Below are 112697 nucleotides of genomic sequence, written 5' to 3' on the forward strand. Positions count from 1 at the left end.
GGGGGGTCATTGGGAGCCTGGCAGCCCAGGGAGGGGACTGGAGAGGAGGGGGCGCAGCTGGGGAGATGAAAGGGGCTTTATAAATAACCCGCCCTCTGCCTGGAAATCACGGCACCGTGACAGGCTGTGAAATTAAATGAAGAGCTGGCAGGGCCCCGGAGAAGCTAAAGCGGCGGTGAGGGGAGAGGGTGCGGGAGGGTGATAAGCTGGAGAGGCAGGTTGGCGATAATACAGGTAAAAATAGGTGGTTTCAAGAGAAGCCAAGAAGCCCTGGGGGTGCACATATCTGAGTGTGTGTGTGTGTGAAAGAGACAGAGAGAGAGAAGCCTAGAAAACCCATTTGTAGTTCTGTCCATCTCTATTTAAAAACTGAATCACGTTGGCTTTTCTCTCCTACATAGAGGTTTGTATCTCCCCCCCCTCCAGTCTCCCGGCCAGGCCACCTCTACCCGTATCCGCAAGGGGTACCACAAACTACTTTGCAGGGGGGTATCTTTAAAATTTCACATCCTGCCCAGCTGGTGTGGCTCAGCGGTTGAGCCTTGACCTAGGATCCGGGAGATCTCGGTTCAATTCCCGGTCAGGGCACAGGCCCGGGTTGTGGGCTCCATCCCCAGCAGGGGGCCTGCAGGAGGCAGCGAGTCAATGACTCTCATCGTTGATGTTTCTCTCTCTCTCCCTCTTCCTCTCTCTGAAATCAATAAAAAAAATAATAAAATTTCACATCCTGTGCCCCCCTGGCCAGGAGTGGAAGGATGGTTGGGTATCGTGGTCCCAAAGAAGGGACACCAGAAATGACTAACTCAGGCCTTCTGGGGAGAGGAACAGGCCCCTCCCTGACCTGCCGCAGGAGGTTGACAAGATGCGCTACAAATCTGCTCCCTCGGATTGTGTGCCTGAGTCCAGCCTCTTTCTTTGGATAATCTTGAAGCCAGAATTGGGTATGTCTTCTTGCTCACTGCCTTCCGTCGCTTGGTTAAATATTTACCTTGTATTTTTTCTACTTGGACTAGGGGAAGAGTTTTACCAACCTGAGGATAACCTTTGAGTGACATTGTCCCCCACGGTCCCTCCTAGAGATGCAAATTTTCTCCAAAGCCGTGGGATAGAGGTTTTTAGTCATCTCTTCTGGGATTCTCTTCCGGAGAAAAGCTTGATGTTAAGTTCAGCTTTTCCTTTATACGGGAGCCAATTGTTACAGCATTATGGGAGGCTATTCCGGAGAGCACGCTGCCCACTCCTAGAACTCTCCCTGAGCCACCCGGATTCAGCTGGAGTCCATTTATATGATGCTAAATGGGAGTTCGCCACAGACAGAGAACTTAACACCCCCAGATAAATAGCTCTGCCAGGAGGAAATGCAAATCATGGCTTAAAGTCGGCCGCAGGTTTTGCAAGATGCATACCAATGGGGCTGTACCCTCCGACTAGGGCAACGCAGCACCTGCTTCTTTGGTGCACATATATGTCCTGCATGTAGCACCTACTTCTTTGGTGCACATATATGCCCTGCATGTAGCACCTACTTCTTTGGTGCACATATATGTCCTGCATGTAGCACCTACTTCTTTGGTGCACATATATGTCCTGCATGTAGCACCTACTTCTTTGGTGCACATATATGCCCTGCATGTAGCACCTACTTCTTTGGTGCACATATATGTCCTGCATGTAGCACCTACTTCTTTGGTGCACATATATGTCCTGCATGTAGCACCTACTTCTTTGGTGCACATATATGTCCTGCATGTAGCACCTACTTCTTTGGTGCACATATATGCCCTGCATGAATTTGTTTCAGGGCTGTTGGAAAAATAAAGACTATTGGCTATTTGGTTTCCCCTTCAGGAACCCAGCAGGAACGATGGGGTCAGATGCTGAGTCTTTAAGCACCAGGCACTTGGAGAGACCGCACCTGAGAGCATCACTCTGAGCAGCACTGAACAGGGTAAGGCAAGTCCAGAGAAAGGGTGCGGGTAAGTCTCAGATCAGTCGCAAAGCTCCGCCTCAAGCACAGTACCTGGAAAATGGTAGAAAAGCGACACGTGAATTCCCTCTTGTCCCTGTCGCAAGGTCAGTACATTCTGATTCTCTCCTCTTCAAAAACTAAGTGCGGGCTGAGCCTGGGATGTTCCTCTGCTCACGCCCCTCCCTCACCTCTGTTGCCACTCCCCTGGGCTGGAAGCCCCCTGTGTGGGGGTCTTTGGGCTACTGAGCCTGTGGCCAGCAAATCCACGGCGTGTCTAAAATGCTTGGGGAGCCTGGCCAGTGTTGCTCAGTGGTTGAGCACCAAGAGGTCACTGGTTAGATTCCCTGTCAGGGGACATACCCGGGTTGTGGGCTCGATCCCCAGTAGGGGACGTGCAGGAGGCAGCCGATGATGTTGAAGTTTCTCTCTCAATGATGTTTCTATCTCTCTCCCCCTCTCCCTTCCTCTCTGTCTGAAATAAAAAATATATATATTTAAAAAAATAAAATGCTTGGGGAGCGTGATACCGCGGATACCTTGGCTTTGGACCCCTAGAACTGTCGGAGAGTCCATTTCTATTGTTTTAAAGCATCGAATTTGTGGTAACTTGTTACTGCAGCTCTAGAAATGGAACACAGCATGGATAACTGATATAAAATGAAAGTAAGAAAATTTAAACAACAATAATAAAATAAAACAAAATAAAATACTTGGGGAATGTGGACTGCACGGCCTGGTTGTGGGCTGTCTCTCCATGAGATGGTGGAGTTAGGTGATTCCCAAATGACCCTAGTTTCCTGTTGTTTTAAATTTTCTAACCACAAATAATTTATAAGTCTCACACTGTTGCCGAGAAAATAGAAATAGGATTTATGCTTCCCCATTTATGTGGCCGATTTCATAGGTATTTGGAAGTTCCATCATGTGTCTGAAAAGCACAGATTGCTTTTTTCCTCTAAGAAGTTGTTGAGTGTGGACAGAAATTACTTAAGCATGATAAAGACTATTTACCGAGAACCAAGGTCAAATATTTGACTAAGTGGAAAAATGCTGAAGTCATTTCTATTAAATCAGGAGCAAGATATATATAGTGGTGCTGTCTCCCCTGTCGATGAACATGGCTTTGGGGGTTTTAACTAATAGAGTGAGACAGGAAAATGAACTGAGCGGAATGAGCATCAGAAAAGATCTTTATTTACAGATTATTGAGAGTACACCTACCTAGGTAACCTAATAGATTTTCATAAAATAATCTTAAAATTAGGAAGACAATTTCGTAAGGCAGGTGGACACGTACAGAAAGTTTTGATTATGAGAAAGGGGGGGGGCCTTTCCGAGCAGGATGCAGTCCCTCCCCTGCCCCTGCCTTTCCAGGATAGACGGGATGTTCAAGCCACATTCCCAGCCCCCTCTCTGTACCCCGTTCAGCTTGCCCCCAGGCCTGGCACCCTTGTCTGTGCCTTGGTTGTGTGAAGGAGATTGGGCCACATTCCGAGGGTGACAGGAAGCCTGGAGCGTCCAAGACTCGCAATTATAAGGCTGGTTCTGCAACCGGCAGGAGGTGCTCCTCCGTTAGCGGAAGCAGCCACTGCTGGCTGGCACCGGGCATCCAGGCCTCTCAGTGTCGCCCGTGGGCACACGTCCAGCCTTGCTGGCTCCCGGTGCTGGCTTGATCCCCTGCGCAGCCAGTGTGGGAGGCGGAGGCTGTTGAACCGCTCTATCATCCGAGGGCCTCTGAGCCCCGAGGCAGCTCAGGACCTCAGCAGCTGCAGCGTGGAGCAGGTGGGAGTCTGCAGGGTTCTGAACTAGGCCCCGTCGGATTGAGCAATCCCGTGACTCAGCGTCCCTGTGACCCAACATCCCCAGGCACGGACACTGTGTTCCTTGGGCTTTGGGCTGAGGGCTGATGGGGACACTAGGTAAGCTACTCTGTGCTGGGACCACTTCCTAGCCCACCTACACACACACACACACACACACACACACACACACACACACACACCCCGGCTTGGAAGATGGGCTTTGCTGTCTTGCACTAAAGGCTAAGCAACTCCCTTCTGTAAGCAGCAGGTGGTCCTTTCCTGGGAACTATGGACACAGGGTAAATAGTCCAGTGCTGGGGCCAGGGGGGACCCTAGAATTCATCTCTCTGCTTCAGGGGTTCCCAAGCGTCACTCATTCGCCTTCTTTGAATGTGCTGTTATTTGCTGATACACTAACTTAAAAAGGAGACAGTCTTCTTATGGCTTATGATATAATGAAAAAGTATTTTCACTTTCCATACGTAGAAGGTTAAAAAAACCAAAAGCCTAAATATCTAAAGGAGGTTGTCCCCATACCTCGTAGTTGGGCCCCGGAGGGCCCGGTGTGATGGGGTCTGATCTGGCCTCGCTTCCCTCAGCCAGGGACGGGTGAGTCATTCAGCTGACGAGTGGCACCTTCTCTAAGGTCATCGCTCACCTTTCTCCGTCATCACCCACAACTCCCACACCTAACGACTTGCTCCGAAATATTTAGAAATAGTACTGTGTTCTTTGTGCCTTGTTTTGATCCCTGTTTCCCTGGAGGCTGGACTTGGGGCTCTGCAGACACGGAATGAAGTGGAAGCCGAGGGTATCAGAGCCAGAAGGGTCCCCAGGGATCGTCTATGTCCACCCCGTCTTGTAAGATGGGGAAACTGAGGCCCAGAGAGGCGAGGCAGGGAGGGTGTCGTGCTGTTCCCAGCAGCCCAGTCCGCCTCCCCTCTTCCTCCAAAGGCCCAGCACCTCCCTAACCTGTGAGCAGGGAAATCAATCTGGACACAGATGGGCCAAACTCTCTGCGACCTGTGAGGAGTCCCCCAGAGCGGCCGTGTCTGCTTCCTCAGTGCCATCGGCGTGCAGAGAGGCGGCCCGGGTTTGTTGACAAGGGCAAGGACTTGGCAGGGAGTCAGGCTTCCAGCCGACAGACAGTGAGTCAGGGAGCCGCCTGGACAATCAGGCTCTGGGAACAGGCCCGACTGGAATACAGAGCAGGGAGGGGGGAGGGACAGGGCATGGGTCCCCTAGGAGGGGGCCTGGGGCTGGGGAGGGGAGATCGTGGACCTGAACCTGCTATGAAAACTTAGATCTACAGGCATTAGTCCTAATTTTCACCTTATTAGCAGAGGAACAGGCCTGACTGGAATACAGAGCAGGGAGGGGGGAGGGACAGGGCATGGGTCCCCTAGGAGGGGGCCTTCGGCTGGGGAGGGGAGGTTGTGGACCTGAACCTGCTATGAAAACTTAGGCCTACAGGCATTTGTCCTAATTGTTACCTTATTAGCAGAGGCTGAATTCCTAACACCTGGGTTTGATGGAGACTGATGAAATGACAGCTCCGAGAGGTCACTGGGACTACCAGGGCCTCTCAGCCAGGCTCCGGTAGGGCCGGCCTGCAATCTTGGGGTCCCCCCCGTAACGAAAAGAATGCAAAGTGCAAATGTGATGTAAATACAAAAATGACGATTTAGATTGAGAGATCAGAACAAATTATGCAAGCTGACAACGCAGACATGACAGAAAACAAGAAAAAAAACATTTTATAAACTGTGATTATTGATCACCTGTTGCCACTCATCTGTAATAATTGTATCCTACAGGTTTCGGCTGTATAGTCTTTGATCTCCTCTTTATAGACAATTATTTGTCTTATCTTTTTCTGTAGTGAGAAAAAAAAGATAATTCCGTCTTTCTTGTGAGCACGGTTGACCCCATTTTGTTTTTTATCGTCGATAGTTTGAAAATGTGTTTCTTTTGACTTCTCTGCTTGGTGTTGGTGATGACCTTGGCCGTGGGGGGTCTGGTGAGAACCCCAGCCTATGTCCTCACTCTGCCTGGTCACAGGTGTCCCCCAGCAGCTACTCAGCTCAGCCACATCCTTGCCGGCCTCTCCCGGCCTCCGCTGGTCCAGTCCTGGGGCGGGAGCAAGGTGCCCGTGAGACCTGGGTCACGGTGACCTCTGAGCAGGGAGCAGAGCTGTGTCTCCTTCTGGTCCTTCTTCCTGGGGCCGAGGTGTGCGCGAGGGGCCTTAGTGAGATCTTCCAGAAGCAGGTGGGTGCCCGGCCATGGAGGCAGAGCGGGGCTGCAGTCGGGGGACCCCGCTGGGCAGTGGCATGTGACTGTAGCTGGGGCCACTGTGGCCTCCTAGCCACCCCAGAGGAAAACAGGGCAGGACGAGGCCAGAGCTGTCTGGTGTGGGTCCTGGTGGCCTCACGGTCAGTCGCCCTCTGATCCCAGGTTAGCATTTCCTCAGTTTCCAAGAGGGGTCCTGGGAATGCTCTGTGGTAAGAGGTCCCATGGGGAACCCTGTGCTAGCACCACCATATTAAAACTGAGATGACCAGCCCTGGCCAGTGTGGCTCAGTGGTTAGAGCGTCAGCCTGTACACCAAAGAGCTGCGGGTTTGGTTCCTGGTCAAGGGCATGTACCTCTGTTGTAGGTTCATTTCTGGGCACATGTGGGAGGCAACCAGTCGATGTATCTCTCTCACATCAATGCCTCTCTCTCTCTTCCCCCCCCCTTACCCTCCACCTCCCTTCCCTCCCTTCCACTCTCTCTAAAAATCAATGGAAAAAAAATATCCTCAGGTGAGAATTAGCAAAAGAACAAAATAAAAAAGTGAGATGTCTGTTAGTAAGGACCCCCGGTGATGTGCTTAACAGAGCCTCCCCCCCCCCCCCGCGTTAACCTCAGGAAGCTTCTTTCACCCAACATCTATTAGCATCGTGAACTTACAAAAGTGCTGCCATAGAGAGACTGTTTCAGAGAAGAGGGAGGGTAACTAATGTTCAAGACCCTCCAAAGGGACCCCACAAGAGACCCCATATCTATTTTCCCACTGGAAGCAGACCCCTCGGAGGTACGTCTTTCTCAGCAAAGTCACATTGAACCCGGGTTGGTAGATAAAACGCATGGGAGCCACGGACTTGGATGGGACACACGCATCTCATTCTCACTAACCTCTAACAGAGTTCAGTGTCTCCTTCACCATCACGTGACAACTCACAGCATCAGCTGTACCTGGGACTTTGCCACCAGAAGAAGCTAGATATTTTCATATCACATGACAGTGTTTACTGAGGTCTCAAAATACAGGGCACGCCAACCGGTCGCGCTGATTCACCGTGGTTATCACATTGGCTGCTAGACCTTTTCATTGAATGTGTTAAGATAAAAATGTAACTATATTAATTTTAAAAGACATTTTGATCGCTGTGTTTCCCTAGAATCCATTGGTTTAATTTATTTTGTGTACTTCAAAATATTATTCTGAGCCCGGCCGGTGTGGCTCAGTTGCTTGAGTGTAGTCCCGTGCACCCGGAGGTCGCCGGTTTCAATTCTGGGTCAGGGCACAGGGCCGGATTTCAGGCTCGATCCCCAGTAGGGGGCGTGCAGGAGGCAGCCGATCTATGTTTCTCTCTCTCTCCCTCTCCCTTCCTCTCTCTGAAATCAATAAAAACATATATGAAAAAATTTTTTAAAAAATATTATTCTGAAAAGGGTTCCAGAGGCCTCTCCAGGCTGTTTCCAACGAGCATGTCCGGCCTGGTCGCTGGTCCTCGCTTCCTTAGGCCTAGAGAACATAGACAGGGCCCCGCACACAGCGGGTGCTTAGTAACAGCTTATTGACTGTAACTGGGTCTATAAATATTTCTTACAGGATCCAAGCAGAAAATACTAGTCTTGTTATTCCCTTAGGATCCATCCCATGTCCCCTGCCCCAAAATTCTATATGCATCTGCTGGCTTTTGGGTTTTTATCCCTCGGCCTCGGAGGAGCAGGACCCGGGGACCCCTGCGGGTTCTGAACATGTGGGTGAGGCTCCTACTCAGGGATCAGAGCCACTCACGCTGCCTTGCGGTCCCCAGGCCTGGCTTTTGCCCAGTGTGGAGGCGGCACGCTGCCCACCTGGCAGTTAAACACAACGGCCCATGCTCCGTGTTAAGTTTTATGATCTCAGGGCCGTCGCGAGCAGCGCCGCCCTCCCCGACAAGTGGCTGCTGCTCTCCGGGGCCCTGTTCCGCTAGTCCAGGCGTCTTTACCAGGGACCTTCCTCTTTATCACCTTGCAAATGCACGGGCATTAACTTTAATGCCTCAAATCCAAAACAGACAATAAAATTTGGGGAGCAGGTTGGTGTTCATCTCCAGGGCTGCCTGTGGAGGTGACCGGAGTCCTTCAGAGGCCCTGGGAACATTTCTGAGGTTGTCCTGCTCCCATCCCAGCAGAACTTTCTGTAGCATCTGAGAGGGCTGTGCTGGGAGGGAGGGCAGAGGGCCCAGGGTTGGACTGACAATTTCCCTCTCCCAGAAAGCTCCTCCACTCTTTGGCTCCCCCCCATGCCGGATGGTGCTGGGTAGCCCCCCACATAGGAGCCAGGATGGGGCTCCTGGGGAGAGGACCGAGGGGACCGGGCAGAGCACATTTTGGTCCATCCGCTTGGGGCAGCCCCAAACAAGCTTGCCTGCAACCTGTCACAGGATGGCAGGGACAAAGGCAGGTCAAAGGTGCCTAGGGACATATGTCTGGGTTAATCACCCACCTGACACCCTCCCTCACACTGGGCAGCAAGTGGAGACCAGCTACCACTCACCAAGTGCCTACTGTGCGCTCTGCCTTACATCAGCTGTCATCCTCACCACAGCCCGGCGAGGAAGGCAGAGGGAAATTCTAATTTCTGCAGGAAGAGGCTGAGGCCCAGGGAGGACAATTACTAGTCCAAGGACACACCAGTTAGTGGGGGTTTTAAGCCAGGTGTCGCCCATGGCAAAGCCCAGGCTCTCCCCAGCTAAGTCGCTGCCTCTGTGGGGGATACACAGGGACCTGGCCAGATGTGGAGGGGAGGGGCATCTGGACCAGCAGGGGTGGCCCATGAGTGACACCCACTGGCCGGCCCGCTGTGTGGCCAGGGGCATGGGAGGCAGGCTGCCTGGGTGCCAGCGCTGCGATGGCTGTAATGAGGTCGGGATGGCTCTAAAGGCCCCACACCGGCAAACTGCAGCCTTGCAATTAAAAAAAAATCTACATGGGAGCAAAAGTGTGAGGATGTCCTGCGACTTCTGCTGGGCTTGTGACCAGGAGCACATCAGCCAGAAATGACTGTGGGTGGTTCCTCGAAATACCTGCTTATGTGAGCACCTCAGGGGACCCTGGGCAGACACCCGGGGTTCTCCCTGCGGGCTCCTGGCCCTTGTCCTGCAGGCGCCTCCCTCCCCCTTGCAGGAAGCAGCACCCGGGGTGGTTCTCTCCCCACAAGACGCCTCTGGGAGCAATTCACAGTATGGCCCGCGTGTGCTCCTACCTACTTCTTCCCGAGGCAGTTCGAGAAAGATCTATTCCACTCACACCCACAGGGCCTCCCAGGACTTTGAAATGCAGAGCGAATCAAGGCCTGCTTAGGGCACCAGGAGGGTTCTCTCTGGCTGCCTCTGCCCACTATGGTGAAAAATAAATCAGTCGTCGTAAATGATATTGTGGGTGAGATGCTGATGTGGCCACACACTAAAGGGACCGAGGGGAGGACCCAGGTGATTTGGTTGGACGTCGTCTGATGGGGCCACTGAGCAGGCAATCTCCTTCCTACCAGCCTCGGTCCTTAGGACAATGTTGACATGAATACCTGGACGTATGTGGCACCTGTGGTACCTGTCTCTCAGGTGCCAGGCAAGACAGGCATCCTTGGATGTACTCAGCTCCCAGGTGAGCAGCTGCATGTCTGCTTTGGGAGGAGAAGAGTTTCTGGAAGGAGGTGAGGCCAGGCCCTGAGACAGCCTCACAAGCCTGTTCCCACCTGTCCCGTGGGAAAGGAGGCCCTTACCTGGTGGCTTCTGAGACACGCCCTCCATTTAGGGGGCATGGAAGGGAGGGCAGGTGTAGGCAAGAAGAAGAGCAGTGACCTGGCCTGACAGGGATTCTGGGGAGGCTGCCTGGGGGAGGTCGCCCCAAGTGAGCCCCGGATGCCCCCACTCCCATCCAGCCGCCCATGTCTTCTCTCTCTCAGTGGACCACATGGCGTTTAAGCACAAACACTAGCAAAAACCATCTCCTTCTATGGGGATTGTAGTTCAGAGTGTGCCAGTGGAGGGTGAGGCGATCAGTGAACAAAGTTATAATTATGAACATGGCCACCCAGCACGCTCGTGTCCCAGGGCACTGGGCTAGGCCTCGGGTTCTAGTCCCACACCTCATCTCCACCTGTGATCATTGTCACTGTCCCTCCTGTCCACCCGACTCCACTCCTCTATGAAAGTCACGCTTCAAATTGACATTTTCTTTTTAATTTTTAATCAGTCTGTGTCAGGAAAAAACAGTATTGATCAGGCTCCCAGCTCCCACGGCTCCATCGACATAGCAATTTTATGGGTCAGAGTTTTGTTTATATTTATCTAAAACCCAGAGGAAGAGAGGAAGCAAGTCCACATATCAACACGTATTGATGAGACATCTCAGGACTCGGGGAATTTTTTTTATCAGTCATTTTCTTAGGAACAACACCCAGCGGGCCCCAGAGCCCTCGCTGTAGGAGCGCAAGAGGGCGAGGCAGCCAGAGGCCCAGCAGTGGGAGGGCAGAGCTGTCTTCAGGCTGGGAGGTGGGCCTGCAGGCTTTATTTTATAAGACAAAATAAGAGGGGGGAAAGAAATTAAATCCAACCTCATACTTTATTTGGAGGAGGAATGTGTTTACAGAAACAATTTCTGTTTCGGAAAATAAAATATGGCTGAGTTTGGGAGTGAGGGCCACAGTCATAACAGTTGACTAGAGAGATACATTGTCAAGTGGAATCTTTTCAAAATGCCAAAAAAGGACGTTACCTTGGTTACTGTCTCCACCATGAGATGTATTTGAACACATTCTGACCATTTGTCAAGTCACGAGATTTGTCCAATGCCATGGATCCAAGGACTAGACCGTGAGCACAAATACTGACGCTATTTCACCAAAGGACAGCACGGAGTACATGAACTCTACTTTGTGAAGAAACTTCCAGAAAGCAGAGTCTGCCTGAGTCTTTCCCTTCTTGCTGGGACTGCCACATCCCACTTTAGTCTTGCTCGGAGTAGAAGCGTCCAGACGGAGGAAGATTGTCCCAAAGTCCTAAGAGAACCTTCCCTTTGGGGGCCTCCAGGGGGCGCTCTGCTGCTCTTCCTGCAGCTCAACCCAGGCTTCCCGTGGAGGCCGATCCAGCCTGACTTGGAATCCAGAGACAGTGTGAAGCAGATTTTGGAAGCAAATTTACATAATGTGACATGCTTTCAGAGGACGCAGGTAGTGCTCATGACATAATTCAATGGGACCCTGGGTTCAGTGGCACGTGCGTGGAACTGTCTCGTGTCCCCAGCATGAAACACACTTGACACCTTCATCCACATGGGGGTTTCCCCTCTTCCCTTTATTTCCCATCGGTCTTGGCAAGTCCTCAGGTCCCACCGAAGTGTGTCAGTGTCTGTCACCCTCTGTTGAGTCTGCGATGTAGGATGTGAGTCACTGTCTCTGTGTAGACAAATTAGAACACGACCCCATGCCCCGTACTCTGTCCTTCTGTGCCTCACTCCAAGGTACAAGGTTCTGTTCCCAAAGGGGCAGTAGAAGCACTGGGACTTGGCCTGGCTATGGATCTTCTGCCATTAGAGGGATCTCTGTGAAAGAAAAGGTTATTATTATTTAATACACAGAAAACAGCCAGTAATTGTAAGCTTTATTAGAATATCTACAATTCCTGAAATCAGTGAGGAGAAAATGTTAAGTTCCACATATCGATTAATAATAAAAAACCAACTCCTCCTTATAACCTCTATTTGCTGGGAAATCTCAGACCCAGATCATAAAAACAAAAATGTTAGCCTGGCCGGTGTGGCTCAGTTGGCCGAGCATCACCCCACACACCAGGAGGTCGATGGTTCGATTCCTGGTTGGGGCACATGTCCCCATTATGGGCTCAACCCCCAGTAGGAGGCATGCAGGAGGCAACCGATCTATGTTTCTCTCTCATCAATGTTTCTCTCACTCTCCTTTCCTCTCTCTGAAATCAATAAAAACATATTTTATTTAAAAAATTTAAAAAACAAAAATGTTAGATTTTAACCATGTGCCCTAATGGTCATACCAAGAGGCGACAATTTCAGGTGCAGAGAGGCAGCAGGAACTGCAGAAAAGGAACTCAGTGGGCACCAGGAGACCCGTTTCCACGTCGTTACTGCCACTTACTGTTGTTACCAGCTGCAATTAGTGTCGCATTTGGGAAGTGGAGCTGGCGCCCCCTCCCCTGGGAAACAGCCCTATTTAGTCTGGTGCATTTTCCTCCTTTACCATGCGCTCCAGCCTGCCTTTCCCGAGACAGGCAGACACACACCTGGTAAAAATAACCCGCACGTGCCCAGAGCTTCTCCGGGACCAGGCCCTACGGCACACATCTGGGTGTTCCCTCCTGGCACGCGCGCGTGTGCCACCCTCAGGCTAGGCGCCGCTCTCAGAAGTCCTGCCTAATTAAGGGGTGCAGAAAAGCATCCTGGATCAGAAAGATGCCATGAAAACCAAGGGCCGGCCACTGGAGCCTTTCTGCTCTGGATGGCTCGGTGCCCTTTGGAGCCCCTGTAATTTCCGTTAATGGGCTCATCACTTGTGAGATGATCACTCCTCCTAATTGGCCTCCACACGCAGAGAGAGCAAGAGGCAATTTAAGCTGAGTGAGAGGGAAGCAGATTGCTTCTGCTCTGTGCTGCCTTGAAGATGCTGGGTGCTGGGTGCAGAGGAGTGTGCCAGGGTGCCCGGGCCTCAGGGCAAACGCTTACCATCGGCAATGTCGATGCCTGGGCTGGTGGATGCCACCTCCCCTGCCATGCTGGCACCTGTGTCGGGGTTGTCGGAAGCGGGGTGGGCACCCCCTTGGCACGTGGGAGATGAATATAGACTCGGGAGCAGCTCGGAAGAGCCCGAGACGCTGTCACAGGCTTCTGACTCCCCGGGGCCTGTGTCTGTGTCCCCCGAGCCGGGGTATGCCGGGGGGCTCTGGTCATCCACGGGTAAGGGGCAGCCCTGGCCCACGGAGGCCAGGTACCCAGGGCCTAAGGCACTCAAGCCGCCGCTCACAGCCTCGTCGTAGGACGGGAGCATGACGGGCACGCCGTCCACCACCACGAAGTCAGGGTCGCTGCTGGAGCTCCTGGGAGGCCCCCTGTGCACAGAAGAGTGGTGCCAACATGTCAGAGTGCCACGCCACCCCAGGAATGAAACCACCAGCGCCCCCCGCTGCAGCTGAGGTCCTCAGGGCCCACGACGGGCAACAGAGCCCCGCATGGATGCCCCCATCTGGGCCTCCTCTGGCAGATGGCGCTGTCTCCACGGCCACTCTGGGGAGCAGAGGTTTCTTCTCCTGTCCTGTGTCCTCCTGCCTGGCCCCTCTGCTCTCTCCTCACACTTCCTTCCTCCCTCTTTGACCTCTGGGCTTGGCCTTACGGCCACAACCTTGTGGGCTGGGGACCATGTGGCCCATTCCAACTGAGCATCAGTGTGCCTCTGTGGTGTCCTTCGGGAAGGCTGCTGGGAACAGAACAGCACCGTTGAGAGTACAGGGGCCCCGGCTGGTGTGGCTCAGTTGGTTGGGTGTATTCCAGTGCACCGAAAGGTTGCCAGCTCCATTCCGCCGGTCAGGGCACATAACCAGGATGCTGGCTCCACCCTCAGTAGGGGGTGTGCAGGAGGCAGCTAATCAATGTTTCTCTCGCTCTCCCTTCCTCTCTAAAAAATCAATAATTTTTTTTAAAGAGTACATGGAACTTGGGACTCTACGGGCCCACTCTACATGTGATTCTTACGCTTTTTTGCTTCCTGTTACAGTATAAAAATCACTAATTTTTAGTCAAGATAGAAAAACAACAACGGGGGGGGGGGAGCTCCGAGCACCATCTCACACCTGATTCAAGTTACGTCGGACTCGCTTCCACCTCCCGGCCCAGCGGCCTCTTGAACATAAGCTACAGGTGTGCTGCCTGCAGCGAGGGATCATGGGAGGGGGCGGCTGGTTTTACGTGGCACCCACGCAGCTCCTGGCCCTGCCTCTCTGTCCCGTCACCCTGTACATCTGAGCCCAGTGGGTTTGAGCCCAGGTGGAGCCGAAGCCCCAGCCTGTCTGACCACCACTCTCCGCTCCTGCCCTCCTAACACAACCGAGTGGCTAACGGATGGCCAGCCTCTCCCCGTGTCCCAGCCACGACACCCAGCTCCCAGGCAGTCATCACGCATCTCTCAGTGTCTACACCTGTGGGACCTGGACAGAAAAAACCCACAAACCCTTCTGGTCTTGCTCTTGAGAGTCTTATCATCTACTTGGTTGGATGAGCCCAATTTTTCCAAAACAATTAGAACATCATATCAGATGAAATTACTTAAGGGATTAAAAAATCAAGTGAAGAATTTTTGGGAACATTTTTTTTAAATCTTAATATTTAGTCGTGATAACTTTTCTTCCAAGCGGATGTAGAAAAATAGCTCCATGGGCCACTTTAAGGGGCTCCAATGTAGCATAAATCACAATATGTAGTCGAGCATTCTCTCTGGAATCCTCAGGCCTTTTTCAGAATCGTGTAATTGCTCAATGATAGAACATGGTCCCTCGATTCATAAATAATAATTCTGAGGACCGAGAGAGAGGATGGCAGGTCTGAGCGGAAAGGAGGTCCTGGCGCTCGGTGACCCACGCTGGGCCTGGTGAGGGGTGCAGGCGGCCCCCACCCCCTGCACATGGCAGCCCCCTCTCCACTAAGCAGCATTCTCTTTTCCGGGGCATGGCAGGCGTGGCCCTGGGGGTCAGTCTGTCCCCCTATGGGCAAAGACAAGTACCCTTTTCTGGTGCATAATGTTTCAATAGGAGAAGATTGACATGGGCCCAGAACCCAAGGATGTAATGATTCCTCGGTGACAGGCTGCTGTGTCCCTGAGCCCTGGCTAGTGTCCTGTGACGTTTGGTGCCCTGTTCTCCTTCTAATGTTCATGAACCCATCCTTCTGCTTTTTTTTTTTTTTTTAATTGGTTTTAGAGAGAGAGGAAGGGAAAGGGAGAGAGAGAGAAACATCGATGAGAGAGAAACACTGATTGGCTGCCTCTTGCACGCCCCCTACTGGGGATGCAGCCCACAACCTGGGCATGTGCCCTGACCGGGAATGGAACTGGCAACCTTTTGGTGCCTGGGACTACGCTCAACCAGCTGAGCCACGCCGGCCAGACTCCCTTTGCTTTCTAAATTGCTTCTTCCAGAACTGTGACCTGCCAGCAGCAAGGCTGTGAGGAAGTGTGACAATCTCCTCTTGGGGGTTGACGGCTGGGAGAATGAAGACACCAACCCAAGCCCCTTTTGCAGCCGAGGAGGAGGGGCGGCGCCCTCCACAGGCCCCACTCCCACGCTCAGGTCCTGCTTTGAGGCCGATTCTCTCCAGCCCGGTCCAGACCCCCCATCCAGAGTCCCTTCCTGAGACTCCTCATCGGACTCTGTTTTCGGACCTCCGCTGGGTCACACATCTTTGACCTTGTCTCCTAATTAGCCCTGCACATTCCTCATCCTCTCTGTGGACCGGGAGCTCCAAGGACTATCACTCCAGGGCCACATGCACGTAGGGGACAGTGGACATGGCGCCCCTGGGGACAGGCACAGTGTGCAGCCCCTACTCTGTGCTTCCTTCTCACACCCCAAGATGCCCCTCGAGAACCGTCTATCCAAGGAAGGAGGGACACAGGGGCTCACAGGGGGTGGGGCGGGGGCTGAAAGAGGGAAATGAAATCTGCCTCCAGCTTGGCGCTCTGACCCCCAGACACCCCAAACTCCCAGGATCGTGTTCAGCTCTCCCCGTATTCTCCCTGTGAACCTCAGCCCTGCATTCATCCAGGGTCCAGCTCCCCCTCTTGTCTCTGCTGCCCAAGGGGGCTGCACAGAGCCCGACTGGTGGCTGCGGGGGGCACTGACCTGGGGGGAAAGTGGGCCTTGAACTTGGTCTGGAACATGCGGGCCAGGATCACGAGCAGCAGCACCAGCAGCACGCTGGTCGCCGTGAACGCCACGATCTTCCACGTGGTCAGGAGGGTCTCGTGGGTGTTGGGCCACGTTTGCTCTGCCGAGAGAGAGGAAGGACGGGACGACAAAGGGGCACATGAGACCCCCAGGCTGTAACGGGTGCGAAGGCTCCCACGTGCCCGTCTGCTGCATGGGCCTGGAGGGGAGCCACTCATCCACTCGCCACTGCCTCCGGGCGCCCCCAGGCCGGCCAGTGTTACACGGCCGCGGGATCCGCAGCACGAACCCTGTCTCCAGGGGCCTCGCCAGGTTGAAGGACAACCTGCATGTCCCCTCCAGACCAGGGTGAGAGCCTGGCAGGGGCTCAGTACCCGCTTCTTGGGCAGAGACTGAGAGAGGGTCCCTCTCCCCTGGAGAAGTCGTGTCCTGCAATGGCCCAGGAGCCGGGGCTCAGCTAAAGGCCTCTGGGAGTGTCTGGAACAGACTGGGGCGCAGAGAAGAAAGGCACAGAGGCTAGAAGGTCACGTCTACGAGGTGAGGGGCGGCAAGGGCCGATCCTCCCAAAATAGTCCTGTCCTTGGCACACCAGCTGTTGCCAATTCCTCCTCCTTCCCCTCGTCTTGCTCAGAAACACCCCCCTCCCCCCGAACACCTCGCTTTCCTCCTCTGGCTGGTTCGCACGACCACCTGTGGGCCTCCAGGTGCCCTGTTACCAAATGCTTCCCTCACCCGCTCTGTCCAGGGGGACAGTGTGCAGCCACCCCCACCGGGTGGCCACGGGCACGCCTGGCAAACCGCAGGGCGAGCGAGGAGACAGCGGGCAGGTGTGGCCGGGGCTCGGGCCTCTTCCGTGGGGTCCCTACCCTGGATCCCTGAAACCAGTGACGAGGTTGGTTTGCTAGTAACTTGTTATTAACTACGAAGCACTTACGGTTGCAAACGGCTTACGTTTTTATAAGTGTGAGCACGTCTCACCCCAAATGGTACCAGCTTTGTGGGCCCCGGACCCTGGGGCTAGGGCAAGGCCCTCGGCGAGCTCACCTGACTTGATGCAGTAGACTTGGTAGGAGGGAAACCACTCCCCATACTGGCAGGTGATGTACTTGTAGTCGCTGGTGAGGCTGTAGCCCGGGTCGCAGTAGAACTCCACGACGGTCCCGTGGTTGTAGCGATCACAAGGCCGCGGGTGGCAGACGAAATCGCCGTGACTCACCATTGGAGGTAGCGGACAAACTTGGGCAGTGGGGAGGAATAAGTGTTTGAGTACCACGTGCTCATGCCATGCAAAGCCCCCCAAGCATAGATGGGGCCGGGTGACTATATTCCTTAGAGACAGACGCGCTGACACGTCCATCACCAGACCAGCGGGCTGTCCCCGAGACAGGCCCCTCTGCACTGTCACGGGAGGCAGCTACGTTCCGAGCACCTGCTGCTATCACATGGTCTTACAAAGTATACGGTCCGAGAGGTTCTGTTTTACGTTGCAAAGAGGATGCCTACTTCATAAATAGTATTAAGCTATTCCATTAATAATGCATGGCCCGGCTGGGGGGCTCAGGGGCTGAGCGTTGCCTCATGAACCAGGCGGTCACGGTTCGATTCCCGGTCAGGGCACATGCCCAGGTTTCAGGCTCGATCCCCAGTAGGGGGCGTGCAAGAGGCGGCCGATCAATGACTCTCTTTCATCATTGATGTTTCTCTCTCTCCCTTTCGCTCTCCAAAATCAATAAAAACATATTTTAAAAATATTTTTTAAAAATAATGCATACTGCTACGTGCCAGACAACGAAGGAAATAAAACTAAGATATTTATGGACAAAATATTTACCAAAAAAAACAGCTATCCCAAGCCCTTGTCTGCGGATACGGGAGTAATTCCCAGGCAGTATCCCTAACCCGATTCCTAAATGCTCTGTTAGGGTTCGGCCCGTGACAAATTCGCAGCGATTCTGCTGGCTCTGGGTGCGACCCGGCCGCAGCCTCCCCCTCGCAGGCAACCCGGCCAGTGGGCTGTGAGTAGCTGCACTGGCAGGAGCTCTGGGGCTTGGTTCTGCCACCAACCCTCTGAGTGACATCATGCACGTGAACGTTCCAATCGCAGCTCTGTCCTGAGGAGCTACAGGGTATGTGCAGCTTGTCTAGCTTCTCGGGGTTGTAGCTCCCCTGTCCTGTAAAGACGGAAACACTTCCTAACCCTCAGCACTGTGGGAGGGTCGGAAGGTGGATGAATGTCCAGAACACAGTAGGCACTTAACACGTAACAGCTGTATCACTGGTGCCCCAACTGGCTGGAGTTCCTGCACCGCCCGCGGGTGCCCGGGCCCTGCCAGGCCCCGTAAGCAGCCAGGGTCCCTGGGTCACACCTGGCTGGCCCCAGTATCCCTCCAGAGGGTCTGAATGTGTCCTCTGCACATTTTCTCAGAGGCCACTGAGAACCACCCACTGCAGAGGCTCCATTCCAAGACTGTCATATTCGACCCCTAATGGAGATGCACTTGCCCCCTAAGTGGGAACATTTATCTTCACGACTTGCAGTATTTCCAAGGATTGCACTGGGCCAGCCACTGGCTTTGGGGCAAGTGGAAACCCCTGCGTGTCCTGACAGGAGCAGAAGGTAGGGGGCACTCTGCTACCTTGGGAGTGTTGTTAGTTAGGAACTTGGGAAGCTCACTTCCAAGTAACAGTGGAGAAATACCGAGGCTTGGAGAACTTCCACCTCTCTCCACAGACTCTCGCTATGGGGTGAGACTGGCTTCTGCTACCCCTGTCCTCCCTCTGCCTCCTCTGAGAAGCACACAGATCTGGCTCCTAGAACTTCTGGCTGGTCCAAGTGCAATTGCTTGGCCTTCAAACCCCCCTGGGTTCAGCCAGTGACTCAGATCCCAGCAGTTGCTAGTTATAAGCAAAATAACACCATGAAAACCCAGGGGGGGAGTAATAAAGATTCTTGTGCAACACTATTTTAAAGAAGTGTTTCTGCCCAGCCAGTGTGGCTCAGTTGGTTGAGGGTGAACCCATGAACCAAGAGGTCACGAGATCAATTATCAGGGACATGGCTGGGTTGTGGGCTCAATCCCCAGTAGGTGGCATGCAGGAGGCAGCCGATCGATGTTTCTCTCTCATCGGTGTTTCTATCTGTCTATCCCTCTCCCTTCCTCTCTCTAAAATCAACAAAAATATGTTTAAAAAATATTTCTTACCACCTAGAAATTATTAGCAACAGTTGTGGGTTTTGGGGTCTGGACCCTGGTGGTTGCAGGCGGAGCCCAAGGGAGGCTCAGCTGAGACTCGGGCAGAAGGGGATCATCACCATCCAGCTCTCTCCCCGCTTTATGCCAGAGCCCGGAGGTGTGATGCTAACCGAGAAAAAGGTGAGTGTTGGGGCAGGGGGAGAATTAAACACAATATAAAAAGAAAGCGCAGCAGCTGCCGATCTGAGGTGTGGAAAATAAAGGGCAGGGGAATAGATATTCAGGTCTTCCTCCAGCAAAAAAGAGTAAAAATAAAAAGGTGCCAAGATTCTAGTTCTCTCTACGGGAAAAACTCCTAACATTTTTTCAAGGGGCTGCTGAGGTTTCACAGACTGGACCCAGTGACGGCTGTGGACAGTGACCTTCCTGGACTGGGCCACAGCTGACCTCTGACCTCGTGGTTGCTCTGTGCTTGACCCCTGACACCCACAGCCCAGGTTCAAGGTGACCGCCATCCAGTGTAAGAGAGGATGCCTTTCAGAACCCTGGGAACTGGTGCTAAGTCTTCCTGAGGGAAGACATCCCACCGTGTCCCTTTTATGTAGCATCTCAAAGACCCCAGAGAGAGCAAGGGTTACACCTGCAGCGCCCCCACCAGGGTGCAGTGGCATTTGGAGCAGGCAGAGGTTCCTCGTGTGGGACTGTCACTGGACGCTGTGTCCTGCAGGGGGTTAACATCTGGGCTCCTGGGAAATACCAGCACCTTCCTGTCCTCGGAACAACCCAAAATGCTCCCAGATGTTTCAACACCTGGAACCTCTCTCTGACCCTCACCTTTAGCTCTGGCTCCAGGCTCAGCCCCGTCCCCCCAGCAGGCAGGACGCAGGGTGATGGCTGGAGACGCAGATGAGTCCGATTTGAGCAGCTCTGCCCCTCACTGGCTGGATAACCTCAGGCAAGTTACCTCCCCTTCTCACTCAGTCTCATCTGTCACATGGAGAAATCAATGCCCGCCAGCTAGAGCTGTTGTGAGGATGCCTGAGCTAAGGGTCCTCAGTAAGTGGCCTGCAAAGGGGGCTCATAGCAGGCACTCTTAGGGCCTGGTGTGCTCCCCTCCAACCACAGGTGAAGCTGTGGGGCGTGAGGGGAAGAAAGCATCTGCCCAGTGCCGGTGGTTCCCTGGATTCCTTGTGGTCCACTTCTGACAATGGGCGAGGTGTCCACCCTGCCGATTCCTGCCTCTGGGTGCCTCCAGGTGGATTTCCTCCCTGCCCCTCAGCAAGAATATGTCCTATCGAGTGTATGAGTCAGGAGGGTCCCCTGGCCAGATGTCCCCTCTGGAGCACACTGGCTCTGTGGTCATTCCTCCACCGGGGCCTTCTCCAGAGGTGGATGCTGCCTGGCTCTCGGGAGGCCTGCGGTGCTCACCTGGGGTGCTCACCGCTCCCCGTTTTGCATCATCAGCACTGTGGCAGCCACTTGGGCATAGACAAGGGAGCCCAGTAGACTCGGACAGGCTGCATTTCACACCCTCTGAAAGGAGAGCCTCTTCACGGTCCCGTCCAAGCACCCTGATTATATCCCTTCACTCCTAGGAGAAAGGCGAATCTGCTCCCTCGGCTTGAGCTGGGACCCCCCGTTCTCCTGCCTCGGACATCGGCCTGGTTCCCAGGTCTTCAGCTGAATCACCCCGCTGGCTCCCTGGGTCTCCAGCTTGCAGACTGGACATCGTGGGGCTCGCTGGCCTCCACAATCATGCGAGCCGATCCCTATAATAAACACCCCCTTTTACCTCGACCGTTGCTGTGGTCTCTGCTTGTATATTGAACACCCAGGGTGTGTGCCTGGTTTGGGAGACAGGACAAAGGCACGGAGGAGGGAACGGGTGCGAATCCATGATTTCCCGTGACAGCTTTTTGCATCGAGGAAAGGCTGCTGCTGGGATCCAAAGCTGACAAGGGTTTCTGGGTTCTCACGAGGCTGCTCCTCTTTCTTTGCTGGAACTTGAGCCCCAGCATCTTAGTCCAGTGCAGCCTTCGTCACCGCAAGGTGACAATAAATCACAAGACATCTATAGTTCAAGGTGTCCTGATGTCTGTACCTTTTATAAAAGAGAATTCCGCCTGGCCCGTGTGGCTCAGTTGGTTGGGGGGAGTCGGGTGCACCAGGAGGTGCAGGTTTGATTCCCGGTTGGGGCACATTCCCGAGTTTTGGGCTTTAACCCCAGTAGGGGGCGTGCAGGAGGCAGCCAATCAATGTTTCTCTCTCACTGATGTTTCTCTCTCTCTCCCTCTCTCTTCCTCTCTCTGAAATCAATAAAAATATATATAGAGAGAACTTCTCTGCTGTTGGGATTGTGGATGGTAATTGGGGCATCTTCGTTTTTTGAAAGGGGAAGAAATCAGGGGGACAAGATGTTTGTCTGAGATAACTAGACACTGAGATTTCTTCAAAGTAAGGTAAAAAACAGCTGTGTACATTAAAGTGGTTAATTCATGATCTCCGGTGCAGTGTGCAGGAGAGTAAAGTAACACAGGAAGCCTGAGTCCCAGGCCTTGAACCTAAGTTCCCTGGGGAGATATCAGTCATTCTTTTCTTGGGCTGTGCTGGCAGAAACCAGGTTGGGGAGCCTTATGTTTGGGGACAGCAGGGTCAGCCACAGCCAGCTCAGAGGGCCACAGTATCACTGAGCAGTGTGGTCAAGTAATGTGGTAGAGCAAGGTTCCTCTCACAAGCTATTTTAGCCATAACTGTCTACAGAATTCTTGGCTTCTCAGTTTCCTACAAATCTACTTTTCTTCCCAATTCAAAAAGAATTCCCTCCGAACACGATATTTATGGTATGAAAATACAGATTGATGTAGGCACAGCTGTTCGCTTGTGATCGCTTGAGGAAAGGACTAGTTTTAAAATCTGAATTCCAATATAATTGGCTTCGTTTTTAGAACTCCAGCTATTTTCCCACCTTCTTAATGCCTGGACCTATTAAATCCCTTCACATGAGTGGAAAAGACGGCGTTAGAAAATGCATTAGGTTTCATCCATCAAAGAACAAACTGGCCAGAGTGCGAGCCGAGTCCTAGACTCTCCTGCAGGGGCCATGGTTACTAAGAAAACGGTCAGCTGCTGCAAGTTCTGGCTCCGCTAAGCACTTTGATGTCTGAGAAATCTGGGTGCAGTTTAGAGTCGGGCACCATTGTTTTGCAAAAACTAAACCCAAAACAACAAAAACACCTTCCTCCTGTACAGAAAGAGAAAATGATTGTGAACACAGGCGTTAATTATGGTAACAGGTCCTAGGGGGAAAAAATGAATGACATGGGACACCAAAATGGACAAGGAAAGGTGTGAATGAATATTTTACTTGTCTGATTACTTTGAGGGGGAAAGACAGGGAGTTTGGGTAGTCATTTATGAAGAAAACTGGGCATGGGCTGGAAGCTGGGGAGGAATGACCCCTAAACCATCCTGCGGAACACTTTCAAGTAATTCCTGGCCTGAAGAAGGCCCAGGGATCGACCACAGGATTTATTTATTGTGTTCTGTGTTGCCCCCGATTGCAAGAGCTTTTATTGCCATGAAATACAAGTTCCCTAACTTCCCAGAGAGGAAAGAAGGAAATAAATTCTGCCTGGAGCAGGCATGGAGAAGATAGTCTAGAGTTTAAGGACTAAAGTGGCAATTTCCCCATTTGTACAGCTCATCTATTCTCCGAGTGGCATGAAGTCACCCTCTTGGCGCGAACTGGTGGCTCAAACCACTGGTCACAGCTTTGCGACCAGCTCAGCTCTGCACCTTCCAGGGACCTGACATTTCAATATCACAAAGTAAAGACCTGCCTGCATGCCTGTGAGGTTTTCACTATGAGGTGGCTACAAGGCAAAGTGAGGACCCTCTTGATGAGAACCACAGGCCCAATGGGAGGTGGCTCTCTGCCACACGGAGGGTGTGGGACTCAGACAATGGTGCACCCCGGAGGCGCTGTGTGTAGGATTCTTGCCATGGACCCATGGCAATTCCTACTGGCACAGTCTGACAAGGGGCTCCCCCAGACCCTCAGCATACAGGGGTTTCCAGCCTTTAGATGTATTCACTGACTCATGAGTCAACCCATCCCCGTGCCTTGTCCCCAAGAGATGTTTCCATGAAGACATGAGGGATGGCACCTGGGCCCGGATCCACGGTGCCCCCCGGGTTGATGGGGGCTCCCAGATCGGCTACCTGCCCGGTGACAGCCCAGGGACGGAGGGCTTGGAGCAGCCAGGCTGGAGCCTGGTGGGATCCCACCCCTGAATGTGAGCATATGGTGGGGGGCAGGGGTTACTCGAGTCCTCCATTGGTGGTCTCCTCATTTCTTGATTTGGCGGGAGAAACCATTCCAGAATTCTGCCACTTTGGCTCCCTTTGGTGAGACGAAGACCCACTGCTTCTTCCTTCAATGTCAGTGTAAGTCTCTGCATTTGAACAAGGGGGGAAGAAATATTTCTAGGAATCCAGAGAGCTGGAGGGTGATGGTCACGCGTTTCCCACAAGGCTAAAAGGAAGGTGAGGTGCTGAGGGGACCCGGCAAGGGGCTGAGGCTAGTGACCAGGGGACGCGGAGGAGAGAGGGAGGGGGAGTTCAGGGCCATCTACCAGGCCAGGACTCATAAAACCCAAGAGAAAAAGAGCCTGGAAAGAAAGCAGGGGGCCCCGGGCTGCGTGGCTAAGTGGTTAGAGCATCGGCCCGCGCACTGAAGGGTCGCTGGTTCGATGCCCAGTCAAGGGCACATACCTCGGTTGCAGGTCTGATCCCCCGCTCTGGTTGGGGCGCGGGCGGGAGGCCACCAATCGATGCGTCTCTCTCAGATCAATGTCTCTCTCTCTCCCCCCCCTCCTTCCATGCTCTCTAAAAATCAATGGGAAAAAATATCCTCAGGTGAAAAACAACAAAAGAAATAGCAAGGAAGCCTGAAAACCTGGTTCTACTTGAAAAACAGGAACAAGGCCTCTTAGCACGGGAAGATCAGTGTTTCCAGGTTCTAATATAGAAAAAATATAAGAAAGCTTCTTGATGCCAAGGCACAGTCTACTCTCGAGTCCAAGAGCGACGTGTGACCGACAAGAGGAAAAAGCTACAGTGACAATTACTTATTGTGGAAAAAAAAGAGAGCAACAGAGAGAGAATGAAGCACAGTGATCCCTGAGACGCGCTGGTGTGACACGCAGGCGGTGATGTCCCTGCAGTCCCCGGGCTGTGATGGACGATCAGTACATGGAAAGGGAATGACAATAATATACTATCACATGTGAACAATACATTAACAAGACTGCTTGCTATTTTGCATTTCCCTCTAATAAAAAAACACGCCGCAATTGCTAGGGTCACGGGCAAGGTGGTTATAACACAAACAGTGTCACACAGAGGAATCTGCAGGAAACAAATGTCTGCAGGAAACAAATGTTTGCAGGAAACAAAAGAGCAGAGGCTGTTATGCGCTAACCTGTGGGCCGAGATGGCAGAACATGATTTCAGTTCTCAGAGTAACACAGGGCTTCCCGCCCTGGCTGGTGTGGCCCAGTGGTTAGAGCGTCGGCCCCGTGCACTGAAGGGGCAGGTACCTGGGTTGCAGGTTTGATCCCAGGCCCTGGTCAGAGTGCGTGTGGGAGGCAAGTAATCAATGTGTCTCTCTCACATCAATGTTTCTCTCTCTCTCTCTCTCCCTCCCTCTCTCCCTCCCACTCTCTCTAAAAAGCAATAGAAGGAATAGCCTTGGGTGAGAATTGACAGGAAAAAAACCACAGGGCTTCCCTAGCTAATGTCACTGACATAGGACAAGGGTAGTCCCTAAGATTTCTTCCTTCCCAGGCCCAGGGAACATGCCTTCGTCTGCAAAGGGAATGGAAGGTTTCTTTCATTTTTGAGAATAAAATAAATTAAAAATCCCATAAGACTCTGACTTGTGCAGACTAGGTTCCAAATAAGGGTTTTACATTGTCTATTTGCTTACTCGAAGGCTGGGAGTCTGAGGAGATGGGGGAGTTTTTCCGCAAGCTGACAAATCATTTTATTTCTCTGGCCTCCAGGTCCTAAGGAGGCAGAGCTGGCTGAGGCACCTTATGGCTGAGGAAATGGAGGCTGGTAGAAGCTCAGTGACTTGTCCTGGAACAAAATGATTCAGCAGGAGACTCGGGATGTGAACTCAGACAGTGCGATGTCAATCTACACTCTTAATCAATACACCGCATTGCCTACGGGATCACCCTGGCAATCCCATCTCCTGGCTCAGAGCAGGACAGAAAAGGAGCTGGGGACAGGGAAGCTGCAGTCACAGGTACACTGACAGCTGATGGATGGATGGATGAACAGAAAGACAGGAGAAAGAAGGAGATCAAAGCTCAAGGAGAAAGGCTTCCACAGCAAAGCTGTCCACACTCGGTCACTTTCGGGGTCAGGACACCTCCTATATGAAAAGCCGTTGTCAGCATCATGATTCCACAGCTCAGTGCAGTAATTCTCACTAATGCCATCACGAAAAATCAATTTGTGTGCCAAGAAAGACAGAGAAAGGAGGGAACACCAGCGTGGGTGATGCGGTAAAGGGTTAGATTCCCTCGGGACAGTTGAAAACCCGATGACAATATTGCACAAGTGAGGCCCCGCCTTTTAAAAAGATGACATGCAATTCGAGTGAGAGTTAAAGAGCTACCAATACCAAGGTGCATCTGGGTACGTTTTTCATGAACCCTTGTCTTAACCCAGAGCTTAATTTAACCCAGTTTCTGCCAAGTATTGAGACAAAAATCCTTCCGTCCACTCTGTGCCTCTCCGTTTAGAATCAGAACTGTGGTGTCTTTAGCCAGGGGAGCATCTAAGGGTCTCACAAATGAATTTCCATCAGATAACTTAAAGGGACATATATTGAAAATAAAGATTTAAAAACAAAACAACAAAAACCTGAGTTAAAAAGGCATTAAGTGAAAGTGTTCATGGATTGGAAGAATTAACATCATTACAATGTCCATGCTGCCCAGAAGCGCCTTTTATCAGTGGTCCCCGCTCACCTGGGCGGGCCAGCGCCATCCGGACAGCAGGAAAGCTGTTCCCATGGAAACAGAGGGGCTGCCCTTAGCCCTCTGGACCAGGGTTGCCGGGTTTCACAAATAAAAACACAGGCCGCTCGGTTATATTAGAATTTCAGATCAACAAAGAATAATTGTTGACCGTAAGGAAGTCCCATGCAATATTTAGAACATTTTCATATAAAAAAACTATTTATAGTTGTGTATCTGAAATTCAGATTTATTTTACCTGACATTTCTACTGTAGGTTCTGACCCCCTAGGGGGTTTGGGATGGGTGAGAGAAGTAGGGGTGAGTGGGGGTTCTACCTACCAGCCCAGGAGAATGGCTGGGCATCCCGGCCCCTCCCTGCCGCACTCCAAGTCCCATGGTCTCATGTGAGAGACGCCTTCTCCATTCCCCTGGCTGTCCCCTGCACAACACCTCCCAGTCTGACCCCTTCCCGCACACAGGGGTACGTGGCAGAAACGCCGCTTGTAAGAACTTGTTCGTTTCCACATTGCATTGTTTTGTTTCCCAAGAAAAGCTGCAAATAGGTTTTGGAGGGCCTCCAGACTGGAGGTTTCCTTTCATTTTTTTTTTTTCTTTCCCCACAGAGACACCCCCCCCCCCCCCGCCTACTGTATTCAATAGACGCCAAGAAACAAATGGGTGTTTGTGCCCTTCGATCATAATTTCAAAACCTGAATCAAAGCGAGGGCCGAGCCGGCACGTCCAGCTTGCCTGGCAGAAGTTGTCAGGGCGTCTACACCCACAGGCGCGGGCCTGTCTGTGCCCCTCGCTTTACACTGCTGATTAGTGATCATCACCGAGCCACACTCTAAAATCACATCTATTTAACAAACACGGGGCGGAAAGAGCGCTCTCTTCCAGCAGCAAAAGTACTTACCGTGAAGCCATAAAATGCATGGAAATGGGAAGGAACATTGACACCATAATCGAACGAGGTGTGAGATTAATGACGCCCTAATACAATCTGTTTTCATTTGGTGCAGAGAAAATTAATTTTTGAAGACATCTCATTTAGCTCTGCAGTATTTTGCAGTGGAAACTTTGACGCTGGGAACTTTTCTCTTCTATCCCTTACGCTTTGGACGGGGGCAGCGGGTTTTACGTCTGGTTGTAAGTGTGGCTTCACGGCAGGCGACCGGCCTTGCCGCCCCTGCTCAGGACGGAGGTCTTCGGAGACCACAAGTTAGCGCCGACCGTCACTCTCAGCTCGTCACCTGCTACAGAAACATCTGCTTTAATCACCCCAAACTCAACTTGCAAAAGAGTAAGATGTGTTACCTTCCAGAGCAAGGCACCGGGGTGGGCTGGACGACCAGATAAGGTTGTGTAAGCACTCGAGGTACTTCGAGCCCTCGAGTTTAAACCCAGGAAAGCAGTGATAGGAGATGACCGTCCCCACCGGGAAGGAGGTCTGGAACTCGGACATGTTCACGTAGCCATTGGAAAAGGCCATTGGTCTCAGGCAGCCTGGGAAAGAAAAGGAGACCTGAAGATAAACACAGCTCCGGGCCCCTCTCCGATCCCCCCCCTTCTCTAAACGCGGCCTCTGAGCAATGAACGCCTTGGTCATAAATGTCCAGACCCCTTATCTACTTACCTATTCTATTTGTAATGTGCAAATTTGACTTTATAGCTGCAAATGGCACCAGAGAATCGGAGGAGTAGGGAGCAGTGAGGTTGGGTGTAGCTGGGGATCCAGCGTCCCCTGGCAGGTGGTCCCAGCCCCGACTGCACGTTGGAGTCACCAAGAAACTTACAAAACACCAATGTCCAGTCCTGTACCTGGGGCCGGTGGACAGCCTGGGCACCCTGATCTTTTTTAAAGCTCCCCAAGGAATCCTAATGTGTCATCAGGGTTGAAAACCACTGAGGTGCCAAAGAGGAAAAAGACACCCCACTGTTTTCAGCGACGACGGTGGGGTCTTGAGGAGGTTGGGACACAACCTCTGATCAGCTGTCGCAGAATATGGAGCAGATGCCTGTGAGACACCATGAGGCGAAACTTTCGAAAATCCAGCTGTGCTTCAAGGTGGCATGGGTAAGGCACCCTGTGGTGCAGTGGTGCTCAAACTTGGGAATGACCCAGAGAGGGGGTCTCTTAGCACACAGAGCTGCAGTTCAGTGGGTCCGCGTGGGCCCAAGGATTTGCATCACTAAGGTTTCTGGGGGCGGGGGGGTGGTGCAGCTGCTAGAGGCCTGGGGACCAGGGTCCGAGAACCCCCCCTGGTGAGACCAAGCACCCTGAAAATCCAAGTGCTCTCCGCATGGACTGAGACCCAGATGCCACGCTCCTACTTCTGCAAAACACTGGCTGCCTTTTTTGTCTCGAAGCCTGTGCAGCCCAGGGGGGCGATCCCCCCAGTGCAGAGTCCCATGGGGTGTGGGACTGGAATCCTGGGATGTCTTACTGGCGTCAGCGGTTTCACTGGAGAGTATAATGACCCTGCAGGGCTGGTGATCTGCCCGGGGAGAAGTAATTGCGTGTGAAGTAAATAATGCACAATGGAAATACCTAGTTTCCCTTCCAATCGCCGGGGACAAATTCTATCAGACGACTGAGCCCTTCTCCTAAGCTGATTGCTAGGTGTCACACTCGGCATTGAAGAGCTTGGCGTTCGGCAAACTGGTCCTATCAGAGCCTCAGTATCCATGGGGGGTTAGTTCCAGGAACCCCCAAAATGTATACTGTAGTTCTAAGCTACCCACCTCAGTAAGCTGGCTTCCCCTAGGTAAAAACTACCTCTGACTCACAGCGAGCAAGAGGCACAGAGACTCTGCTCTCCAAAACAGCCCCCCTCCCCTCGCCCCAAAAGAAGACGGAAGGGTTGTAACTCGTACGGTTAATCAGGGAAGGAAAGATACGCTCCCTCTTGGTGGGAGACAGCCTGCTCTAAATATAACAGGGGGAAACCGGCTTCCACTCGGTAGTTCAACATGATTTCTATTTGCACGTCTAGGAAATAGAAAGAAGGCTCCCCAGGCTTTAGTTCCTGGATCTGTAGGTGCAAATAAAAGTTACAGAACGAAATGTCACTCTAAGGGCCAATTATATTCCCCCCGGGGGCTCGAGGGGTGGCAGGCTGTCTAAGGAAACCTGATTCCCCATCGTTCACGCTGTGCCTGGGCCGGTGGGCAGTTTAAGGAAGCTGGAGCATCTGCGAGGCACAGGGGGTGGAGGGGAGACCAGGGCACAGAGCGGGGGCACCAACCGCCTCTGTGGGGACAGAGGGTTCTGAGGAGGAAGGAAGGAGGGGGGCTGTGGGTCATACTGTTGTTCTAAGAAGTATGCCTCTCAAGAGCGGCAGGCCAGCTTTTTCACTGTTCAAAAACTATATTTTGGCTGAGATTTGAGTAAGAGGTGGTGGAGGGGAGGGATGAGAGTGGCCAGGCAGAGCAGGGGAACACCTGTGTCTGCCCTCCTGAAAATGACACCCCAAGATGTACACCACCACCATAGGGTAATTTTTATTTTAATATTTTTTTAATATATCTTTATTGATTTCAGAGAGGGGAAGGGAGAGGGAGAGAGAGAGAAACATCAATGATGAGAGTCATTGATCGGCTGCCTCCCGCATGCCCCCTGCTGGGGATCGAGCCCAAAACCCGGGCTTGTGCCCTGACCCGGGATCAAACCAAGATCTCCTGGATCCTAGGTCAATGCTCAATGGCTGCCCGGCCGGGCAATAGACATCACTGGGGGGCAAAAAGGACACCTAAGGAAGTGTATTGTATTTAAGTGACATAAAAGGAACTAGGAAGAGCAGGAGAACAAAAAGATAAGTAGCAGATATCAAAGCAAGAAGTGGCTGGAGTTCACCGCCAAGGAACTGGAACAAATTCATGGTTCATAAAGTTCATCTGAATAAACAGCCCAATCTGAGAGCAAGCTGCTGATCTTGTGGATTGTCTCTGAAAGTGTAAATGAATCACGTGCCTCCTTGAAAAATGCAATATAGCCCTGCTTGTGTGGCTCAGTTGGTGGAGCATCGTCCCAGGCACCAAGAGGTCACGGGTTCGATTCCCGGTCAGGGCACGTGCCCGGGTTGTGGGCTCGACCCCCAGCAGGGGGCGTGCAGGAGGCAGCCGATCCATGTTTCTCTCTCATGGATGTTTCCCTCTCCTCTTCCTCTCTTCCCCTCTCTCTAAAAAGCCAATAAAAACATATTTTTAAAATGCAATATATAACATGCTAAACACCACAGGGAGTTTCAGGGGAGAAATGCAGGGTGCGATGGCCGGGGCTGCTTCTGTCTTAATCCGAAGCCTTTGTTTATTCCAGGGGCCACGGCTCGTAAGCTCTCACGTACGAAAATGATTTATTTCCAACTATGGGGCACGCAAGGAAAATATCAGAGCCTGCCGGTGGTTATGATTTCCGAGCACCAAGTTAACGTTCATCTCAACTTGAACGCGCCAGTGCTTCTGGTGGAAATAACATCGCTCTCCCTCTGCCTCGAACCCTGAATTATGCATTGGGCTCCTTGGTCCTTCGGTCCGAGGCACGTGTTGAAAAATAAAATCAGAATTAATGTGAACTCGAGGGCTTAGTTTCAGACACAGGGCCCTGTATGTCAGTCCTGACTGCTAATTTTATTTTTTTTAAAAAAGGAAGGGGATACATATTCATCGTGTGGTCTGGAAGGAACTGGATTATTTTCCTGCGCCTCATGCATTATAAAAAGGGATACCATTATTAAGAGGAAATAGCCACGGTAAGACTGGCTTGAAATACAGTCTCACCACTACCAGAATAGTGACAAATGTTTTGTGATTTCCATTAAGTACACAGTAGTTCATCACCGTGTTCACAGCCCAGTTGTGAGTCTCCTAATTCTTACCCTATTTGTGGTTTCTCAGTAGAGGAGGCACCCAACCTGCTAAAGGCAGCTCCCTTTTCTACTTTAAAACTAGGTGTACGGCCCGGCCGGTGTGGCTCAGTGGTTGAGCATCGATCCATGAACCAGGAGATCACAGTTCGATTCCCGGTCAGGGCACATGTCCCGGCTGAGGCTCAGTTCCCAGCAGGGGGGCGTTGGGGAGGCAGCCGATCAATGGCTCTCTCATCATTGATGTTTCTATCCATCGCTCCCTCTCCTTTCCAATAAAACCAATAAAAACATATTAAAACAAACAAAGCAAAAACTGGGGGTACGGAGCTGGAGCAAACCCCAGGAAGTGATGGGACGATTCCGAGAGCAGAGCTTGGCGACCGGGGAGCATACGGCTGGGCCACGGGGGCACCCTCGTTACAACAGCCTGCGAGAGGAACAGCTGAGGACCACAGCTCCCATCTCGTACCTTGACAGATGGGCAGGTTGTCCCACGTCCCGTCATCGCGACACAGCGACACCAGGTTGTACAGGTCGGGGTACCGGATCTTGTAGCCTTCGTGACAGGTGACAATCAGCTTGTCTCCGTGTCTGTAGGTCTTGTTGTGAATCTCGGCATCTTCGATGAGAGGGATACGGCAATCTGCAATCGGGTAAAAAGGACACGTTCTTTTTGGAGTTGAAAATGCCTCTGGCTCGTGGCTTCGAGCCCGGGATCCGCCCGGACTATCCAAGCGTTTCCAGGCTTTGCACGAAGCCCGGTGCAGTCAGGCGGGCTGGCCCCTCCCAGCCACTGCCGGTGGGGCCAGGACCCGGGCCAGATAAGGAAAGGTGCTTTGAAGAACAGCAAGGGGCTCAGCCTCCTTTGCATCTATTAGCATTTCCCCCTGCACCTACCTTATCTGTTTGGGAGGAGATAATAAATAGAGCTGCACAGCACCACTGCCAATCTCAGGAAAGCTCAGGGCGAGCAGTCTGCTGCCGCTGAGGATGGAGGGAGAGCCGGTGCGTGTGGACGGGAGGGGCCAAGGCGAGGCTGGGAGCCAGGAGGAGGGCAGTGGAGGGACAAGAGGCCCAGCAGCAAAATGATCGGCAGGTAAAACGAATTAACTCTGACTACCCACTTCTCACTCCCTCTACACCCAGCTGACCACACAGGCCACTCCATTCTGGGCTGCCACGTTGGGATCCTGCTCCCTCTGCCCCCTCCCACCCTAAATACCATCCCCCCAGTCTCCACTAAGTCACACTGGTCCCCAGGCGTCTCTCTCCATCTCTTATTGGCACATCTCTCTTTACTATCCCTGATGTTCCATGCCTACGTGCTTGCAAGCAGGAGCTATTTACTTCTACTTTTAGAATCAGATAGGCCCTGGCTTACGAAAGAGCTCCAGTCCGAGTTTGCTGCTTCTAAATTTTTTGAATCAAGGCAAAATCCAAGGACACCGACCATCAAAAAAACTTCCTCCAGAAATTTCTCAATGCTCTAAAAGATTGGAAGCTTCTCAGCCATTCTCCAAAGCCTATAGAATTCCACGATAGGGTTGGAATAGTATCGTGACCTTCCAGCTCCTCTAAGCTTTGAGCTGTCAGCCCTGAGCCCTGGGAACCCTGATACGGAGGGAAGCTTGGGTGGCTTTAAAAAGAGCAAGTCCCAGAAGCTTTGATGTGGGCTGGGGCTGGGTTTACTGGGAGCTTTAGGGAATCTGACAACAATGGGCTCTAGAAAACAGAATATCAGTGATGAGAAAGCCTGGGGCACAAGGGGCCTCCCCGGCAGAGAAGGGCCCTGACAGCTGGGAGCCAAGGGGTGGTGGCCATTCTCTGTCTTCTGTGGATCATCAGAGGTTAAAACAACAACAAAATTAACCCAGAAAGAAGACTAAGGACACTCACTGGAAAGGAAGTGATCTTTCCCAACTAAACTGGGAGCCTCTAGGCCTACTGAGTGCTTCACAGAATTTGGGGAAATGAATGACTAAACGTATTAGGGTGGCAATTAAACGCCCAAAAGCATAAAAGCTTTTCCAGAAAATTTTCCGAAGGCAACGTGGCCTCTTATGTAGAGACGCACGTTGTCGGAGGAACCTGGGTTTAGCTCAGAGAGTTTTGCCCTAGAAGATAAATCTACCTGATTTCCTGCTTTCCTCTTGAGAAACAGAGCTTTAACTGTTTTACATTTAAAGGAACTTTCCCTTTAAACAACAACAAAGTGACAGAAAGCACTTGGTTGCCAGAGCTGAGCTCACACAAAAAATAAACTAAGGCAGTTCAAGTGCTGTTCTCTATAGTAAATGACTTACCGAGGCTCCACCCTACATTTTGATGTTCTGTTTTCGGGGTGCCTATGGCAAGTATCACAAGGTGCGCTCTGAGGCTCACCAGCAGAATCTCCCAGAGAAGCCCCCTAAATTCAGATTCCTAGTTTATAAAAACCTGAAGAGTAGGCCTGGAAATGTGCATCTTTCACATGCCCCTTGGGCAATTCCAATGAAGTCAACCGCTGAGAACCACTGCTTGGTAAGAAAGGCAAGGGGATTGACTAGACTGAAGACAGCTGTCCAAACGCAGAGGCTGGCTCCGATTTAACAAGCCCCGGCCCACCCCTTAGCATCTGTATTGGACAAATCTAATAAAGAAGAGAATCTAACCTGCATGGGCTGGGGGCAGCTCTGCACCGGAGGCCTCTCTCGCTGCAGGCCCAGCCCACGGTGGGGTTCTAGAAGCTCTACATTAGCAACAGGACTTTCAGGTGCTGACTGGGGAGCCGCAGCCAGGCCTGAACTGCTCGAGACTGGCAGGAGAGAAGATGAATTTCATCTGCAATAGTTTGGAAGGACACCCCTGGGGTGGGCCTGCATTTCTCACAAGCAGCCAACCTAAGTCTGGGTAGCTTCCATCGCGAGCTTGTGAACACTGCTTTCTGGGGAACTGTCACCATCAGCCTGGTGCTCGAGGTTGCCAACAATCATGTCGTGGCCTTTTTACATGATGTGACATGTTGATGCTGTTTTTCTGTGTTTGCCTAATAATTCTGTGACTTCAAGCAACTCCCTACCTCCAAGGGGCCTGGACAGGAAGGGTGACGTCCCAGTGCTCACGTAACATGGGAGATGGCATGAGGCAGCTGGTCAAGGCTGCTCTGGTTTGGCTTTTCCCTCGGCACGTAAGGGGGCTGGCTGCCCAGGCTCACGAGCCCTTGTCTGGGGCAGTCCGGCTGTCATCTTACCACGCTGACAGCTGATCATTTCCGTCACTTACCTCTGCTGCACCTGCCCCCGTCTGACCTGACCTTATTTCCCCTGGATATTTTTTTTCCCTTCCAAGCCATGACCACATCTGAGTTAAAGAAATCTTTTTAAGAACAAAAACCAAACTCACAGGGAAACTACAAGGAAGGGAGAGGAGGGGAGCAGTGACTCCAGTTACGAGAGGCATAAATAAGAAATGACAGTGGTCCTGAGGGGGCGGGGGCACCCCTTTGCTCCCTTTATCTTAGAAGATGGCAAATGAGCAGAGAATATCTTAGGGGGAAACATGCAAATACTTGCCCTGTGGGCACAGGGTGCTGTTTCTGATAAACCCCGTCTTAAGGCAACAAGAAAGAAATTTTAGATGATAGAAAGTGCACACGAGAAGAAAGGGATTCTAAAGAAAACATTTTTAAAGCATCCATCTGTTTTGGTGAAGTCTCTGGAGCTGGGCGACAACTCACTTTAACACAGGAGGAACTATAACAAACGAGTGTGACTCCCCTGCTTTCGAAAAAATGCCTGCACCCTGCCGTTTCCATGAATGAAGGAGTCATCCCCCATCTCTACGGCCGCCTTTAGCTCGTGAGTCAAGTTGACTCTTTTAATTAAAAATTTATAATGTAATAGCAATGCTTAAACTCACACTGCACCTTGCCCCCTTTCCACCCACTTACCTTTGAGGATGGAAAATGAGATTATCCCTCTGCTCCTATCCAGCCCACAGGGAGTCGGGCACCGATCAGAGGAAGGGGTTCGTGGGAAAGGCCTCTGCTCAGCCGGTTCATCCTCAAACCAGCGTGGCCTGCACGGGCCACCTGAGCTCTGGGAATGACCTTAGGCTGGGGCTGCTCAGCAGGACATCCCAGGGGCCAGGAGCTGGTCTGGACCCTGCTCTGGAAGATCCCCACGTACGCTGACTGTGAGGCCTGTGGACTCCAGCTTCCCCCAAGTCCCCTTTCATTGCCTCAGGATGGATTTATCTGCATTGAACTTGCATCGAGTAACCAATGTGAGCAGTGACTATTGAGAGCTGCTCAGGGGAGGTGAGAAGAGAGGAAGGTCCCCTTCACCTCGCTGAGAAGGGCTCTGTGAAAAAGGCCCTGCAATATGCAAAGCCCCCTTCTGTGAAATGGAAATCTGCCACAGCTCTGGGTGCGTCTCCCCCTCCCTCCCCAAGGGCAACTCCAAGGGGAAAGTCATAGAAGAAAAGAGAAGCTCTGTTTCTGCACCCGAGGGTGCTCAAGGGACACCCCGAGCCCATCCAGAGGACACAGCTAGATGCATCTGGCCTTCAAAAACATCCAAATGCCCTCCCCAGGAATGAGAATCCTAAGGGAGGCAGGACGTGGGAGCTGTAGAACGAAGGAAGGCTCTTGACCAACCCAGGGACTATACGCCATTATTTATTTTGTCTCTTTAAAAACAAAACAAAACCCCAAACTGCTATCCAGCCAGTATAACTAATGCCCTAAGAGCTGAGACGTATTCTCTATCCCAGCTGTACCCAGGGGTGGTTAAGTAATGAGATCTTTCCATTAATATTGATCATAAATAGGTTTGGGCTGTTCATAACAGAGATGGATTTGAATTCATTTTACTTTAGTCGCTTTGGGATACTGATTCTTTTAAATACTACTTCTTTATTCGTGCAAGCTGTCCTCTGAACCACCACTATGCTGTCCCTGTCCCTATGAGGGTGTGCAGGCTGACCCACGTCCCAATTTGACGAGTTAAGCGTTTGTAGAGTGAATTTACTCAGAGTCCACCTTTTCTTATGAAACGTGGGAAAGGACTGTATTTACCCATGGAAAGGGACCTGGGGCTGAGCAGGTCTGTCTCTAAATCGCCATTCACCCTTGGGAAGGCTCTTGACTTCTCCAAGACTCAGTTTCCCTATTAGTCAAACAAAAACTAAACCAGAATGAGGGCCTGGATTATATGATTTCTATGCATCCCTTCAACCCTGAACTTCAAAGATGCCATTTACAGTAACACTGTGCCGGTTTCTAACCGATTAGAGTGGGCTTTTGTGACACAGAGAAGGTTAGACACGACCTTATGTGGGGAAAATACTGGCTGAGAAGCAGTTCAAGCTCTGCCAGTTACTCATCTGCTGTGTGACCTTGACAAAGTAAGAGAACCTCTCTGAGCCTCAGTTTCCTACTGAGAAAAAGAGAACAGTAAGACTCATCTCGTGGGGAGGTTGTGCATATTAAATGAGATCGTGAGCATGAAAATTTAAACTGTAATGAACTATAAAAATGAGATAATCTATTATTGTATTACTATTACCACCACGCAAAAATTCATTAGCCTTCTAAGAATTACCTGACAAGGGATACAAATGAATTCAGCAGCCCTTACTATTTCCAGCATTAATTCTGATCAGGGAGTAAAAGCTATTTATAAATTGGGTTCGGGCAGGGTGGGGGGGTGGGGGGTGAAGTGCAGCTTCCTCACTGCTATGTGACACCCAGGGTAGAGACTTCTAGGTGTCCCTGCCCCCTCTAAACCACTTAGAATAAAGAATGTGTATTAGGACATTAGCAATGATCATTTTCTCCACCATCAGGGCAACAAAGGCAATCTCTTTACACAGATCTGTCAAAGACCAACAAAATTACCATTAGTATTAAAAATCAATATACCATCATACTTAGAAAAGCAATGCCTGTTCTTCCAAACTTTCTGAAAAATGTGATTAGAGCACACCATTATGACGGGAAGGCAGGGTCCTGGGCCCTCCTTTAGAAAACTGTGGTCTTATTTCAGTTTGCATAATTAAAGAATTGACATAATTTTTGTTATTGTTATTGTTGCTGTTGCTCTTTTTTAAATACCTTGAAAATAAAAGCAACGATAGCAAGTACTTTAAGGGAAAGACACCATCTTATCCATCCTTTAAAATTCCCGTAAGGAGGATCATAATAAATGCTTGACAAATTAAATTATTTTACAAGTTTCATAAAGAGATACACACTGAATCAGAATAATAGTTTATATAACATTATTATAAAAGCTCCACCCCAAAACAAAATCAATAATGGTGTTAAGAGAAACGGAAACTCATTTCTAATGAACTCAGTGGAATGTAAATTCTATGCCTCATGGAAATTTAGGGCTAGAATTCATCCTAGATGCACACCTATGCCTACTTCTGCCTTGCCAATCCTTGGAGATACATAATCAGCAATTTGGCATTCCAACTAATTAAACTCAATGCATTCTTTAAAGTCTAAAAGTATCTACAAAGAGTAAAAACTATATATATAGTTATATATAAAAACAACTTTATATATAAAGTTGTTTCAACCAACAGATTTAGGGATAATTGCTAGAAGTAAAAGAATATCTTGTCATGACCAATAAATTTAGGGGCGATTGTTAGAATACATGTCTACCTTGCCAGTCCATCATTGCTTGTCACGGTTATTTCTTTCCTTAAATCAATCACGTCTAACAGAGAACTGGTAAGTAGTAATTGATTTAATCCTCTGAGTAACAGGCATTGTCTGTATCGTGATATATAGTTTTCACCCAATGTATTTACCGCGCTTTTTATTGAGTAACATGGAAATGAGTGGGGAGTTGGCAGCCCAACAATAAACAGCCCTAATGTTATCTGAGTTTCTCTCTCGCATTGACAAAAATGGTGATAAATTGGAGGGTAATGGAGATAGAGAAGGGAGATGGTTACTTCTAACGCCGAGATGAATTTATTTACTCAGCCTTCACTGCACACCCGTGCTTTTCCGTCAGCCTGGAAACAAAAACAGCAGCCCAGGGTAGTGACCCCCGGGCTCACACAGCCTCGGACCCCGACCCCCGCAGCCAGGGCACCGCAAGGTTTCCATGGAAGGGGGGAGGGCGGTGGGTTTGAGCACTTTACCTTCTTGCACACAGACGGGGCCATCACTTGGGATCCAGCCCAGGGTTCCATTGAAATGCTTCATGCACAGTCTCTTCGTAGAGCCCTTCAGCTTGAATCCGTCCTGGCAATGAAATCGGGTGACAGAGCTTTCGAAGAAAACCCCTCCACTGGGCGTCCTGAAGCCATTCTTGGGGACGCCCGGGTCGGCACACGCCTGAAGGTCATCGAACCCTACACGGACAGAGAGAAGAAGTGGCTCTGAATATATTCCAATGCCGAGGGTCTTCTTAGGTAAGTGGCAGGTACTATATTCTTTCCAACACCTCACACCACCCAACTACACCAACCAGAAAGCCAACACTATACGCATCTAGCACATTTCACTCTTCTTTTTTGCTCTTCGCTTAGCGCGGTGCTCATTAGCTTTCAGTTCCACGGCCAAGCTGGCTTTCTGAAGAGGTTATAGGAGCAGGGAGGTGAGGCAAAGTAGCATCGAGAGGAACACAAGAGGGTACCTGCCCCAACAGGTGGACAAGGTGCTGAAGGCCGAGGGAGGAGACAGAATGTGAGCGTGGCCTTGAAGGGCGGGTGCGAGTTCTACAGACCAAACTAACTTCCATGAGCTCACGGGGGACTCGCTTGCCTCCCTCCCCGAGTGGCCTCACGACCCTGGACATCCTGCCAGTGATGCGGGTGCTGAAAGCCAAATGGCAGGATGTCCAGAGGTCATGGTTCAAGTACACTCTGTGCAGAGGCCATGAGGCGGGGGGGGGGGGGGGGGGGGGGGGGAGTGGAAAGGGAAGGAGGGAGGCAGGAGGAGTGGACAGCAGCCACACCTGACCCACTACACTTTAAGTTTGAACAGGCCTGATATTTTGCCAACTGGAGGATGCTTTTTTATTATTGTAGTTGACATACAATACTAAGTTTCAGGCATACAACATGGTGGTTCAACATCTTCCAATCCACATCCCCAGACAGCTCAGCCCCCCTCCTCCCTCTCCAACAACGTAGGGCCGGGGTTAGGTGTATGCCAGAGATTTGGCTGAAACGTGTCTCTGCCCCCCACACCCCCAACACACACTTTTCAACCAGACACAGCCTGCTAACAAGTGAGCCATGCTGACTGCTGAGTCCTGGGCACCGACCCTTCTGCTTGTCACACCTCCCCACCCTGGGCCACAAAACTGCTCTCTCTCAGAGAAGGACAGATAATCCAAGGGAGAGATGAAGATCCAGCCCAGAATCCATCAGAAAAATAGCTCCTACTCTAATAAATCAATGAACACATCATGATAATTAGGATGTGAGAACAGCAGAGTTTCCTCGTGAATGCAATTCACACTCTTCCTTTACATTTGCCTTTCCCTTTAAAAGAGCATCCCCTGTCCAGCCTCTCTGCCTTCACGTAACCATAGTTACCCCCTGACTCTGTGTCCAAGCCTGGGACTGTGCTGATGATCAGGATGCTGCTGGCAGTGGCATCTAGCCTTTGGCACCGAAGAGGGGAATGAGAACAGGCAGTGAAAGGAAAGCAATCAGAAGGAGGGGAGGCATATGAAGAAAATATTCTTCATTTTGGACAACTAATCCCATTGAGCAAGATAGCAATTTTCTAGGGCTTGCCAGAGCTTCAGATTCCACTTTTCAAATTGCCCCCTAGCGGGTCAGTTCCCAGCCTGGGCCATTTTTTCTGCAGAGCTGTTCTCTTCGTGTCTTTCTGTTATGTCGAGGAGCAGCCCCATCAGATAACGTATCCATAAGGAGGTGGGCTGGCTCAGGCGTCGGGGGGCAGTGGGAAAGCATGTGCATGCTGGGGCACTACATAACCTCACCCTAGGATCCTGCAGCCTTGAATGCCAACCGATCTCCCTGCCATCCTTCGAATTCTGCGTATGGTTTGGAACTAAGGAGCCACAGCTTGGAGAAGAGAAAGGAATTAGCAGAGTGATTTCCAATGTGCTGGTTTTGGGGGGAAGGAGAATGGAACGTTCCATTTAATAAGTCTTGGTAAATGGCATCCCCCAGCACTTCCTCCTGAATTCACTTTGGCGTGCAGCACTGATATGCAAGAGTCTTTGTGATGGTTCATTTTTATGAATTAACTTGACTGAATATTCTGGGTGTGCCTGTGAGGGTATTTCTGGATGAGATTAGTATTTGAGTTGGTTGGCTGAGTAAAGCAGATTGCCCTCCTTCATGTGGGTGGGCCTCACCTAATGTGTTGATGGCCTGAACAGAATAAAAGGCTGAGTCAGGGAGAATTCGCTCTCTCTGCCTGACTGGCTTCAAGCTTGGACATCAATCTTCCCCTGCTTTCAGACTCACACCCAGACTCAGACTGGAACTTACACCATCGGCTCTCCTGGGTCTCCAGCCTGCCAGCAGCAGATCTTGGACTTCTCAGTGTCCATACTGCGTTGGCCAATTCCTTATGAATGTGTGTGTGTGTGTGTGTGTGTGTGTGAGAGAGAGAGAGAGAGAGAGAGAGAGAGATTGAGAGAGAGAGAGGGAGGGAGAGGGAGGGAGACTCCAATTGGTTCTGTCTTCTCTGGAGAACCCAGATTAATACAGTTTTCCTAAAGGTAATCAGGCCCTTTAACAATAAGAGTGACATGAATGCCAAATGTTCCCATACTACAGAGGACACTATTTCTGTCTGGAGCCCTGGGTTCAAGTAAGCCTCCTGTTGGGTGAGGGCAGTGCCTGGGCCCTGGGGTCTGAAGAGCCCTTGGTAGAGTCCAGCCTCTAGTCCCCTCTGGTGTTCCCTTGGCTCGTGTCACTCTCTTGGGTCCTGGCATCTCCATCGCTGGCACTGACTTTCCTGCCCAGCGTTCGTGACCCCAGGAAAAAGTCTGGTTGTCAATGGAAGGCAAGCTCTCCTCTTCCTCTCTCCAGACCCAAAGCTGTGAGAGTAACAGGGAATGAGAGTGGCCGTCTTCACACAAAGAACCCATCAAGCCCTCACTCTCATCAGGAGGGCTTGACACTCCTGGATGGTTACTTTTGAATCTCCTGAACCCTACCAGTTTTCCTGTGAGCAACAGCAGTCTTTGGAAAGAATCAGAAAAATGAAAGAGGTGTGAAAAGCCATCTTTTGGCTTATTTTCACTAAAAGGTCAGATTCTGGAAAGGCAGAATGTATAGAAAGCGGCCAAATCAATTGAGAGCTGGAGCCGGGTTTCAATTTCTCTGTAAACTGCTCTTTGGGGAAAGAAACAGGATATAGACAGAAAAATGGATTTTTTTATGCATTTACTTAGTGAGAGGGTCCTGGGGCTTTTTAAAAAATAGAGATGGAGGAAGATTTAATAAAAATGTATAATCTATTTATACATTCACCCCATCAACAAACAGTGCCGGGCGCTGGGGGTAAAAGGAGCTGACAGGTGTCCACTCAACAAAGGGTATGAACCGGGGCCTCCCGAGGGGTGAGCTTAGATCTGGGACTTTCAGTAGTTTTTTTCTGCAAGATGTGACCTTACAGTAGGTCATGAAATCAACTTTAAGGGTCAGAGCCAGCACTTTTTAGAAGTGAAATAGAAAAGTCAGAGGGCCTCCTACATGGCGGGTGAGGATTGTTCTGTGTGTTTTTACTGGTTCGAATTGTGCACACACGCTGGTCTGCAGTGTAAAACATATTCCTGTGAGTGGTTCACAGTCAAAAAGGGTTGAGAAATGCTGCTTAACCTGGTCATTCTATTTGAAAACATCAATTTACTTCAACTGATGTAGCTGGTGCTTCGGGGTACGGGTTCTGGACTGAAGCCGATGCTCTGAATCCTGACTCTGCCATTTTCCAGCTGTGTGACCTTGGCTAAGTCGCTTAACCTCTCTGTGTCTTTGGTTACTTGATATATGAAATGAGTATTATGAGAAGAGTGCCTACTCCTAGGGCTATTGTGAAATGATAGTGAGATGGGAATACAGGTGAAGCATGACCGGCAGGTGGTAGGTACACAATAAATGTAAGTGCTTATGTTATTAATTTTCGAGCAGTTCTTTCCCTAAAGAATGAAAAATATAACTTCACAGACAGGCAATCTCCTAATTCCCTAGAGTCAGCTTAATTTCCAAAAATACTCAAGCTTAGCCCTAGCTGGTGTGGCTCAGTGGTCAGCGTGCCCGCCCATGCACAGAAGGGTCCTGGGTTTGATTCCTGGTCAAGGGCAGGTACCTGAGTTGCAGGCTGGATCCCCGGCCCCAGTCTGGGCCAGTGCCAACCAATCAATGTGTCTCTCTCGCATCGATGTTCCTTTCTCTCTCCCTTCCCTCCCTCCCTTCCACTCTCTAAAAATCAATGGAAAACATATCCTCGGGTGAGGGTTAATAACAATACTCAAGCTTATTTTTGTCCTAATTTGCCCTAGAATTAAGTGTCTTTGAAAATGACTGTTGAATTGAAGAATACAGGGTCCTTCTCTTGGCCAATGGTTAAGCCATCAGTCAGTCAGCCGTAACACAAACATCCAGAGACCTGAACCCTGATTTCTTCCAAGACCCGAGCACGGAGGGGGACTCTGAAGGCCAGCAAGCAGTTCTCAGAGCAGGGACAGCTCTGATCTTTGTCACACAGACAGCAGCCGGCTCCCGGTGGAAACCTCTCCACTGCCCCTCTCTTAGGGTGAGCAGCCAACCCCCCACAACCCCAGACCCAGGCACAAGGACGTGTAATTTCTGGGTACCAGTGAGTCAAACCAAAACCAAACAGAGGACACCAAGAATGTCAGGATTCATGGGGAAAGAGCTCAGAGCAAAAGAACCAGGCTAAGACAAATTTTTCAGCAGGCAGGACACAAAACATTCGGGAGAACACAAGGAAATCAAAGCTTTCTAAATTAATTTTGTCTGTGAACTTGAGGCTAGGTCATTCCATAATTCAGTGTATTATCAGTTGCATATTTAAGAGGTATCAGGGGGAAGAAAGAGAAGCTGATTACTGTTACCAGTTATTAGGCTAAACAGAATTTTTCACTATAAAAGCAGCGTCCCTTGGGAAATACAGCAAAGACCAGGCTCGTTACTATAGTAATATTTCTGCCATAGCAATAGCACGATATACTATTTATTACAGCAAATTTATACTAACAAGATACCACTTGAACCTAGTTTGGGAAGACAGAACAGTAAGTTGGGGGATACGGAATTTATCTATGTGGGCTGAGGGCTCAGTATTCTGAATTCTATTACCCAGAGCACACATTGAACGCGGCACTAGGATAATATTATACTTATTAGTTATCAACATAATGACAACTCTGACTGTTTGGATGGCAGTCAAGTTAGGTAACTGTTCCCTAGAAATAGGGAGCATGTTTTCATGTTTCAAGAAAGACCCAGTGATGAACAGAAAGGCTGCTATGTCTGAGCGAGGAAATACAGCAAAAATAAGTCTTAACAGCATAATTTGGACTTGATTAAAATGGATAAAGACCACAGATGTGGAAGTCACAACGTTCCCCACTTGAAGCCAAGACTGATGTCTCCTCCCTCTCGATTTAATTTGCTCTGATTCCCCAATTATTCCTAAATCCTTTCATTCAGTTTCAGCTCCAATAAAATTGATAACAATACTAACTCAGAATGCAATTTTTCACTCCAGTCTCAAGATACTGCTTCATAAAAGGATGCCCCCTGCTCGGCCAGTGTGGCTCAGTGATTGAGGGTTGACCTATGAACCAGGAGGTCAGGGTTCATTCCCAGTCAGGGCACATGCCCGGAGTTTTGGGCTTGATCCCCAGTAGGGGGCTTGCAGGAGGCAGCCGGTCAATGACTCTCATCATGGATGTTTCTCTCTCCCTCTCCCCCTCTCCCTTCCTCTCTCTGAAATCAATGAAAACATATTCTTTTGAACAAAAGGATGCCCTGCAACATAGCAAAATCATTCCAGATCGTGATATTGTAACACGGAAAAACAGAATAAACCTTTATCCGTTCCAAATAAAGCAAGCGCAGACAAGCACTCATCAGAGAAGTCTGAGCATTTCTTCCACCAATGGGAAGACGGTGGCTTGGAAATTTCCCAGTCGAGATAAACTTTAGGACTATCTGTTGACGGGACACTCGCAGAAGGCGAGGTGGAATCAAAAAACTGATTCATACGTTTAAAAATGTGGCTCTTTTACAAAGCAAGTCCCTACAGAGTATACTGAGGTTGCCCATCTAGCCAATAAGCCTGTGACCCTAACTTGGGGGTTTGAGCATCTTATCACTGAACAAGGCAGCTGATTTCTCAGATCCCTTCCGCTTTTAATTCCCAGAATTTCTAGACTCCTTTTGATAAAAACCGGTAACAATCTCCCAAAACAACACAAACACTTCAACGGAAGCAGCTGGAAGACAACCCAAGGGTGGTTTAGACAAACAAACAAAAAGTCCCAGGAAACATTCTCAAAATGCCTCTTTGCAAAATGACTGTTTGCTGTTTTTAAAAACAAAGATTTCCTTTCTTTTCTGGGGGCAGCAGCTTTAGGGCAAAACTGAAGCAAGTCTCCACGTGCGAGAACTTCTCACGAAGCGTTCTGCACGTGCGATCTCAGCTCAGCCGCAGGCGGGCCCCGTGAGACGCAGGGGACAGTCTGAGGACATTCGTCACCGTCGCTCTGTGAGCATCCGACTGCTAACACCGATCGCATCAGAAACACCACGCGCTCCCTCCCCACGGTGGCTCATTCACAAACTGGGGTCCAGACCGTGGGTGTCACACTCTCAAGTGCCACCCTGACTTCTCCAGGGTCTGGGGACAGCGAGGAAAGAGAAACTGGGAAGGAAACCAGTGGCCGACTTGGGACAGCATCGTGGAGGAAAACTGTCCTCTGTCACCACCGAGATCACCTTCCTTCCTAGGAACAGGTTGACCTCCGTGCACGCTTAGTCAAGGAAAAAAGAGTTTAGGGCTCTGTGTTTGTTTGTGTGTTGTTGTTTTTTAAAAAAACAAACCTGATTTTTTAGAAAGAGGGAGAGAGGGAGAGAGAAATGTCCATCGGCTGCCTCCTACGCGCCCCCTACTGGGGATCGAGCCACCAGCCGGGGACTTGAACCTGTGCCCTCTCGGTGCACTGGGCGACACTCAACCAACTGAGCCACATAGGCCTGGGCTGATGGCTCATTTTTATATTCTTAACATATGCCTGTATTTTCCAAATTCTCTGCAATGAACATGTCTCATCATAAACCAAATGTCCTTTTTTTAAATGCATGCTAATGGCAAAGGTGTTAAACGAGGGGGGGGGGATGTCAGAGGGCCCAGTCTCGAATATTATTAAGAACAGAGCAGCGAGGTTCTGCTAGAAGAGCGTGGTACAGGGTCCAGAGTGCCTGTGATGGGCATTAAATCCCACAGGGACGCCTACAAGTAGCACAACGTCACTCTAGTGGCCCCCTTAAACCATCTCCCTGCAGGAGGCGCGGGGTGAACTCCGAGGCCCAGACTCTGAACCGTCTGAGGGCTGTTGAAACCTAGGAGGCCGCATGGTTGACAGTCCTCTGTCCCAAGAGGGTCGCCAGCACAGTGAAAATAAACGGTGCCCACGCCGGGCAGGCACCACGAGACTAGGAGAGAAGCCAAACAGATGGGCGCTGAGGCTAAAACAGCTGTCTGGTGGGGACTGATAATGAACCGTTACATCCCATCTGAAGTCACTTAATTTCCCAAACACCGTATTACAAATATGCTGCCTGCGGACCTCGGCGAGGTCAATAAAAGCCGTTTGGGCGCAACTCCGCCGGTTCCCAAAACCAGCATCCTTTTGTCTGCTCTTAACCTCTGAACTACCTGCAAGATAAAGACAAAAGCTCCGGGCGATGGGAGACGTTCTCCCAGCAGCCCTGCTTCAAAGAACAAAATAATCACGGTCACTAAAGGGCGTTGAAAAGTTGGCTCTTTTTTATCTGCAGGTTCCTGCCCTAATTTGTGGTTTAAAATGTGCGTTACAGCCCTGGCAGGTGCTGATCCGTGGTCAGCGCACCAGCCTGGGCACCGAAGGGTCACAGGTTCGATTCCCAGTCAAGGGCATGCACCTGGGTTGCAGGTTCAGTCCCCCAGGCCCAGTCGGGGCATGTGCAGGAGGCAACCAATGGATGTGTCTCTCTCACGTCGATGTTTCTCTCTCTCCCCCTCCCTCCCTCCCTTCCTTCCACTCTCTCTAAAAATCAATGGAAAAAAAAACATATCCTCTGGTGAGAGTTAATAAAAAGCAGTGCTACAGTAGCGATGGAGGTAGAGGGAGTTTGTGAGCAGACAAATATAGGAACGAGTGCATTTAAGATGAATGCAAAGAAAAAATGCAAACAGGTACTTGTTTACTCGGAAATAGGCTCAGGTTCTTCTGTTATTGTTTCTTTTTTCTTGCAAAATATTATGAAATCCCAAACCTCTATAATAGAAGCCAATAAGTCAGGGGTGGGGAACATCAGGCCCATGGGATGGATATATACATATATATATATATAAATGATTTTGAGGAATATATATATATACACATATATTCCTCAAAATCATTTGGTCTGGCCCTGCCAAGGCCTCACCAAAGAGAAGCAGTTCCAGACATCATGTCAGGAGTGAGTTAATTAAGTGTTTGACCAAATATAACAGGTTAATTTTGAAGTTGATAATTTTGTATGGCCCTAGAATGATGCTATAAATATCCAAATGGACCTTGGCAGAATAAGGTTCCCCACCTTTGCAATAAATCTTTCTCGTGTCCAAATGCATCCTTCACTATCATTGCTGGCGAGAAAGGAAACCAGGAAAATCCACATTTAGGATTGAGGTAAACTGGGGCTTAAACTGTGTCTCTGTTCTTATCGCTGAAAGAACAGCACAGAACTTTCCGCTCCAGGAGTCGGCTGTTTGCTAATTTTCTCTAAGCTCAATTCATTTTCTAATTTCATTTCTCGGCTGTTATTCCAGGGAGAAGGGCAGGTAGTGTCTCTGTCTCCACCTGTCTGGTCGTGTTAATTAGCAGCCAACAGGGTGAGCAGGAAGCACGTGCCCCATTTGCATCGCTAATGGTCCAGTTCATGGAGGTTGGTGCTCAAAATATTTTATACCAGCCAATCTGGGGAAAACCATATGATTCTGGTTACACTGAAGGACCCTTGGCTCCTGCAGGCCGGGCCAGTCACACCTTGAGCTGCCATGCAAATGAGGTCGTCATCAAAGTTGGAGAGCAAGAAAATGAAGCAGCTGCTATTTAATGTTTTATGGAGCCTACAATTTGTCTCATTAGCTAGCAAATAGGATAGGCTGGGAGCTAAAGCAGTCCCAGCCTCAATATGCTCGAGAGAAAAAAGGGACCCGTATCGAATCACTCACTGTGGTAGGGGAGGGAGGGTTAGTATAAGTCTTAGCTGCTAGGCTGGTTCTGCCACCTCAGTGCCACGTGTCTTCAGCAAATTACAGAAGATTCCAGAGCCCTGGTCCCTTATCCTAAAAAGAGGGATTTGGAATTACCTGTGTACCTCTCAGAGATGTGGGGCACCCCAGGAAGCCAAGATCCCTAAACTATCTGCATACACTGAACAGCTATTCAAATGCAACTTGAGAGGGAACTGACTGGTGAACTGAGGTCCAAAGGAAGGGGATTTGACTGGAATCCCCAAGAGGCTGGGCTCCCTCATTCAGACTCAAGAAAAACCCTTCATTTTCCCCTCTCTCTTCATGTGCCCACTACATCCTAGGAATTTCCTGAGTAATGAGTGTCTTTACTATTCATGGTGGTTCCCAGATAGTTTATACTGAAGCGATGACTCAGGATGGGGCTCAGCTACTTCAGAAAAGACAGACCATGTGACTCCAAGTCAAGAATGTACAGGCCGAAAAAAGTGGCTTCAGATGGTAAGACCTGTCTACAAAGGCTGGAAGGGCACAAGGTGACCAAGAAGACACCAGAGGTGTGGCATGGGCTTGCAAGAAGGGTGGACCTAAAAGGACTGCAAAAAGCTTAGGGACCAAAAACTGATGGGGGAGGGAGGGAGAGTGAGTCTGTTCGTATATTTGTCCAGTATCCAGTAACCAGGCCCAAGGTCCAGTGCTTCTGGAGAGGAGGGAGGGAGAAAGTCTCTCCTTTTTACATTATTCTGATGGGGGTGCCAACATAATACAGTCTTGCATCCGTGGCTTACAGAATTCTCACTGGAAACAGCTCCTTCAGTCTTGGGGCTCTCTCTTTACCTCTTTACTCCCGGCCAGACGGAACCCTGGAGGAAGGGCGATGAGGAAAAAGCTACAACAGACACTACGCAGGACTGGGACTCTCTTCTCGCCCCTGAAAACAGCCTTCTTTCCTCTCAAATCACTGTTTCTCATGAGGCCACGAAGCCCATTTGCTCCAGACTTGCTTGGCTGTGGCTGCCCTGGGTTGGCCTCGACTTCCCCAGGAGCTCTGGCCGCTCCACCACCTGCATGAGAGGTTAATGAACCCCCAGGTCCTGCCCTTATCACCGGCGCTGAGTGAACTCTTGTCCCTCTGCTGGGTCATGTGCACGCACCCCAAACACACTGAAAATTCAGCAACAAACCAAATCGTGCGACACGGAGAGCTCTGGTCCATCCCCACCTTCATAAGGAAAGGAAATGCCACGCTGCAGTTAGAGACTAGTGAAAACAAAAAAGTAATTTTTTCTAATCTAAGTTCACAGACCCTGGGAATTCTCTTGAGAACCTTGACTTAGACTGTGAGTTTAATAAGAGTTCATTGTTCTATTTATCTTTGAACCTTGGCCTTGAATATAGAGCTTGGTTACCAGGAAGGACTTAACATATTGTGTGGTTTTTTTAAATTAATGAACTTAAGACACTGTGCCAAGTGCTACAAAACAGATGAGGCTCCTGCCCTCTAGAAGCTAAAATCTGTACCAGTAACTGTGATACAAGATAAAAGCTGGTAAATGCTACACTGTAAGTGACAGAAAGGGCAGGTGGCCTGTGTGAGTGTGCGTGTGCATGTGTGTGTGCATGTGTGTGCGTGTGTGTGAGCGTGGTGGGAGTGTAGAACTGCAATGAGAGCTGTGCATTTATTAAATTATTTTGAAATTGTAGGTTATGAATCCATCTCCTTGACTAGAGTAAGCTTTTCATGGACACAGACCATGTTTTATTTATATTTGTGCAGCAGGAATGGTATTTTGAAAATATTAAACTGATATATTTTTCATTTCCTTATAATCGTGCTCCCTGCAGACTTCATGCAATTACAGCAAAGCCGTTCCCCAGGGAGGAGGAACGGAGCACAGGGAAGGCCACAGAGAAGAAAGGAGGGGACACGGACCGAGGGGCTGCCACCTGCCAGCCGACAGGCAGAGGAAGCGGGCAGCCCTTCCACCTTCGGGTCTGGGGCTGGAGAAGACAGAAGAGAGGGGCAAAGGGCAGAACCAGGGACCTGCTGCTCTTCTCCTTGGGTCTGACCCCCACCAGCAGGGAGGGCAAAGGAAAGAAAGGAGGGAGGGGGAGGGAGGGGGGAGGGAGAGAGAGGGAAATGCAATGGTGATGTGTCAGGCAAGGGCCCAACACAGCACCCACAGGGGTCCCTTGGCTTCCATGTGGCATGAAGGGACCCAGTGGGGGCCGTGTAAGGTAGCCGCACATTGAGACCCAGGAGACACGCCATGAGGATGCTGTGGAAAGAAGAAAGGGGGGTTCATAGCTACCCCGCAGGATGAACCACCCAGGTTGGGGACAGGATGGAGACTGTGGGCAAGACTCAGAGTACACAGTCGGCAGGGCTGAGGGACTTCAAGCCCAAGAGTTTCACCAGTGGTGGGCCCCTGTCCTCCAGCAAGATGCCCAGTGACCAGAGGGCAAGGCGGAAGATCTCAAAGCCAGCGTGGCCCTCCAGGTTGCCATGAGGACATCGAGGCTTCCCCACACCCAAAAGCCACATCAGCAGTCAGGAGGGCAGGGAGTGAACCTGGGCTCAGTGAACGAGTCATGAGGATGGGCACGCAAGGGTAGGACCACCTAGCATTTGCTACTCTCACCAATGGAGCTTTTGTTTGTAAACACACACTCACCCTCCCCACCCCACCCAAAATCAGTGCCTTGCGCTCGTGTGGGGTTCTTGTCTTGTGTGTCTCTGTGACACCAGCTCCCACAGAGCAGCTGAGATGGGCTTAGCAATCCTCTGCCTCCATTTACCAAGGAGGGAGGGACAAGGGCATTAGAAAATTTGAGCGACTTGCCGGCATCAAAGTTATCTCTCGCATGTGGCTGGCATCAGTGTCCCTTCTCTCCTGCCTCCCCCAGAAAGTAAGAAAAGCCCTCCTGTGTGCTGAGGGCTTAAAATAAAAATAAACAAATTAGTTTAAAAAAAAAAGAATTCCCAAATAATACCATCATTTGATGAAGTTAGTCATAAGAAAAACTTGGAAAGGACATGCTTCTAACAGAAATATATTGAGAGTGACAAGGGAGAATAAATGTAAAACTGGTGGTAATTTTACAGAATTCTAAGGAAAGACAATTCGTAAGTTGGACCATGTACAGTTTCTTCTAAACTACCTTTAACTCATCCTATGACTTCAACCAATTCATCACAGAGAACAAAAGAAAATGACTTTCTTTTGTATGGTTAAAACCAGACTGGATGACTCGGCCGTGCTTGGGGACAGGAATTTGAGGAGCTCTGGAGAGCAGCTCTCAGATCCCGCTTGCTCTATGATTCCTCTAACTCGGTGAAGGGCACAGGGCCACTGCTGGCCCCTAGGGAGCCTCTGTACATTTGGAGAAAGGCAGACGGGGCTGCAGGCCAGAGCCCAGCCATGAGCACAATCTTCTCCTTGCCTAGAACCCTTGGGCCAGGGGCCACCTGCATGACCCTATCACGGGGAGTTGTCACCAGCCTCCAAGATTCAATAAGAAATTGCATTTACACACCAAGTCTCCTTGGTCAGACCCTCTAATCATTTAGAAAGCATCTGTTTGCTGAAACTATATCTTCTGAGGGAGTAATTTCTACTTGGCTCCAGTCTACAGGGAAGCACTAAGCAGAGAGCAGAGCTCTCAACAGCCCACTCTAATATCTATCCACAAAGACCATCTTTCCCTCCATACACAAGGTTGGATGGAGATGGAACGCTAGCGGGGTAATGTCATCTGTCAGCAGTAAAATAATCAGTGTTCCGTAAAAAAAAAAATTTAAGAAAATTGGCGTATTTTTTTTTAGCTGTGCTACTAGACATGATAATCACAGTGTCAAAATGCCCAAGTATGACTATTATTAAAATATCTTTGACTCCGCATCTTGTCCCAAGGGCTCTTGGGTGTGGTGTCTCAGTCCTTCCTACTGGGCCCTTACGTCACAAGGACACCAGGGCTCTGAGATGTTAAGTGACTTGCTTATGTTCTCAGGGTGGGTGGCAGCTCCAGAACTAAGACCAACTCCGGCCCCCTTCCTGCTCTGGCCACCCAACAATACTCAGCACAAGGTTGTCTGAATTGGCCTGAGTACAGAATCCACCTACTCTGTTCTTAAAAAGCTCCTGATTCCTCTCTTGAGACATATTAGGGACTCCTCTCTGGTCAAAATGCACCTCTTTGCTTTTTTCCCAGCTGACTGCCCACACCATTCAAAGATTCAGTGCACCTGTCCAGGGAAGGGAGACCAATGATATAGCCGCCTTTGCTATTCAGCAGCCTTTTCCCAAGTGCCTCATTATTTCCCCACATCGTGACTTCAGGAGCATCTGCAAGCCTTGCTTGGTATAAGCCTGATTCTGTCATTGCTGTCAGGACCACATGTCAACAGCTCGGCCTCAAGGGCAGTCCCTGCTTTCTTGGCTGGTAGACCAGCTGGCTCCTCAGAATCGGTCAGGGACTATCAGTCAGGGTCAAATTTGGTTCCCTGATGGATCCTCTTGGCTATAGAGGTATCTTTCCCTAACATCATTCCACAAATTTTCATTTCGGCCTGGAGTTGGATGACCTTTAGCACCATGCACCTTCCACCAGGCTTCTAAATCCACCTGTCACTGGATTGTGCCAAGAAAGCGAAAATCAGCCCCATGTTCAGTCCTGACTATTGACCTTCAGTTGAGTGAAGCTGATGATCCTGTCCTGGTGCTCGGTGTGCCTCCTCTGCTAACATCTACTCATGTCCAGCCCTCTGTACTCTCTGGGGGCAGTTTTCATTTCAATTCAGCAGCCTTATCAGTGGGTATGAAGAGGGGAGAGAAAAGAGGGACTTTAAGTCCAGTTTTCTATGTCTAATCAGGGAGAAGGCTAAGACACATGCAGATAAAATTTGGGGATTATGAATGGCCTTCATTTCCACAACTTATCCAATTCTTGATCAATAAAGGAGCAAAAATGACTGTGAGTTGCCTGTTCTGACTTAATAATTACAATCTCTTTCCAAAAAACTTGAAAACACCTTTGCCTGGAATTGTCTTGCCTTTCCCCATGTGTTCACACCCTTATGTCCTGTTCCCCAAGATTATAACTTTCCCTCTTCTTCTCTTACTCACCATTTCATTTACATATTCCATTTTTTCACTTTCTGTTTCATAGTCATTTATGTTCTGTGCTCATCTCCGACTCTAAGCTCTTAGAGGGGCACACTCCTGATTTATTAAAGTGTTTACTGCTGGCCTTTCACATTGGTAGAGTTCAGTCAAAGTTGATTTAGTAAATGGATCAATGGATGATGGGTGGATGGATGGATGGATGATGGATGGATAGAAGGATGATGGGTGGATGGATGGACAGATGGACAAAGTATCGATGGATGGACAGGTGGCTGGATGGCAGGATAGAAAGATGGATGAGAGATGGATGGATGGATGGATGGATGGATGGATGGATGGATGGATGGATGGATGGATGGATGGACAAATGCATGAATGGATGGACAGGTGGCTGGACGGCAGGACAGATGCATGGAAGGATGGATGGATGGATGGATGGATGGATGGATGGATGGATGGATGGATGATTGGATGGTAGGATAGACAGATGGGTAAATGACAGATGAATGGAAAAATGGAGGAGAGAAGGGAGACTCTTCCTTACACACGCTACTACAACTTACTCTCTTTTTTATTTCTTTGGAAAGATTTCTTCACCCTCATTATCACACTCATTTGATTTCTAAGCACATTCTCAGTTGAAGAGTTTTGTATTTTCTCTGCTGCCACCACTCAATTAAAGGCACACTGGCAGGCTGCAGCAAGGGACATCCATCAAAGGCCCCAAAAATGAAGGGCTAAACCACAACCCATGTCACTGTTCTCACTTCATATTTAAAAAAAAAAAATAAAAGTATTCTGTTTGGAAAATTCCCCAGGTCTTCTTTCTCTCACCTGCTTAATATGCTTTCCAAGTTCTCCTGAAATATCTTTATTCTTTCCTAGACTCTCACTGCCTATTTTCATTAAATCTAAAATCTTAAACAAGGCGATTCAGAAACAACAAAGAACAAAATGAAGTCCACTGTAAGAAAAATGAAATAGGTTAGTTGACAGCAGAAGGAAGACCTGCCAATAACAACGCCATTTGTCTTAGTTACTGCTTTTAACTTTCTCTCTCTCTTGGCATTAATAGAAATAAAACTGCTCGTCTCCAGCCTCCTGTAGCTCATGTACAGTTAGCACCCCAGGCAACCAGAGTCGTCGAGTTCAAGTACGGTGGAGACAAATTCAAGTAAACAGAGTGTAGACGCAACTGACTGTGGCATTTAGTCTCATGGTACTAGTCACCATAGCTGGTGGGTTTTAAGTTAAAAGAGGAGAGTCCTAGGGGGGAACGGCCCCATGTAGACATCTAGGGCCTCCCTGTCACAGAAGTATTCACCTGCCAGAAACAAAAGATGGAAGGATGGCAGAGAGAGGGGAATGGAATGAGTCCTGCTGAATGGTGATTTGGGATCTTTGTTTCCATAAGAATGCCTGCGCCCACATACAGTTTCGCTGCAGCCTGCCCCCCATTTTTATAACTGCTGGAGGTAAGACTGACCGATTCACGGCCAGAGAGGGCATTTCTCTATGACAGGCCCACCCAGGCCCTTTAATGGGTCTGCTCAAGGTCACCTATTAAACACCTATGCTTCTGCTTCCCAGCAGGTTCGTACTATTTTCTCTGATGACATTGGCCATTACAACTGCTCAGAGAGGCGGCTACTGCCCGTTATCGAGGGAGTAATAATAACAACAACTTAGATTTGATTCGGTCACAAGCTCTTTTCAATCTGCAGCATCACAGAGAGACCTGATCCTTAGCCCGAAACCAAAGTCTTGGGCCACTGAGGTCCCAAAGGCCAGCTTTTCCCTTTCTCGATTCCTATTCCAACTGGCCGTGAAACCTTGTGTGCCAACAGAGTCTGTCACTTCCAGCAAGACACAGCTGAACCTGTGTCCCCACGTGGTTGGGTTGAACACAACTAAAAGGGCCCCCCCAAAAGCAAATGCAAGCATGGCCTGGAAATGGCAGTCACCCCACACTGTCGACTTAAAAGCCTTTGGTTTCTCTCCAAGGCCTTTGATACTATCTGCTTGAGGCAGAAACAAGGACCTTGGGGCCTGAGACTTTTCAGCAGTCACTGGCCTGCCTGACACACTGTGCAAGGCCTCCACTCACATGGCTTTGTGTGACTTTTTATTGTTTAAAAGGTTTTTATTGATTTTAGAGAGAGAGGAAGGGAAAGGGAGAGAGAGAGAGAGAAACACTGATGTGAGAAACACCTATTGGCCACCTCCTGCAAGCCCCCTACTGGGGACCAAGCCCATAACCCGGGCATGTGCCCTGACCGGGTATCGAACCGGCAACATTTTGGTGCATGGGACGACACTCAACCAACTGAGCCGCACCAGCCAGGGCTGTGTGGCCTTTTAGCCAGTCAGAGAGACTCCAACAAAGCCATCTGCTTCCATAAGCAGGAACCCGAGGAGCCCTGGGAGCCCCAGGAGCCCCCGCCTGGCCTGGTAATGCCGAAGCAGAGGTGCCAGGGAGAACGTGTGCTCACCACATCTTCAGCAAGAAATCACCCCACAAAACCACCAGAGAACAGCAACAGCATGTCCACATGGTATTGAAAATGACAACTGCTGAGGCATAAGGCAGGGACAGTCCTTCATATATCCTAAGGGGGCATTTTGCAATTCTAGGCTCCCATCCCCGTCACCTGGCTGACCCCCCATCTACATTCTGTTCAGGAAATCCCACTGTGGCAGGTCTAGAGGGAGTCCATAGACCCTGGCGGGAGGGCTGAGTCCTGGGGACAGAGGCACTGGTTACAAGTGTCCCTTCTCTCCAGCTGTGAGTCCTAGTCTACTTAGTCAAACGCCAATTACTAAGTAAAGCAGCAGTCAGAGTGGTATGCCAGGGACGCAATATGCGGCCATAAAAATACATGAGATTTGGTTCATAAAATATTTGGAGGATGCTATTAGGAAGCATAGCTAGGCCACCTCAAAGCAACTTGTTTTCTACGTGACCAGATACCCACCTATCTGCAGAAAATATCATAGTGTATATACAAATGACATATCTATATTCAGACACAGTACCTGCATTCCAACAAGCATCAAAGGGATTAAATTACTTGCTCTCTTGCAAAAATTGGATATTTACTGCTGCTGGCATCTCTAACAATTTTCAGGGGCTCCCATTACCTAACGCCCACCTTCCTAGTTCACTGCACAGAGATATAAAGTTTCTTAGGATCTGCTCGTTTCAACTAGAGGTCCTTAGTTATTTTTAAGGCTGTAATTTGGATCCGAGATTTTAAAATACACATCCTGGGCACTGAAACACGGCCTGGCCACACTGGATGAGTTATTCTGCAATTCTTTTTTTAAAGATTTTTTTAATTGATTTTCTAGAGAGAAAGGAAGGGGGGGTGCAGAGAGAGAAACACTGATGTGAAAGTGAAACACTGATCGGCTGCCTCCTGCACGGCCCCTACTGGGGATTAAGCCGCAACCTGGGCATGTGCCCTGACCGGGAATCAAACCGGTGACCTCCTGGTACATGGGTCAATGCTCAACCCCTGAGCCACACCGGCCGGGCAACAGCATAGTTTTTTTAAAGGAAGTTTTCACAATTCATTTTCCTCGTTTTATTGGCATCTTCCCTCTCGACCGGTTCCGTTGGTGCTGAAATATCAGTAGAAAGCATGGATGGCGTGGCCTAGCGGCTTCCCACAGACTGCGCTGAGTGGATGAAGCCTTAAATGTCTAGACTTAGCTTGAGGTGTCAGGGACAGAGACAGGATCCACGCACTGAACCCTGAAATCCGGGGTGGGAGGAAACGGAAGCTCTTGCCACAACTGCACCTTCACGGCAGACGCTCTGCCAAAACCTTAGCACCAAGAGAGCGAGCCATCTGCTCCGAAGACGGCAATCAGGGCGCTGCGCCCCCAAAGCCCGGTGCCACGTGCGTGCGCCCGTGAGCTGCGCACCAAGCTGCCAGGCCCCGCTTCCTCGCTCCCTCGCGGTGTCAGCTGTGTGGCTACCTGCTACATGATCGGCCTACAAAGTCATCACTGGGGCTGGCTTCTGTGCTCAGGAGGCTGGGCTGTCGTTCTGAGCCCAAACAGAGGCAAAAACAAAGGAGGCTCCAAGTGAGAAAATGAAGCCAGCACACGCCAGCCCCCTTAGGGGAGATCCCAGGAGCCCTGAAAGCCCGCCCGGCTGAGGCCTCCCAGCCCTCCGAGCAGGGCCTCTTTCTCAAACAGGACGAGATCGGTTCCACCCAAGGTCCCTGGGCTCCCAGGGACTGCTTGGACTGTTTTTCATGTCTTAAAAAGAAAAAGGCGAATGGAAATAGTACATTTATCCAGGACAGATCTGCACAGGCCCGTGTAAAAACGCAGGTTTTGGTGTTCGTTTGGAAATACAGTGCAGTGAAAAGACAGCTCATGGTGAACGCACGGATATGTACACGAACACACATCTCTGATCAAAAACGGGAGAAATGAGCCCTGGCCGGTGTGCTCAGTGATTAGAGCGTCAGCCTGAGCACCGGAGGGTCTCAGGTTGCAGGTTCGATCCTCGGCAGCTAATGATGCCATTCACCAAGCTGGGGAACTCGGGGGGAGAAGCACTTTTAGGGAGACTACAGTTCCGTTTTAAACAAGCTGAGTGTGAGGCACGTGGGCGAAACTCAGTAGAAATGTCCAGTAGGCCGCTGCGCATCTTCATCAGGCCCAGGAGAAAATGTGAGCGGGACAAATACACCCAGTTCCAGGTGGTGAGGAGAGTCACGGGGTACACGAGCTGCTCGGGCAGGCTGGGGACTGAGACGCGAAGAAGACCAAGACGGCGATGTCCTAGCAGTCCCGGGGGGGGAGAGTTGCGAGAAAGAACAGACGAGGCTTCATCGTGCGCATGGACGTGGTGGTGACATTCACCAGGGTACTTTCAGGGGAGCAGTGGGGGTGGAGACCATATTGCGGTGGGTTGAACAGTGAGTTGGAGGCGAGGAAAGAGACTAAAACTGGACTATTATCTCTAGGAGCTCATCTTAGGAGGGAGGGAACATCAGGGGAGGGCCAGGATCAAGGAGGGGTTTTGATTGGAGATGCTGGGCCTGTGCTCTGAGAGGGAGCCAGGAGGGGGAGTGGAGGGTGGAACAGAGGGACCCATACTCCCCACCGCTCCAGCTCCCACCGCATCCGCTGTGCCTCCTGGGATCTACGGCATTTCCCACTAGCTGGTTTGTCTTCGAGCTGCGGCCACCTTCCCTTGGGAACATCAAGTCCTCCCAGATCCCATGTGGGACTGAGGGAGTCCCCACACCTAGCTTGCTACCCATCAGACCCTCATGGCAGCTGCTGAATAGACAGATGTCTACTTTCCACCCGCATCTGTCTTCTCAGGGCCTCTGGTGCACGTGAGGTGAAGCAATCTGTAGAAATTCCCTGGCGGTTTCTGACGCACTGGGTCACCTTAGGGGTGAGTTGCATCCCTAAGGTCCACAGGAAGCAGAAGCCGGTCCCACCCATCACTCGGAACTGGTGGGTGCCCAGGCCTGCCCACCCCTTTTGCCCTCACACAGTTCTGAAAGAAGCAGATGTTAATTTGCTAAGCCGACGGGAACGGGGCTCTCACCCACCAGGTCTCCTCGGACTGAGCAATGACACAGAAATCCTTTATCTCCCTACAGGTGTCTTCCTGTCCCCAACTGGGCTGGGAAGAGCTGCAGGTAACAGAGCCTGCAGTCGTCTTGCTGGGATGATAGTCTCTGAAGATGACCGCATAGAGTCCAGCCTGGAAGAACATTCTGGCTTGTAGCAGGGGTTTTGGTGCCAGGCCTGGTGCCCTGAGAACACAATGAACAATGCCAGGAAGTCCAACACCCCGTCTGCCTGAGAACAGGGGAGCCACGCGCGTGGCTCATCACTCTTTTTCCCGAGACAGCCGAGCTCTCGTGTAACTGACCTGCCCCCTGGAACTGACAAGGACCCCAGCCCCAGAAGCTTGGAAGAGCCATGGCTTGTCAGCCCTTCCCAAGGGGTGGCGGGAAGAAATGGGTGTCTCGGCAGAACAAAAGGACGGCCTGACCCCAGGGGACCTCCACTCGGGATGCGGAGTTGGGAGAGAGCACAGCGCTGTCGCTGAAAACCCCAGTCACCTTTGTGTTAGAGAAGAGACAGGAAGAGCATCCTGTGCAGAGAAGGCTTGGAGAGCAGACACGCCACCTTCAAAGGCAAGAAGGGGCTGTCAACGCTGAGTCCTTTAAATTCTTGCTCATGCACAGGGGGCCTTTGTCTGAAGGCCACGCCACTCAGCCTGTTCTGACCTCCAGGGAGCTGGGTCTAAGAGGTTCCAGTGAAAAGATCTGGGGCAAATAGCACGAAACGTGGGCCCTCTCAGTCCTGCAACCCAATAAGGGGCTTAGGGAGAGAGAGAGAGAACCTGTGCAGACAGGCCTGCGGTGGGAGACAGTAGGTCCAAAGCTGCAAACTCCCTGTAGAATATTCCTTAAATCTCCATTGTTTCAGAAATATAATCAAAGCCCAGCCAAAACTGACTTCTGGAAAAAGACACACTTGACCTCATACATTTAACCTCCTGTGTGTTAATCCGGTTTGCACGCCAGTGGGATCTGTTCTAAGGGAGGGAATAAAAGCAAGTTTGATTGAGAAAATATATGTTTGACCGCGAAGTCCTCATCTTGAAGCAGCTCCAGGAATGATCTGGGGTTCTTTAGGGAAGTGTTGTTGTAAATTTATAAAATCCAAAGATGTGTACGAAACTGTGGCAGTGCTGGGGCTGCCTGGCACCCGTGTCTCCAGGGCTTTCATCACTCTACCTGCCCCCCGCCCACGATATCCCGGGAACCCGAAACGCAGAGCCAGCTGCCTGTCTGGGTCCTCGGCAGGCCACAGGCGCTGCTGCAATTAGCAAGCTGGATCATGATTCAGCATCGGGCTCGGGCAGCCTCCACTGGAGCAGAGCGGACGGCTTAAAAATAGCCGAGCTGCGGCTGGATCACCAGCCCAGGCTCCCCGAGAGGCAGGGCAGCTGCCGCCGGCAGAGCCCAAAGGGGGTCCCGCCGCCCACACCCCCGGGGCCGCCTTCCAGCTGCGACAGCTTCGTGGGAAACTGAAGGGGCGGTTCCATTCAGCTCCTCACGCAGGACACCCAGCTTGGAAGTGCCGGTGGTCCCTGGATCCACCGATGGGGCGCCTGAGTGTTCCCAGGTCCAGGTCTTGTTTTAAATACACCAACAGAAAGACCACCCACATTCCTCCCCTGCGTCTCAAATACGATGACAACTGTGTGTGCATCCACACCCATAGGGGGCGCTCCCAACTCCTCCCTGCCCAGGTAATGACCAGCAAGGGGCCACTCTCAGCCCGGAGGAGGGGAGCAAATATCTTGGTGCAGTGGGAAGAGGTGGGACTTTGGGTTCAGAGAGGCCTGAGTCAAAACCCCTGTCAACCACCTGCCTCCTGCTGGCCCATCACGACCCCTCCCTGTCTTGGCCAAATTCTGTCATTTTTCAGGGTCTCACTCTGGTGTAAAACAGAGCTAAGGGTCACTAATTTGCTGGTCATGTGGAAGGTAAATGAGGCAACATGCAAAGCATCCAGAAGGATGCCCAGCACAAAGGAGTCCTGGTCAAGGCTTCTTGATGGTCATGGCCAAGGGGGACCACAGTCACAGTGGTTGGTCAGGAGACCAGGTGGGGACCTGGGGCACACAGGGCGGGGAAGACCACTGGAGGGTCCTCAGTGTCCCGCTATCGGGCTAGTTCTCATTTCAGTCGTGTTCTCTGGGTCCATGGTATTTTCTAGCTGAAACCGCAGTATCCTCGGGGCTGATGCAGCCTTCAGAAATGTTCTACCCAATAACCCGAAGGAGATTTAAAATAACAAAGAGGTTTGCCATTTTTCAGAGAATACCAGTATTGAATAGATGTCACTGGTCCCCAAATTAATCTACAAAATTAACAAAATGATTCTAAAATGTATCTGGATGAATAATTTCATGGGACTAGCTGAGAACATTTGGAGAAGAAAGAGTAATGAGTGGGGATTTGCTCTATCAGATTTCAAAAGGCACAAGTAGTAAAACTGTGTGGTAATGGCACAGGGAGAGACATCAAATCAATGGAATATAATAAAAGGGTCCTGAAACAGACCCAAATATCTAACGATGTTAGTATCTCATGAAGACGGTATTTCAAAACAGCGGAAAACAAATGAACAACTCAGTGGATAGTGTTGGTACAACCGGCCAGCCACTGTGATGAAAAGAAACTACATCCCCACGTCTCGACCCAAGACACAGACATGAACGTCCAGATTAAGTAAAATAGAACAAATAAACTATCGAAAGGTAGGTGGATGTTTAAATTACCTTGAGTTGGCCAAGAACTTTCTAAGCATGCCACCAGATGGAGGAAACCAGAGAGGAGAAAGGTTGATAGGATGATCACAGGTGCATTTAAAGGCAAGAAAAAACTGCAAGCACAATTATCGTAATATAGGTGAAAGGATGAATATTTGAGAAGTTTTAACAAATGGATAAGAGATTTTTTAAATCAATAGAAAGGTTGACAAAGAACATGAACCAACGATTCAAAACCAAACCAAAAAATGCAAATGGCCCATAAAGACATGAGGCTTTCTTCCCTCCAGCCGCCTTGCCCTTCTTTGGGGTTCTTGGCCACTCTGTGCTACCTCCTTGCACAGGGTCTTGGCACAGGTTGTTCCCTCTACCGGAACACCCCCTCCTTTGACCTTCACCTCGTTACACCCTTCGGCTCTGCTCGAAGCTAGCTTCCCCAGGACAGCCCTCTGTGAACACCCCCAACACAGACTAAACCAGATTCACCCTCCTCCCACGTAAGCGCCTTCAACACCAAGCCACATGCCTCCTGGCCTCTCCACAGCCTGTAAGTGTCCTTTTATTTCTGTAATTCTCAGGCCGTCTCCCCAGTGGACAAATTGCCTCTGGTTTTTATTGATCATGGTCAATGGGATATGCATAAAATGGAGTACTATACAGCAAGTTAAAGTGATGTCATACAAGGGTATGAAAGATACCACAACGTATTGTTAAGTAACAAAACAGGTCACAAAATAATGTATATAGTACCATTTGGGAGGAAATGTGCACACATAGGGAAGAGATATACATCACGTTTTTAACACAGGGATAGTGACATTTATTTTATTAATTTTGCTTATCCAAATTTTCTTTAAAAATTCAATAATAAATATTTATATATTTTTTTAAGTAAGGAGAAATTATTAAAACTAGCCATGGTTTTTCCACTCTAAGCCATGGAGTCCCTGTGTGATTTTTACAGGAACTACGATGGGTGTCCCTTTCCCCAAATTCTCCCTGACCTTCCCTTGGCCCTTCATCTTTACTTCCACCAACAGAAAGAAAGACAACATAGCCCAGCTCCAAGGCACCGGGTAGAACCCTGTTTAGCCACCTCTAAGCCCGGGATTACCCATCTTCAGAAAATCCAAACAAGCACATCCCATTTTAAGAAAACCTTAGATCCCCGCTAAGTAGCCAGACTCCCAAGAACGGTTCGAATGGCACGTGGGTTACACATTCCACTCGGTGCATCTGTGCGGACAGCTGACCCCCTAATAAAATGGCAAAAGGGGCGTTTGCAGGTTTTAACATCGGATGGCAGAGATCACTCTCACAGTGTTTCAGAGATGGGCAGATGGCATGTGTTCAGCAGGAGGAGCCGGGCAGGTGAAAGTGTCACTGTCAGAGGTCAGGGTGGGGTGGCTATGGGACCAGCTTCCCGGCGAGGGGCTCACACCACGGCAGAGTCCAAGCACTGCACCCATCTGATGTTCCTATCACGGCCAGGCTGTGCTGACACTGCACTTTCCCGGGGCTTCCTTCTGGAGTATAAAATTGGCCTACTTATTTGTGAGGAAAGGAAAAAGCCCGGCTGCACTTCATCCACCAAAGAAATTGCTTTTAAGAACCGTTCATGGCTGAGAAAAGCCTCCCCTTGAAGAGCAGCCAAGGACAAGGCCCGCGTTCCTCATCTGTGTGAGCCCCGCACCTCGGATTTCAACCCCAGGAAAATGTCCCAGCCCCGCGCCGTGTGCTCGGGACCCCGAGGCCCCGGTTTAATCTGGATGCACAGCTCCCATTCGAGGCCGGGCACGCTCTCCTTCCCCAAGCTCTAAGCTGGAGGCCGCCTGGGCAATTTTCCTGAACACTTAGCACTATTTCTTCTGTCCAAGGCCAGGCGTCTGGGGGTTAGAAGACAGACAGATCCTGCAGAAATACACCTTCCTCTCTGTCGTCTCTCTCCTCTCTTTTTTAACTTCTCTGTTCATCTCTTTCTCTCTCCTCTATATTTCTTTTTCTTATTTAAGGGGGGGGGGAGATGATACCAGTAATTTGCTATTAAGTGCAAACAGACACAGCTTCTGTTATTCACTGTAAAAAAACCAAATAAATAATTGGATGCGTGATGAGGCCGGTGAGGCCAACTTATATTGAAGAGACACTCACAAACCAATCATGAAAACGCTGTCCCCGGGGTCACTAATGTGCTCTTCACACAGGGGCTGCTTTTAGCTCCCATCCATCCTCTCCAGCTCTGCACCTCCCGACACCCTCTCGTCCCCGAGTCTGGCAACACCACATTATCCCGGCTCCCCATCAATCTCCCTGGACAGTCCCTGGGTCTCCGGTGAGGAAACTGAGGCACAGAGAGGTTCAAGGCCCTGTCCAAGATCACAAGCTTATTACCAGGCGGAGCCGGGATTCAAAGCCAGGCCTCCTGACTCTCCCTCTCCCCCAGCCGCCTGGGGTGTCACGCACAGGCCCCCCCCCGCACCCCATCCCTCAGTCTTCTCTCTAAACTACTCAACGCTTTGTAATGACCACTTCCCAAGAGATGACTCCTAAATCCCGATTTATAACCCCAACTTCTCTCATGCCGTCCACAGTCTCAAATGCCTGCTGGGCAATTCCACCTGTGTGTGAGGATTTAAATATCTTTAGGCCAAACTCATCTTCTTTCTAAAATAAGCTTTCTTCCTGACGTCTCCATTACAGTGAGTGATCCCTGCCTCTCTCTGACACCCACGCTAGGAACCTCTGGCTGCAGTTTCTCCCTTGATCTCCCCCCCTGTTCCCTTGAATTCTCTGCCATCCCTTCTGCCTGCACCTCCTCCTGCCCCTCAGCACCCTCACCTGGAACACCCCCTCCTGGTTACCTGCCTCCACCTCCCCCCGGTGCACTCGGCCCCCACCACAGCCAGACTCAAGCCTAGAGGAGGTTTCTCGCCCTCCATCCATGAATGACTTCATGAAAAACAAGATTCCTAGCAGGGAAGGAACCATAGACGCGATCGGGGCTGGGATTCACTGAACTTGTGTTCTGGGCCAGGTTTGGTTGTAAATGCTTGTCCATGTATTATCTCACTTAATCCAAATAACCCACCGAAAGCCGGGTCCCGTGGTTATAATCCCCAGCTGCCCGAAGGATGGCGAAGGAAGTGACAGAAAAGTCCCACCAGGGAAAAGGGGTCCCAGTCTCAGCTCTGCCACTAACCAGCTGCGAAACCGGCAAGGCGCTCCCCTCCCCAGGCCCTCATTCCCACGCCAGTAACGAAGACAGTCCGATTCCACCCACCCAAAGCCCAGGCTGGGTCCAGAGCGCTGAGCGACAGGGACATTTATTACGTTTCTAATATTCATTATGGCCAACAGAAACCCCACTTTTTTCATGTGCACTAAAACCATCCGCGTGGAGCACTGGGAACAGTAGTGTAATCACGGTTACAAAGGCTATAATGCCTCAATATGTCATAACAACATGGTGAATTAGAGGCGTAGCTGACACCAAGCATCACTTTCGCCTGTTTATTAGAATATTTCTCATTCTGCCCACATTTTGGGGGGGGATGAAGATGGATATCTTCTACACATAATTTTCAGTAACAGTGCAGGCGTTTGGGTCCTGCCTGCCATTCATCTCTGACTCCCCCATCCCGCCTGGTCCAGCGCCTTGCCCGTAACGGAAGCTCCGTAAGTGTGTGCTGAATAAATGATCATCCTACCTCTTCTGTATTTATTTTTTTTAATATTCATAGAGAACACACTTAATAGCAGGGTTTTCTAAATGGCACAGTGTTTGCAACTGCCAGGGAGGGTGAGGGGTTAAGTTAAAGGGGCAGGTCTCTGATGGCCCTCAGTCCAGATGAACTTGTCAGCCTCCCTGTCTGCTTTTCTCCTTTGTCCCCTGTTTCCCCCGGTATGCCTGGATCTTCAGCCCACGGGCGTTTAAAGCCCAAAACTTCAAGAGAGAGGCAATCAGAAATAGGAAAAATAATTCCCCAAGCCCTTGAAAACAGCTTCCCCTCTGCAGGGTCTCAGTCGGTAGCTCAGCCGCAGATTCACTCTAATCAGTTGGTTCTGAGCCTGGGATTTTTTTTTTTTTTTTAACCCCTTTTGGGTAATGAGCCCATCGGAGAACTTGTTGAAAGCTGTAGACGCTCTTTGGAGAAGTAGGGTGGGGGTAGGGGTGGCTCATAGACCCCCAGAAGCTGGTCCATGGCACAAGGCTAAGAATTCTAGAATGTGGGGCGCAGAGATGGTCAGCAAAGCGAGCCTGACCCCAGCTGCCTTGGCCACTGACTTCTCTGCCGAGGGCCTTTTTTTAAATGGAAAGGGCTGCCAGTCTCATAACACGAGCTCCTTAGGATGGAACCACAACCAAACCTGGACGCAGGTTTGTTTCAACTTAAAATACCAGAAGATGAAAAAAATAAACAAAGGAAATGTTTGGACCAGGAGAGAAGAAATTGCCCCATGAAAGAGAAACTTGAAATGACTTAAAAACACAATTGGAGATAACCTCCTATTACCCTAGATATTAACCAGTCACTTTTCCTCAGACTAACGCTGTGTAATAATTCAATATTTACCTGACCTAAACCAGGGGTAGGCCCACTGGTGGCCTGGAGGGCCACTTGCAATTGATTTTTGAGTGGCCAGCAGCTGTAATCGAATAATGGGAGTGTCTAGCAATAGGCTGATTAGGTTAGAGCAAACATTATGGCCCTGTATTTGGGAAACTGCAAATTTGAGCTTCCAGATGATCTCTGGACCCCGCCAGCAGGGTCAGCATGTTAAGTCAGTCTAGAGCAAACCTTAGGAAATGTTCGGTGAATGTCTTAACAAAAGGCATGAGTAGGTAAGTTAATAGCCTGTAAACTCCTCAATGCCCCCATCCCCACCCCCACACAGGCAAGTTCACGTATCTTTGCCTTTGCCCGTGTTGCTCCTCTCCCCCTTTCTTCATCTAATTGCCACAACAATGATAAAAATAACCAGGAGCCTGCCAGTCAACACATATTCAAATCTTACCACATGCCAGGCACTGTTTTGTGTGCTTTCCACAGATGAACCCATTGAATCTTCGCAACAGTTCTATGGCGTGGCTATTACCCCCATTTTACAGATGAGGAACCTGAGGCAGAGACAGAGTAAGCAGTTTGCCTCACGTATAAATCAACCAAGCAGCAGAGCTGGGATTTGATCTCAGGGGGTCTGTCTCTAGAACCCTGTTCTTAGTGGCCGCCCTAACGTGCCCCATGGGTGACAGAGACCTTTTTCCCTCCTCTTTAGAATGACAGGGCTGGACTGGGTGCAGGGTTTTCACAGGCTGGGGAGAGGTTAAGAGGAGGCACTGCATGGAAAGCAGGTGCACAGTCAGGGGAAAGCAGGTGGGGGCTCTGGGCAGCTTGCTCAGCCAGGTCCCACAGTCCCCACTCTGTCCAGGCAGACCCTGTGAGGGAGCCAAGGGGCCCCCATCAACCTTGGACCAGACTCTCTCCATGGTCCTCCCTAGCCCAGCAGTGCATGACTGCAGTGCTCTGAGAATCTCAGGGCTAGGGAAGCCGGGGACCAGCCACGAGGTCACAGAAAGGGTGGAAGAGAGATATAACCGGTCTCTGAAGGGATGTGAAGGCTCTGTGAAGGTAGAAAGGGGACAAGGGACATCCAGGCCGGGGACAGCTGTGTGAAGGCCAGCACCCAGAGCCAAGCCAATGAATAGGTCTGATTTGAATTTCACCTCACCCTTGTTTTTCCGGGTCAATGGACCATCCTTACTACAGCATCTTCTGGACTCTTAGTGAATCTGTGGCCCTCCTGCTCTTCCACCGTGGGAGAGCAACCGTGTGTGTCTCTCTTAATCCAGGAACAGGACTGAAAAAGTCAAGTTTAAATGTAAATTGAGGGCCCAGGGAGAAAGGGGCTTGGTACATTTCCGCGGAATTTAGCTTCTGCTACATCGCCGAGAACATGACCCAATTTAGCAACATCAACACAGCAGGTCCTAGAGAAAATGCCAACTATTAGAAGACCAAGGCACGTAGGAGGTGAGATGAACACAAACCGCGCGGCGAAGTGGAGGCAGAGACCAGCCACCAGCTCTGCTTTTGAAAAGAGCCCCTGGTCGCCACACTGCAAGAAGGAAACTGAGAGAGAACCATTTTAACAGTGGTGGCAACCACAGACTTGCGGGAATCTGCCCTTGAATGTGGCCCTGATTCACCCAAGGCACAAAGGCGACAGAGACAGGGTAGGTTCACCCCCTTTTCTAGGTCCTCGGTGTGTTTGGGGGGGCCCCCGAAGAATTGGGTCTTCCTTCATCCGGAGATGACAAAGGGCAGAAGCTCTGAATACCCATTACCTTGTAAGGGAAATCCGCAGAGGGCAGCCGTCCAGCAAAGCCACTCTCAAGGGAAAATGCCTGGCTGCCTCATCAATCCATGCAAGACCCTCTTCTGTTCATTCAAAGCCCATTGATCAGGTCCTTATTCTGAGGACTCCTTCCCCTAATCAGACCCTGGCATTCCAGGAGCCCACACATGGCAAAGAACTGAAGACAGTCAGGGCCAAAAAGGCTGCAGCGAGGTGCCCTGGGCTGGCTGGCAGGCCGCTTTCCTGAAGGGCCCTGAGGCTGGAACAGAGACTGAGGGTTTCCAGGCATTCCTGCTAAAGAGTAGGAACCCCGAGATCTCCAGCCCACAGGCACCCAACAGTGGCATCCCACCTGCAGAGCTATAAAGAGACGCAAGAATTAGAGGCAGCCGGCAGCTGGAGGTGAGAGGAGGCATTCCGCGTGGATAAAGCGCTGAGTGATTCTCTAGACAGATCTAAACGCGGCTCCCCATTCATCCCACGGTCCTGCCTGAGCCTAAAGATGCTGGCCCACTGCGCCCAGATGCTTCCAGCTGCAATGATGCCACGCAGGGTGACGGGCAGGCAGACAGGGACTTGAGCACCTGCTTCCCTCTGAATCACTCGCCTGCCTCACACGTTCAGTTTCCTTTTCCCGAGGCTTCTGTGAGCCCACAAAGGAGACCGCTGGGCCCAGCAAACCGCTGTTGAGGAGTCCCTCTCAATGGTACAAGGACCTTCTCCATCTCCAGACGCGAATATTCACGGAACACACCAGTGGCAGGGATGGAGCACAGATCGGCACATCTCATTTGCAGCAAAAGAGCCCCTCCAGCCGCCTGACATCGTATCCACCAAAATGAGCTTTCCCCGGGTCAGAGCCTGCTCGTGGGGAGGCATTTGCACGCTGTGCCGAGCATCCCTGCCCCTCCCTTCCCACGTAGGGAAGCAAAAGACAAAAATGGCCCTAGGTGCAGTGGAGAGAGGTGTCCTTCCAGACTCGCCATCACAACTGTATCATATTTATAAACCGCCTTGTCTTCCAACCCTGCCTCCTGCATCTGCACGCATCCCACCCCTTGGGAGGTGTAGGGGAACAGCCCTATTACTCCTGCCTTCCAGATGAAAGCCTGAAGAGGTTAAGTGACTTGTGGCAGAGGTGACAGAGCTGGTCGCAGGGGGTGTGGGTGACAGAGGGATTTGGCGATTAACTGACAGCCTGGGAAGATGACACTTTGGAGGACTGGAGGGCAGGGCTGCCGAAGGATTGTGGCGGGAAGACAGGCATGGGAAGCACTGGGAACCTAACAAATCCCAGCGCCCAGGAGTTCAGAAGGGGCCACAGCAGGGAGGAAGTCCCCTGGCCACCAGCATTACACGCATGCACAGGGCCCCCTCTGCTCAACATCCCCAGGAGGGAACCACCCGAAGCTTCCCACAGCCACCTAGTGATCCTGTTGAACTCCAGTTCTCTGGTTGGCTATGGCCTCCCAGGGGAGGCTGGAAAATATTCTGCACTCGAGTCTCAACCATCTCTGTGAAGATCCGCCACCCTCCCAACCACAGCCTCCCCTTTCCTGGCCCTGCTCTCCTTTCGGTCCAGTTGGCACGGACACCCAGATCTCGAAGTACTTACAAAATACTACCAATAAGATAAGAGTGAACCTCCTGCCCCCAAATCAGAATGGGCAATCGACAGCCAGGACCAAGATGTGTGTGGTTGTTGTATTATTACCAATACTGATTATCAGCACAGTGGCTCCTCCTCCTTCCTGGCACTTAAATGTGCATATTCCCTGGGCTTCACCCTCAAACCCTCTTCTTGGCTCGTGTACACCCTCTTCCCGGGAAAACCCAGCCCCTCCTGCAGGCCCAGCAACCCTCTCCACGTAGACGCCACACAAATCTATGTTGCCAGCTCTCATCGCTCTCCTGAGCACCGAGGCGAGTTTTCAACTGCCTGACGGCCAGATGGTGCCCAAACGGACGTCCTGTAGGCAACGCAAGTGCCCTCGTCCAAAATGAACTCATTAGCCTCCCTCCCAATGACCACGGCCGGGGCTCCGGGCACGGTTCTTCCTCCATCCCCACATCCTGCCAGCTGTGTGGCCTCTTTTTTATATGCATTTATTCCTCCCTAGTTAAAGCCCTCATCATGTCCCTCCTGGGCCAATGCAAGAGTTTCCTAGCTGGCCCCAACTGGAAATAAGTCCCCCAAGGGCAGGGTTTAGTCTTGTGGCCACTGTACCTCCACCTAGTCACTGTTAAACAGTTAATGAGTAAGGGCCTCTCTGTCTCCCCTCCATCTTTCACAACGCTAAAAAATTCTCGTCTAAAACAAAGATCCGATCACGCCAGGCCCCTGCAGACTATCATGTAGTCTCCCGGCTGACTACCGTGTAACAGTCACAGGCCTAAGCCTGGTAGCTGGCTGCCATGCGCGACCCACCGGCCTGCCCAGTCTCTTCTCCTCTCAAACTCTTTGCCCTTCACTAAGGCTGCCCTGAGCTCGTCCTTGTCTCCGGTACATATGCTCCCTCATTCGGAGCCTCTGCTTCTGCTATCCTCTCTCCTGGAAAAAGGCACCTCTCAACACCTGCTCTGCCTGCAAAATTATTTTATTACTCAAGACTTGGCTCAAATGTCATCCTCTTTGGTAAGCCTGCCCCTTCCCCAGAGTCTCCGACATAGGACCTCCGATACCATATCACGGTGGAGAGTTGTGTGGGTCTCCGGGGGCCTAGGATCAGCGACCACCTAATGATTTCAATGCCACGTATCTGTCTCGGCCTGCGCCACGGGGTATTACTATGCATTCGTCATGCTACGGCCTTTCGGGGCAAAGGAAGCTCTTGGTAACCCTGGCGCACTGAAAACAGCACGCATTCGTTACCAGTTTGTGGGTGATAATATCAGTACCTCGAGTAACTACCCTTTCCCCTATTAATGCATGTGGGTCTCACAGCCACCACGGGAGGCAGGTGGTGCAAGTATTATTCCCATTTCACAGACAGTGATAATGAAACTGAGGCAGAAGTTAGGCTACTGCCACTTAGCCAGTTGGGGACGGAAGCAAACGGCCATGGGTACCTTCCACTGGGCATTGCTATACTTCTCCAGCTCTTTGCCTCAAGAAACTAAAATATATCTTCCTCTAAGTCATTGTGACAAGCAGATGAGCCCCTCCGTCTGCGAAACAATGGTGTCAACAGAAGGGAGAGAGAAAAGAACAGGTGCCCCATTTACGAAGGGGAAAATCTGGGCAAGCCCTTAAAGGCCGCGTAGCGATTCAGAACTGGATTGCCCTACACCAGAGAAAGTGCATGTTTCTCAAAGATTATTTGCCCATTCTGTTTAAGTATGATTTAAACATAGAGGTGGCCCCAGTCAGCCATCGAGTATATGCTGTCAATCTATTGCTTAAATTTGCAGATGTGCCCCCGAGAAAGAAACTTAAAATGCATCCTTGGATTAGATTCTAACACTGAGACTCAGAGCTAGTTAACAGAAGCAGTCTAATAGAATAATCTCTCACAGGATTAATCCTCTAAACCTATCAAATTTCCACAATACAAGCAGGGCCTGCTGTTTCTAGCCTGAAGAGGAGCAGAACCTTCTGAGGTTAAGTGTTCAGGGAAGTCCTACGGATCCTTCTACATACTGAGAATCTGAATCTGGAAACCAGCTGGATCAGTAACGACGCTGCACACGCACAGATTTTATAGAGGCCACTGCAAGGATGGGTTTCATTTCTTTCTTAAAAGAACCTCCCTCTTACTGGTTCACCCGATTCAATCACATATATCTTTGATAAGTGCAATCAGACCGAAGAAATAAGGTCTTTTTGGATTTTGTTACGCTGAGGAAAAGGCATAGAGCACAGGAGTGACCCTCGCTGTGGAGCTTCTCCCACGCTGGTAATTCCAGGAGATTAAAGTCACCATTTTCAAACAGAAACATGAGCTAGCCAGGTCCAACCTCCGTTCCCCAAAAAAACTTAGGCATCCTCTCCTGAGGAGCTCAGTTTAGTGGGGTAATGATGAAATGATCATTGATCAAGTTTACTGAGCTCTGCAATTCCTCTGGATTCTAAGAATAAACATGTTCGTTCTGCAGGTTCACACCAGTGTCTGCCCACAGCCCCTGCCCTCCTGGGCCTGGACGTGCCTTCACTCGGCAGTGGGGTCATGGAGGCTCGTCCACCATGGCGCTCCCAAGTTCACTGTCACTTCCAAACAACGTCTAGAATTATTTTGTTTTACTTCTCTGATGTCCCCCGTTTACCTTGTTTAAGATTAATAAAGCAATTACAACCCTCTCGATTAAAAAGCTATTTTAAAATGCACTTTTAATTCGAGTTTGTGAGCATCTCGCTTAATTATTTCTATTTGTTTTGCCCCTTGAGTGGGTAATTTCTTCCGTCTTAGAGTAGCACGGGATTCCCTTTTTCTTAAAGAAGAGGAAATATTGGGCCGAATTCTTCCCTAACACTCAGCATCTTAGGCTCAGGCCATCAGCTCTCATGAGTAATGAATAAAGTCAAGGTCCTGGCCTTCAGTGGGCTTAGGGTCTGGTGGATGCGACAACACTGGGAAGGAGGGTTATACCTAACGCAGTGGGAGCCCGGGTGAGGGGAGACTTCAGTGACCGGGGAAATATGAAACATATTAGGACATTTGTGCTGGGTCTTAAAGAGAAGTGTGTTCATTGGCAAAAAATAAAGAGCAAAGGAAGGCTCTTCTAGATAAAAAGAATATTATAAACAACGGCGCTGGGAACAGGGTGCGGATAGGCACTCAATATACATGGAATGAGTGGAGCAAAGGCCCAGATGATTATAGCATTGTCTTAGCCCCTCCTCACTATCACTATCTACATTTATGGAGCATCTACATGATTTCCATCCATCATTCCACCCTGTAAGTTAAGCGGTGTCATCTGCAATGAATGGGTGAGGAAACTCAGGTTTTCAAGGCCCCAAAGCTATCAAATAGCAGAGCTTGGCCGGGGTTCCTGATAATATACCGATGTGCTAATGAGCCCACCTTCAGGGACTGATTTATAGAGGAAGCGCTTGCCCAGCCGGTGTGGCTCAGCGGTTGAGCATCAACCTATGATCCAGGAGATCGGGGTTCGATTCCTGGTCAGGGCACATGCCAGGGTTGTGAGCTCAACCCCCAGCAGGAGGCGTGCAGGAGGCAGCTGATCAATGGCTCTCTCTCATCACTGATGTTTCTATCTCTCCCTCTTCCTCTCTCAGAAATCAAGAAAGATATTTAAAAACATAAAAAATAAAAGTAAATATAGAGGAAACTCGTAGCTCTCTTCCTCTACCTCTATGCCAAGGTGCACCACTCCAGGCAGTCCTCAAGCCCCCCCCCCCCCGCCCCAAATATCACTCTGGTAACACGGACTGGATGGAGGAAAAGAGAAGCCTCCACAGCCATGCTCTGTGCCGATTCTGGGATCAGTGGGGTCCTGTGTCTCCCTATCAACCTGATGTTAGTCCTCTCAGGGTATTTGGTCTTAGCAGCCCGAGATAAGGGCCCTTTCCCCCAATTCACAAACGACAAACTGGAAAGAGCCACCCAAAAGTCACCTGAGGTCAATTCAAGCTCCTGAAAGCTCTCCTAGGGCTCAAAGAACTGAACCGACTCTCTGGCATTCGGGGACAAAACACTTCATTTTTATAGAGTTCCTTCCCCCCCCTTTCTTCAACTGATCATTTTCTCAATTTCTCCCTTGCTAGTTCAGGCTTTTTCTGTCACACTTGTATCGGGCACATGCTTTTTTCCTCCCAGCTGAGACTATTATATCTTGCTATTGTTGTGTTCCTTTTCCATTGAAAGCAATCAAAAATGAAAATCCACATTTTGGAACAGTGTCTATTAAATATGCACCTTTCTGTGGGTAAAATAAAAAGAAAGTGCTCTCAGAAGGCTGATTTTCAGCTCTGTGTATCACCCGGAGGTTAGATACTGGGTGGGACCTGCTTCCTCACAGGACATCTGCATGTGGGTCACTGAGAGTGGTGGCCGAGAGTCTAGAGTCAGACTGACTTATTTTAAGCAATGCCTTAATCTAAAGCATCGATAATCAAAGTCTGGTCCTTGGACCAGTAGTAAGGACATCACCTGTGAGCTGGTTGGAAATGCAGACTCTTAGGCCCCACCCCAGACCAACTGCACCAGAACCTGCCTTTCAGCAACATCTCAGGTTGATTCGTATGCACATTCAAGTGTTAGAAGCACAGGTCTAGAATTTAGGTGAATTTCCTTTGAGTACCATCCTAGAGCAGCAACCCATGAACTGGGAGGTCACCGGTTCGATCCCCGGTCAGGGCTTATGCTCAGGTTGCAGGCTCCATCCCCAGCAGGGGACGTGCAGGAGGCAGCTGATCAATGACTCTCCCTCATTGATGTCTCTCTCTTTCCCTCTCCCTTCCTCTCTCTCTAATATCAATAAAAACATACTTTTAAAATGTACATAGATCAACCCTGATTAATCTGCCATCTGCATGGGAGGAAAGCACCAAGAGGATGGGAAATTATACAGACCTGGTTTGAGGGAATGAAAGCGAGACTGAAGGCGAGAGGAGGGGCAAGGAAATGAGTCATCTTGCTCAGTGCGGTCCTGCCCACCTATGCCCACTCACCCAGGAGGCGCAGCTAACAATGTCCAGGGCCCGTCAGAGGCTCTGACCCGAGCCCAGGCAGGCTGCACAGGTGCCGCCTTGGCATTGCGTTTGACTTTGCCAGAATATGAAGATGAAACCTGCCTCAGAGATGTTCCTACAAAAATAAGAGCACCTCTTCCTAAACAATGAAACCGAAAACCAAAACAAGGCCCCCATCCAAAGCAAGTGTTTTCTCACTAACTGACAGGCACGTCACAGAGAGTCCCTTTAGGGTCTGAGCATCTTTCAGGTCTCTAAGTGGGAGGCCTGCGTCATTGGTTACTCTGAGTTCACCTCCAACTTGTTAGTCCCCTCCCCCACTTTCGCGAAATTTTCACTCGTTTTTTTTTTTTTTTCCCATCTTCACCTTAGGATTCTCCAAAATAGCAATATTTTAAAGCACTTAAATGGCTTATGTACATCAGTCCATAGCTGTTTCTCCACCAATTACACCTTCTTAATGTATTAACAGTATCTGGGTTCTGGAACACAATTCTGTCCTTTTAATATGAACACATCAGCAAGGTCTCCTAGAAAGTCTGGAGTGGAAACAGTGATGCACGGCAGTGATCCATGGAGGCAGAGAGATTCTTAGGCTCTGAAATTCAGACAGGACCTGCGTCTCTCTCCCTCCCCCACAACCCAAAGACAGCCCCCTCTCCCAGAACACAGTATGTCATAGGTTAGCCACCTATGGAGTCTGAGGCCACCACCTTTATCTCAGCTATCTTCCACTTCATAGAAAAGCCCTCGACTTTACTCCCCCTGTAAATCAGGTCTGGAGAAGCCAAGCAATCCTCCAGAAACACATCTGAAAAACACCCCTGAATCCCCTCCCCACCCTGACACGCACAGACACGCCTGAGCACACCGCCTCCCAAGGAACGAGAAAGTGAACTTTCCAGTAAACCTGTCCTGCAGCCAGTCTGACCATGGTCTCAGACCCTTCCCATTCACCAAGGGGGTTCTTGCAACCAAAACCTGACCTGTGTCTGTTGAGGGCATAGACAAGGGTCAGAGGTCCTCAAGCATACATTATGCACAAATACACCTCCCTCCCTCCCTCCCTCTCTCTCTCTCCCTCCCTCCCTCTCTCTCTCTCCCTGCCAAAGTGAAAATAAAAGGCCAGCCTTACTGTCTTTCCTTCAGAGAAGCCAGATGCCAGGCTGGGCAGCTGGTGGGAGGCTCCAGACAGAAGGTGGGTGTGCGAAGCTGTGCGGGGAAGGAGGGGAACTCCAGAGGAATTTTTTGGGAACTCCAGGGGTTTGGGAAAAAGATGGTCTTAGGCTGGGACATGGGACTCCTGAGGTCCTCGCGTACCCCAGAAGTCTGGGTGCACAGGGGCTGAGGGGAGCCGCAGGGCAGTCCTGCCAGCCAGGCTCCCCCTCCCTGCGGTCCTGGGCCCTCTGGTCACAGCGGAGTCACTCACCGCCCGTGAGCTGCGCAGGGCCGAAGCACAGGGCCAGCTGAAACCACAGGATCACGGCCAAGAGTCTCTGGGGGGACTGAGGCTGCTGCTGCTGCTGCTGCTGCTGCTCTAGAAATCCATCTCCATGGCTCGGGTTCATTCCATAATACATCTTTCATCCACAGAGGGCATCCGGCTTGCAAGAGTCTGCAACCAGGAACGAGCACGACAATCCCCCGGGCTGCCTGGGCTCCGGGGGGCCACGCTTCCGCCGCTCCGCCGTGGGACCGGGGGAATGGGGGGGGGGTAGGGGCTCGGCTTCCCCGGCTCCATCCCCGGTCCTCCCCCGCCCCCTTTCCCACGGCGCGATCCCCGCTGCCCCCCAGCGCGGGCACCCTGAGGAACAGCCGCGGCGGGATGCTGCGCGTGCGGGAGGGATGGAGGAGGGGAGCGAGGGCAGGGGGAGCGCACGCCGGCTCTGCGCCGGTCCCCGGATCCGGCGGCTGTGACCGTCATGACAGCAAAGTCTAAAGCCTTCCAGTGTCTCGGGGCTGCAAAAACACTTTTCCCTGGGCCTAGGCATGTCACTCTTAGGAATCTCGAGACGTGGCACCGGGTCCCCCAGGATACTTCTCCGGTTTCCCCCACGATGGGAATGGGTGTCCTATTCTAGCCCGGTCCCCAAAGAGGATTGCTCCGCGCTGCCAAAAAATTCCCTCGCTCGGGGGCAGAACCAGGCGCCAACTCGCCCTCCCGGGTGTGCGCGCGCCTCCCCGAGATGCACAGCCCCCGCCGGGGCGCCGGGGCTTACCTGTGGGTCTCATGCATGCAGCTTCCTTCCCTCCTCCGCCTCCTCCCCCCGCCAGTCGCACCCGCATCTGTGCGCGACCTCTGCTGCCGCCGCCGCTGCGCGAGCCAGAGACGGAAGCCTCGGCGGCGGCGCCGGGCTCGGCTCCCCCCGCCCGCGCTCTCCCTCCCCAGGCTCCCGGAGCCGCTGGGTGCCCGGGGGTGGGGGAGGACAGCCGCCCGGCCGCGCGCCCCCGACGAGGCGCCCGCGCGCCCGCCACCTGCGCTCGCGAGCGCGCGGAGGCGGCGGCCGCGCGGAAAGAGGGAGGGCGCGGGGGCGGGGCGGGGGCGCGCGGCGGCCGCGGGGGACCGGGGCCCGCGCCGGCCGGGAGTGGGACGCGGCCCCGCCGCCGCCTCCCCGACCAATGGGAAGCCCGCGCGCCTGCACCTGTCGGGGCGCCGAGTGCGGGCGACGCTCAGCCAGACGCGCGCGCCGGCCGGGTCGCCCCCTCCCTGGCGCCGCCCCGCGGTCCCCGCCCGGGCAGAGCGGGAGCCCGGGGCCCGCGGCGGCCTCCGCGCGGTGTCTAGTGCCCCCAGCGCCGGCGCCGCGCGGCTGCTGCCATGGCGGTGGCGCCAAACCGTGGGACGTGGGACCCGAGCGCGCGGCGGGGCGGGTCTCCACGCCCTGACGCCCTGACCCCACCGCCACCGGGGTCAACTGGGCGGGGCGGGGCGCGGCGGGCGAGGGCCATTGCTACAGCCTTATTTTCCACCGTCGTCGACCGTCTCCCCTCCTCCCCCCAGGGCCAAGGCTCTGCGTGCCGCCTTGGACCCTGAAGGACGCTTGTCCCCCTCCCCAGCTCCCTGGCTATTTGACCTTTTGGCCCACCCCAGGCGCCCTGCGCGAGGACGCTTTCGGCCTGTCTTGGGGATGCGCTGGTCCCTCCGGACCTCCGCTCGGGGGCGCCGTCGGGGGCTCGGGGGAAGAGTGATCAGTGCCGCTGCGGGAAGTTGGGGGGCCAGGACTGGGCCTCTCGGGGGGCCGTGGGTCAGAACCCAAGGGGATCCTAGGGTGCTTGCTCTCCCAGCCCCCCGTGGAGCGAGTTCGCCCCGTCGGTGCTGTCTCCGTGCGGTGTCTGGTGCTCGTGCTCGCCCCACAGCGTTTCGACCCTCAATCCCCACCAGCTCTGGCCACCCACTGTCCCTCCCCAAAATTGGCCTTTCTCAGCCAGCCTGGCTCCGCGGCCCCAAATTCCTGCCACAGGAGTTAAGGACACCCCATTAGTCTGCAGCAGTTTAGGGCTACGAATACTATATTTTCCACACCACCCACCAAATCCCTTGCTCCAGTGGGCTTTCCCCAAATCTCACATACTGCGGAAATTCCGGCTTTTACAGGGTCAACTCTTGCTGGGATTAATTTTAACAAATTCTTTCAGGATAGATTAACTTTTAGTAGCTAAGCGAAACTCAGCCTTTTAATTTATATATTTATTTTTGCTTTGTAAAATTCGAGGTGGCAGTTTTGCACAGAATCGGTTTAAGAATTTGGCACAAGTTCGTCCCTGCTTAACGCCTGTACTTTGGGGCTCCCGGCTCTCAGTTGGTCACCCTTTCGCATTTCCAAGGTGCCATGGCTGACCTCTACAGTTTGAACATTTATTTCATTCGTTTTTTTTCTCAGTAAATTTTCTAAAGCTCTTCTGATAGCCACCAAATCAACAAAGCTCGATCATGCATGTGGTTCTCAGTTCATAAGAGATACACCTACGTCCTATCAAAACCTATTCGTCAGCTGGAGCACAATGCATTTGTATATCAGAGTGTCAGGATTCAAGTGAACATCAAGTTTGTCTGGTCTGAACACCGATCTATGCTTGAGTCCCCTCGGTGACATTTCAAAGAATCGGTCATCCAGCCCCATTGAATACTTCTTGAGGAAGCCTGTTATATTTGCCCACCGCTCTCTTAGAAAACCCTTCCTTATATTGATCTGAGATCCACTCCCTGAAACTTTTACCCATGGACTCTGGCCCTTCCCCCTGGGCCCACACAGCCAAATCAAAGTCTTCATTCTTAAGACAGCACTTCATTTTGCAGATGGCTTTGTGTCCCCTCGAGTCTTCCCTTCTCTGGGTTAAACTTAGCTGCTTCCTTCAGTGTGGAAATTCCTAGAGTCCTAACCAGCCTTACAGCCTTCTCTGGATGTGACCCAGGTTCTCAGTGGCCACCCATCCCCAACAGTCAAGTTTGTTTCTAGAAAAGGACTATTTTCACACTAAAGGTTCTGACCAACACATAACAGGACTGACGCGTTATTTTAAATACTTTCCTTCTGTTAATGCAACTTAAGAAGACTAACATTTGGAGGGCAGCCACAGAGTGCCATGTTGTTAGTTTTGTGCGTTGCCTCGTGTATTAGTTGGCTAGGACTGCCGCAACAACATGCCACAAACAACGGAGATTTCTTTTCCAGTTCTGAAGGCTGGAAGTTCAAGATCAAGGTGTTATCAGGTTTGGTTTCCTCTGGGGCCTCTCTCCCTGGCTTGCAGGTGGGCGCCTTCTTGCTGTGTCTTCACATGGTCGCCCTGCTACGTGTGCACGTGTCAGGTGTCTCTCTGTGTTCTAACCTCCCCTTTAAGGACACCAGTCATGTTAGGGACCACCCTAACGACCCCCTTTAAACTGCATTGCCTCTTTAAAGATCCTATTTCTAAAGCAGTATCATTCTGGACCAGGGGCTAGAACCTCAACATATGAATTTTGAGGGGGTATAATTCAGCCCATAACATCTCACAACAAAAATAAAGCCAAGGTTATACTCATTTTACAGGCGAGAATGATGACAAAGAAAGGAGCCGATCCATTTATTCAACACCCCCCAGCCAAAGAAGGCCTCACACTTCAATCTGAAGCAGTTTGGCTCCATCCTAGCCCTTTCCACTATTCCACAGCGACTGCTATAAATACCTTCCACCGCAAGGTCTACAGAACAAGTTATTCTGAATATATTTTGACCTTGTTTTTGTCTTATCTTCTATCACCTTGCCTTTTTTTCTTGCTTTCTTCCCTTTAAAACCACTGTCAGCTTGGCATAAATATTTTCTCCAGGGCAGCAAATACTTAGCACCAGGGGAAGGGGTGGGAGGAAACAAACCTCGCTGGAACTTATTCAACATTCAGCCAGCATTTACTGAGTGCCTAAGATATGCCCAACACAATGCAAATCCATAAAAATGCAAATAGTTACCATCTCAGCCTTCAGCATGCTGACAGTTATGAACCTGAAGCTCTGCTTCTTATATGCACAATATTTTTTATTCAGTCACCCACTCACTCAAAGATATGTCTTCAGTCCTACTGTGTGTGAGATGCTGCTCTAGGTAATTTTTGCCAAGGGTTTTAGATTATGATTTTTTTCAGCCTCAAGGGAGCATTTTAATTCTATAAAAGCCAGGATAATTTGAGAGACGATACAAGAAACTTCGGGGTGTGTTGGGGAAATTGTGGATAACCCCTTGTACCCCAAGAGTATGTGTGTTTGGGGGTAGGTTGGGGGTGGCTGATGTAACTGGTAGAAATAAAGGTGGAAGGTTCTGTTAGGGCGACAAAGTTAGGGACCTTATGTGCCACACCAAGGAGTTTAAATTTTATTCAAAAGACAGTGGAGAGCCATCAAAGGATTCTGAGTGAGAAAGTACCATGATTAGTTATATCAGACACTAGTCTTTTAGGAAGAATGAAGGTTGGAACAGAAGAGGCGGTGGGAGACAGGTAGAGTGAGAAGGTAACAGACCAGGGAAGGGGGAGTGAGGTAAACAAGGCCATGGCCATGGCCATGACCAGGGAAGGCTCTGAAGAGGGGGGATGTCAGGTCTCAGGGACCAGGATGGCTTGAAGGTGAGCAAAAAAAAAAAGAATGTAAGATAGTATCAAGATTTACGGTCTAGGAGACCAAGCTGTCAACTGCTAATAAAAATAGGGAACACAATTGCAAAGGAAGTTTTATGAGGATAGTTATGAATTTGATGTTGAATTTGAGTAGCTGGAGGGAAATCCACCTGGAGATACCCAGTAGGTGGTTGGAAATTAGAGCTTAGGGCCTTTGCAGAGGGGTCAGAGCAGGAGAAGTGAGCCCCCGAGCTGCCCCAAGGCTGTCCCTTAAAGCCACAGGAATAGATGTGCTTGCCTGGGGAGTGAACAATAAAAAGACAAGAGGCCCCGAGCAGAACTTCTCGGAATCACACTGTAGGGAAAGGAAGGAACCTAGGGAGGGAAGGGAGAGGGAGGGCAGTCAGTAAAAAAAGCAGGAGCCGTGGTTCTCAAACTGTAGAGATATTCACCCGGATTCCCAGCCCCTCTGCGGAGAACAGATTCAGTAGGCCTGGGGTGGGTCTGGGAACATACAATCTAAAGAGCATACTCCCTTCCTCATCTACTGATGCCTAACGTATTACCCAAAACTTAGCATCTTAAGTCAGCAACGTTGTTGGGCTCATGGTTTCCGAAAATCAAGAACCTGGGAGCAGCTCAGCGGGGTGGCTCCGGCTCTGGTGTCTCGTGAGGCTGAGTTGAGTTGTCAGCCAGGCTTCAGACATCGGGGCGACTTCCTTGGGTTGGAGGATCTGATTCTAAGATGACTTTTCTCATCACATGGTAGCCAGCATGCCCCAGGGCAGGTGATCCAAGGGAGAAAAGCCAAGAGCACAATGTTTTTCTCTGACCAGCCTCAGAAGTCACATTTTCTGCAAAATCCTACTCATTGCACAGCTGAGTCCCATTCACTGTGAGAGGAGAGGTCACCGGGTGGCAGGAAACAAAATCAGGGGTAGGGGAGGCAACTTAGAGGCTGACTACCACGTCTCCCTACACTCCTGGAGTTCTTTCTGTGCAAGTAACTCTCAGAGAAATACTGGCCGAGAAAGGGGGATGGGAGGGGAAAGAAACTGAAACAGGAGGTGGACCCCAGTGCCAAATAGGACAGAGAAATTCAGACAAGGCCGAGAAGAGGCCAATAGACCTGGCTTCAAGGATATCAGTCTTGGCCTTCTCAACTCTAGAGGAACACTTCTAAAGAAAAGCAACTTTTTTCTGCAACTTGTGGTAAGAAATATATTTTACTTCACCACCTGGTATGCATGCACTCATATATACAGTGCTAGTTTCAAATATGGGCATAGCCCTGTAGCCCTGCAATGGGTGCCAAGGAGAGAGGCCGGCGCTCCAAGGGGCTGGGAGTGGACAGTGAGGATTTCATCGGGTCAGGGAGGTCAGAGGAGTCTTCCCTTGAGCCCAGGCTTGAAGAAAGAGCACCATTCCACGCAGTCCACAGCCACAGCCACAGCCACCCATGGTTGCAGAGATCTTACTCCAGCCCCGGGTGTGAGGGGCTTGGAGTGAAAAGAACACTGTGAAGTGCCCGTTGAAAATCTGTTCGAAGTATGAGAAGCCTGCTGGATGCAGAGGCTGGAGTTTTAGTGGGCGGAGGGTGTTCGCCCTGCTGAGCACATCAGCGGAGTCCCCACGCACAACCTATCACAGTACATGTGGAGTCAGCAGCCAGGGCGGACCATCCATCACTGCTCTCCTGCAGAGCTATCTTCCCTCCCGGAGACCTTTCTGAAAAACAGATTTCCTTGGAAGTGAAAAACTCCAGGCTCAGTCTTAGCAAAGCCAGAAAAAACCAAAACAAAACACAAGACTTTTAAAAACCCACACATTTTTTTTAAAGTTTCAGCAAAGCACATCCTTTAAAAAAAAAAAAAAAATCTAATATCTATGTTATGTTGAGGATGAAGTAACTTCAAGTGAGATCAATTATTCAGTGCACCGGTTTTCCCAAGTTTCCATTGGGAAAACCTCTCCCCGTGTTGAACATGACAAACGATTTGTGATAAAATTTCAAAAATCAATAACTTCATTGTGCAGCCTGGTGTTTCTGTGTCGCTGTTGAGCGATCCTGTAATTGCATTCTGTTATCTCCTGGTAGAAGTGAACTCACTTTCAGCTCCAAAAGTACTCATTCTGAGTCCTTCCTTTCTTCGTAAGAATCGGTTGTGCCCTGGCCTATGTGGCTCAGTTGATTGGGAGTCATCCAGTGCACTGAAAGGTGGCCAGTTCCACTCCCGGTCAGGGCACATGCCCAGGTTTTGGGCTCGATCCCCAGTAGGGGGTGTGCAGGAGGCCACCGATTGATGTTTCAATCTCCCATTGATGTTTTTCTCTCTCTCTCCCTCCCTTTCTAAAAATCAATAAAAATATTTACTTTTTAAAAGAATTTGTTAATTACCATCTCCAGCTGTTTTTGGCATTAAGGTTACAAATGTGAAAAACACTAAAATCTTACGATGTAACCAAACTAGAAATATTTAAAATGCTCTCCTGGCCGCACATGATTCTGTTCGGCTGTAACTGTGCAGTGCAAGCTCAGATGACCACCCAATGGAGAGGTGAGGGGTGAGGTGGGATTCGATCCTGGCTCCACCGCCTACCTGATCTTGAGATTCTCTCTCTGGACCTCAGGGAAGGAAGGTGCCTCCTTTGTCTTGCTGTGTGTTTACACATAAAGCACTCAGAGCAGTGCTCCCACACGTGCTTAATATGTGTCAGCCATCATTTTTACACACACAAGCTCTCATACACATGGAATATTGGCATTGTGGGTAAGTGATTGTTTCCATGGAAACTTAACTCCTATTTCCCAGGCTCCTATCCCACTATTTTCTGCTTTTCTAAAAAAGAAGCTTACGATCTACAATTTTCATCCTTAGTACTGCATTAACATAAGTTTTTCATTTACTGCCCTGGGTGTTTACATAATATATGTATATTTTTTTCACTGTTTTGTGGGTTTGCTATTTCTGATGAGTTCCTATCACATAGGCACTTGTTCTGTCTTCTCAGATACTGTTACTTGAGGGCATCCGTTTTCCTGTGGATTAAGAAAAGAGTGAAGGTGGGGCATGAAGGAACTGAATTCCTGTGAAATTGTACTGCAAAGCTGAATTTTGAAAATTAATAATTTATCCTGTCATCTAGCCATTGAGGGGGGAAAAAGCCTTCTGACCCAAATATTATCTTCTTTTTTTTAATTTTTTTAAAAAATATCATAAATAAATAAATAAATAAATATATATATATATATATATATGGTCTTTATTGATTTCAGAGAGAGGAAGGGAGAGGGAGAGAGAGAGATAGAAACATCAATGATGAGAGTCATTGATCGGCTGCCTCCTGCACAACCCCTGCTGGGGATCGAGCCCGCAACCCGGGCCTGTGCCCTGACTGGGAATCGAACCGTGATCTCCTGGTTCACGGGTCAACGCTCAACTGCTGAGCCACGCCAGCCGGGCCCAAATATCATCTTCTTAGGAAAGAGTGATTTCAAAGCAATACATTTCCATGAAATAAAAATGACCTAGATGTTGAAAGCTGTCACTACCACATAAATACTGGGGACACTCAATGATCCACAGCAGTGCCAGCCAATGGGAATATACCACGACATATATAACATACACATGTGACTCTAAGTTTACTAGTAGCCCCACTAAAACAAGTAACTTGAAAGTAATTTCGATAATAGATTTTATTTAGTCCACTGTGTTCAAAATACCATCTCAACAAGTAACCAATATAGAAAATCTCATGAGATATTTAACTTTTTCTATCGTGTTTGAAACCCAGTGTGTACTTTATACTTACAGCCCGTGTCAACTGCAACTACATTCAAGGGCTCATCCCCACGTGTGACCGCTGGCTGCTCTACTGGACAGGGCAGCTCTTTGACCCAGACCCATCCAAGAACTAGGAGCTTTGCTGAGAAGTAAAATTGGAAGTCACAACAGTAACTGACAGGGCCCAGGGGTTAATTCGAATCGTGGAAGCAGGGCACGTTTTGCCATAGTTTCCAGGTCTCGGGCAAAGGAAGAAAAGAGGCGCAGGTCTTGGTTTGGCAGGAGGCCCGAATTCTGAGGCCTCCAGTGAAGTACGCTGAAGGATTTTTCTGCCAAATAAAAAGGAGGCTGACTGTTCTTAATACCAAGGGACTGCTTGGCAGTTTAACATTGGCAAAACATCTCTTTCATCTGCCTCCTGGAAGAGCTGATGTTGGCTTCCCAGCTTGCTGTGGTCCCCCCCCCCCCTCCTCGGGGGTCTTAATCAGATGCTAACGATGCAGGTGAAATGAACTTTCCTGCTCACCTGGAGCCTCCCCACCAGGTCCCTCGGAGCAAAAGGGTCTCTTCCCAGTTTGTCAGTCTCTCCCAGACATTGTTTGCTGTTCTGTGAGGGGTTCACTTGTGGTTACGGCTTCTTTCACCTGATTTCCAAGATCACTGTTTCCAACGTCACTTAGATGGAGATTGCCCAGGCACCCAGGTTAGAAACCCTCTTTCTCCAGACCAAATTCCCCTTCAGGTCATGGTCCCTTGACCTCTGCACTGTCCCTTGAATCCACCCCTTCCTGTTCCCCTGCCACTGTCCCAGTTTACACTTCCTGCTTGCTCACCCAGATTGCTGAGCCAGCCTCCTAACGGGCCCACGGTCTCCAATTTCCCTCCCCCTGGCCCCCAATTTATCCTGTACACTGTGCCCAGGGTGAGCTTTCTAAAATATCAACCCAATCAGGTCACTTTTTTGGTTTCAAGACTTTTATTAACCCCTCACTGTCTACATAGTGGATTTTCATATTTTTATAAGCAGAACCCCAAATTTTTTCAATAAGATCTTACCAGGAGCCCCAGGATATAAAACAGATAAGATATGAGCTGCTCTGGGGACAGAAAGACAGGGACAGAAGAAGAGACAGAGGCCTCAGAACCAGCCCTAAAATCCTCCAGCCCCGCCCACTATGGGGCCCATGGCAGCTGCAAGGAATCCTGGAACTCTCTGGAACACCAGAACCCTGCTCCCCAGTAGGAAGCCTATGCTCCTTAGGCCCTATGGGATCTGGGCCCAGCCCACCTTCCTGGTGTCTACTTTTTCTGGAAATGCTCTCCCCCCATGACTGCTATGACATCGCTCACATTGAGTTCTGGTGAGGGCCCACTTACTGGCTTACTGACAGCCACCTCCTGGCCCTGTCCTCACAGGACAGAGAGAGGAAGCTCTGGTCTCTTCCTCTTCTTATAAGGACACTCACTAATCCCATCACGACCTCAGCTAAACCTAATTACCTATCAGGCTCCACCTCCAGATGCCAACACACTGAGGGTAAAGTTTCAACCTATGAACTTGGGGGACACAAACATTCAATCCATAACACGTGTGTGAATTAAAAGTGCTTTCCTGAGAAGCAGCACGAAGTCACGGAAAGAGAAGTGAATGAAGTCAAAAGTCCCACCATTGACCCAATGACCTTAGAGGAAATCAGTTATCATGGCCAGTCTCTGGGCCACATCACTCAGGAAATGTCAATTCTACTGTTCCCATCCAGCCGGGGTTCCTATGAGACTCCCAGGAGGTGCAGTAAGGAGGACCTGGGTGAGTAAATGCTCAGTTTTCTTCTTGAAGGAGTGACCCTGTTTGGAGAACGCCACCCAGAACTGTGTCGTCATTGCACCCCAGAGAAGGGAAGTGACTTGGCCAAGATCCACAGGACAAACGTGACAGAGTGTGGGGATGGCCCCTCCCTAGTGTGCCACCCTTTACCTAAGGTCTTTTAGGATTTACCTTAGTTCCATTCATCTTTTCTTGAGCTAGGAGTCTGTAGAAACTTTTGTAAACCCGAACGTTAAGTCTTACAATTTTTATCTGAAGCCTAGCAGAACATCAAAATGTTTGTTAAACCCACGAAGCTGAGCCCTTCCTCCACTCCATCTACTTCTCCAGAACTCGAGGGTCAGGAAAGGCAGGTTGCTGGGTCCAAGGCCACCCAGCTGGAAAGTGACAGAGGAGAGTCAAGCCCCATGCTTTTCCCTTTCACCCAGGGTACCTGAACCAGGACAGGATCCCACCAAACTGGACAAAAAGAACAGAAATAAATACAGTTTCAGCACGGTGTTCGCGGATGCCCTTTCCGAAACATGCACCCGAGAGTCATATTTTGACAAAAGCAGTAACTGCCGTATTAGGGGTAGAAGGGCCTACTAGTCTTTTTGCTGTTCTAGAGTTTTAAAAAGTAAACAAAACATACTTTGGACTTAAAAAGGCAAAAGTGTGGTGCGTCCCATTAATGTGCTTCCACAGGCCGCTTAATTTGCGTGCTCTGTAGAGGTGCAGGGAGGTAGGGATGGTGTCCCCCAAGGTCACCTAAGGATGACTCAGAGGGCTCCTCACCCCACCCCCTCCCTGCCACTGCACCTGGACCCTCCCCCCTTCCATTCTGGAGGTGACCACGCCTCCCCCCGGGTTCTTTTAGAAGCCTGTAGTTTTTAAGGTGTACAGATGCGAGATCAAATTCCTGCCTAAAATACTGGCGGTGGCTCAGTGCGCATCATTAGCTTTAAGGGTCACCCCTGATTTCCTACAACCCCCTTCTTCCCTGAGCCCTTCCTCAGCCTCCTGCCCCCCCATCCCCGCTCCAGAGGTGCAGGGTTCTAGGGAAGCCGAGTTCTAGGGAGACGGTCAAAAGCTGCGGGGCCCGCGCGGCCAGGGGCGTCATTGTGAAGTAGCGCGAGCGTCACAAGCGCCCTGAGCCCCTGGATCGCAGGGCGCGCGGAGGCGGGGGAGTCTCGGCAGCGCCCCCTGGAGGCTCGGGGGTCCTGGCTCCGATGCTGGGCGCGCCGGGCGGGAGCATGGATGGCTTCGGCCACTTCTCCGGGCGGCCTTTCCTGGACCTGTGGGAGGCCCCGCCGCCCAGCGGGGAGCGCGTGTCGTCGGGGCGGCTGCGCAGGCCCCGGCCCCAGCCGGCGCGGGGCTCCTGGGCCGGGACTGCGGGCGCGGGGAGCGAGGCCCCGGCGCCCTGGCCGCCCCCACGCTGCTCGCCCACCCCCAGGCCTCGCCGCCACCGGTCCCCCGACTCCCCGCGGGAAAGTCGCAGCCTGAGCGACGTGGCCCAGAGGCCCCCCGACGGCGCCAGGAAGCACAGGACCCGCAGCTGGCGCCCCAAAGATGCCTGGACGGAGCCAAGGTCCCAGCCCCAACCGCTGCGGGGCAGCCTGCACCGCCCGGCCTGGCGGCTGCAGTCCCAGCTGCCAGCCAGACAGCCCGCGCCCTGCCCGCACTACCCCCCAGCCCCGGGAGACTCGCCCCCGCCGTACCCCGAGGGCGCGTACACGTCCCTAAGTGGGACTTTCGGGGCAGAAGAGGGGCAGAGCGGAGACCTGTGGGCAGTGCCGGTCTGCGCGGGCCTGGACTGCTGGTCCGTCTCCTCTCTCCCCTCGGAGAGGTCCTCTGCGCTGTCCGCCTGCGTGTACACCCCGAGGAGGGACAGGGACAGTGGTGACCGGGCGGCGTCATCAGCCGGCCGGTGCTCCCAGCCCGCAGTCCCCGGCCAGGAGCTGAAGAGCCAGCGCACCCAGATCCTCAAGAACAAGCTGGAAGAGGCGGTGACGTCCTCCGGGGACCAGAAGATCGTGGCCCTGGTGCTGACCCGGCTCAAGAAGGCGCAGAGGATGCGGGAGCTGCAGCAGCTGGCGGCGGCCGCCTGGGAGGAGCTCAAGCGCTCGGACCACAAGGTCCAGGTGACCCTGGAGAGGGAACGCAAGCTGCTGCTGCAGCAGAACCGGGCCCAGTGGCAACAGAACCGGGCCCTGTGGCAGCAGGAGAAAGAGCAGCGCAAGAGTCGCCTGAGCCGGGAGCAGCAGCGGGCCCGGAGGCAGGGGGACAGCCAAGCCAAGAACGCGACCCAGCAGGAGACCCAGCGCCAGGCCAGGCAGGAGAGGGCCCGCACCCAGGCCACTCTCAGGAAGCAGGGCGAGGTGCAGCGCCTGCAGGAGCAAGAGCAGGAGCATGAGCATGAGCATGAGCTTGAGCATGAGCATGAGCTTGAGCATGAGCATGAGCTTGAGCATGAGCATGAGCATGAGCTTGAGCTTGAGCAGGAGCATGAGCATGAGCTTGAGCAGGAGCATGAGCATGAGCTTGAGCAGGAGCAGCGGAAACAGGACATCCAGGAGCTGCAGGACAGGGTGCTTCAGACCTGTCCCAAGAAGCAGCTGCGGGCCACCATGGGCCAGAAGAAGGTGCGGGAGGCCCAGCTCAGCTCCCTAGTCAACTACCAGGCCCGCAAGATGCTCAGGGACTGCCAGGCCAAGGCCGAGGAGCTCCTCAGGAAGCTGTCCCTGGAACAGAGTTCCCAGCGGTCCCAAGAGATCCACAGGGGCCTGGTTAAGGAGCGTCACCGGGAGCTGAGGGACAAGGCCCGCAGGGAGGAGGCGCAGTACCAGCAGGTCCAGCTGCGCGCCGAGGAGCTGGAGCAGCAGCGGCAGGCGCGCAAGAGGCTGCTGGTGAAGCTGGCCGACCAGAAGATCCAGGAGGCCCGGGGCGCCGCCCGCAGGAGCCTCAGCGACAAAGCGCAGCACCTCCGAGAGCTCAACGCCCTGCGGGAGAGGACCCATCACATCCTGAAGCTGAAAGCCGAGAAGGAGGAGAAGTGCCACATCGAGGGCATCAAGGAAGCCATTCGCAAAAAGGAGCAGAGGCTCTCGCAGGAGAAAGGCGCCCCCTTCGAGGAGCTCCAGAAGGTCTCCAGGGCCTCGCGGAGAGATGGGGAGAGCGCGTCGGTCAACAGCTGCTGCGCTCGGCTGGCGGGCGAGGCCCCAGGGCGCGCGGGTCAGCACCGGCCAGGCAACTGAGCCCTGGTCCAGCCCAGCCGGCCAGGAGGAGATGTGGCGATGGGATTCGTTTTATAATCTGATTATAAGTGAGCATGGGTTTAAAAAATAATAAATGTATAAAATAGCAGCAGTTTCCTCTCGTGAACTAGTTTATTGATTCATTTGGATAGCTGAGAAACTTGGGAATGGAAGTTCGGGGGTTTGAAGAGAATTACTTGGTCTTTGAGGGGGTTTTCTTTAAATAGGATATATGCATTTAGCTCTCAAGTAGTCTTAGAAGCGGTACATCAGGCACATTTTGGAGGAACCAGAGAAAGACCTACACACTAGGAGAAAAACTTGTGCAGCATGCCCCTTTCCTCTCCCAGAATTTGTGAAAGGGTAAAGAATGAAATATGCGAGTAAGAAATCCAGGGGGAGGGCCTATAAACGAGCAGATTTGGGAACCCTGCATACTGCATCCCCTCTGAGGAGTTTAGAATATACATGAAATTTTTAAAGGCTCTGAAAAGGCTTGCAGTAAAGAAACTGATTTCAGCCAATGTTTTTCCCAAATCCTGGAACCCTGGTTTTTTCTGTGTTGTTTTTTTTTCTCAGATCATTCCATGGTGTTCTGTTAACTGTTTTTGGAAATGGCTATCTATAGTTCCTTCCAGACTGGGAGCTTCTTTGGTCTTCCCTCCCTGCACTGACAAAGAATGTTTTCAATTTCTTTAGCACGATCACTTGACGGCTCCACCACAGCCCCATGATCCAAGAGCTCACTGCAATCTTTTGTTCTGATTTTTTACCCCCTTTTGATCAGTACTATCCAGTCCTTTGGAACAAAAATATATATATTGGAGTCCTTCTGTTTGCCCCGATGTCTCCTCTATGTCTTTCGCTGGAGGTATACGACGTCATTCTGTCTGCCCATGTTGTGTCTAATTAACCTAGCTTTCAATGAATGACTAAGCGTGCATGATTCAGGACCCTGACATTTTAAAATAAAGGAGCCAGGAGCCAAGTAGAATTTAACCCATCACATCTCACAAAGTCTCAGTCAAAAAATTCTAAAGATTTTCTTTTAGAGCCTCTATTGTAACATTTATCTTTAAAAGAGAGAGAAACAGAATAGGCCCCGGTGGAAGATTTTTGTCATATTAGTGTTTTAGAAACGACGTGAAAGGTAGCCTGGCGAGGGATTTGTTCAAAGGTCAGGGTGAGTCACATTCTCATTTTTTGTAACGGGAACTGGGCCTTCTCCCTTATTCCCTTTTCTTCCCAGGCTCTAGGTCCCCTCTACCTGCTGTCCCCAAAGACGCTTACTCAGGCCCTCGTTACTCTGCTCAGAAATGGAAGGGCTCAGGCATCTCACCTCAGTGTCCAGTCTTACTCTCTTCTCTCCGCCCAAGTTAATCCCCCTCTGGCCCAGAGCCATGGGCATCCTGGGCATCCTAGGGGGCAGCTTAAGATGCTTCAGGCATGAATTTAACTCCTCTTAATATAATTATGTGACTTCGGGGAAGTTACTTTACAGATGAGGCAACTGATGAGCCTCAGTTGCCTCATCTGCAAAATGGAAATATAATTAATATTTCAAAGGGATGCTGTGAGGGGCGGTTATATAACATAAGGTGTTCGGCATAGTGCCCAGAACCTAATACACACCCATCATTAAACTGCCTCCCATCAGATCCAAGTCTGATTTTTCTGAGCGTAAGAAATTAGAAAAAGAACAGCAGAATAAATGTAAAGAAATAACTATGAGTGCAGAAATTGAGATAGAGAGCAACGATGTAGTGAGCGTGATCAACAAAAACGAAAAGTTGCTTGTCTGAACACATGAGTAAAATTGGCAGGCTTCTAGCAGAGTTCAAGAAAGAGAGACACAAATAATATTGAAAATAAGGGCTATAATAGAGACCCAGCAGAGACTAGACAGATAAGAGTGTACTATAAAGGACACTATAAGCCAAAGAATGCATAGGGATGCATTAACTTAGAAGAAACGAAGACATTCCTTTCAAAATAACCAATTCGAACAGAATAAAAAGCCCAAATAGCTCATAACCTTTAAAACAAGGGAACCAATTGTTTAATTTTCCTACAAAGACTCACCAGGCCAGATGATTTTACAGGTAAATTCGACCAAACGTTCATGGAACATACTCTAATTTTATGTAAATCATTTGAGGGGGAAAAAAGAGAATATTTCCCAAAGTATTCTGTCCACTATACTTTTGATACTAAAATTCGAAAAATGTAGTAAAAAAAAAAAATCATAGGAAAGTCTCATTCATGAACATAAAGGCAGTAATCCTACACAAATATTAGCAAAATGAACCCTGCACTTCAAGAAAAAAAGATAACGCATCCTGACTAAGCAGGGTTTACTCCAGGAACATAAGGCTTAACTTCAGAAAATCTGTAATTATCATTCTCTACATTAGCATATTAAAAGAACAAAACGATATGGTAATCTCAATAGATGAACAAAACTCATTTGATGAAATTCGAAATACCCATTTATAATTTTTTAAAAATCAAACCAGCTCAGAGTAGCAGGGATTTCCTTAATCTGATAAGAGGAGTCTACCAAACAGCTACAGCAAACGTTACTTTTAATGGTGAAACAGTGAAAGCTTTGAAAATCAGGAAGAAAAAAGAAAATTAAAAGGTACAGGTTTGGAAAAAGAAAAAAAAAACAAACCTTAAAACTCTCAGTCACACATGATATGCTTGTCCCCATAAAGTATTTTATCTTCAACCTTAAAAGTTTATATATTCATAATAGAGATTGTTTTGGGGGATAGCCGAGAATCGGAAACAATTCAACATGGATAAATGGTTAACATGGATAAATAAATTGAGCCACAGTCACACGTGGACTTCTGTGCAGCAACGACATAAAATGACCAACAGCCATACTAACAAAATGCATGGGTCTCACCAACTTGATGCTGAGTGGAAGAAGCCAGGCACCAAAAAGCACACACTGTATGATTCCTTTTATATAAAGTACAAACAGACATGACTAATCTCCACTGTGGAAATCAGGACAGTGGTGTCCCTTGGTGGGGGGCTCGTGGCTGGAAGGGGTGCAGGAAGGCAGCTTGCAGTCATGGGGCAAAACATGGGAAGTAGAGTCAATCAATATTGAGTTTAAACTCTGGCCCTGCCAGTCACCAGCTGTCTGACTACCCACAAGGGCCATAACCACGGTGAGGCTCAGTTTCCTCCACTGGGAAATGGGCGTAATGACGGACCTCACCTCACTGCGTTGCTGTGAAGTGAAAGAGATAACGCAGGTGAAGTCCGTTTCAGGCTCAGCAAGTTCTGGAAAACGGGGGCTATGGTTGTTATCAGTGTTCCTCTTCTTCATAGCCCCTCTACCAGGACTTCGGTGATTCTGGAGGTAAAACACAAGAAATAGAGTTTTCACTCCGTGGGGAGCTTTGGATTTCAAGACATTTCCTCCAAAGCTGCTTTGGAGACATGCCGCACCCCAGATATGTCCCGTTCAGCCTACCCTGGCGGTGTTTGGTCATTGAAACTCCTGCTAAGGTCACATGCACCGATGGTCAGAGGGTAAATTCTGCAATGAGGGCCCGAGATACTAATTCAGCTGCTTATTTAACTGTGCTTCCTACAAATCTCAGAACCAGCAAAACAGGCCTTTCATTCTCCCCTTTGTGACCAGAGCTGCTGGAGTCCTGGGCATTCTGAAAGCGGCTGTGTTTGGGACGCCTTCTCATGCCACTCAGGGACTCCTCAAGCAGTCCCACCCCACCCCAGGCCTGTGGGTGCACAAGCACTTAGCATGGAAAGAACGCAGCTTCCCCCCTAAATTTCCTGCTTTTCATGAAAGCCTCTAAAATAGATTCTGAATTGTATAGTTTTCATACAATGCTGTTTTTGCCAAGTGTTTCTTGAATAATTAGTTGTGCCCAGTGTTTGAAAAATAACCTTGCTCAAAGAGAAGGAATATAATGTGCCTATTTATACAATGGCTCATGGCTGAGCATGGACCATGCACGGGGACGTCGCCAGTTTGATTCCCGGTCAGGGCACGTGCCCTGGTTGCAGGTTCAATCCCTGGTGGGGGGTTAGAGGCAGCCGATCGGTGATGTTTCTTTCTCATCATTGTTTCCTTCCCTCCTCCCCTCCCTCTCTGAAGTAAATTTTAAAACATTTTTTAAAAACATTAATACAACCTATAGAAATGGGAGCACCCCAGAGCCAAACTGAAGGAGATGGAGAGGGGGCAAAATTTGGGCTTCTGGGAGGGAACCGTGAACATGAATTACCAGACTCCACAGAGTTATTCCAATTAGTGTTCACTGAGCTTCCTTCATTCAACAGGGCAAGTGGGGAAACAACAAATATACACACGGCACACTCACGTCCCAAGGGACATTGGAAGGAGCATCGGTCCCAGCATCCTCCCAATGTGACTTGTGCTGCAGCACAAGATGGGTCTCAGGCATTTAAAGGAGCAAGAAAAATAGGAAACACTCCCCTAGTTAATGACAAAGCAGGAGGGAGCTGGCAGTGGGCTGCCCTGGGCTAGGGGTGCTGCACAAAACCCAAATAAAACCAGAAGGAAGCCCTTCTCCCCCCGTGCCCTGACTGAAGAAGACACCGTCCAGAACATTCATTCGGTGGCGCTTTAGTCTTTCAGGCAGAAAAAGTCCTGGCGGAAGTGATTTTTGCAGGTTGAACAAAAAAGGATCCTCTTGGGAGCACCAGGGATCAATGATAAGAGATGCAAAAGCACTTTGGAAAAGCTGGGTTACGTAAAAGGGAGGGATCCCTGTTATCAGCAGCATGTTTGCTAAGGAGATGCCAGAATATTTCTTTTCCATCCGTGGTCAGGACACCACAAGGACCAGTCGCTCAGGATGAAGACAGCATCAGGCCTGCAGCTTGTCAAGAGCAGGCCCACTGCGGATTAACCGCTAATGACCCGCAAGCCCCTGCCTCCCTGGCCTTGAGCTTCCACATCTGTAAATGGGGTGTAATAACACCTCGCTCATAGGGTTGGTGGGAGGCCACATAGGTCAAAGTGCCGAGGATACAGGAGGCCCTTGAAAACACCTATTGTTCACTGGGCTCTTACTTGGGGCCACCAAATACCGTGCTGAGTGTTTGTGTCCGGTCTCCCATTAATCTGCACAAGACACTATGAGATAAGAATTCCTATTCTCTGTTTAGGACAAAGACCCAGAAGCTCCAAGATGCTCGTAGGTCAAGCAGCATGCCTGAGGCCCCGAAACCCTTAACTGCCAGGATCCAGGCCCAAGCACAGATAGGACTATCCCAGCCCCAGGCTCTGCTCGCTCTCAACCATGTTTCTTCCAGAAATGTCGGTTGGAGCCCAAGTAGGCTGTCCATCCTTGGAAGGCAGGTGCTGTTTTGTATTTCCTGAACACTCCTGCTGGAGCATCTGTTCTCCTGTTGGCTGCCAATAAATATTTACTGAAATTGAATTGTAACAGCTCTGCGGGAAGCTCCCCTCTGGCTAGGACAGGGCTCTGACAGCTGTTCCTTGAGCTCCCTGTCAGGCCCCGACCCAGGTGGGATGACCTCTGCACAGCGGGGGGTCGGAGGCATCGCACTGTAGCTTCAGATCAGCCAACTGTGCCCGTCCCCACCCTGTAAAGAGGGACCGAGAAGAGGTGCTCCCTGGGTGGCGGGGCAGGTGTCTGAGGCCCTGGGGCACCATCCAGTCCTGCCGTAGGAGCGTAGTTTGGCTTCTTTCAAAGCGTCGCAAGAAATCATTTAAGAAGTAACATTTGAGCCCAGCCGGCATGGCTTAGTGCTTGAGCACCCACCCAGGAACCAGGAGGTCAGGGTTTGATTCCTGATCAGGGCACATGCCTGGGGTGCGGGCTCGATCCCCAGCAGGGGCATGCAGGAGGCAGCCAATCAATGACTCTCTCATCATTGATGTTTCTATCTCTCTCTCCCTCTCCCTTCCTCTCTCTGAAATCAATTTAAAAAAAAAAAAGGAAGTAACATTTGAGAGAGCACGGCTGTCCCACATTGTAAATCTTGGCATGTTCTCAAAACCCTGACGTGAAAACTGTATTATAGAAAAGCCGGCACCACCAGCAACTCCCAAATGAGAACTACCGAAGCGTCCACAGTGGGAAATGCACCCAGCATTTCAAATGAAGATGTCCCCACCGGTACCTCCTTCCTCCGCCTTCAGGACAGGCGCACGGGCCTTGATTTGATGTGATACTTAACTACCACTGACGTGCAATTTAGGGAGCTCGAGTTATCTTTGCGTCGGTGATAAATGAATGCCATTGTAAACTGTCTTTAGGGTAACTCCTCCCGTGCCAGAGAGGATGAGGTCCGGGTCTCCCATGAAGTGAAAGATGGGGTGGAACATCTCCTGGGGAGCTAATGGGTGGATTTGGTAAAGATGCTCTTGCTGGGGACCAACGCCTCCTTTGCTCTCTTCCCTGCGGATTCTCCTCTAAACAAACCGCTGGTGCATCCGTCGCTCTTTGCCTACTTCAGAGTTAGGTCCTTCAGAGGTGATCAAGGGAGGACAGTGATAGTTACTCTGTCGTTCAAACCCCCAGGGAGCGCCGATGAGTGAGCAGGAGATGACCAAATTGTGTTGACAAGCACAGGAGGCTGGCAGATGGAGCAGCTCACCGATTTGGCACCGTGCTCGGGATCGGAGCAAGCCCCACCTCTATTGCAATTAGTGTACTTTTCCAGGGACTGTTTGCCAGGCCGAAAGCACTGTAGGGATAGGAACTGCAGTGTCCCATGGCCTCTCCAGCCTCTAGCATGAGACACCCCTTAATTTTCCTTGGTTTTTATGTTGGCCTGCTCACAGATGATGCTAGATTCCAGCAAAGTTGCCTCTGGAAGACCCAGAGAGGTGTCCTGCCCTCTGTCCTACTCCCATCCTCTTCCCAAAAGCCCACATGAGAGTGGTGGCAATGTGTCCCTGCCCCCCTCACTGTGCCACTGCTGCCCAGAATATGTAGAGTAAATGGCCCTGCCCCCCACCGTGAGTCCTGCTTTGTCACTGGGACCCACGCGCATGGTGTTCAGATTCTTACTCTCAGTTTCTAATTCAAGACAGTTCCTTCAGCCCTGCCTGCTGCCCTCGACCCCCCACCCCTCGTCAGGAGCCCAGCACAAATCCCCAACACTCGAGCCCCGTGTTCTTGCAAACTGACTCCTCCTGCCAGACACCAGCTCGCCAGGCAGGCCTAGACACGCTTACTCAGTGAGAGCTCAGGGAAGGACACCGCAAGCAGGAATGCTTCATTTTATTTAGTTAACATGACTAATTTTATGCTGACTGTTCTGCTGGAAAAAAACTGAGATAATGAATACATGCACACATGCATGCATATATACATACACATGCTTATGTACAAATATGGGGGGTGGGACACGAGAAGGTACTTCCTTCCAGTAGGGAACCAACAAGGAACGATAGATTTACACCACCAGCAACTGGCAACTGTCATCATCGTAGATTCAGGCCAGAATCATCAGTGGATGCTCAAACTATGAGTGACATTTGGAGCGTATTTATAAATCTCAACGTGTCTCCCCATAAGATATGTATTAATTACGAAGTAACTTTACGAAAGGGAAAAAGAAGCTGCACTGGAGAACCGTGGCCCGTTCCACCGTAACCAGGTGATCGAAGCCAACATCACCAGTCATGGCCACAAAGTGTCACTTGCCTCCCGATCGGATTCACGGACAGCACAACACCGCTTCTCTGGGATTACAGCCACAAGCATGTGGCCTGCGCCCTGGCTCAGTAGCTCAGTTGGTGAGAGTGTCATCCCGATACACCAAGGTTGTGGGTTCGATCCCCGGTCAGGGCACATACAAGAATCAATCAATGATGCATAAATAAGAGGAACAACAAATCGATGTCTCTCTCTCAAAAAAAAAAAAAAAAGAGTTCCGTGTCCCTGGATTCCTGCGAGCCTGCTCAGCAACTCAAGCCTCAGGAGCTGATTTCTTCTGGGACTAAAAATAATTCAGAGCCGGCCCCAAGCTACTCACACATCAGACACCCCGAGGGCCCTCTTGCTGGCGTCAGGAAACTCAGAGATACCTAATTAAACCCGCCTTCCTTCCCCTTCCTGGGAGCACACACAAGCAGCAATGGTCAGTTCAACTTGGGTGTCTCCTGAGGGGCGGGATGGCCTTGAACCCCAGCCAAGGAGCGGGGAAGGTGGGAAGTCCATGGCGTTCTGAGCTGTCTGCCGCTGGTTTCCAGGAAAGATGGGTCCCTGCTGCTTCTCCCCTCTGTTCCGGGGTCCCCAGCCCTTTGGCAACTGCCCATATGACCAGCTGGGGCAGCCCCTCGAGGGGCAAGGAGAGCCCGATATTTATGCTGGAGAGAAGCTTCAGGACTGTGACAACCAGAAAATACTATTTTTGGTTGAATCTGCAACAATTTACCACTCCCCCCCTACAAGAGTGACAGTTATAAATTGGGGGAAGGGAGGTTCTCCCAAGATTAGTCAGAAAGCGGCCTCAGGCTTAGACAGGAGGGGGGTACAAGAGGGGAGCCCCCTACCTCAACCCCTCAGCACCCCCTCCCCACTGTCCCACGCCTCTCGTGAACAGGAGGTGCTAATACACCCATCAGATACGCAGCAACACTTCTTGGTTGTGAATCAAATGAATTTCATCAAGGCGACATTCAAGGCTCCAGGCACTGTGCTGATCACTCCCCCGGATGACCCCATTGAGCCCCCCCACAGCCTGAGTGGGAGGTGTTACCAGTCCCATTTTGGAACTGAGGAAACTGAAACTAAGAGCCGCAGTTCACCAAGTCACCTCTGAGAAAGTGGAAAAGCAATTAAGGAGTTTACCATGAAACAGGGAAGCCAAACAACCCCATGAAATATTAAACAGCAATAAAAGGGCTCTTTGGAGAAAGCTGCCGCCATAGATTTTGTCAATGACCTCATCACTCTCAAGGCCTCATCACCTCCTTGCAGGGCTCCCTAAATCTCGGGCTCTTGGTTCAGGCCCTCTCCTGAGCTACAAAAACTCCCTGCCTTGTAGCTGTCTGCCTGGTACCTCCTCCAGGATGCCCTACCTCACTCGGCCTGGCTAACACCAACCCCATCAGCACTTCTATCGCCACCCCAAATTCCACACCCATGTCTCCATTCCTGGCCGGTGCCACCATTCTCTGAGGGACTGAGGTTTAAAATCTTTTTTATCCATCCCCCAGTACCCAAGAATAATTTTTTAGAAGTTGATCAATCAGAGAAAGGAACGTCAAGTCCTAGACACTCACTTTGCCTAGATCCAATTTTAATGCTTCACATAAATAACTTTATTACCTAACAAAACGGAACGAGGGTGTTCAGAGTGAAAAAAAGAACATTTCTTTAGAATCTACCGAGCCTTGTACCAGATGCTTTCAAATACATTAGCTACCTTAATTCCTTTTTGAAAATTTTTTAAATTGATCTTACAGAGAGAGAAAGAAACACTGATCGGTCCCCCAACCCCTCATCCCCCACCCCCACCCCCCATGCCGCACTCACCACACCAGCTCCAACTAGAGAGCGACCCCACAACCGAAGCATCCCCCCACACCTGAATCGAACCGGGGACCTTCACGTGCGCAGGACAAGGCTCCAACTAATCGAGCCACACTAGCTAGGGAGCTAACTTAATTCCTATAACAACTCTGCAAGGAAATGTTATAAAACGCACCTGATGGTCAAGTTCAAAATCAAGTTCAGAAAATCACACACCTAGGGAGTCTACGGCCCCTTCTCGTCTCCCTCACAATCTCTCCCTAAGTGATCTCATCCAGATTTAAAATATCATCCGTGAGCTGATCATGCCCAGAGTCCTGTCTGCAGCTCTGTGTTCTGGACTCCACTGAGCTACCCACTTAGATGACTTAGCACCTCCGAAACACAAGTCTTGATGTTTACCTCCCCTCCCCAAATAGTTCCTTCCCTCCTCCCTATCTTTCCCACCCAATTAGTGACTGAGCCCAGGGTGGGGTACTTGGGCCCTGGGAGGCACTGGGACTAGGGCTCCCCAGGGAAAGTTAGAACATGGGTCGAGCAGCAGGCCCAGCTCGCACTCCAGCCCTTTGTGTGTCTCTAACCTTCTCGATTCTACAATCAGGACAATTCTGAGGGTTGGCCTGCTGGCCTCAGAGAGGCAGGCGCCCCTTGGTGGGTGCTCCTGTGGCCTCTTTGCACAGAAATGCCACAGGGCAATATGTTTAAAATTTTTATGGGGGCTTTCTGCCTACATCAGCACCCTCAACTCAGCCCCTTCACAAATTTCTCACCATGTAGTGATTTGGAAGCACCCATACTATTTTTTCCCCTCTCTTTGGTATCTTAGGTGTGATTACTGAGAATCCATCATATTATTTATGATAAAGTGCCATACACACACTCCCTTTGACATTCAAATCTTGACTTTAATACCATGAAACAGGCGTGCCCTCCTTAAAGGCTGGCTTTTCTGAAGGCGTGTAATTCCCCATTATCTCTACACCACCAGGTGTAATCTGCGGGACTCGAGATTCAGTTTCCTATTTACAACAATGAATGGCACTGAGATGCTGATTTGGACAGTAGATGCTTTAGGCTGCCAAGCCTCGGTGTTTTCATCTCTGATCTGAGCTGCTGTTTGTTTGGGAGCAAAATCAGCTCCGAACAGTCAGCGAGATAAACACATGCCAAGTGGAAACTTTTGCCAAGGGGAAAATCTTACCTAACCCATGTGGGAAAAGGTGTGCTGGTCTAGCCGCCCGTGTCTGAGGACAGGTTTCAGGTCCAAGGGGCAGGCTGAATGGTCTGGAGGTCACACAGCTTTGTTTCTGCCTTCACAATGGGCCACATCGGTTAGAATTATGCAGAATTGTATCAGTTCAGGCCCTCTGGGAGGCCGATGCCAAGATGGCAAGAGATGTTTACCAGGGGAAATGTCTGAATGGTAGAGGGGAGGGAGCAGGAAATGTTGGAGAGACTTCAGACTGGCCCCTGCGGAGGGAGGGTCAAGGAAGGCCAAGGGGTTGGAAGTCTCAGACTCCAGCATGTTCTAAGAAAGCTTCCACCAAGCTGATGGGGAGTCTCTGAGCCAACACAGCTCATCTCAGGAGTCCCCATTGTGCAGGAATGGGCCTGCCATACCTCCACCTTGCTCAGCCTTTGCCTGGGACCAGCCCCGGGGAAGCAGGGCCTCCACACAGGGGCGATGGTGGATCCACCTGGAGGCATCTTCCATCTGGCCCCCTCCGGTGGAAGATCTGAGCTGGCACCTTTTTATGGCTGCCATGGGGACAATGCATAAAGCCACGTGTACAAAGCCCGAACGTGAGCCTTGTGAAATGTCTGAGACTCAGACACCAAGGGCAATGAGTTCTACCCCAACACGCCACCACTCCTGTGGGTGGTCCTGAAAGGCCAGGGGAAAAGTGGACTCTGCTTATAGGGCTTGAGCGGGAACTGGATCTGGGTCTAGGTCTTGAGCTGTGTCCCACACACTGTCAGTGCTCCATCGAGCTTGTTATAGTGGCTTTTTCTGTGACAGCAGGCCCAAATTCTCTAACCTGGGTTTGAGGGCCCCATCCTCTTGTTCCCTACACTGCGAGGAATCCTTTCTCCAGGATTCCTCCAGTCCCTCCCCATTCCCCCACCACCCCAGCCCCAGCCCTCGCTTTCTTTTTGAAGAGCCACTGCTAGGGAAAGGACACAGATGTCCCCCCCGTTTTCACAGAGTGAATCCTTGTCAGGATTTAGCTGACCATATATGTGTGGGCTTGTTTCTGGTCTAGTCTGCTCCCTTGGCCTATGTGTTTGTTTTTATGCTAATTCCACACTGTTTTGATCACTATAGCTTGTAATACAGTTTGAAATCAAGAAATGTGATGCAGCCAGCTTTGTTCTTCTGTCTGGAGATTGCTTTGACTATTTGGGGACTTCAGTGATTCCAGATTTTAGGACTGGTTTTCTATTTCTGCGAAAAATGCCTTTGGAATTTTGACAGGGATTGCATTGAATCTGTAGATCGCCTTGGGTGGTATGGACATTTAAACAATATTAATTCTTCTAATCAGGAACACAGGATATCTTTCCATTTACTTATATCTTTTTCAATTTCTGTTTATCAACATCTTACAGCTTCCGGTGTACAGATCTTTCCCCTACGTGGTTAAATTTATCCCTAAGCGTTTCATTGTTTTTGATGCTACTGCAAATGGGGTTTTCTTAATTTCTGTTCCTGATAGTTCGTTATTAGGGTTTAGAAATACAACTGACTTTTATATGTGGATTGCAAAGAAGGGCCAAAGCAAACCGCAGGTGATGAAATATTCAAAGTGACAAATGGAAACACTGTGTTTGTTTGTGTGCTGTTGGTATAAATGCAAAGACAGGAAAAAGGAAAAGCTGCTGCACATCAAGATTTTATTCTGAAAATCATGAGATGCAAGTAATACCATCTTTCATTCACAGAGAAGCCCTCCGATGGGCAAGCAAGTTTACTTATAGATGTGAATTTTATATTGAATGATCCCATAAAAATGGCGAAGCTAATGAAATTCAAGCTTCACGGTCCCATCTGTTTTCAGCTTTATCTAAATAAATGGTCTCATAATACCCATTTCTGATGTTTCAAACTGATATGCTTTGGCTGGCCAGGGAAAGAACTGTGTCAGGCCTTTATGAACAAAAGGAAGAATTTAAAATTCATTAATAAATCATTCACACTATGGTGATGTACTCAAGAATAGTTAATGATTCTTTAAATGGTTTATTTAATTAGCAACTTTTGAGCATCTGACAGAAACGAATTAAAAATTATAAGAACAGCAAGAAAACATATGAATGTGTATGGATGAAGTTTATGAATTCAAAACCAAAACTCTAACTTTGGATAAGTGGGGTTAATGTGATGTGCCAGTGGCATTAATCAAGACTAATAAAGGAGTCCCAGAAATGGTTAAAGACCAGTAGAGGAACATCTGTAAGCTTAGGGGAAAGCTTCATTATTACCTAGAAATACTCAATCTGATCAAGTTCGATTGCATTCTAAATCCATCCACATTATCAGAAGAGGTCACATGTGACAATGAAAAAACAAAAAAGGAAAAGCTGCTGGATTTAAAGAATCATCTTACCCTTAAAGTACAATTTAAAGAGATCAAATGATAAAAATTTTGACTAATGGCCAGGGGGAAATTGCTGCCAGCTGAGAAATAAGAGATACTCTTCTGCCATTTGCTACAACATACGCGTTCCAAGGGTAACTATTAACATCTTGATGAAGACTTATAGGCTGCCATTCCAAATAAAAAACCTGATAAGAAAAAGAGAGTTTATGACAAAAGAAAATGACACACAAAATAGATCCAGAGACATGGAGGCAGGCAACAGACTGAGGATTCTCAGAGGGAAGAGGAAAGGGGGGGGGAGGTGGGAAAAGATTAACCAAAGAACTTATATGCGTATGTGCATAACCCACGGACACGGACCATAGTGGGGTGAAGGTCTGGGGAGGAGGGGTCAATGGAGGGTAAAATGGGACATCTGTGATACTTTCAACAATAAAGACAAATTTTTTAAAAATTAAAAATTTCATGAGAGCAGGCTCAAGTTTCTCATTAAAGATTGTTTCGGAAAAGTAAGACTTCGTATTTTGCTTTCTAATCACACGCCTATCATGTAAAGAAAGTGTAATACATGTGAATGTAATCCCCGCCTGGTTACTCCAGTGAGCCATAGAAATAGAATATCATTTTCTGTGTGTGCAGCGTCGTCAAAAATGCCACCAAGATGTGTGGTAATGTACGCACCGTGTATGCTCCAGAGGGTGCCACAGGATGCAGCTTCTCCCAAACTCACTCAGTCACAGGACTTTCTTACATGGTAAGTGGTTGGTGTCTTATGGGACACGGGTGTTTCATGGGACGCAGCACAGAGAAACCTCTGTCACCCAGACGAGGGCCTGGGAGGGGAAGCAAGCTGCCCAAGGTCATGGGACAACACATCTCTTGCTTTCAGATCATTTGCTCTTTTATCTGGCTTCCCCAAGGAGGCAATCAGAGTGGGATCTGGATAAGCCCATAAAGAACTGTCGGCTGGTTTTTTCCTGAATGATGAACTGTCATCACTTTAAATTCAATTCGGCCCCAGAGAAACTAGAGCTGCATTTATCCTGTGTTTTCCTGTTGCAGATTTTGGCACGTGTCCTCAATTTTTCTTTTTTTAAAAAATATGTTTTTATCGATTTCAGAGAGAGGGAGAGAGGGAGAGAAACATCAATGATGAGAGAGAGTCATCGATCAGCTGCCTCCTGCATGCCCCCTGCTGCGGATCGAGCTTGAAACTCGGGCATGTGCCCCGACCGGGAATTAAACTGTGATCTCCTCCTGGTTCACGGGTCGGCTCAACCACTGAGCAACACCAGCCGGGCTAGTCTCAGTTTCTTATCTGGTGGGCGGAATTTTGATACCTCCTGCTCGGGAGGGTTGGTGGGAGAATTTAAAAATTAATATATGTAACGTGCTCAGGACAGGGTGTGGCATAGAGTAAATATTCAGTAATATCACTTCTTTTCAGAACTGCCCTCCCTCTGAGCACCAGCCCATGCTTGGCTAACTGGCTCTCTTCCCTGGGGATTTCTCTCCAGGGACACCTCAGTTCCTTAAGCAGATTTTTCTTTGTCATGTGGAATCCAGGGATAGGAACAGGGCAGGCCCTAACTGGGACCCCGTACCTCCAGGCACTTACAAATGGACCTAGTTAACTTGTCCTGTGGTGAGACCCTCCAGGTCACTGGGTCTCTAACCACCCTTGGCACCACTGATGTTAGTGCAAAGGGAGCCCCAGCCACCTCCAGCACCCTGACCTCCCAGACAGACAGGAGGGCAGCCCAAATCCCCAGTGAATTGTGTCTATTGATCTGTCCCCAGGCTGCAACACAGAAATATCACATCTCTCTCGGCAATCCCTGATTTTCTAATCATTGCCTGGGCAGTGTACTGCATTGCCCTGGAGCAAAGCAAGGAGCAGGCCTCTCCCTGCCCACACACTTCCCGCCTCTGGTTGGGATCATCAAGAACTTGTCAGGCCCCTTGGTCCCCTTGCCACACACAATCAGGCCTTAGTAGGACTCAACAGCACTCACTGCGTTTGGCCCCTCTTTTGTGGGGAGAACCCAGGAGGACCTGAGGGCAGGGGCAGGTCTAGACCCACCTGCCCACACTTAGAACCTGGCTTTGCAAACAGATGGGCACAGCCCTTCTCTGTGCACGATTTCACAGGCCCACCTGTTGTCCTGTCGCATGGGGGGGGGGAAATGACAGTCATAAAATAATCTGTCTTTTTCATACCTAGTCTATCACTTCTGGACTCAGCTCTAATTATTTTAACCACCACAAAACCCTCTTCAACAAAAGAGCACAGCAATTAATTTCCCTTATCTGAGGGGAGGTCACAATGGATCCCTCCAGGAAAGACAAGCTCTGGGAATAGGGAAAGAAAAGGGACTCTAGGCCTCCATTGCCATGTCTAACCCTGCTTCTCACTGGAGCTGGTTTTCTTATCTCTGGAGCAGGTATTTGCTGGGAACTTGAAGTCACCCAGGGTCCTGGGGCAGAAGGACAATGCAGTAATCATTCCTGTGCACTTCAGTGTAATTTAGCGTTTCCTGTGGTGCCTGCAGGCAGGCAGGCTCAGAATGCAAATAATATGATTGCTTTCATTAAATCATCTTTCTATGACTGTATAATTTCAGTAATTAAAACCTTTACTAATGTATTTTATGAAGCAGGCAGAATGTTACACTAATGTGTGGCCCCTATTAATTTCTGAAAAACAGGGGTGAAATTGAAATAAACTGCTTGTGAACACTTAAGAGCTGTGGAAAGAAAAAATAGAAGCTGGGTATAATTCTGATTAATGTAAACTAATTAACATGCATTGTTTTTTATTCCGTCTTTCCCACCTGAAAAGTCACCATAGGGGGTATTCGAGCTGCCTATTGCATATTTCAAGTCCTATCTTTTTTTCTTTTTTTTTCTGGCATACCTTTGTTTCCCAAAAGAGAGTCTGCGGGTCTCACAATTGGAGACAAAGAAATGTGAACACCATCTGTTACTCCGGAGGTGAGTTCCCCAGTGCAGTTCAGCAGTCCTGTGTGTCTGTCTGTCTGTCTCACAGAGTCCTGGGAGCTCAGGCTTTCCCCCAGCACGACTTCACTATCTCTGGAGCATTGCTGGCTATGTCTGATTCGTTAGCACGCTTGTGGGCCTCCATGTGCACACGCAGGCATACAAGGGCTCAGCCAAACTCGGAGCTTGGATCTGGGTGCTGTTGCTGAGAGATCTGTAGGAACTGAAATCTGGAACACGAATCATTTCAATTAGATCGGAAGCGAGAGCCCCACGCACTGTGTTTCACTTCCACAGAGAGGTCAGATGTTCATGTTTTATAGTAACGGCCTCAAAAAGTGCACTGGGATGTACAGCGGCTGAATTCAATTTGAGTCTTAGCTTAAAAAACAGCACCTCTCTCTGTAATACACCAATGTCCCTTCTGAAAAGAACAATTTGCAATATGGGCCTCAAATTCCATCCCAGAGGATGTGAGCTGGCTGCTCCTTTCAACCTCTCCAATGTCACTGTCAGAGGAGGAGAGTCATGGAGTTAGACCTGGGAGGGCCACTGGAAGCACCTGAGAGAGCCCTCAGTTTATCATTTTAATCACTTTAGTCATTTGTGTAGTGGTGAAATATACATAACCATAAAATCTACCATTTAACCATTTGAAGTGTACAATTTAGTGGCATTTATTTTTTCAAAATATATTTTTAGTGATTTCAGAGAGAGGAAGGGAGAGGGAGAGAGAGAGAGAAACATCAATGATGAGAGTCATTGATCGGCTGCCTCCTGCAGGCCCCCTACTGGGGATCAAGCCCGCAGCCTGGGCATGTGCCCTGATTGGGAACCGAACCACAATCTCCTGGATCCTAGGTCGATGCTCAATCACTGAGCCACACCGTGTTGAGCCTCTCAAACCAGAGTTACCCATGATCCTCCCAGTCACCGACCTCCACTGGATGTCCCAGTCCCCTAGGAGCTGTGCATGTGCCAGGGTTTATCAGGTCAACCAGTTCATGCTGCACTGATGTGTTCTTGGGGAACAGGGGTTAACTCTCCAGCGGAGACTTTGGATGGCGCATATGTATAAGGACAGGACACCAACACCAAGTACTTGCTACCTGGAATTTCAGGGGTACTTACAGTGCTGTGCAGTATGTGCTCAATAAATAGTGTTAAAAAGGAAGGGAGGGCCCAGCCAGTGTGGCTCAGCAGTTGACCATCGACCTATGACCCAGGTGATCAAAGTTCGATTCCCGGTCAGGGCACAGGCCCGGGTTGCAGGCTCGATCCCCAGCAGGGGGCGTGCAGGAGGCAGCCGATCAATGACTTATCATTGATGTTTCTCTCTCTCTCCCTCTCCCTTCCTCTCTCTGAAATCAATAAAGATATATTTTTTTTAAAAAGGGAAGGAGGGTCGCAATCTGAATCTGATTCTGCCCCTCCCTACACTGTCCCCACACTGCACCCGCCCTAACTCCACCCGTCCCCCAGTTCGGTTAAAAGGAGCTGACGTAAAGAGCATGCCAAGGGGAGCAGAGGCAGGATGGGCTCAGGCTCTTCCCAGGCTCCATATGCATTAGGCCGTGAGCGGGACGTGCGGGTGATTTATGGGGCTCTGAGCCTCCGTCATTGAAAGCAGCGTGATGAATTAGGGCGGTAACGCACTGAAGGCAAAGCGCTAATGCAGTGTGATGTTCCAGCCCCGAGAATTTATGGAGATAAAAGTGTGAATATATAAGGGAAGTGGGGAGAATTGATCTGAATGTGGGAGAGACTAGGGAGGGAGCAGGCTCTTGGGGTAGGTCCTGCACCCAACGCCCCCGACTTAGGGCTTTTGTTGATTTAAACAGATCCACACGTGCCTGGCATCTTTGGCTTTGGCCACAAAGATTCTAAACAACCTCTGTCCCACAGTACCAGCCTGGGATCAGCTAAGTGCAGGTTCTGATTTAACCCTGAAAAGGCACTGATATGGCTCCTGAAGGCCACCATGATCACTGACTCTCTAGACGCTTCCATGGACGGTAACTCCCTTGAGAGCAGAGACCATTTCTTCTCAACTCTATACCCCAGCGTTTAGCCACCATGAGTGGGACACAATCTATGCTCCAACACTGTTTAATAAAAAACAAACAAACAAGCAATTCACATCTCATTCATTTACCCAATAAATCCACATATAAGCCACATACAAAATATCTATAACCCCAAACTGAAGGTGACAGGCCCCCAGGAAGGTATGAAGAGCTATGCAAGTCCAGAGGACATAGGGAAGGTCACAGGAGGGATCCACGGCCCTTCATGAAAAAAGTGGCATTTGAGTGAGGGTCTTAAAGGATGGGTAGGAGTCATTGCAAGATGTGAGGCTGGAAGACACTGTCAGGTGAGGGTGCGGCATCCCCTTCAGTGTAGAGTTTTTAAGTGGAACTACTGGAGAGAGAAATGGAAGAAAGACAACTGGGGGACACCTGTGTATGACAAATGGAATGGAATGTTTGAAGTTGAGAGCATCTCTCCAAGTTGACATATATATGAATTCACACCAGTATACTATATGTGTGCTTAGAGAGATACATAAGTACATATGTACACATATACACATGTACATACATATGTCTGTGTTATAGTTCACAACGAGCTCCCAAACAACTGTATAACACCTAACAGCCTCCTTTGTAAAGATGGGGAAATTGAGGCCTGGCAAGGTTAAGTGGGTTGTGCAAGAAAAACAAGCACCCATCTGGGGGCCTGGGGAGGGTCCCCCTACAGGTGGTGGCTGCCCCATTAGTTGTCCTCAACTCTTCTGCTTCTCACAGCTTCTCTTTCCCTCCATTTCTGAGCCCATGGGGTCTCTAAGAGCTCCGTCTTTTCCCCACAACACCCCAGACAGCAGCCACCACCTATAGGCATCTTGCAGAATGTACATGTGTGGTAGGTATGTTGGCTTGCCGTGTCCCCATGTGCGCATGCACCTATGTGTGGTATGTGTTAGTGTGTGCGATGCTGTGTTGTGTTTGTGAGGTTGTGTGTATTGGGGCGACGTGGACAGGTATGAGGTGGTCATTACAGGAAGGTCAGCACCGGCTCAGTGACAGCCAGTCACCTGTAAGTAGAGTCAGGGTTGTGAGTCAGAAACTACTAGAAGAGAGAGAAGAGAGGAAGGGAAGATTAATGATCCACTTGCCTTATGTGGATATTTGTTTGACTTGTCTGAGCATCGTTCGGTCCTTAAGAGCTCTGGAAAGCAAAATAAAACACAAGCAAGGATCAGGCTCAATTAGGCGCTTGACCAATATCCTTTGCTGATGACAAATGGCAGTGATGGTCATGAGACTGCTCCCCTCCACCTCCCCCTGCTCCGAGTACCCTGGGCTTTTCCTGCTCCAAGCTCTCTCTAGAGGAGTCACCAGGGAACCGGCCTCACCTGTCCACCTTTTCAGGAGGCAGCTCAGAGCAGGTACTTACTGAATGTTCTGACATTTTAAAAAAATGTATCCTTATTGTTAAAAGTATTACAGATGTCCCCTTTTTCCCCCATTGCCCCCTACACCCTGCACCTGCCCCCCACCCCCACCCCACCCCCGAATATTCTGACTTGGGCTTGAACAGGTGGGGGTGCTCCCCAAATAAGGTTGGATAAATCATACCTTCCCTTTGCATTTGGCTGTCTTTCTCAAATATCCCATCTTGCAGAAGCTCCCAGCTGGGTCGTTTTGCTAGGGCTTGTCACCAAAATTTGCTGCCACCAACCTAGTATCGACGGGAGTCCCCCAATCACAAGTGCTCTCGGCCCCTGAGCCAGAGGGAAGGCCAGGCTTTTAGCAAGTTCCTGCCCTGGCCCCTGATTGGTCCAAATAGCACCGTTCTGATTGGTCGGAATTGCACGTTCTGATTGGTCGTTATGGAGCTGCTCTGATTGGTCACTAGAGATGCAAATGAGGATACAGCTGCAATTCTGATTGGACTGTTCCAGAGAGGCTTCCGGGAAGGCCTTTATAAGGCTGGGCTCCTGCAGGGGGCTGGCAGCTGGGCCTGTGGTGCACAGATGCCCCCCACTGGCCCGGGCTGCTGGACTCTGCTTATGAATTAGGGCCCAACCACCCCAAGGAGACCTACTTGGCAGGCGGTTCCTTCTTGGGGTCAACAGGTTGAATTGAACAGAGCAGCACAGACTAGAAACAACAGAACACTCTTGTCTCCCAGCTCTGGAGGCCAGAAGTCTGAGATCAAGGTGTCGGCAGAGTTGGTCCCCTCTTAGGGCTGCGAGGGAGAATCTGTTCCCTGCATCTCCCCAGGCCGGGGTTTGCTGGGAATCTTCGCATTCCTTGGCTCGTAGAAACCTCACCCTGATCTCTACTTTCATCTACACACGGCCTTTTCTCTGTATGTGCCTCTGTCTCCAAACGACCCCTTTTTATAAGGGCACCAGTTATATGGGATTAGTTAGGGTCCACACTACCCCGGTATAACCTCATTCTAACTTAACTAGTGACATCTGCAACAACCCTGTTCCCAAACAAGGTCACGCTCTGAGGCACTAGGAGTTAAGACTTCGATATATGAATTTTGGGAGACACAATTCAACCCAACACCGGCCATCCACAAAATAAAGTCCAAATTCCTTATGTGGCATTCAAGGCCTTCTCTAACTGGCCTGGGCCTGTGTTTCCAGCTGTTTCTCTCTTACCTTTCCCCTACATGCACGTATCTGTTTCATAGGAAGGTGGAGTTTCGGAGATTAGGGAAAGAAGGGTTAGGAGGGAGAGTATTGCTTACTGAATGTTTACTAAATGCCGTGCTCACTGACGGCAGTTCCACATTCGTCATGTCCTGTTACCCTCATAACAGGCATTGTGAGGCAGGCATTGTGCCCACTTTATAGATGAGGAAACTGAGGAAACTTGAATAAACTCTGCCTTGCTGTATTTCAACAAGTATCACAAATGCTTTTTTCCTTTTAATAACACAGGATGGACTATTATCCAGCCTTCAAAAGAAATGCAATTCTGATTCCTGCTACAACATGAATGAATGTTGAGGGCATTATGCTAAGTGAAATAAGCCAGTCACCAAGACAAGTACTATAATATTCCACTCAGATTGAAGTACCTAGAATAATCAAATTCATAGACACAGAAAATAGAATGGTGGTTGCCAGGGGCTGGGGGAGGGAGGAATGGGAACTCATTGTTTAGTGGGGGCCAAGTGTCTCTTTGGGGTGAAGAGAAGGTTCTGGAGATGGGTGGTGGTGATGGTTGGATAACAATGTGAATGCACTTAATGCCACTGAACTGTACACTTGGGAAGGGCTAAAAAGGTAGATGTTCTGTATATTTTACCATGACAAAAATAAATAAATAAGGGAGGCCTCGCTGGTGTGGCTCAGTGGATTGAGTGTTGTCCCGTGCACCAAGAGGTCACCAGTTTGATTTCTGGTCAGGACCCATGCCCAGGTTGTGGGCTCGATCCCCAATAGGGGGTGTGCAGGAGGCAGCCAATCAATGACTTTCATCATTGATGTTTCTCTCTCCCTTCCTCTCTATCTAAAAATCAATTTTAAAAACATATTTAAATAAATAAAGGGAGCCATGATAACAGGAAGTTACTTCTCCAACACAGCAGAGGGACTGATCAGAGCACCAGCCCATGAAGCTGTGTTGTGAGGCCATGAGACGGCCTGTTCAAAATGCTTGCCATGTAGCAAGAGCTTCAATAACTGTGGGTTAATATTACAAGCTTTCAAATCAACCAGGAATGAATAATTACTACTCTATTCCCTTGGCCATGGCAGGGACATACAAAGATTGTCAGACCCCCTGGTTCCTGCCTCCAGGAGTCCAAGGCCAGATGACTTTACAACTCCTTGCGGCCTGAGAGAGGCACACACCAAATGCCGTGGGCGTTCAAAGCCAGGGATTTGACAATCGCAGTCTTAGAGAACAAGAAAAGCCTCATTCCAGGGCCTGGGTCTGGGAGCTGTAGCCTCAGATGTGAAGTTTAAGAAAATCTGTATGTATCTCTACCCTCACTCACCCACTGTCAAGTCACTAGGGGCCTGCTTGGGACAGGCACTGGTTCCCACTCATTTTTCCTTTCCTCTTTTTTTAAGCACTTGTGCTCCATAGAGCTGATATTCCTCAATGTTTACTCTCATCATTATAAAACCCTTACCCCTCACATGTTTGTTTAACATTTTTTGCAGAGCAAAGGAGAAAGCTCTGCAGGCCTCCGCAAACAGCCACTGCCCAAAGGCAAGGGAGGAATATTCCCAAAGAAATGCTCCATCCTTTGCCGAGGCCACACGTGGCTGCCCTTGAAGTCCACTGATTGACCAGTTGCTGAGGCCCCCATGAAGGTCATGGGGCCTGTTAGAGAAAAAGTCAGCCCACCCAGAAGCACCCACTGGGAAGTGACCGAAGCCTTGGAACAGCTCAGATGATCCACATCCCAGTGGGGCCGCCGTGCTCAGGCTACAGCAGGGCAGAAGGTTCTTCAGGACGTCTGAGAACAGGACTGGCTCTAGAGTCTCCAGGTGGCACCCAAGCCAGGGATCTCCAGCAGCTTCTTGGCAGGTTGGCTGCATGGTCTTTCCTGTAGCCCCTTTTCCTTGAATTAACTCTTTATATTGGCAAAACTCCATGGTTTTCTATAAACCCACAGTTTCCCACCAGCCCCCTGTGCTCTCCTACCATGGTTCCTGACACACCCCCATTCAAGATGCAGTTCTTGGAGTTTCGAGAGCAGGCTAGGGGACAAATGAACTTGGGTTCATCTTTGGGCTCTGTCAAGCACCAGAGGAGTGTCCAAATGGAGCTCATGTTTTAAGCGGAGCACACGTGACTAGGCACCAGGGGTCTCCAGGTGGTGCCAGGTGGTCTGTGCCTGATCCTGCCTAGAGTCAGGTCACACCCTGTGCCAGGTCTTGCTCTGCCCTCTCACCCTGGAAGAAGACTTCTCCGGTCAGTGAGTCTGGGACAGAGTTAGCATGGACAACCTCAGCCCTTCTGCACCCTCTCTCTCTATTAATCTCTCTTTTTCTCCCTGTGTCTCTCTCACATGTCTCTTTCTCTCTTTCCTATCTCTCTCTCTCCTCTATCTCTGTTTCTATCACTCCTTCCCTCTCTGTCCCTGCCTCCCTCCCTCTGTCCCTTCCCTAGTCACCATCGTCAAGTCTGATTCCCCAATAGAGAGTTTTACAGCCGTAATACTACACAGTTCATCTTCTGGAGCTTAAGGCATTTATACATATTATCTCATCTGTCTTTGCAGCATCGCTGTAAGGTGGAGACTTGACAGAAATCGTAAAACAAGAGGCGAGAGCTATAGAAGAACATACGTGAGGTTCAGCCCCAGAGCAGGGGGGTGCTGGGGTCCGAGGACTGGAACCTCCCGAAAACCCACTGAGCCTCGTTTACAAACAGGGCTTTAGCAGCCCAGGCAACAAGCCTAGAAACGGGTTGAAAAAACAGAAGGCGTGCGGTGGAATCAACGCAAAGATTAACTCTGCCTGGGGCATCCTCTCTGAAGTGCCAATGTGACATTTCTGCTGAGCCTGGAGGGATGGGTAGGGTTTTTCCAGGCAGACTGAAGGGAGGACAGGAATGAGCTGGAGCAGAGTGGCCCCAGTGTCCCAGC

At 50.1% G+C, this 112697-nt stretch overlaps 2 protein-coding genes across 3 annotated transcripts; one reads left to right on the forward strand and one right to left on the reverse strand.

Annotated features, from left to right (window-relative positions):
- Positions 1-10251: 10251 nt before the first annotated feature.
- SUSD4 (sushi domain containing 4) lies at positions 10252-76423 on the reverse strand. Of its 2 annotated transcripts, XM_081123831.1 has the most exons (9): positions 76231-76391; positions 75441-75626; positions 38226-38438; positions 31552-31725; positions 27532-27720; positions 17031-17222; positions 15942-16086; positions 12778-13160; positions 10252-11625 (listed from the first exon to the last, which is right to left on the reverse strand). In XM_081123831.1, exons 2-9 carry the CDS (start codon positions 75589-75591, stop codon positions 11597-11599), a joined length of 1476 nt encoding a protein of 491 aa, XP_080979957.1. In that variant the 5' UTR covers positions 75592-75626; positions 76231-76391; the 3' UTR covers positions 10252-11596. The 2 variants fall into 2 exon arrangements, with proteins under 2 accessions (XP_080979957.1, XP_080979958.1); XM_081123832.1 differs by lacking the exon at positions 75441-75626 and having other exon boundaries at positions 76231-76423.
- A 10521-nt stretch (positions 76424-86944) lies between these two features.
- CCDC185 (coiled-coil domain containing 185) lies at positions 86945-88945 on the forward strand (the record flags this gene model as incomplete). Its single annotated transcript, XM_081123984.1, has 1 exon — positions 86945-88945. The coding sequence occupies one exon, from the start codon at positions 86945-86947 to the stop codon at positions 88943-88945; it is 2001 nt and encodes a 666-aa protein (XP_080980110.1).
- Between the last annotated feature and the right edge of the window lie 23752 nt (positions 88946-112697).

Source organism: Miniopterus schreibersii (assembly GCF_964146895.1).
Source record: "Miniopterus schreibersii genome assembly, chromosome: 21".
NCBI lineage: Eukaryota > Metazoa > Chordata > Mammalia > Chiroptera > Miniopteridae > Miniopterus > Miniopterus schreibersii.

Bases quoted from the DNA above. Each gene is read 5' to 3' on its own strand.
- SUSD4 (XM_081123831.1), bottom strand. From the start codon at position 75,591: ATGTATTATGGAATGAACCCGAGCCATGGAGATGGATTTCTAGAGCAG. The intron at 31,726-38,225 runs GTAAAGTGCTCA...ACCCGATTGCAG, and splicing joins CCCCGTCTGTGTGCAAGAAG to ATTGCCGTATCCCTCTCATC. The intron at 17,223-27,531 runs GTAACACATCTT...CCACTGCCCAAG, and splicing joins CCGGTGCCTTGCTCTGGAAG to TTTGTCCGCTACCTCCAATG.